We start from the raw sequence: 111,723 nt of genomic DNA, 5'->3' as shown, positions 1-111,723 counted from the left end.
ACGGCTACAGGACAACACTAATTCAATAGTACATGGGATGATATTTTGGTTACTGAGGAGGGTCATTAACATTCAATTATAGGCACGTATCTCAAGAAAGGATGATATTTGGGCAACCTCACCACGTTGAATCTCACCTGCTTGCTGTTATATTTAAGGCCATCTTCGGCACCACAAGCTTGAAGGGGGCCCAAAATAATATCGACAATCTTGATGTGGTAAAAGCAGTAATTGTTGGTACTCAAGTAGAAGTAACGTTGAAAAATTCCAGTGAAGTAGTAATTTTCAAATAGAAGAGTAAGAATTATAGGTCTAGTTTTGCCTAGAAACTGAGTAGAAATAGTCTAAAATCATAAGCAGTTGAATAAGGAGTGCAAGTATTCAAAACCTACATGAATATTCTGAAAAAGTATAATATTTCGTTACTAACCACCTCTGAGTAATCAGCGTGTAGTATAGTCAATTTGAGCAGATTTCTTTACCATTAAATTTTTCTTTCGCGTTTCGTGCGTGTAAATTACTGGCTCGCACGAAACCAACCCGCGAGAAGATCAGAAATTATAAGTGACATAAGCAAGTACCAGTGGCGGCTCGTGATAATATCGGGTGGTGGGGCAAGGGGTGTACGCGATTTTAGTTGTCTAAATGACGTCACAATAGTGTATTCCGACGTGAAAATGTGACTTCTTGGTGGTCACACACAGTTTGTGTGGGGTGTATACATTAAGCATGGTAAACAAGACTTACGTATTTCAAAGTATTCGAAAGAAAATATCAAGTACAGTTGTTCATACCTGCATATTTTACCGTTTGTATCAGCAGGCCTATTGCGCGCGGTGTGATTTCATAGTTGCAAAATGTTTAATGACGAGTTCATTGAAATCTGGAATACCCAGAATGATAGCGTTGAGAATCGGGAGCACATCTAACGCATCGAGTCTAATTACTGCAGCAAAGTTGATAGAAAGCGATTTGTCAACTATAGGAATTTTAAAAGTTCACTAGTGGTTACTACTTCAGAAAAAGATGTATTAGAATATAAACAAGTCAACTCGAGCCGAGCAATGTCGACTATCGGGTAATATCGAGACACCGTTTGCAGTAGACCACATGCTTCAGATCACGATACGATACCCAATTTCAGTAGAACTAGAGACACTGTTCCCTGGCACCAGCAGTGTAAAAGTGTATAACATGGCGTCCTTATCCTCGCTTATACGTCAGCCTTTCATTTTTTATCGCAATACGTTGGGAAAAGGTAAGAGTGCGCTTTCCTCCCGTGTACGATTAGATCAATGGACAATTTCCAGGCTGATAAGAGCCGAGTCTTGCCTCAAAACACTGAATTTTGCGTAAAATATATTGAGGAATAGGCTGATCAATTGATCAGCTGTTAGCTGTCATCGAAAACGAACTAGCTAACGCGCTTGACGTCGGGTTGTCAGCAAATGGCTTGAAGGCCACAATTTCACGGTGGAATTGACATTGGAGAATATAAAATAAAGCAAATATTGGAATGCAAACCGAGAATCTTAGTAAACTGTTTCATGAGATCATCATCTCATCACCTATCTCAGTATGAAACACAGTTAAAATAAGCACAGACCAACGCCGGCTTTTGCGTGAAATCCGCAATGCGGTAGTCAGCGTCAGGCCCACCATACTCGACCTTGATAATGAAATTAATGCCCTAATCATTGAGTGTCAACCTCGGGACTTGGCACAGCGTTCGATACTGAAATCAAGATATACAGTACTAAAGCTCAAGACGGATATAGGTATGGAGCATCGTTAAAATCGATACAGACCAATACCGGTATTGCGTAAAATCTGTTAGTGATATATGGCGAGTCAGCTCTCACTCGACTTAGGAAACGAAATTACCACCCACATAGTTCAGTGATAAACTTTAAACTTGGTACGGCGATCGATACTAACACTACGACCAACTATGTCAAATGTCATGACCGATCTCGGCATGGAACGTCGTCAAAATCAATGGAGACCAATACCCGCTTTTGAGTAAAATCTGTTTGCGATACATGACGGATCAGCACATAGTCAACTTAGGAAACGAAATTACTACCCTACACTTTAAGTAGCAAACCCTGAAACTTGGAGCAGTGTTAAATACGACCTTCACGACATAACATACCAAGTTTCAAGAATTATCATGGAGCGAAACATCGTCAAAATCGACCTATACCAACAAAGGTCGACTCAACGCATATGACGGTAACCGAGTTCAGATATAGACACGATTGTTACATCACACCATAAGGGCAACCAGGCAGGTTGCCCCACTTGCTCGGTAATTCTATGAATATGAGAGAGTAAATCACCGTTTCTTTATTGTGCGCGGCTTTGAGAGAATAGACAGTGAAAGCTTGTTATGAGCGCTACCGGGGCAAGCCCCGGCTAGGCATTCACAAAGCGAAAACACAGAAGAGAATTCGATTTTCGCAGAGACTTCGCGAGATATGGTCATTTAAAAGCGAAAGCACTTGAATAATGCGGGTTTCGCTGTGATTTCGGTATATATTGATTGTTGTGCATCTATAGATGGTAAATAATTGTTTTTGAACAGAATTTTAGGTGGGGCAAATGCCCCAGTTGCCCTATAGGACAAGCCGCCACTGGCAAGTACCAATATTATTGACGAAATCTATCCATAAGCTTTATCTACACCGGATCATGTAATACTGGGCTTGATAGTACCAGTAGAAGAGGCTGGTAAAGTACTACAGCCTTTCTGTAGAACAGAACACACTGCCTCAACTCCCAGCTGTTAAAGGTAGGTCTACACCCTGCCCGCAAGATTGTTTTAGCACAAATAACTTCCTGGTCTCAGCCAGTCAGTCGCACTCGTAACCGCAGCACATCAGTGTTGTGACACCAGCTCTCACACTCACCATCACACCACACCAACATTCTGACCCAAACCCACCATCCACCCAAAAACACCATAATGTACAATATGCAACGAACGGCTGATTAAAACGCTCATTTATTGCAAAACGCGGCTTCCGAATGATTGCGAACACGGGTCAGTGATAGACGCTCCGTTAGTAGACCATCGCTCTATTACGCGTCACTCCAAACTGTAAAATTCATGAGTGTCCGCGTACAAGGATAGACAAGACTCGACCGCAATACGTCATAAAATCCTATAAAGAGAATCGCAAGCCAGCGCGTCAAGTATAAAAGCGTATGGTCGGGAATCTTTGCTGGTCACGATTGGTAACAATAGGTCGTTTGACTCGATGTTTCACTCTTCAGATATTGCCAGGCGGGTCGCCGTTTGCTCGCTGCGACGAGTCGCGAGCGGGCGAGCGAAATGCACATCACGAATCGCCGCCCTTCGCAAAATCGGACTTGTCGCACGCCAGAACGACGGTGTGTAGTCCGCCGCCGTCCACGGCCAACACGGCTCTGTCTTCGAGATTCTTCCCGCTCATCGCGACCGGAGATAACTCGTCGTCTTCTTCACCTGGACGAGAGACGGGCGAGTTAACGCTAGAATATAAAGCAGGGGTTCTCTGCCATATTTTGGCCGTGGCCCATTTTCCGGTTTGAAAATGTTCTGTTGGCCACCTCTTATCTAAGAGTCATAATTTTGTTCAATGCATGGTAATCGCTGACACTGATATTTTTCAAAAATACCCTCATTTTTCTTACTAATCATATTTAAACCTAGACCTCCAGGAATATGAAATCGCACGAAGCGTGGTGAAATTTACCTGTTGAAGATATCTTCTTCAACAGAAGGACTAACGAAATAATTTTGGGCCCCTTCGAGCTCATCCAATTGGAGGTTTGGGTGCGACAGTTACGACCCTGGTAGATCGCATAACTCTTGTGTACATTACTGGCGTCCGCTGTTCCACTCACGTCGCTACACCCAATCTCCGCATCCATTGTGTGAGTGGGGTGTTAGTTCCACTATGGTGGGGAATAATATAACCAGCTCCAAACAATTCTTTGGTCAATGGGATACCACATAGAAGTGGAAAGCAAGTTTTACAATGTATATAGTAAGTTTTGTACCTGTACGTTGTCAGAAAATTCAATCCAATGATACAATCAATTCACGTGACTCTTACATTATATGTGGAATGATTTCCAGCCGGACATTTTTAATCGACTCCAGAGATGAATGTGCTGCCTAAATCCCCAATCCAGTACGTTTCGTTGCGATGGTGCCGTAACTTCCATTAGAAGTCGATAATTGGCAGTGAGTTCCAATAATGAACATTTTTATGTTACAATAAAAGAAGTACCAACTTCAATCCGAGTTTAATGCACACCATTTTCATGGGCATACGCCGGAATACTTGGTTACTTCAGCATCAAGTTCCCGTTATAATATAATTGAAATTATTCTTGTTGCTGTTAGCCGTAGGCTGTCATAGCCGGGGACAAAAGCCGTCGTTTCCCCCTATTTGCGAATTGTACATTCTGACTCCATTCCTGTCACTACGTCTCATCAGAGTAGGATGAAAATCGTTATCCAGCCTACTTATAATCGGTTAATATGAATGTAATATTGAGCGAATAACATAACAAATATAACTGAAATTTCTCAAATTCTAAAATATTCCAAATAGCTCTGTGGCCCACAGTTTGAGAACCCCTGATCTTGAGTCTAGAAATAGGTCATACAATCGCGGAAAAGCGACACGGGTCTCAGGCTTAGGATTACCGGACCACGAGCTGACATATCGACCTCGCCCACCAACACATGCAGCATTCATTTTTGTCGCTTCCTTTTATGTAATCCTTTCCAAAATCCAGTGTGCATGCCTCTCATTTACACGCCGTAGGTCAAGGTGGGAGTATAATTAAAGGACTACTCCAAGTCGTTTCGGCACCCACCTAACCTGTCACTATATCGCTATCTTGTGGTGTATTGATTTGATAAAAATATTATTAAAATGATGATGAATGATGAGTACTCGAATCTGAATGTAGTCTTAATTCCAATACGTCCCTGGTGCAAAAAGTTGATTGCTAATCGAGAATGATAGTTTCTGTAATATTTCCACTGCGGAATTTTTGAAATCTCAATCTCAGCATATGAAACAAGTAGGACAAATCCACGCACGACAGTGGAAATGACATTTCAGTGAAGTCGTGATTAACCTGCAGCATTGTCACTAAGTGCAATGAAATAGGTATGGTCGAAAAATAGCAAATTCTCTTTAATGCAATGTAGAACTGGCATATTATTTTTTGTGATCGCATAAATGGTATGTATTTAAATATTCTGCATTAGGCTCTTTGACCTTCGGATAGTCTCAAGAGCACAGTTTCCTAGTACTTAAGGGCGCACTGCACTCTAAAAATGATGTGGTCTCAAATTGAAGGGGAAAACGAAAAAAAAAATTTTGGCCGCAGCCGTTTTCTTCAGAACGCCACCGTAATGGAGCTGCAATTTATTGAAATTTCCACAGGGTCTTCACGCTCCAGCAGTAACGCAGACATCGAACTTTATATAGTTGTCAGCCGATGTTATGAAGGAAATATTACGTACACGCCAAGGTGGTTTAGATACCGCGTTCAACGGAAGATGTTCGCACTGGAGATTTTTGTCAAAATCGGGCCCAGTGTATTCTATTTCTTCAGGATAGAAATAGATCATGTCCTATTCTTATGTATAAAATATTGTTAGAGATGATCTATATCTGTCCTGAAGAAATAGAATACACTGGGCCCGATTTTGACAAAAATCTCCAGTGCGAACATCTTCCGTTGAACGCGGTATCTAAACCACCTTGGCGTGTACGTAATATTTCCTTCATAACATCGGCTGACAACTCTATGAAGTTTGATCTCTGCGTTAGCGCTGGAGCGTGAAGACCCCTGTGGAAATTTCAATAAATTGCAGCTCCATTACGGTGGTGTTCTGAAGAAAATGACTGCGGTAAAATTTTTTTTTTCGTTTTGTCCTTCAATTTGAGGCCACATCATTTTTAGAGTGCAGTGCCCCTTTAACGTACAGCATGTTAAAAAAATCTGGCACTATATATATCATATGGATGGGGCCAATGACAGTTCCATCAGAGGCATAATCAGGGAGTCGAAAGTTACCGATGTTCACCAGACATGGGGTAATCGCGATTAGTAATCGTAATCGATTACAACGATTACAGCATTTTCAAGTAATCGTAATCGCAATCGATTACATACGAAAAAATTCCGAAGTAATCGTAATCGACTAATTCCCTTATTTAATCGATTTCTTTGCGAAAGAACGATTACTTTTTATTTGTACAAGGACTGTGTCATAAACTGAACATTCGTGAACAAGAAAGAGGTAATACACCCGTTATTGAGAGCACAAACGTCTGATTTTCAAATGCCACTGCTCATTATTACGTCAGAAGTAGCCTATTAGCTTTTCTCGTCTTTGCGTAAGAAGTATCCACACATAGTAATTAGATATCCGATGTACATTTGTGTGATTGTAAGAACACCCACCGTGCTGTATATCGGGTTATCAATATACATTTCAGACGCCACTACCTTGCAGCAGGATAATTAATCACCTCTCTCCCTAGTTTAAAATAGCAGCTTTTGTATTGGTGTTTTATTATGCTTAGTTAAACGCAGTTTGACCGTTGCTGCTTGGCGAGCAGTAGGCCTATGTGGTACGAACGTACACAAGACAGAGGTAAAAAATTTTGTAGGCCAACTCGTCAAATAAAACATTACTGTTTCCACAACAAAGCATCAAAAATCAACAGCTGCTGATATACATCATAACCGAGCCGTTTGTTTTTGCCGTTTCTCGTAGTGGCACCTTGCATTGCATTATCTGTATTAAGTTGAAGGCAGAATTATATGTCCACCTTTTCTTATTCTCATATTATTCTACTCAAAACGGACGCCAATCGCTATTTCACAATTCTTTACTGAACATTTGGACCTGCCGTCATAGCCATCGGCTTATATACCATGTCAGCGTGGGTTGTAGCTAGAATCATGATCAAAACAGCAAAATCGTACCCCACTCTAAACGTTGGTCTTGGGCCCTAATTGGGTAGTCAATTTTCAAGTTGAAGATTTAATTTCGTCAATAATATTGGTAATTGCATTATATAGCATTTTAAATCCTATCTCAACCCCCCATGGTCAGATTTACCTGAAGAGCAGGAGGCGCAAAATTCATAATTATAACGTCTGGTATCTTGCAATAATTACTTTAATATATGTTGTTAATTCGTGACCTCCGGTCAAAAGTAGTTGTAGTCAAAAGATATTGTAGTGGCCCAAACGTAGCAGACTAAAAGGAAAACTTGCATGAGACGCACACACAAATTGTCATGTCTAATGCTCTGAGGGTGTCCGAGTGGCATTTGCATCGTCGACTCAGATTGGAAGGACCGGACTGTTAGTCACGCCCACCCTGCGCGGCTATTGACAATGGACACATACCCTAAGTTTCGGCTAATGTAGTACACTTCGTGGAGTCGCATGCGGGCCGAAACTGCATGTCTTTTGGTGCTATGGGGCACGGTATTGACTGGCACAAGAAATGCGTATTACTATGAATTATGCATGCTTTATTTCCTGAGGGGGACACATATGCATTTCAAAATCAAGCTATCTAGAGACATTTAAATCGCAAAACTCAAAGAGAATTTTCAAGTTAATGAAATCTCTCGAAAATACTCTATAATTTATGTTAATTTATGTAATATTATTAATTATGGAATTTGGGGTGCGGGAGTTACGGACCTAGCAAGAATGCAAATCGTTGGGTGCGATAAATCGTCCTTTATAAAATGGGCAATGGGTACATTATGACGTAACAAGCAAATGTTGCATCTTTTTTAAATAAAGTTGTTTTCTCATTAGGGCTTTTCAGCGCAATCCAGGTATTGTCTTCCAATATAACTACTAAGATGCAAAATAAATGTAATCGTGAGTAATCGTGAGTGATTACTTTTCCAATGTAATCGTAATCGTAATCGACTACTTACTGGTTTTACTGTAATCGTAATCGCGTGATTCAGAAGTACCGTAATTTTTCATGTATGATGCGCAAAATTTTACCGATTTTTTGCCTTAAAATAGGGGGTGCGTATTATACATGGGTACAGCAAGCCTTGAAAAATATCCCTCGATCAAAAACTTGAAATCACGCCTTTCTACATGTTTGTTTAAATCGCGGATCACCGCTAGCCATTGAGCCCCGTAATTCGTATTATCGAGTATAACGCGCTGCCAAATAGAGAGTCATGTTGCCAATTAACGAAAAGCGTGTTTCTAATTAACGAGTGTCGTCTGCAAAGCACACGATCTCTTGCTGAGTTGATTTGCCGTTTGTACGCGAGCGAAATTAGGTCACTGATTGCTAGGGATGGTGTGAACCTCTGAAAGGTTCAGGTTCTTGTGAACGCGAACCTTTTTGAAAGGTTCTGTGTGAACACGAACGTGAACCTCGTGACGTCATATTGCTAATTCTAACCATGTCTTTCAATGAAGTGATAGCCTATATTACTGTACACGATACCTAGCGAAGACTCGGGCCACATAATGTCACATTACAGAAGTACATATTGGCGTTCTAAACGTCGCTAAATGTATCAACCGCGGTAATCAAAGGATAGAATAATCGCATAAAATCAATACATTACGTCGCTTTGCCAACAATTTCGACGAGGACTTGCTAGGGAATATAAGCTTACGCCTTAACGGTCTTAGCCAGACTGGACAATGTGTTCGGACTTCGGAGTCTGAGTATTGCTACATTGATATTGCGCAGAGTATAAAACGGGTTTCTATACTCGCTACCGATACCGTAAACAACAAGTTATACAGCAGTAGCCAGCACCTTAATCGCACGGATTTGGTTTTAATGATCCAGTAAAGATATGAAGTCAAGATTGACCCCGTACGCCCGCTTGATTTTTACATCAGAAAACGATATCAATGTCATTGATTAGTTGCATAAGCACCATTCGCTGACTACGTATATCGCTAGTGATGTTGTGTGATTGGGGGTCAAGCTCACAGCAGGGAGTCACTAAATATTCACAAACGGAAAGCTGAATATTTCGAGAAAGTTTTTGTATAAAAAAAGCAAGTAAAACTTTTAAGGTTGTCAAGGTGCATGCTCGTTTAGTGTTGATTTTTTATGCTACCAGCGCCATGCATAGAGTTTGAACCAAAGATCTTATAATGAAGTGCAAATTACAATTTACCAAAAAGGTTCACAGTGCAGAACCTACCAAGGTTCTGTTGTGAACGCGAACCTCTAAATTTCCGAGGTTCACACACAGAACGCGAACGTGAACCTCACGTTCACACCATCCCTACTGATTGCTACCGGCGTGCGCGGCAATCCTTCTTGATTCATCGCGTCCTTCTTGATGCATCGACCACTGTGATTCTGCCAGAAAATGCTTACGTCATATTTCCGAAATCGCTGAGTCATTGTTCGAAGTACGTTGGAACTTGGCACGTCTGTATGGGAGCCGAGGATCCTCTGCTCAGCGGTCAGAGTATCGTACAACTCGTTGTGGAGCGATGCCGGCTTTCGGTGCTCCAGTTTACTTCTGATCATTTTCCGCTCGCTTCCGCGAACTGGACGTGATCGTACGCATTCTCCTGTGTGACAACGAGTTCCGTCGATAATAATTCTCCCTTCAACATCAGGACAATTTTGACGCTGCATAAAGGTTACACGATACGTAACGTAACATGTTTTGTGCCAGCAATACAGATTTGCATTATACCGCCTTCATAAGAGTCACTCCCTCTTTCGTTGACGACATGTCGCAAATAATGATTGAGAAAGGCCGGAACGCATTCGTCGTACAAAGATTTTATAGGGTCCAGAATAACATTCCTGTACTCGTCCTTATCGAATCTGTTATTATCAACACCGACGATGTATTTCCATTTACTTCCCTCAATATTAAAGTGACCTTCGATTTCAATTGTTTTAGATGTAATAAGGTCGAGTTTATTGCTGGTCATTAATGAGCCAAGACCGGTTTCCGCTTCGTTATCCGACAGTTCATCAGACAATGATTTGTGGATCTGCGCAATGCCATCATTACACGACGGAATCTCTTGTACATCATGAATGCTATCGGTTTGAGTCCCTTTTGTCAATAGCTCCACCGACGAGGTACAGGTACCGGCATCTTGAAGAATCTTTGATTGTATATTTCCATCAACACGGTGGAATATTCCTGATCCTGATTTGGTATGTACGGCTACAGTGGCGTGTTGGCACAGTAATGGTACTTTTTCCTACTTTCCCTTTACTAATTTACGCAGATCAGTGCCTTTGAAAATACAGATATCATGAAACCACGACTCACACGTGTCACATTGAACTAGCTCCTCCCCGCGCCACTCTTTGCGACACACACAGTACCTCTGACCAGCAAAATTTGTCAACTCATTAACTTGTTTGGAGTTGTGTTTTTCAACAATACAGCGGACATCGACGTCATCACTGGTTGCCACATCATCTGTTTCGAAACGAGACATTTCTTTGAGAGCATTCTTTATCTCCACGTCTTGAAGTTTACAGAAACTACGCAGAAGTGTTTTGCGCTGCGTCGTGCTTTTCCCTTTACATTAACTGCAGCTATCCAGAAAATGATTTAGGAGTTTATCAGTTCTTAGTGATTCTACTCCATTACGATGCAGAAAATTAGCTATAGTCCTCACCAGATATTACTTTTTGGTAATTAGCTGCTTGATACTTGACTGCTTGGTACTTGACTGCTTGGTAGTTGACTGCTTGGTAGTTGACTGCTTGGTAGTTGACTGCTTGGTAGTTGACTGCTTGGTAGTTGACTGCTTGGTAGTTGACTGCTTGGTAGTTGACTGCTTGGTACTTGGCTGATGGGTACTTGACTGATGGGTACTTGAATGCTTATTGGTACGGGTAGAAGCCCGACCCATGACTCTTGATAGAACAACGCTTGCAACATACAATTCTTAACACTGCACCGTATTGGTTTTGCCAAGTGACAACACTTCTTCTTCATATAGTTCACAAGTTCAAATGACATGACGAGCTGGTTCATCAACTAACGTAATTGTGGCGCGGGGGCCCTTAATAATCTTCGTGTCTACGCCGCAAAATACCAATTATTGATCGTGAATTCAAGTGACAGCCAATATAGTCGTTAGCTACCGAGGATGACTCAAGAATTCCTACCTTAGTGTTAGATGTTTATCAAGGCCCCTCCTCGCTATCTCATCAGTGTAATCGGTGCTCTATAAAAATCCTATTCGGACCGTGCTACAAGTCGGCAGCTACGGAGTAAAATGAAAAAATGGCCTTGTGTAAATGACCATAGTAGTTGACAAACACCATGGTATTTGACGCAAAATCATGCGTTTTGATCCTCAAAAAGTACGCAATTTCTCAACTTTTTGATATTATCGTTAATATCATGATGTAATACTTATCCCGATGTATAACATATCCGAAGCAGAGAGCACGCCGTTACATTTAGGGTGTCCTAATCGTTGATTGAAATAGACCGAAAATCGAATTGGAGGATAAGTCGTATTTGACGCAAAATTGTGCATTTTGATCTTGAAAAAGTACGCAATTTCTCAAGTTTTTGATATTATCGTTAATATGATGATGTAATACTTATCCCAATGTATAACATATCCGAAGCAGAGAGCACGCCGTTACATTTAGGGTGTCCTAATTGTCGATTGAAACTGACCGAAAATCGAATTTGACGAAAAGTGGTATTTGACGCAAAATCATGCGTTTTGATCCTCAAAAAGTACGCAATTTCTCAACTTTTTGATATTGTCATTCATATCATGATTCAATACTTAACCCCATATATAACATATCCGAAGCAGAGAGCACGCCGTTACATTTAGGGTGTCCTAATTGTCGATTGAAACTGACCGAAAATCGAATTGGACGGAAAGTCGTATTTGACGCAAAATCGTGCATTTTGATCTGAAAAAAGTACGCAATTTCTCAACTTTTTGATATTATCGTTAATATCATGATGTAATACGTATCCCAATGTATAACATATCCGAAGCAGAGAGCACGCCGTTACATTTTGGGCGTCCTAATTGTCGATTGAATCAGAACGAAAATCGAATTGGACGAAAAGTCGTATTGGACGCAAAATCGTGCATTTTGATCTTAAAAAAGTACGCAATTTCTCAACTTTTTGATATTATCGTTAATATCATGATGTAATACTTATCCGAATATATAATATATCCGAAGCAGAGAGCACGCCGTTACATTTAGGGTGTCCTAATCGTTGATTGAAATAGACCGAAAATCGAATTGGACGAACAGTCGTATTTGACGCAAAATCGTGCATTTTGATCTTGAAAAAGTACGCAATTTCTCAACTTTTTGATATTATTGGTAATATCATGCTGTAATACTTATCTCAATGTATAACATATCCGAAGTAGAGAGCACGCCGTTACATTTAGGGTGTCCTAATTGTCGATTGAAACTGACCGAAAATCGAATTGGACGGAAAGTCGTATTTGACGCAAAATCGTGCATTTTGATCTTAAAAAAGTACGCAATTTCTCAACTTTTTGATATTATCGTTAATATCATGATGTAATACTTATCCGAATATATAATATATCCGAAGCAGAGAGCACGCCGTTACATTTAGGGTGTCCTGATTGTCGATTGAAACTGACCGAAAATCGAATTTGACGAAAAGTGGTATTTGACGCAAAATCATGCGTTTTGATCCTCAAAAAGTACGCAATTTCTCAACTTTTTGATATTGTCATTCATATCATGATTCAATACGCAACCCCATATATAACATATCCGAAGCAGAGAGCACGCCGTTACATTTAGGGTGTCCTAATTGTCGATTGAAACTGACCGAAAATCGAATTGGAGGGAAAGTAGTATTTGACGCAAAATCGTGCATTTTGATCTTAAAAAAGTACGCAATTTCTCAACTTTTTGATATTATCGTTAATATCATGATGTAATACTTATCCGAATATATAATATATCTGAAGCAGAGAGCACGCCGTTACATTTAGGGTGTCCTAATCGTTGACTGAAATAGACCGAAAATCGAATTGGACGAAAATTTGTATTTGACGCAAAATCATTCATTTTGATCTTAAAAAAGTACGCAATTTTTCAACTTTTTGATATTGTCATTAATATCATTATTTAATACTTATCCGAATATATAATATATCCGAAGTAGATAGCACGCCGTTACATTTAGGGTGTCCTAATCGTTGATTGAAATAGACCGAAAATCGAATTTGACGAAAAGTCGTATTTGACGCAAAATCGTGCGTTTTGATCTTCAATAAGTAGGCTACGTAAAACCATACGATGAAATAGTTTTGCGAATATATAAAATGTCCGAAGCAGAAGCAACGCTATTGCATTTTTTTGTTTTTATTGTTTATTGAATAACTTATAAATTGCGACATTACAGTCGACCTATACCAAACACGAACATGACGTTGATCGCAATAATCGTAATCATTTATATTCTGATGTGCTCAAGACACATAGTGTGCAATGCGATGTAGTTAACCGGCAAGAAGATGTTGCATTTACCTGCTATTTTAATCAAACAACGACGAAAGCCAATTGGCCGATGTAACAGTGTGGGATAGGCTGTCTTCGTTAAACGCTAATATTTGTTTTTTTTTCTGCTCGACATCACATATAATCTTTTGTGGAGTCTTTCTTCGGGCGTCTTGACGCCGTAAGAAATAGTCAAACATGGGGGAAGGAACACAAATTAACCTCTGATGCTTCGGCTACAGGCGAGAATCGAGTAGGTCCGCCTGCGTAGATTACGTAACGGCTGAAAATTTAGATGCCATAACTACTACCTGGCGGTTGTTAAATGAAGCGCTCCTTCCAAGTTTCGATGACATATTGTATTGATCATACCGTTTGCGCCATTTATTGATAAAACTCGTGTGTTTCAGTTCGTTTGCACTCCAAATCTGTCGCGAAATTGTTTTTCCGGTTATAATATTTGATTTTAGCACAACTGAATCATTGCGACAATAATGACTCAGCGATTTCTGATATATGACGTAAGCATTTTCTGGCAGAATCACAGTGGTATGCATCGCGTCAACGACAGGCCGTAACAATCTCATACACAAGAGGCCATGTACGCAAGATATAACCGCTTGGGTAATCAGTCGCATCTCCAACAGGACTGGTGCGCCCGACATAACCGTTGGCCTAAGCAATCGCATCTTTAATTGTAATAGGCCAAGTGCGCAAGATGTCGTGTGTCGCTACCCAGAGCTATCGCGTCGCCGACCTCACAGGCTTTGGCTAATATCTACTCTCGTTTAGAGACAATGCCGTTAATTGTAATATGATTAGCGATCATCATGTCATGATTGTTCGACAGTGACATCGCAAAACAGAACAACATCGAATACTAAACCGCAACTATTCATGTACTCATGTACTGCGAATGCAGGGTGCGTACTATACATGGGCACAGGCTTTTTCCCAGAACACACACGTCATTTTAAGGGTGCGTATTACACATGGGGGCGCACTATATTCGGAAAATTACGGTAATCATAAGAAGTAATCACCCCATGTCTGATGTTCACTATGGTATCACATCATCGCAGGAATTTCACATCTCAAAATTTTAACTCGCCTCTCACAGATTTTCATCCCGACTATAACTCGTGTCATCGTGATTGCGATGTCATGATCAAATGTTTTCGACCATTGAAAAATATAGCAACACGGGATCTCTTTTTGCAACGACTCATCGACCCATACCATTGGGACATTACGTGCCACGCATCTCACGCAGCAAGTTATGTTGAGCATTTCAAACAATGCAACAGATAGCCGGGACCAGGTTATTTGAAAATTAAGTTTTGATATTGAACAACGGAAAGACCAGTTATATGGTAGCAGAAAACTGTTCAGGATCATATAAATTCCCACTCCACCCCAGAGCAGAAACGTACCTGTCGTGAGCTGTAAGTTGGTGCCCATTCCCCAAGCGTAAGCTTCACCGCTCACATCGACCGCATATGACACAGTCGATCCAGTCCCCACCCGACAGATATTCTTCAAACTCGGCAACTTGGTAGGCTTGTTCACGTTGTCGTTGCTGTCGAGACCCAGCATTCCATAATCGCCCCGTCCCAATGCATAAACGTCGCCTGAAACAACGCAAATTCAACGACCACACGACAAACAAAGCCGGGCGTGGAGAGGCATTGAAAGTAGTCATCGTTATTCTTCAAGTGGCAGTAACGATTTCCAATTAAGTAAAAAGGTAAGTATTCTAGGTGTAGTAATGACTAAAAAGCTACCAACTGTGACAAAAAGTGGAATTAGTCAAAAATTGTGACCACTTGAGTGATGAGAGCAGTCATAACCTACCAGAGTACTTTGAAAAGTAGTACTTTACCACTGACCACCTTTGTGTGATGGCGACACTCACCTTTTTCATCCAACAAAATCAGATGATGCATGCCTCCCGCAAACATCTTCCACGGCCGGTCGGACAATAACGGAACATGCACCGGGTTAAAGAAGTCTTCTTCTTCGTTGGGCATTCCTGGTGGTGATCAATCGTTTTCGTTACGTTATGACCCTACCAGGAACTGACCGCCACCATACTAACCCAATTGATGATAGTTATTCAAACCGCACGCAAACACATCGCCCGATGTCGTTACGATGTAAGTGCTGTATATCCCGCAGAACACGTCCCGGGCATGCGGACTTGTCTTGTTGAGTCGCGGCAAGTGGATCGGATTCGGGTGTAAGCACAGTTCTGCAAAATTACAACCGGTGACACCGACAAAGCAGCAACCATCCCAGTGAGCTACAGATCTGGACCCGATGTGGCTGCAGTTCATACAAAACTGTTACTGAGACATGCGTATGAATACTTGAGGATTAAATTTCCACTGGCTATTAGCTTGTGGTTAAGCAATCGAGTAAGAGTCGAGAATGATCATATCATTTGTAGTAAAAAATGCTAGACACACCAAACATGTGCCATCCACGAGAGTGAGAAGTGTATACGAATGGCAAGTAAGGATCAAAACAAAGCAACAGTGTCAAAAAGGTTGGGAACCCCTGCTCTATAGCATGCAAGACACGATATGATCTAAAGCTGTCCTTCATTTGAAATCTTGCATTCAAAAACTCATCTTTTTTTAAACTTTCAAATACGATCCTCTGACGTCTCCAACCAAGTGCCCTTGTAACTTCAAAATACCCTATCAAACACAGTCGTTATCATAAATCAACTGACCTTTGTCCCTCAACGATTCACGACCAGGTACTTCTGTAATAACAAGGAACCTTTCTCAATTACAGCACACAAAACAGCTTTCTATCATGAATCACACCCCTTCCCTCGGGATCCAAAATGAAACAAGTAATTTCAAAAGCACTCACGAGCTGTCCGCCGTCCGCCTCGGTTTGAGAAATAACGCGCTATCCTTCCCAGTTGACCCTGTTCCGAACAACCCATTGTGTAAACCTTTGAAACGAACGCATGCTTAACATACATATTGGTCGCAACGTACCAGCACCACCGTCATTACCTTTCCGTTATCAGCAATCATAGCCACATGATCTCCACCAGACGCAATTTTGACGATGGGTCGATTCAGTGACACGAGTCTCGTGGGTGCCGACTCGATTTTGTATTCGCGGACAAGGCCAAGTTTACCATGGCTGTCCTAAAATCAGAGGTGGCCGTGGTAAATTTCTTCAAGTACAACTAGAATTGAGGAATTGAAGAGCTTCGGACACTCGTCAGTGGTAATCGTCAGAAACTAGTAGAGAATGGGTAAGAACATTGTACATCAACAACCGCTTCACCGAATACGATGTCACCGTCACCGGCATAAAATTTCGACAAAAGTCGGCTCCATGGCACACAAATCAAAGTGTGAACGGCCTCTCCCAACAATGCGAAATCTGTCGTTTTGATAATTTTGTGCACAAACAGAACTATTGAATAGTATATTGAAGTTCTGTACCTCCTAGAAGCTTTTAAAAAGAAATATCCAACAAATTTTTGCCAGTGGAAAAATTTATGGCCTTTGCCTGTTCAGAATCAAGCTTCAGCGGGTTTCAAAGTAAAATGAAGTATCGTAGGCCTGGATTTGTCTAAAATACAGAAAACTGTCCAATAGAAGTAGAAGTACTTCAAAATACTAACCACTCAATTAGTGCACGTACGAAAAACCTGTTTCGGGGTACTTTGAAAGGCAGCAGAAGATGGCTGAAATGCTAAGAATGGAAACGTGATTTCACGAGTTTTCGAAGTCAAAGTACGCTTTTTATGTTCGGGTGATACGCCTGATGTTTGTCATGGCAAATTAAGCTCTATAGAGAAGAAAACATACCCTGAAAGAACCCCACAGATACACGGCCCCATCGTCGGAAAGGGCCGCAGTGTGGCTATCGCCGGCGGATATATCGACGACCCTGACCCCTTCTAAAGCACCGCCGACTAGCCCTGGTTCGAATTCTTCCTCGTCATCGGTTATGTTGCGGCCGAGACAGCCCTCGTCGTTGCAACCGAAAGTATAAACCTAAAAACAAATATGCAGAGTAAGTATATCCCTGTGGATTACACTGCGGAAATGACAATTTGCCAACACCAATGCCAATCACAAGGTGCATAATGAATTGAATACTACAGCCTACTGATTGAAATATACCCGAATATTTTCGGCTGACACTTGTCTGAGGTAATAATCAGTAGTTGAGAATTGAAAAGAACATCGTAGGCCAATATCAACAATAATATCACCAACTACGACGTCACCGGCATGAAAATTCGAGGTATAATGAGTGGTGGTAACATGCGCTTTTTTCTTTCGGCCGTTGGCAGACAATCATACACAACACTGGCCCAGTGAGGCTAGTACTGCTAGGAGCATCATATAAGATTTAGCAAAGGAACAGACGAGATAACAGCAGTGCGCCCATAGCAGTCATGATGTAGATGAAGTATCACACAAATGGTGAGAGCCAAACACATGGAATTACTGCACGCCAGTTGATCGAGGATCACCTGATAATCTTCTGTGAGACAAACAGTATGCATGCCGCCGGCAACTATCTTTTTGATTCTCTTTCCCTCAAGATCCTTTGTGACCAACGCCGGCTTCTTTCTTGTGGTGGTGTTTTCGCCTAACCCCAGTTGACCAAACTCACCTGTGCCTAAGCAGAGCATCACACCATGGGGCAACGAATCAAAAGCTTGTAGTACTGAAAATATAAAACAAAAAATTGTAGAGATTTACAATTGTCATGCAATTGACGATATAACGGCTTAGGCGATTTCAGCTCCACATAGCACAATAGACTCTAGTCGTAAAGAATATCCATTGCCTGAGTGCGGAAGCATTTAAACAAAAACAGACCCTTCATATAACTAAGAAGCGGGTGAAGACACAATCATTGATCACTTTCGACCAGACACAAAACCAAGTATTCAGTAATTTTATAATGCATTAATTTTTTGAAGAAACAATAGCGAGATGGCACATTAACAGTGGAACCAATAAGTATAGAAGACAACCAGATGAGGTATTCCCAGGTATGAATGTATATGATATTCAGGATTAGTATGCAGTTACGCAGTCCACTCCAGGCACATAGTGAAGAAGATATCTAGACTATTAAATCATGCTGAACCAAAAAAGTAACAGACCCCAATCAGTAGGCATTAATAAACCATATTCGATATCTGTATATTATTCTATTGGATATTCTCTTGTATGAGGTTCGAACTGAACGAACTTGCGGCACCTATAGATGTGAAATATTTAAACTTTTATTAAACAGATTGGGATATTAGGGAAAAATAGACAACCATACATTCCAGCTTTTTCAACTTTTTTGCTTCAGATTCTTCGTCACGTTGAGCGGATTCTGATGACCTTTTTACTAAAAAAGCTGCAATTAGCAACAACGAAGACATAACAACATTGGGTACGTACAAGGATTTGACGGTCTTCCCCTTCGTCTGCCAGCTCCTTGCAGATTGGATGCTGGCATGTTGTCTTCGCTTTGCGGTGAGGTTTGGTCTGCGAAACATAATTTGAGTGATGAATTGGCGGTATTGGCGTAAATTGGTTTGTCAAACTCAATTTGTGTTGTGTGACTGATTCAGACCTTTTTGGCCGCTCGTGGTGATGCAAAAGTGTTACCCTCAAATCGTTACGTTTGCATTTCAAGAGGATGCTTAATTATGAAGCCTATGCATAATATACCATACAGTATTACTTTATTGTATATAATTAAGGAATAGGCAACATGGTAGTGCTCATACAATGATTGACTAATGAAACAGTGATTCTAAACTCAGGTTACGAGGTTATGAGTTGGCATTTTCTATACTATCTTTGTTTTAGTCGTTAAGCAGTGTTAGCCGTGCATAAACGTAGTGAGGAATATAAGAGATTTAGCAGTGCACAGAATGCTTTGAATTTTTTTCCTTCATTATTAAATCACTAGACAGGTTTCCACGGATAACATTTAGGATCCCGGAAAAAAGATATTACGAAATCGCTGTTCTAATCCAACTCAGCACACTAAAAAAGTGGTGGACGTGAAGCCATTATTTTATACTTTTATAGCCCTAGTAGCCTTCACATTTGGTGAATAGAAGTATGCCAAATGGCGTTGTATGGCAGTTGTATTCAGAAGTTATATAACAGTACTACAATAGATATTTGCATTACATTCTTCGAATACTGTGATTTGGTGGTTTAGATTTGCCGTTTTCATTTCTTTTAGCTTCATGCGTCCTTGAATGGTGCGTGTAGAGTGGACAAAGATTACTACATTTCCAAACAAATTACCCCGCACAATACAAAACCAAAGGGCGACAGGGTGAGATGAAGCAAAGCAGATACTCCAAACCACGCACACTCTGTGTCACTCCAAGTCACGCACACATATGATGGCCAACACGAGCTATCTGAGTCAGCAAATTGCATCAACAGAGGCCCGGGAAAAAATGCTCAATATAGTGCATATATTGATGATGGCAACGATTTTTTCTAATTGAAATAATTTAAATCAAACGAAAAACGCATAAATAAATTATCTGGTGAGTGGTAATCAAGCTAAGCAGTCACATAGACGTAAAAACCAAGCTAATTTACACTTGCATATAACCAGTAAATAAAAGAACAAACTTACCGCTGACATCCTCTTCCTTCGGTGAATCCCTCATGCTTGTAGCACCGCTAGCCGTCTTAGTTCTCTTTGTAGCTTTACGTACCATAATCTTCCGCGTTGCGTTCACTTATTCCAAGATCTCTTGCAGTATGAAGGTATAAATCACACACACGTGAAGTCCAAGTCCAATTTTCGCGACCACCAGCATTTCCAAAAGCGTTGTTTCGAACGCGGTACCGGCGTTGATATGCATGGTTGGCGTTGAAATCGACATGCTCTAGTGGCCCGGACGTTAGCAGAGGTTGCAACTTACCACTGTGATTCTATTAGAATTTTTGGCGAAAATCGGTGATCGGGTGAATCATGGAAATATACTCGGGTGTCATTACGTTTTGTGCTTTGGAAATTACATCGGCATATTCAGGAACCTCTTGCCATACTATTTCTTGGTGATGTATTCAATGACAAATGCTCGTAAACGACTGTTTTTGGGTGTAATTCCAGGTATTATGACGAAAAAACAATTTTAAGAAGACGAATAGATACCTACTACACAGCCGTTTGACTGAATATTTTGCAGAGAAAACGTTAGAAATGTGTCGATGATAACGCTCAACAGACCATGTCTATCGACAATCCTTAGGTATAAATATATTTCGAAGAGTGCGGGAATGGTTTCACACAGGCGGTTGCTACGAAGAATCATCATTTACCCGAATATACATGATCACGACGAATAGTAGAACACTTATTTAAAGGATTTATGCTTCGGACTCTACATATATCTCATTAGAATCGAATTGAAATCGGACATTTTCGAAATTTTGATAATCCGGACACACTTATGGCCCCAGTTCGACCCTTGGGACGTCGACTTGAATAATAATTTAGGTCTCGATAGAAGCGGCGAGACTAGTAGAATCCATTTCAAAACGAATTAGGCATCGGACTCTACATATATCTCATTAGAATCGAATTGAAATCGGACATTTTCGAAATTTCGATAATCCGGACACAATTATGGCCCCAGATCGACCCTTGGGACGTCGACTTGAATAATAATTTTGGTCTCGATAGAAGCGGCCAGATTAGTAGAATCCATTTCAAAACGAATTAGGCTTCGGACTCTACATATATCTCATTAGAATCGAATTGAAATCGGACATTTTCGAAATTTCGATAATCCGGACACAATTATGGCCCCAGATCGACCCTTGCGACGTCGACTTGAATAATAATTTTGGTATTGATGGAATCGGCTAGACTAGTAGAATTCATTTCAAAACGAATTAGGCTTCGGACTCTACATATATCTCATTAGAATCGAATTAAAATTGGACATTTTCGAAATTTCGATAATCCGGACACAATTATGGCCCCAGATCGACCCTTGCGACGTCGACTTGAATAATAGTTTTGGTCTCGATAGAAGCGGCCAAATTAGTAGAATCCATTTCAAAATGAATTAGGCTACGGACTCTACATATATCTCATTAGAATCGAATTGAAATCGGACATTTTCGAAATTTCGATAATCCGGACACAATTATGGCCCCAGATCGACCCTTGGGACGTCGACTTGAATAATAATTTTGGTCTCGATAGAAGCGGCCAGATTAGTAGAATCCATTTCAAAATGAATTAGGCTTCGGACTCTACATATATCTCATTAGAATCGAATTGAAATTGGACATATTCGAAATTTCGATAATCCAGACACAATTATGGCCCCAGATCGACCCTTGGGACGTCGACTTGAATAATAATTTCGGTATTGATGGAATCGGCTAGACTAGTACAATCCATTTCAAAAAGAATTACGCTTCGGACTCTACATATATCTCATTAGAATCGAATTGAAATCGGACATTTTCGAAATTTCGATAATCCGGACACAATTATGGCCCCAGATCGACCCTTGGGACGTCGACTTGAATAATAATTTTGGTATTGATGGAATCGGCTAGACTAGTACAATCCATTTCAGAAAGAATTACGCTTCGGACTCTACATATATCTCATTAGAATCGAATTGAAATCGGACATTTTCGAAATTTCGAAAATCCGGTCACAATTATGGCCCCAGTTCGACCCTTGGGACGTCGACTTGAATAATAATTTTGGTCTCGATAGAAGTGGCCAGATTAGTAGAATCCATTTCAAAACGAATTCGGCTTCGGACTCTACATATATCTCATTAGAATCGAATTGAAATCGGACATTTTCGAAATTTTAATGTTCCAGACACGATTATGGCCCCAGATCGACCCTTGGGACGTCGACTTGAATAATAATTTTGGTCTCGATTCTAATGAGATATATGTAGAGTCCGATGCCTAATTCGTTTTGAAATGGATTCTACTAGTCTAGCCGATTCCATCAATACCAAAATTATTATTCAAGTCAACGTCCCAAGGGTCGAACTGGGACCATAAGTGTGTCCGGATTATCGAAATTTCGAAAACGTCCGATTTCAATTCGATTCTAATGAGATATATGTAGAGTCCGAAGCCTAATTCGTTTTGAAATGGATTCTACTAATCTGGCTGCTTCTATCGAGCCCAAAATTATTATTCAAGTCGACGTCCCAAGGGTCGAACTGGGGCCATAATTGTGACCGGATTTTCGAAATTTCGAAAATGTCCGATTTCAATTCGATTCTAATGAGATATATGTAGAGTCCGAAGCGTAATTCTTTCTGAAATGGATTGTACTAGTCTAGCCGATTCCATCAATACCAAAATTATTATTCAAGTCGACGTCCCAAGGGTCGATCTGGGGCCATAATTGTGTCCGGATTATCGAAATTTCGAAAATGTCCGATTTCAATTCGATTCTAATGAGATATATGTAGAGTCCGATGCCTAATTCGTTTTGAAATGGATTCTACTAGTCTAGCCGATTCCATCAATACCAAAATTATTATTCAAGTCAACGTCCCAAGGGTCGAACTGGGACCATAAGTGTGTCCGGATTATCGAAATTTCGAAAACGTCCGATTTCAATTCGATTCTAATGAGATATATGTAGAGTCCGAAGCCTAATTCGTTTTGAAATGGATTCTACTAATCTGGCTGCTTCTATCGAGACCAAAATTATTATTCAAGTCGACGTCCCAAGGGTCGAACTGGGGCCATAATTGTGACCGGATTTTCGAAATTTCGAAAATGTCCGATTTCAATTCGATTCTAATGAGATATATGTAGAGTCCGAAGCGTAATTCTTTCTGAAATGGATTGTACTAGTCTAGCCGATTCCATCAATACCAAAATTATTATTCAAGTCGACGTCCCAAGGGTCGATCTGGGGCCATAATTGTGTCCGGATTATCGAAATTTCGAAAATGTCCGATTTCAATTCGATTCTAATGAGATATATGTAGAGTCCGATGCCTAATTCGTTTTGAAATGGATTCTACTAGTCTAGCCGATTCCATCAATACCAAAATTATTATTCAAGTCAACGTCCCAAGGGTCGAACTGGGACCATAAGTGTGTCCGGATTATCGAAATTTCGAAAACGTCCGATTTCAATTCGATTCTAATGAGATATATGTAGAGTCCGAAGCCTAATTCGTTTTGAAATGGATTCTACTAATCTGGCTGCTTCTATCGAGACCAAAATTATTATTCAAGTCGACGTCCCAAGGGTCGAACTGGGGCCATAATTGTGACCGGATTTTCGAAATTTCGAAAATGTCCGATTTCAATTCGATTCTAATGAGATATATGTAGAGTCCGAAGCGTAATTCTTTCTGAAATGGATTGTACTAGTCTAGCCGATTCCATCAATACCAAAATTATTATTCAAGTCGACGTCCCAAGGGTCGATCTGGGGCCATAATTGTGTCCGGATTATCGAAATTTCGAAAATGTCCGATTTCAATTCGATTCTAATGAGATATATGTAGAGTCCGATGCCTAATTCGTTTTGAAATGGATTCTACTAGTCTAGCCGATTCCATCAATACCAAAATTATTATTCAAGTCAACGTCCCAAGGGTCGAACTGGGACCATAAGTGTGTCCGGATTATCGAAATTTCGAAAACGTCCGATTTCAATTCGATTCTAATGAGATATATGTAGAGTCCGAAGCCTAATTCGTTTTGAAATGGATTCTACTAATCTGGCTGCTTCTATCGAGACCAAAATTATTATTCAAGTCGACGTCCCAAGGGTCGAACTGGGGCCATAATTGTGACCGGATTTTCGAAATTTCGAAAATGTCCGATTTCAATTCGATTCTAATGAGATATATGTAGAGTCCGAAGCGTAATTCTTTCTGAAATGGATTGTACTAGTCTAGCCGATTCCATCAATACCAAAATTATTATTCAAGTCGACGTCCCAAGGGTCGATCTGGGGCCATAATTGTGTCCGGATTATCGAAATTTCGAAAATGTCCGATTTCAATTCGATTCTAATGAGATATATGTAGAGTCCGAAGCGTAATTCTTTTTGAAATGGATTGTACTAGTCTAGCCGATTCCATCAATACCGAAATTATTATTCAAGTCGACGTCCCAAGGGTCGATCTGGGGCCATAATTGTGTCTGGATTATCGAAATTTCGAATATGTCCAATTTCAATTCGATTCTAATGAGATATATGTAGAGTCCGAAGCCTAATTCTTTTTGAAATGGATTCTACTAATCTGACCGCTTCTATCGAGACCAAAATTATTATTCAAGTCGACGTCCCAAGGGTCGATCTGGGGCCATAATTGTGTCCGGATTATCGAAATTTCGAGTATGTCCAATTTCAATTCGATTCTAATGAGATATATGTAGAGTCCGAAGCCTAATTCGTTTTGAAATGGATTCTACTAGTCTAGCCGATTCCATCAATACCAAAATTATTATTCAAGTCAACGTCCCAAGGGTCGAACTGGGACCATAAGTGTGTCCGGATTATCGAAATTTCGAAAACGTCCGATTTCAATTCGATTCTAATGAGATATATGTAGAGTCCGAAGCCTAATTCGTTTTGAAATGGATTCTACTAATCTGGCTGCTTCTATCGAGCCCAAAATTATTATTCAAGTCGACGTCCCAAGGGTCGAACTGGGGCCATAATTGTGACCGGATTTTCGAAATTTCGAAAATGTCCGATTTCAATTCGATTCTAATGAGATATATGTAGAGTCCGAAGCGTAATTCTTTCTGAAATGGATTGTACTAGTCTAGCCGATTCCATCAATACCAAAATTATTATTCAAGTCGACGTCCCAAGGGTCGATCTGGGGCCATAATTGTGTCCGGATTATCGAAATTTCGAAAATGTCCGATTTCAATTCGATTCTAATGAGATATATGTAGAGTCCGATGCCTAATTCGTTTTGAAATGGATTCTACTAGTCTAGCCGATTCCATCAATACCAAAATTATTATTCAAGTCAACGTCCCAAGGGTCGAACTGGGACCATAAGTGTGTCCGGATTATCGAAATTTCGAAAACGTCCGATTTCAATTCGATTCTAATGAGATATATGTAGAGTCCGAAGCCTAATTCGTTTTGAAATGGATTCTACTAATCTGGCTGCTTCTATCGAGACCAAAATTATTATTCAAGTCGACGTCCCAAGGGTCGAACTGGGGCCATAATTGTGACCGGATTTTCGAAATTTCGAAAATGTCCGATTTCAATTCGATTCTAATGAGATATATGTAGAGTCCGAAGCGTAATTCTTTCTGAAATGGATTGTACTAGTCTAGCCGATTCCATCAATACCAAAATTATTATTCAAGTCGACGTCCCAAGGGTCGATCTGGGGCCATAATTGTGTCCGGATTATCGAAATTTCGAAAATGTCCGATTTCAATTCGATTCTAATGAGATATATGTAGAGTCCGATGCCTAATTCGTTTTGAAATGGATTCTACTAGTCTAGCCGATTCCATCAATACCAAAATTATTATTCAAGTCAACGTCCCAAGGGTCGAACTGGGACCATAAGTGTGTCCGGATTATCGAAATTTCGAAAACGTCCGATTTCAATTCGATTCTAATGAGATATATGTAGAGTCCGAAGCCTAATTCGTTTTGAAATGGATTCTACTAATCTGGCTGCTTCTATCGAGACCAAAATTATTATTCAAGTCGACGTCCCAAGGGTCGAACTGGGGCCATAATTGTGACCGGATTTTCGAAATTTCGAAAATGTCCGATTTCAATTCGATTCTAATGAGATATATGTAGAGTCCGAAGCGTAATTCTTTCTGAAATGGATTGTACTAGTCTAGCCGATTCCATCAATACCAAAATTATTATTCAAGTCGACGTCCCAAGGGTCGATCTGGGGCCATAATTGTGTCCGGATTATCGAAATTTCGAAAATGTCCGATTTCAATTCGATTCTAATGAGATATATGTAGAGTCCGAAGCGTAATTCTTTTTGAAATGGATTGTACTAGTCTAGCCGATTCCATCAATACCGAAATTATTATTCAAGTCGACGTCCCAAGGGTCGATCTGGGGCCATAATTGTGTCTGGATTATCGAAATTTCGAATATGTCCAATTTCAATTCGATTCTAATGAGATATATGTAGAGTCCGAAGCCTAATTCTTTTTGAAATGGATTCTACTAATCTGACCGCTTCTATCGAGACCAAAATTATTATTCAAGTCGACGTCCCAAGGGTCGATCTGGGGCCATAATTGTGTCCGGATTATCGAAATTTCGAGTATGTCCAATTTCAATTCGATTCTAATGAGATATATGTAGAGTCCGAAGCCTAATTCTTTTTGAAATGGATTGTACTAGTCTTGCCGATTCCAGCAATACCAAAATTATTATTCAAGTCGACGTCCCAAGGGTCGATCTGGGGCCATAATTGTGTCCGGATTATCGAAATTTCGAAAATGTCCAATTTCAATTTGATTCTAATGAGATATATGTAGAGTCCGAAGCCTAATTCGTTTTGAAATGGATTCTACTATTCTAGCCGATTCCATCAATACCAAAATTATTATTCAAGTCGACGTCCCAAGGGTCGATCTGGGGCCATAATTGTGTCCGGATTATCGAAATTTCGAAAATGTCCGATTTCAATTCGATTCTAATGAGATATATGTAGAGTCCGAAGCCTAATTCGTTTTGAAATGGATTCTACTATTCTAGCCGATTCCATCAATACCAAAATTATTATTCAAGTCGACGTCCCAAGGGTCGATCTGGGGCCATAATTGTGTCCGGATTATCGAAATTTCGAAAATGTCCGATTTCAATTCGATTCTAATGAGATATATGTAGAGTCCGAAGCCTAATTCCTTTAAATAAGTGTTCTACTATTAGTTGTTATCATATATTCGGGTAAATGATGATTCTTCGTAGCAACCGCCTGTGTGAAACCATTCCCGCACTCTTCGAAATATATTTATACCTAAGGATTGTCGATAGACATGGTCTGTTGAGCGTTATCATCGACACATTTCTGACGATTTCTCTGCAAAATATTCAGTCAAACGGCTGTGTAGTAGGTATCTATTCGTCTTCTTAAAATTGTTTTTTCGTCATAATACCTGGAATTACACCCGAAAACAGTCGTCTACGTGCATTTGTCATTGAATACATCACCAAGAAATAGTATGGCAAGAGGTTCCTGAATATGCCGATGGAATTTCCAAAGCACAAAACGTAATGACACCCGAGTATATTTCCATGATTCACCCGATCACCGATTTTCGCCAAAAATTCTAATAGAATCACAGTGGTTGCAACTTGCAATGAAAACAAGTCGACCATCTGCGGCTTTAGCGTGTTATACCAAGTCGTTGTGTGTTGAGGGTTTATAGAATTTTGACGTGCCTTTGGGTATTCATGTCATATATGCGAGCTTTTGCACGAAATATTATCTATGCAAGCGTTTTAAAAGTGTTAATTTTTCACTTTAGTTTGCTTGTTCTTCGATCGGTTGACTCCGCAGTACGGTACGCTCATTGAAAAATGCTCAGGAAACTCTTTGCAAACGGCTGTGCGACGGTCTGCCGTATGCAGGTAAATTAAATTCTTGGTTGTGTCTATCTGACTTTATGACTGACACTTTCTGGGCCAGCCAAGGTAGGTGGGTGTCTGATTGAAAGACTACCATAGATAGGCTAGGCTATGCTACTACAAGTCATTTCTACCAAGTCCTACCGTATTATTTCATCTTATTGCAATTTTGTGGTGTTTTGAAATGATAAAATAATGTATAAACTAAATGGACTTCTCTCAATCTTCGTGCAAAATAATAAAACGTATGACTTACGTCATTTTTGCTTCGTTCATGAATAAGAAGGGCAAGACATGGGCATCGATTACAGGTTTCACTGTTTTTGTTAAGCACTGCGGCTCCATACCGATTCCATTTAAAGTCAGGCTTGAGTGTACTTATCTGAATTACTCCATGGGTTTTCTTTTTTGTAGAGACATCAGCTACAATGCAGAATGATATCAACCAGCTTTCGAAGTCCTGTTGCTCAAGTCACTCAACCGGCTCCTGATTTTAAGGGTATATTTTTATTTGTAGCTGCCTATATGGGCCTACTTTTTGGTAGTTATCGGTATGTATTTGGTAAACACTGCTGACGGCTTTCCTTATTATCGCAGAAGCAACAACAGTTATGATTCGTTGCTGTTCAACCCTAAACAGATCATACTCATCAACTTCGAAGTAATTCTAACCTACTATGTTCTATTTAAGCAGACGCCCTGAGTCTGTTGAAAATTATAATAAGGAAAAATCTCAACACTGATCTCTGTTGACATATGACTCCCTTTCGTCTCCTATAATGACAAATCCCTTGCTGATTATGTGGCCTAAGGAAGATTGAAACTCGCATTTGCTAATTCATTGCAGTTTGCAGATTAGTTTTTCAAACATTCGGGTTACTGTAAATTATCCTCTCGTACAGAGTAACGACTTTTAAATTGTAAATACAGGAACTGCTGTAATCGACGGGCAATTCAAGGAGATCTCATTGCTTGATTATGCTGGAAAATATCTTGTCTTGTTTTTCTACCCGTTGGACTTGTAAGTTGCATTTTCATATCATGGCATGCTGTAATTTAAAGTGATTGTACGCTTGTCAAATGACAATATTTTCACAAACTTCCAAGTTGAAATAATTCTGCATTTGCATGCTTAGTTGTCAACATAAGGAGAATATTAGAAAGTTCCGATCCTATAATCGGTTCCAACACAGACATGTAGATTCGCAAATCAATGATTCGATGTATTGAATGAATCCACAATTATATATACCTTACATAGCTATACCAATAAATTGATCCATTTAATCAACATCTGTATGCATTCTTTAGGGTAGCCCGACTAACATGATGTCTATTCAAAGCAATTGAATTGGCCACAGTAGAGGAGTACAAAGTTTAATTTTTTCTCTGAAACATTGAGGTGCTTTAACGATAGAGATGCGACCTTCACTGAGTTCATTTATACTTTCCCTCACCAATCACCATGCTAGCCAGTGGGTAGGCCCTAAGCCGTGGATGTCAATTTTACAAGCAAGTCATTAGTCTTGTGTGTGACCCACCTAGGCGGGTAACAGTGTGACACACAATCTCCCAATCACGATGACAGATGCTCCAGCACTAAGTAATCTCGGCCGTTGTGAATTTTCATTTACTAAGTAATTGCAAAACATGAGATAGGTTATAAGCAGGAGGATCACTGATCAGTAACTACCGTAAGTACTTCTGCATTTTCAGAGCATTTAAGTTGGTTTTGCTTACTTGAAGTAGTTGCTTCCACTTCTACTTAACAGTTCTAAGTTTTATATGCAAAACTAGGCCTAGAATACTTAAATTTTACTTACCTACTTGGAAATTGCTACTACTACGTGTACTTGAGTTGAGTACCAACGATGATTTTGGCCACATCTGGTTATAGGTGTATATGCGGAAACACTTCTCAATGATGTAATACCTTTGTATTTACAGTTCATTTCTTTGTCCCACTGAAATTATTGACCTGGACAAGAAACTACCTGAATTCGAATCGATAAGTGCATCGGTTGTCGCGGTCTCCACAGATTCTCGCTTCAGCCACCTGGCATCGATCAACACCCCAAAAAATAAGTTTGGATTCGGCAATATCAAGATTCCATTATTGTCCGATTTCACCAAGGACATATCAAAGAGTTACGGAGTACTCATCGAGCAAGCCGGCGTTGCATTGAGGTAAAATTTAGTTATAGTGTTAATTTTGTGCTTAGGCAGTTAAAGTAGGCATTGATGCTGCTCAAGTACAGCACAGGTAGTGACCTAGCGAATTCCACTTCAGTTAAATTGGGAAAAGTAGGAACACTGAAACTACTTCAAACAGATATCGTGCCATGGTATTGAGCGATATTCACGCGAGGCATTGACTTCATTGGATACATCTGCAGTACACAAGTATCTCAGAAAAGAAACTTGTATGTGAGGTCTATTTGGTTGTGGTCACAGCAACATTTGAAATTACAAAATGCATATTTGTGAGTAATGCAAGGAAATATTTTCATAACTAAATTACGTGAATTTGGTACATGGAAGATAATTATTTTATATTGACCCATCTGGACAACGGTTTCGATGATAAAAATGGTGCCTATGCTATGCAAATTTAAAAAAAAAATCGGCACTTGCTCCAAAACTTGTAGAATTAGAAGTAGAGCAAAGCAATACCCTTGAGTAACAACTGCAAATAGCGGAATATGCTCGATTACCTGGAAGAAGGTACAGGCAAAAGGGCTCAGTAACTTTTTCGTAAACTTGAATAGGCTATGTACTGAATACTACTTTGGCGGTTGTGATTTAGATTACCGTACTTGCACTTCGATGGTTTTTTCTAAGCCAAACTAAAAAGAATTTTTTGTATGAATTTGCATCAATTTTATAATTATATTTATTCATAATAACTGGGCATTGTTTCCCCTGTATCAGGGTAGAAGCGTATAATTTTACAAATTGCACCAATTTATGATGCCGTGAATCACTCTATGTAAGTCGCACACTTGCATCTTACAAATTTAAAAGCTGGCAAGGACATGAATCTGTAACGGCTCGTCTACAACTATAATTACTTCTTCAAACCTGAGTGCTTTTCACATCTTTCAATTTATACTTTCCGTTCAAGTAGTATTGACGTGTCTTGAAAATTGCTACTTCAACTTGTAATTGAGTAAAAATGTACGAAATGACTTCCTCTTCTGCTTGAGTATCCTCAGCGCGTTCTTTGACCGCCTCTGAGTACATGTCAGACTTCTCTAAGTTACTGGATTTTCATAATCCGCAACTAGTTGAGTACTGACCGCGTCTGATTCTATAATAGTAGTAAATGAATATAGAGTTTCGCGTTTTGCAGAGGCACGTTCATCATAGATACTAACGGAACCGTGCGGCATTTGAGTGTTAACGATTTTTCGGTCGGGAGGTCAATCGACGAGACTTTGAGATTGGTGCAAGCTTTTCAATACGCCGACGAACACGGCCAGCTTTGTCCGTCTTCGTGGTCGCCGGGCGAAGAATCGGTACGCAAAAGTGTTCTACTTATCACATTTCCGCGTGTTATCAACTTTGTTTACTTTAGATCAAACCCACTGTTGAAGGTTCAAAGGAGTACTTCAGTAAAATCTGACGATTCGCGTGTTCGTCAATCGGCTGTCGTACCGTGAATTGTTTCAGTACGAATACATCTGCAACAACTTTTCATCTCATCATGGCGCTAGAGAGCTGTATCAATGTATCTCTTTATTTTAATATCTTTGGTTGTGTGGTAGTAAACGAGATTGTGCTTCCCTGTGGGCAGAGCGCGTATTTTATCTGATTATGCTTGCTATTTTTGCGGGTTCCCTACTTCCCATGCAATCGAAACATGCCGCTTTTTCAACAACGTTGTAGCTTCACTTCGTTAACGTCACTGAGTTGTTACAAACAATCAATTTTATCAATCTCATATCATCCTGCTTTGACGTTCCGTTTAATTGAACTTCATTCCGCCCGGATGAGATGATATTGTGGTGAAGACGGAATTGCTCTCATCAACTTTACCAATCCTATGTCATCCCGATCCATTTACTGTTACATCTTCTAGTGGTGCTTGCTGCCTGTGTGCCAAACATGCTTTAATGCTCAAATGTAATTTGAAACGAGTTCCGTCCGAATGAGATCGAAGTATGGTTTACACTTTACACTGAATGAAGATTTCATTGAAGGGTCAGAATATTTCAACGATTTAGTGATACGATAGATACGCTGTGGCTTTACGAGAGAATATGTCACTACGGGATCGCAAACCCATCATGCGAGTGGACCAATGGCTACCATTGGATCTCCCGTCACTACGTCACTGCCGTTTTCTGGTGTGAATTAACACAATGGTACTGGTGGAAATGACGGGTTCTCAAGTCGTGTCGCCCTAATCGTCATTTCTCCATCTAGAAATGTTTACCGGCGTGCATGGTCGTGTCGTGGAACGAGATTCATGCGTGGGTTTTAATCTCTCGTGATTGCAAACCTTCTGTTGTTTTTTCACGTGGTACATCGCGTCTTGGCTCGAGATGCATGCGTGGCATTTAATCTTTCGAGAGCGCCACCTTTTTGTTTCTTTCTCGTGGTGAAATTCGTAAACGTTACATGTCACCTTTGTTATTTCCACTCGCCTTGTTGTAGGCGACGTTGATTTATCAAGGGAAGATCGTGAACTCCGTGCGAAATTACCGTAAACAATCGCTCGTAATCCCCGTTGTCTGTGTTTTTTTTATTCGGGGCTATGTATAACACGCGGGCGCATTGTTTTGGGCGCGATGCCCGTGTGATTTACCGTGTCGATGACCTGTGGATAGCATCGAAACAACGCACAGATGTAATGGGCGCAAATATTTTCCCTGAGAATAATCGCTGGTAATTGACGGGAGCCAATTGTGGATGAGATTTTATTCCCGACAAACATCATCCGTCTGTCTGACAAGATCGCTGATTGTGTGTTCGAAAATGAGAATACTTCCCTATAGACCAGTGATTCTCAACTTTTTGACCTCGCGTTCCTGTAAAACTCCAAAACAAATGGTGCGGGCCGGCGAAACTTCAAAAATCACAATTAACTATGAATTTAATTACAATGCTACTCGATGTAGTATTGGAAACATCATTTGATGTTGTCTTTTTGATATAAGATACTTGTATGTGGTTTTATAGAAGTTTCGGCAAGGCAAAGAGCTCGCAAAGTTCAGTAAATACCACTAACTTGACTATAATTATTCGGTATCGTTTGAAAGAAATGCGACTTCTCGGTTTGCTATAGCCTCTATTATACGACGCTTAATTGCTCTGTCGGAAAGTTCGTTTAAAATTCTCCGTAGCTCTCACATACAACTTGCCCGAAACGAGTTGCTACTTGTAAACAGTTTCCTACGGCACTTGCAACATTGTGACGTGCGCTCAAGGTAGACTCGCTATAGTCTACTTTTACGACAGTGTGCAGAAAAGTACGTTCCAAACTTCTAAATACATTTAAAATTCCATGTTTTATTTCTCGAATTAATCGACAACCACCCAACCTGTTGCATTTTGGAATTGAGATAGAAAGTTCTAGTATATTTGACTTTGGCGGACCGGCAGGAAACTTGCCTCGGACCGGCGGTTGAGAACTACTGCTGGGAGACGGAGCGAGTATATTTTATCTGTTTTTGCTTGGTGTTTAAAGAATTAGGCATCTCTATTGCATTACCATCACTAAGTTATTCGAATGAATTTTATGAAATCTTTTGTTATCGTAATTGATCCGGTTACTATTACAACTTGTACTTGCTGCCTGTGGGCATAAGATACGTTTGCGCCCGACCTATTAGAACTTAATTCCGCCCGAATGAGATCAGAGCTTTATAATATCCATTTTCTGCGATGCCTGGCATTAGATAAATGCACCTGTTTCGATTATCTGCTAAAAGTGTCCGACCCCTACCCCTCGACTTATATATTATACTAGAATTGGTTTGCCATTTCTCAGACGTCGCCACTTAATTGCTGTTCAATATAAAGTTACGGCGTTCCTTCTCGAGAACCCATTTAAGGGTTTGACCAGACGACCACCTCCGTATCACACCCGGTATACTGCCAATAAAATCCTCTCATTTAAGAATGCTATTACCGATTTGTGTGTCGCATGCTACTGCCGACGTGTGTCGTTTTCTGAGGAAGTGTTGGTAGTTACCATGCCGTCTGCAGTCTCATTCGTTGCAGCTTTGATATAATTAATTGCTTTATAAACACCGGTGGAATTTATTATACATGTCATTAAATGAGCAATTGATAATGCGTCTGTGTTTTGCAGCACTTAGATATTTGAAAGTTAACCTTGTGTAGATTTGCGGCTATACTGATCGCGAAAATGACTGCTTTCACGAGGATGCCGGCGAACAGATTTCTGGCCCCTTGTAACAAGGTAAAGTGCGCCGTGACAGGTTGTCCGACCTCGATAATATTGTTAGATTTCCACTTCAGATGTTGCCACTGCCCAATTCCTTCGTCTACAAATCGACTTTTTTCATCCGTAGCCACCGGGCTATCTCCTGATTTTAAAAGGTGGGCCAATCGACGACGTGTAGGCGCTGAACGATATCAGATATTGTCAATGATGTGTTTATCGCAAAACGTAAACTGACTTCCGGACTTCAAATTGCAATGTAATAATAATCCTCAGGATTTGTTCACAACTTTATATGGGTAGTTAGTCCATTTGGAAGCTGTGAATCGAGCAACTTTAATGCAGAAGAACAGCTCATTGATTTACGAAACAAAAATAGATGAGTTATGACATTCTTCGTCCAAATCCTATAGCATGGGTGTATGAGCAATCGGAATTTTATTTCCATGTGCATTGTGCATCTCCATGACTATGTGAACATTGTTTTTTTTGTTTTTTGTTTTGACTGAAATTAAAAGTAGTACAGTACACGGAGAGAGATTGCTTGTAAAAAGCGAAGAAATACGGGTAATTTATCCAGTAATGCAACCTCGTTTCAGTCGTACACAGGGTTGTGTTTAAATCAAAAATCAATTCAGCCATGACGTTACGAATATTTAATTGCGACGTCACGCTGGATTGGCATTGACAATTGAAAATATCGGGTAAATATGGCTCCTTCGACAAAAAGGGCTTCCGACCATTGTCATATACAAAATCAGAAATATCTTTAACCAGGACTAAATATGGTCATCGCAACTTTCCTCCAAGTGTGCCGCGAGTGTTTGATAATTGCTCTAGTCTGCCACAAGCCAGAAAAAGTTTGGGAACCACTGTTGTAGAGTAGACACTACTGTGGTTCACGGTTCGGCATGGAGTGGCTGTGATGAGATTTCGCGGGAAAGTATCCGTTTGTTTGTTCCATGTAAATTGGAATAAGCGCAAATGGGGTACGAAGGAACTTGGACAACAAATCTCTACACCACGAATTAATCAAAACCCTGTCTTCCACAAGTAACCAAAAGAATTGAAAGAACAACGCCGATTGGCTCAAACCGTGCAATAATTAAATTGAAAGCTTTAAATATGGGAATGCTCTTCAGCCGTCAAGAACTAAACTGAAATATTCGATCAACACCCCGAGCACGCGAGTCGATTTCCAGTGGCCGATCTGTATCCGCTGCGAAATCGAAAGAATACAATTACTTTTCAATTAAAATTGTGCTAAATATTACCCGAATTCGAAAGCGCCACCTATGTTGACACCACAGAGCGCGGGTCGCTTGGATACTGGATATTGAGCACAGCTATTCGTCGCACTCTTGACTTGGCGCTTGAACGCGAGAGGAATGTAAACCGCGAATGCATTTTACCGTTGATTACAAGCTGAGGTAATAATATGTATCGGAGAGTCTTTCTGCCTTCGAAAACTATAGGCGGTATACGTGGCGTACAATGCTATGAAATTACCATCCGTAAAGTATTCCGTCTAAAGCTATAAACAAAAATCAGATACATTCATATTTTTCATTTATACGACATGTCTATTATATAATCTTGAACACACAAAACACACGTTCGGCTTACTAGACTCGGATTAATCTATTGCAGCCCACGTCTGAAGATTCGTACTCGGAGTTTGTAACATCTCGAAAAGCTCGTTGTTAAGAAGTGTCACCCGAAAACAGTTCGTAAAGGCAGATAATTTTTTCGAGTTAATATCGCGGATGCCCCGTGCAGCGTTGCAGAAGAATGCCGCAACATTACATAAAACTAGTACTAGAAGAGCAACAACGTCATTTGCCCCTTTGACCGCGTAAATGACGTTATTTAGTGGAAACCGACTAATCTTCAGACAGTGGTATTTCCTGATTTTCAGATCGTGTCGCCTAAACCGCCCCTTTTCATCTTGGGTTGTTAACTGGCGTACCGCGGCACGTGATGGCACGAGATTCCCTATACTGAGAGCACTGTAAACATTCGTTCGAATTCTTTTCTGTTCTGTTTATCGATAATAACCTGCCTATTATTCACTGATTCCGAGAGCTATTTATAAATTGCAGAATGCACGTTCGCCAACGTCTGATTTGGCTATGATGCTCGTGATGTTTGCCCTGTTGAAGGCCTGCAGGGCGGGTCATGTAACTACGCGACGATGTGTCGCTGCTAACGCACGATCGGAAAGATTCCCCGCATGCAAATCTTTGATTCGGGCTCATATTTCACGTAGGATGCGTGGGAGTATGCAACTGTACGTTGTGCATTCCGATACAACGAGACGTACTCACGTTTTCATATATTTCAATTTTATTACACCGACGCGGTACTAACGAGAAATAACGCAGAAGCTTTCTACTTACACCGGTTTCGCCCCCGTGTTTCCGAGTAACTGGCGGGCATAATTGAGCTGAAACAGATCGTGGAAGAGATGTTATCCACTGCTATCTGTCAAATGAGAACGTTTTGTGCTTGAGAAGGGGGAGAAAATGTCATTATCGATACCTAGAGAACACGCTCCAACCTGATTTGAATGGGTACCAATTGGATACTGAATAATTCGTGGAGATAATGCATTATGCAGCGGTTATTCGTCGTAATTCTATCGTTCTATCGTTGCGATTTTCTCTTTCAGTCAGAAAATTTTCAGTTTTACCAAATTTGATCATGCAGTGAGCAGGGAAACTAGGTGTCAACGTGAAACATGCCAATGAACGCGACACCAATTTGCGTACAAATGTCCGGAACCCTGCTCTGTTTTGAGGTCGGGAAACCCGCGATTGATGCACGCAAGATTCTATTCTCGACCGCGAGGCACTTACGATAAGGTCTTTTTGACGGCTGATCCTGTCTGTATCGCGCGGGGTGCTGCAATCGTTCGGTGGAACTAATCGCTATTATGGCATTCGTTCTGTCACTGTTTGTTGTGGTGTTTTCATTCGAGTTTTTATCACCACTCCATGCCGCGAATTTACCCGCTAATGACTGTAGCAGCTGCTTGCCAACCGCTTCCCACTATCTTGCAAATCTCATTTCGCGAAAATCAATAAAATCTAAATCACTGCGACGTAACTAGCCTGGCGACCTGATAACGTTGGAAATTATAGTCCGAAATGACATCTTTCTCACCATGCAGCTCAAGTGCGACGGAAAACCGCATTCCTTAAATGATTGAATCTTAACTGGTTCGTTACTGATCCGCTTTAGCTAACTTACAAGATCTCGTGTGTTGCAACGTGCTGTTGATTTGGAATTTCAGAAATTCGAATGTAAATTTAATGAAATATCAATGCTTGGTTTCACTGGAATAACATATTGTATTTTTATTTTATGTATTCATATCAACATACGGTATTTTGTATATTATGTGACCTGCTTACTTCATGACCTAATTGTAATTGGTCACCACTTCGCGGAGAAAATTCTTCTCATTTTGGAAACGATAATCTCTGTATCTGTCGGAATATCTGTCTATATGGTGACCAGCCTTATAAGTTATCCGTTTATGTCATGATTTGCTTCAGCGCTGTGCAAAATTGTTTTCGCAATTCAAACTCGACTCAAAATCTGAGGGGAGAAGAACAAACACGACTCATTCTAAAAATACATAGACTTATATTTTCTTACCTATTTTTGCTAATTATTAATATTCTTAATATATCCGATTGAAATAGTTTTATTTAATGTCAATAACTTTGTTTTTTCAGTACGTGTCTTTGTCCAACTGAAATTATAGTCCTGAAAAAGCAACTGTTGGAATACAAGTCGGTGAATACCGTAGTGGTAACGATTTCAGGCCGAATTCGCAATTTCACTGCCTATGAACTGCGTTCAGGTCAAACCCGTCGTTGAAGATTGAAGGGACTTCTACAAAATTTTATTCTGATCATAATTCATGAATAGGCCTCCCTGGGCCGGTCGATTGCCGCATCTTGGAATGCTTCAATGCTGCAAAAATGTTTGCGATTTGACATCGCGGCGCTTTAGAACCCTTTAATTCATTTATTTTACGATTGGAAATGATAATATTATGTCACCCTTTATCCGGTTTTATGTGATTGGCCTTGTGTCCTGCTGATAACGCCAGTGCGAAGTGCCAGTTAGAATTGTGTTATTGTTTTATACATTCTATTGTAGTTTTATTTAAATCAGTGGTCTCAAACTCAAATTTTGTTCGCTTGCCAATTTCCTAGTGTAACTGGAATTCAATGTCTTTCAAAGTAGGCCTTTTTTTGACGGGACGTTGCAGAATGACAATCCACACCATCGTGGAAATATGATTTACTGCGTAGCAATTCACGCCTGGCACGAAAACAATCGCTTTTTTAAATATTTGAATAAAGTCGTTTTTCACTTGCACTCCTATGTGGTATTCATGGTGTTTGTCGACTACTATGGTTATTTACACCTGGTCAAGTTTCTTAATGTTTATTCCGTAGATGCCGACTTCTAGAATGACCCGCTTCTAAGCTTTTATAAGACACCGTTTACGTTTACACCAATGAGATAAACCTCTGTAACTGTTAACCCATGTAATTTGGAGATATGCATTTCGTTATAAAGTATAAAAACCTGTTTAACGCGCGTATAATATCTCAGCTGGGATTACTGTGTTGTGATCGGACACTATCAATAAAATTTGTTTTGTCCGTACTCTATGTGTGCCACATGTTACGTCTTACGTTGTGTTTTGTACATCAGTTACGTGTCATCTTGATGTCTTGTGTGTATTTCATTGTTCAATTTTTCGCAGTTGCAGTTACCGAATTTGTTCAACGCATTGCGATTGGTTGTACAATGTACATAGTACAGTATATGTACACTGTACAGTGCACGAAATTAACAAAGCTTTGGACTTCTGCAGCACTTAGACACCTAAACATTTACCCTTTATTGATTGTTGGCGATTGCAATCGCGAAAATGGCTGCTTTCAGGAAGCTCTTGTGCGACACGAGCAGATTACTCGCCCGCTCAAGCAATAAGGTACAGTGCCTGCGCCAAATTTCTTCATCCGACATTACCTTATTGATTGGATTGCACTACAGATGTTGGCCCCTTCCTCGAGTCCAATTATGTCGTCTGCGACTCGTCTTTTCTCTGCTAAAGTCACCGAGCCTGCTCCTGATTTCAAAGGTAAGCCTTTTTATCTTGCTTCGGAGGTTCAGATGCTATAGTTGAGCTTTTGAGCTGCTCGAACAGCTAACGGAAATTAATAAATGGGTAGTGCTTTCTGCAATTTTCTATACTTATAGTTAAGAGTACAGATGGTCATGTAAAATTAAGAGTTGCTGCCTGAGATGCTCAAAACATCCAGCGTTGATACTCAAGTAGAAGTAGCCATGTCCAAGTCATGCCAAATCTACTTCAAGTGGAAATAGAAAATGAAGGTATAAAAAGTACTCAAGTTTGAGAAAGTTGATTCAACTGAGGCGTCGCATATTTTTTGCAGTTATGCGGAGGTGGGCTACTTCCAGAATTGCACGGTCTCCCATCGCGACTAGCGCAAAAAGAGTAACGACGTCGCAAATCAGTGCAATTTTACAATATATTCAGATTCCGTGATACAATAAGGGCTATTTCGCCGGTTGCTATGACAGTTTCACTCGTATAAGGTATACACAGACGTATCTCAAAACTACTTTCGACTATACAAAATCAAAAGTGCAAAAAGTCCAATATGTAAGTGGAATTAGTGTAAAAACATAACCAACTGAGTCGGTAGTGTGACACCGTAGAAGTGTCGTAAAAAAGTGGGTAAAGTCGGGACAGAGTGGTGACCATTTTTTTCAAAATAACTAGTTTTCTTTTCTGATACTAGAGCTTTAGAACTTTTGAAAAGCGTCCTCTTTCTCGGATCGTAAGATATGGTAACTCTGGTAGTGGAGCTAGGCGAAACCTGCTTGACTTCTCTTGAAAACTAAGAGTAATTCGTTATTCTGCCTCCGGTGACTGCCATCTCGGCCCGCAAAATTTTGCAGTGAAATAGAATACTTGAATATTTGAATTAGAATAACTGCATTCGAAACATCTCGGAAATTGAATTATACTCTTAATTAGAAGGAAATACAGCAGTTCCGTTCACATCACGTCAGACTTCGTTGTCATATGCGCGAGAATGGGAAATGTATGTTCGACAATCTTGGCTAGTTTCGCAGTCAAGGGTCGGAAACCTTTTCTTTTCAAAAGAGCCGTATTGACCCAGTATTTTTAATGGTAATTATGAAATAGTCACAAAACGACTTCAACTGACTGTTACGTCACAATTGAAGATTCCTGACGCAATCGTGGCACGAAATCGAAGTTCACTACATGTGATTCGTCGTTTGCACCATATTTCTGCCTATACACTGATGTGATGTTAGCACGCCAGCACTAATCAACCGGTTGTCCGAGAGTTGAGCATTGGACAATTTAGCTGAGCTGGTCGTAAACGCGTCGCCATGTGTGAACCATGATCAATTAACCTTAACGCATTGAACTACTCAAAATTTAAAGGCGTGCAATATAGTTGGTACATGAAATTATGATATTGGATTAGATGTTGACAGTACCTTTTTTTTCTTATCATGTAAACTTCGTATCGAACTTCACGGATTAGATTGGTCCGATGCAAGGTCGCGTATTTGTGCTATTATCGGGAAATCTATTATTATGGATTGATAATAATGAGCAGTTATCAGCTGCCAATATTTCGCATAAATTTCAAGATGATTCGGTTTCTGAGCTACTACCCCACCCCAGGATGCGTCACTGTTTTGGCCCAATAAAGCCTCATCTATCACAAGAATAATGAAGCCAGCCGTTATGAAAATTTATCAATGCGGCAATATTGATAAATAAGTTGGGAATAATGTGCGAAATTCGAAATGTATCAAGGAGGCATATTTTAGCATCAAAAGAGCCATAGGTTCCCGACCCCTGATACTGTTCTCCTGTAGCATTTTCAGGAGAATCTGAAATTAGATTAGAATTACAATTAGAACATGGAATCATTTCGCAAATTAGATTCGCTTGCTGTAACTTCGCTATAATTAGGCTAATTAAACAAATAGAGTTATCAGGTTTTAAGACACGTTCATCAGCATATGGCTGATACTTGAACCCGTGGTGTGCACGTGCTTTGTGCTACGCTGTCGCGCGGCATTCAATCGACCGCATGGCTCTTAGACATGTCAGATCTTCTCGCCGATTGAGAGTTTTTCCACTTTTACTGTCATTACCTGAATCTCTCGAATTAACCGTGACGCTTGACCTTTGTAGGCACTGCCGTAGTCGACGGGGCGTTCAAAGAGATCTCGCTTAGCGATTACGCCGGAAAGTATTTGGTTGTGTTCTTCTACCCGTTAGACTTGTAAGTTCTGAACTCTAGCAACAGCAGTTGCGATCTCGTAACCGTCGAACCCTTTATGTACCAGCACATTCGTCTGTCCCACCGAAATCACCTCGTTCAGCGACAAGGCCTCTGAATTCGCGGCCCTGGACACCTCTATCATCGCGGTGTCCACTGATTCGCATTTCAGCCATTTGGCGTGGACCAACACGCCTCGTAATAAGGGCGGTCTGGGCGAGGTCAATATTCCGTTGCTGTCGGACTTCTGCAAGGACATGTCCAGGGACTACGGAGTGCTTTTGGAAAAAGCTGGAATCGCACTCAGGTAATGGAGTACCCGGAGCCGTAACTGCCCCCTCCCCCCTTCAAGTTGAAAATTCTCTTCGCGCTATGTATGCCGCTATATTCATTGATGCATGTTGGTCGAGACCTTCGTTTTTTTTAGTTTAGTCTTGTAAATCTGGGCTATTAGAATATCTTTTAACTATAGAGAAGACGAGTACCTGTGGAATATAGATTGGTCAGATTTCTTAACAAGACAGTCATACTCGTGTAAAAAGCGATTGAGGGATCATGAAACCTGATGGTTGAGAACGGAATTGAAATCGCTGCAGATACATATAGGCCGCCATGCGATATTACAACGTAAACTGCCGACTCTGCTATATGATACAACAGGACTGTAGTAAATTGGTATAATCGTATCACAGATTTCGGTGCCCGCGCAATCACGGGAATCGAATCTTGACTGCCAATTAGAAACTAAAACTAAATTAAACTAGGATATAATATGTATAATAAGTAGGTGGATTCGAAATTAGAAATATGTGTTCCTGTATAATGTGCGCAGAAAAAAACAGATGCGATATTGTGACTAAGACAGGCGCGTAACAATAACAATACTTACGTTCTGCCGATTACGTCAGCGAAAAAGTGAGAGTCGGACTAATGGCAAATTACGCGCTGGATAACGAAGAGCTTCTGAATTCGACTTAACACGAACTCCCCTTACCGTGCGTGCTCGCTCTTTATGGCCAATGGCCATCGACGGCTGGAATAGTTTAAAATATTTCTGTCTGTAGGTCCTCTTCACGGCGACAACTGAATTCCGCACTTAGGGTAACACCTAGCTCGGATGCATTATAGTGCGTACATTCAAAGTGCTGCATATCATGATTCACGCCCATATCCAGAGAAACATTCATATTCAAATTATTTATTACAGTATTGATGCATTGTTTTCAATATTAACAATTATCACATTTCTAATGCAAAATTCACCAAGTGCCGTGTATCACAATTCTCGCTTACATTCAGTGAAACAGTCATTTTCTATTATATTAATATAGTACTGATGTATCGCTGTCATAATAATAATTCCATATTTATGAAGTGCCGAATTCAACGTTTGTTGTGCATCGTGGAGTAGACAGAATGAAAAGGTAATTGGAAGGCCGAAAAATTCGACAATGTGCGTGTCAACGAGGGGTTGCAGAACCTAAAATGCAAGAGACGCAATATCTAACTTGGCATCTCCCGTGACTATACGCTATTGCTGTTGTTTGGTGTTAATCTACAAATATACTGGGGAATTCACGGATTCCTAGATCTTGTCGCCCTAACCGCCATTTTTCGATGTAGAATTGTTTACCGGCGTGTCTGGTAGAGTCTTGGCACGAGTTCCCTGCTTGAGTTTTTAATCGTTCGATGGTGCAAACCTTTTCTTTCTTTCGCGCCGCGAAACTAGTACACAATACATCCCTCGGCTATTATCTGCGCGCTCACCTTGTGGAGGCCTTGTGGCTGATTTATCGAGGGATCATCGCGAACTGCAGGCGAAATTGCAGTAAACAGTCGCTCGAAATCTCTGCGGTGTTTGTTGTTTTTTCAATAATGACACACTTCTCATCAACTAATTTTCGGCGCTATGTATAGATTGCGGCACGCCCGGGTACTCTTTCAAGTGTTGGGCGCGACGCCCGTGTGATTTGCCGTCTTGACACACCGTAGGGGAGCATCGAAACTGCGCAAATGTAGTCGCCTCAAGTAATTGGCGCAAATATTTTCTTTGGCAATAGTCGCAGGTAATTTCCGAGCGCGTGACATTACTGCGCCAAAGTGAATAGTGTATACATGTTCACACGCAACATTTTTACGGATAACGCCCAGTTTGGCTGTGGTAGGCAATCGACCAAAACTTCAGCATACGACTAGGGCTGGGCAAAATCGAGTACCTCAGTGATTCGATTCTGAATCACGTATTATGCGTCCAGTCGAGTATTCGAGTATCACTCATTATGACGTCATAACAGAATGTAATGTGTCAGCTTTCAAATATGTACCCTTTATGCCGCCACAAAGCATATAATGCCTGTTATCCATCACATTGAAGCAGGGGTGGTCAACAGGGTTGTAACCAAGTCACAATGTTCCGAGTCACAATTCAATCTCATTTTTATAGTCTTGACTCGAGTCAAATCGAATCTTTTTCAATTCACCACCGAGTCAAGGCCGAGTCCAAGTCAGCGAGCAGAGGGTCAAGTCCGAGTCACGGTATTATGACTCGAGTCCGAGTCCAACGCATTGTGTTGACTGCTCAGTTTCCAGCTAAATATTTGTTAAACCCACTTTTTTATAGTTCTGTTTGGTGATATCAAATGGTTCGCATTTATAATACACTAATTTTCCTCACTTTTAGCAATTTCTGATCGCATTTTCAAGTACCAGTACCAATAATCCAAATCCCAATATGTGTGGTTATACTTTACTATTCTTCGAAATTACAATGAAACGTCGGTCTTGGCCGTCCAAGTCTCGAGTCATATGACTTGGTTCGAGTCAGCATGTGCAATTACTCGAGAGTCCAAGTCGAGTCAATACAAAAATAGACTCGAGTCGACTCATTTCCGTATTTTGAGAAAAGGACTGTGTAGGCGTATGTTGAGCTTGCCAACGAGTCCGTAAGTGCTGTCAACTAGCGAGTCCCTGATCTCTCGTGAATAATTACACACGCGCGCCTATGCACGCGTATTACGAAGCCTCGGCGACCATTTGCGCTAGGCAAATGTCCGAGTTGGTATGGAATCTGTTTTGTAACAGCACCGATTTCAGATGGTTCAAACCTTTCTCATCTTTTATAACTCAAGCCTTGACACACATCTTATGATGATTATTAGCGGAAATAAATTACGCATGTACGGCGGTACGCACGCACATGTTTGCGGGCATTCGATGTCATGAAGTTTCGCAACGTCACTCTTTATTCACAATCGCTAATCAGCATATACTTAACGGCATTATGTCCAAGCCATCCAGAGATAGGAGCCGGAGCATGCTAGGCCCGGGACGCGACAGTTTGGCTAGCGATGATATCTTTCGTACCAGGCCTATTGCAGATGTGATTGTGTAGGCCAGCAATGGTTTAGTGCGCGCCGGGCCTATTGCAGATGCGATTCTTCAAGCCAGCGGAACTAGGCTTGTTAGAGACGCAATAAATCAGGCCGGCGACGATTGCCAGGCGCGCGGCAATCAAATGACCTAATTTCGCGATCATCTCAGCGGGAGAACGCGTCGCGTTACATTGCGCATGCGCACAGACGAATCTCGCTAATTTGCCACACGCTTATCGCTAATTGGCCGCGCGCAACACTGAATAATACGACTTGGTGAATTGCAACTGAATTTTAGCGTCAGAATGGTCATTTCAAATAGACGGGGTTTCGCGTTTCAAAAGGGAGGTTTCGACCCCCGACCCTCTGGCTACGCCCCTGTCACTAGCCTACTGTTAATATTTGCACCAGACAGATGACAGTTGCATGATAATCGAGCCAACTTTGAAATGGGGGGGGGGGGGGTCGCGGGAGTCGTGACGGTCCGACGAGGTTCCGCGAAGACAAAATGGTTAAGAAACCACTGCTCATGTATTCAACTTTTCAGTTTTTCTAAATTAGATTAGAACTAGAATTATAGCTGTACATTTTTCCAAATTAGACTATAATTAGAATTGCAGCCGCACGGGTGTTTCTCAATTAGAATCACTGCAGTCCCGAAAACTTGAAAACTTGGAAATTAATTGGAGTTTGTTCATATCAAACCAAAGTTCATTCTTATAGGCACTAAAATGGCAAATGTCCGTATAGCAAACTTGGCTCACTTCGCTCTATACCAGTGGTTCTCAACGTGTGCGTCCGAGCACCTGCCACCTCGGTCAAATGCCCTTCTTTAGTAAATACATCGACGATCTGAATTGTGAATAAATTTCCCGACTACGTATCCTCTTTATCGGATCCGTAAATATGGGAGGGGGTGAAATTTGTTTCGCGATTGATAGGGGGGCGATGATTCGAAAAAGGTTGGGAAACACTGCACTATACTGTTCTCCTGTAGCATTTTCAAGAAACCCAGAAATTATATTAAAATCGTAATGAGTTCGTAGATACATTTCACAAATTAGATTAGAATTTGATTACCGGCATTTCGCTCCAATTAATCTAATCATATAACTACAATTATGTGGTTTTCCAAGTCTGGCCGCCATGACCAAGTGTATTAGTAACGCTGAAGTGTCGCTGGTTATTGTGTCGAATGCTGATATGCGCTCTGATACTACCCGCAAAACAAATGAAGTATGTAATAACGATGTTGTCACAATTTTATGGCAAGAACTTCCGAATCGAGCTACACAGCCGACGTATACACGCTGAATTATACGCACGCAAAAAAGAGAAGACCGAACGCACAACAAAATCGCCGTGAACCCGTCGATCGCTTCTACAGCTCTGTTCTCTTGCGATGTTGTTGCGACGGAAATCCCGGAATTGTCGGAGACGGCATTAATTCTCTCCGGCACTTGTCGGGCTCTTAACTGCGGTCGATCGTGGTTGTACCTAGCTTCGCGGCACCAGCCGCAATCATCCCCGCGTTGGCGCTCTCTGTTTTGCTGCGGTCTCGAAGAGGGCCGAGCGCAATTAATAACTCTTCCTGTTGTTTCTGGCGACTGCTGTGGGCCGTCTGTGTGGTTGTGAAGACAGCACCGACAGTGAAAGTGGTCAAGTACTAGGAAACTGATGTTAGCTTAAGGAAAAAAGATAACGAAACGTAGCAAAACCCTCGCATCAGGCGAAAACATAAGCCAAATAATAATACTTTACAAGAATGCGATTCAGTGACTATGAGGTGTACGTGTACAAAGAGATAGCAAAGTACTTCTACACTTGGGAGTACTCAAGTAGGTTTTCCCTATACTTGTACTTGAGATCAATGTTCCCTCTAAGCTGCGCACGTGCGCAAATGCGCAGTGCTGAAACGGTCTCTGCGCACAGAAAATCTAGGCTGCGCACAAAAAATCCGAAGAGATGACTTTTTTTTTAATCGTTGCGCACTCTTGTCCAAGGCACCGCGCAGGCGCTCCGACTCGGGAAAAATGAGAGGGAACATTGCCAGGGGTAAATAGTGCTATCGCTGAAGTCTGAAACCGAGGTAGGCCTACAAGTGCGGCCCGAAAAGGCAAACATTGCGCTCCGCGAAGCAATGAGAATTTGCAATCGTTTGCGACTCACGAAAGAGATTTTTCTTTTACTATGGTATCGTACGCGTGAGCGATACTGATATCATATCAATAGCGCAATCCTTTGTGGGAATGGCGAAATAACATGGTTTAACAAAATTATAAATAACAATGGGCTAGCTAGAAGTTAAGTGCGAGAAACTAACGAATAGTCTTCTCCGCGTGTCATGAATATTGTGTAAGATTTACTGTACAATTACATGCCGCGAATTTTCGAAGTCATCACTTCCATCAGGCGGATCGCGTATGTTGATATAGGATAATATGCAGAATATGCAAGTACAAGCACCAATATTGTTGAAAAAATCCATCCCTTTGCAAACGTTGATCGGGAAATGCAGCAACTATGTGCACTGTAGGGCGTTGCAGCAGATCAGCTTCTCAGCAGCACAAATTTGTGATTTTATTCGAATCGTTTGAACGCGTATCTTCTGTCGATAAGGTCATACGCTGATCTTGTTCTTGCTTCAATCAGACTTGAATATTCGTATCATTCATTATATCTGACTGTATGTCTTGATAGTAATGAGTCCATTGCCGGTATTAAGACGTCACATCAGTGTTTTAACGCGATAGGCCTACATCGATCGCATGTATTGATTTCAAGTGCGTTCTCGTGCGTGTATGTCTGTCTTCTAGTAATCCATAGTATGTCACTATATCGTCGCAGTGGAATCAAAGTGACTTATGTCCAGATTTCAATATCTTTTGGCGTAGCAGATAGGAGGTCACGAAATAGCATGATGTGAGGAAGTCAGTATACCAACGGGTACGCCCGAAGATGTTTAATTATATTTAGGGGTCCAATCTTTTCCAACACATCTCACTCGATCAGCTTTACCTGTAAATGTGATTATACGTGAGCAGAGACAGGATTGAAATTGATAGCAATATATGCAATTCCCGATGATATTGACCGATTTGATCATGAAAATTTTCGCGCCTCGCGCGTTTAGGCGAAACGCCCACTTAACGAAGTCCAGATAAAGATGATTAGTAGCGGTGAAAAGCGTGTAGCCTGCGGGGGGGTCTGGGGGGCGAAGCCCCCCAGATGTTCGGTTTACCGCCCTATGGGGGGCCGGGTTGCGCACTGTTGTCCAAGGGCCTGCGCAGTGAGTTGGCGTATTTGCGAAGACTCGTGAAGAATTAGAGGGAACATTGCTTGAGATCCATTTTTCAAATTGATGGAAAATCATGTTTTCATATTTTTCAGCCATGTTTATGTTTGTTGCACTGTTTCAAAGTTAACCATGGCTAAGACATGAGCTAAAAGAAAATGATAACTGTAGTACATAAAGTTAATTTTCTCAAACTGTGTAAATTGGACTTAAGCTACTTTGGTTCCACGGCGATGATAAAATGTACGCATGAGTGGTCGGTATCGAAGTACTTCTACTTTTAGGAAATACTCAAGTACTTTTTGCTTACCAGTACTACTTACTGACGGGGTTATTTTTATGTGTACTTCCACTTTGGCTTCCTTATTTACGGAAAAACTGCATCCTGTTTACATTTTGTTTTATAAAGGAGAAAATAGTTTGTTTGCGACACTTTAAGAGTGAGACTGCCATAACAGCTGGGCGAAACAGCTCTGTTGCTATACGGTAACTGAAAATATTTTCGAAAATTGCTCGTCTTTGTAATGACGCCTGTCGGTTTGCGATAGTAGATGCAACCTGCAAATTCGAAAATTGCCCCTTCTCATTAACTCCAAAAACCATGCGAGTCTACAGACCTACTTTCATATCTTTAGACCTTCATATTTCAGTTCATTTTAGAGCTCCATTCGTCTACTTTGACCACCTCTGGTTATACATACCATGGGTATTCCGCAGGTGTTAAAAGACGTTCTTTCTCGCCTCAAATCTTTTCCTTGTTGAACATTATTTGCCTCGAAATTTCCCTATCCCGGCACCGACATGCTAATTCAGTGATCCGCGTAAGTAAGCGGTGTCTTAAAAACTTTGAAGTGGGCCGTGCTACAAGTCGACACCTACGGAATCATAATAAGGAATATAGGGCTGGTGTAAATGACTATTGTAGTGGAAAAACCGACAAGATAGCGGAATGGTTGAGCGCACGGATTCAATCCACGGCCGGGTCAGACCAAAGACCTGATCAGTAAAACTGGTATCTGTGGCTTCCCCGCTTGGCTATGAGCATTTCCGGGATAGCATGGATGGGTGGCGACTGGCGAAACACTTAAAAAGCATTACATGGCTATTTCTGCACCTTCCATTTCCATATCATGCGCTCATGGTATACATAATGCACAGATCGTGTGTATGTATTATCATGAGTCGGTGTATATACCGCAAAAAAAAAATTGGGACAAAAATATATAACGTCATATAAAATACCATGCTAACCAACCCAAGGTACATTGAAATTGAAAATTATCAAAATACACACCGCGTTTTTCAACTTGGCGTGAACATGGCTTTTGTTCCGACAGCTGTCTCTTTTATTAAAGGGGTCTGTTCATTATCGACGGAAAGGGAATAGTCCGTCACGCCAGCGTCAACGATCTCCCAGTCGGGCGCTCTGTGGAAGAGACGCTAAGGCTTGTACAGGCCTTCCAGTTTACTGACGAGCACGGCGAGGTCTGCCCGGCATCTTGGTCGCCTGGCGGCAAGTCGGTAAGTATCTCGGCGTTTGGAGCTGGCGAAGCTGTTCCAAATGTATCTCCTAATTGTATACCCGGCCTTAGGCACAATGTTTCCGACTCCTGAGCATTTCCTCACGGTTACGATGTTGGCGGTTTGGAAATCATTGTTTGAAACCTTACGAAAGTTTCCTCGTTTACAGAATAACTCATTTCGAAAGGCGGGCATGAAAACTTCCCGTCCAATTATAGACCAAAGTAAACACCACTGTCTGAATCGAATGTTTTTTTAATTAAGGATTTACTTGGATACAAGTTCATTACCGTAAAACCTTGTTTAGAATTGTATGATGATTTCATTGCTCATGACACACCCACGAAATAGTCAGGTTTGGAATTCTTACGTCTAGATAATCCATGTCCAATGACTGCGTATATTATGCACAAACCCGACGGTTGCTATCACATCCCATAAATTGCAGTATCCTATACGAAATCCATGAAACATTGAACGGCATTAGAGTCTATTGTTTCAACTTACCTGTTCATTCCCGCCACTGATAGCTGAACAGTGAATGAGTATGGACCAGCTGTTCCCACAAAACTGCCGCCCTAGACATCCGAAGACATCTGAAGGTTGTTGTATTTTTCACGGTATCGAGAATGCAAACACGGCATATTTTTTTTAATAGTGATTCGAGTTACGACGAGTTCAGGGAGCATGGCCAAGTTCTCTCTCTCTCTCCCTCGCGTCCAACATGGTTGTTTTTGTTCCATTGAGCAAAGCTGTCACAATGGCCGCTTGGAAATACCACATTCCGTATTACAGGGGTGGGCAAACTACGGCCCGCGGGCCGCATGCGGCCCTTAACATCATTCTGTGCGGCCCGTGAGATTGTAAAGAAACTTATTACAAATATTGATGCGTACTAAAAATCGAATTAATGCAGGGACTTGATTAAACTTTTTCATAGTATATATTTCAGCATAATAATTCTAAGACGGTGGTTGTCAAACGGGGGGGGGGCGCGCCCTCCTTGGGGGCGCATCTGAAGGGGGCGCGAAGCTGAGATCGACTGAAATTTTTTTCGCGCTCGGCGCGATTTACTAGCAATTCTTAGGTAATTACTTCCTATATTACTTTTAGGTTCAATTTCTGGCGCGACAGCTCGATCTCAAGGCCCACGCAGTTTGAAAGGTTTTAACTGCTAAACATCACAGAATTCCTAAACGAGATTGACATAATTCGAATCACGAGTGTGATTTCAGATTGGCCACTCCAGTTTTAAATATTTCAGTGGTGTGCTTATAAAAACGATTCACGCGTGTCTTAGGTAGATTCGTTCTCTGTATGCGTACAACTAGGGTATTTATATTTTATCTACACATTGTAGAAGCGTGTTCGAAGCCAACATGGTTATGATGCTGTCAGCACTGTGTGTCCTGGAACTGTACCAAAAGTGGAATTGTAAATCTATGAACAGATCGCTGCTGACAGATTAAAATTTCAATCCTGTCCTAAGAGTCCGGACAACCGACTTTCATCTCTATAGTTTTGACGAATTGGTTATTGAGGTCGACCAACCTATGAAATCTCGCCACTGTTTCTCACGCTTGTACGATCAGAGTAATGTTTGGTTTGTTTTAAATTAGCATACATATATTATCTCCATGTCATCACTATATAATCAAATAACAATATTGCGTTTTGGTGTATACAATCCCAATTTTATACAGTGCGGCCTGCGAATGGATTCAGATGTTGGATGCGGCCCGCGAGCTCAAAAGTTTGCCCACCCCTGCCGTATTAAGTTATTTGGAGCAGACTTGGACAACTAGGAAATTCCCATTTTTTTCCAAATTAGATTGGAATTAGAATTAGAGCTACACAGTTTTTTTTCTTCTAAATTAGATTAAAATTTGAATTATAGCTACACAGTTTTTTCCAAACTAGATTAGAGTTAGAATTAGTGAATTCACGAAAATTAGGATATTGAAGGAAGTTCAGTTTATATCAAATCATAGATCATTCGTATGAGCGCGAGAATAGCAAATGGTTGTACACTTGTACAGCAAGCTTGACTCGCCTCGCACTATACTTTTCTGTTATAGGTAAACCAGCAATTAGATTAGGATTAGATTTCCGGCTGGCCTTGATTCAATCTTCTCTTTTTTAGATCAAGCCGAATGTGCGAGACGCAAACGAATATTTCTCCTCTGTTAATTGAGGCAGCACTGTGTGTGATCATGCGTTTCTTCAACTCTGTCCGTGACCGCATAAAAATTTTCGTTCAAATCCCCGCATACACAAATGGAACGTTTCCACTGTTTTCTTGCCGAGTCCAGTGTAAATTGCACCGTGAATAAATACTGTGAATCGTTTCGCGTGTGGTAGCTCTGGCAGGTCGCTTGATGGCGTATAGGTGCTGAATTATATGATTGGGATGGATATTGGACAGGTCAGGTCTTAGTAGTACCGTGCCTACCCAAAGACAGAGACATAGACGCTGGCTAAGACGCTCAACGCTAACTACGACGCACTCCTCCGCTATGCACTCGGCATTCACCATCCGGAGCATATATCCACGAACGCATTGCGAGAACTCACAGGAACGGTCCCATGCCGTCTACTGGCAGCTGAGCGACGCTTCCGCCTAATCGGCCGCCTAGTGCGGCATCAAGACGAGCAACCAGCCGCCGCCATCATCAATCACATTCCCACGGAGCCATGGCGCAGAGGTGGCTGGAATCGGAGAACATGGCGCTCGACAATGGAGACTGATCTAGCGCAACGCGGGCTGTCGCTTGAAGACGCCCACGACCGCTTACGTTGGAGACGCTTAACACGAGCCCAAAACTGATTATCTCGATGTTCTTTTGTCTCCTGTTTTCTTTTGCCCTTTTTTATTTTATCTAATTGAAAACTCGATATATTATATATACCCATTGGATATTGCGGACAAATCCACGGGACTGATGCAAAGTGTGATCTTTAAACGAATGAAGACTGTCGCATAAATTCATTCTTAGAATAAAGTTGGTTATAGGTTCGACATATCGGCAATCATCAGTTTCATCACCCGTGAGTAATTGCTCTTGTCGTGTACCGTAAACGCAAATGGGCGTACTGCCTGCGATAAATCAAAATCGAATTACTGCTGGAATGCCATTTTCATCCTCCCCGCGTATATTAATCTACGTCTCAAAATAGTCAATACGTTGTTTATCCTGTTCTGGGGGACATATAACATTTTGACATTTAAAATTCAATTGATTTCGTAAATGTCATGGGCTAAAAATATACGACTTGCTAAATTATCGTCGAAACACCTAGAAAATGATACAATGTGCACAACAATAATAATCGACGAAGAAGGGAAACTGCTGTTCCATGGTGACATCATAATGTGACTATATCCTCCTTATCACAAAAATCCTGTGTTTATTTCATTCCCGTGGTATTTCGCGATCCAATTGCAAATGTTGAATATTGCTGGAAAGTGTTAACGTCCTTAGAAATTGTTCTCAATAAATCGGAGGACCTGCTCGCAACTAGCATAGATGCGATGAAATTTGCAACTTGTAGTCCAGAGAAAGGATATTGCTTTCCAATTATGTAATCTTTTAAATGACGCCAACATTATCGCCGACGTATTGTAATTTATACGAGACTCGAAGAGCTTCAGATTTCACAATACGCAGTCGCATTGTGTTAAAAATATTGGCCAACTCTATTGCATATGTATATGTCATATTATATCAATTGTCGTGGTGCAAAAGCCTTTGATGCGAAAAGCACCACTAAATGATTTTTTACATTATAATAAAAATAAAGTTACAATATAATAGGCAATCTAGGCATATAATATGTCGATTTTGTTACGAATCTGGCCCCTGACTCAATTATACGCCAAGAGGTTAAAGTAGTCATAATCATTCATGAGATAACTCAAATGAAAGTGCGAGTACTGCTCTCCACGGAAGACAACGCCAATTACAAAAAGAATTGTTAAAACAATTAGCAAGTAGCCTTAAAAGTATAGCCTGAGACGATGCATGGTTGATTTATATTTGCTGAGCGGGCTAGAAACAAATTGCATCTAGCTATGACTCAGTGACATGTGGTGAGGTTTGTGGCTGGTGAGTCACTGAATTCCTTTTCAAGTCAGATTTACAACCCAAAAGGGTCAATTGGCTACTTGTTTGGTATTAATATCTCATCAGCGTTCTTCACATGTAGGCGGCTAGGCTGCATAAGAAGACATTACAGTACATATTCACAATTGAAGGTAGGTATGGAAAATATATGTCATTAGTGATTGTGACTAAATTTGTAAGAGAATGTAGCCTATTTGGTCTGCTCTACATGTTGCTGTTGCATTTAACCGTCGCAGTTTCAAATTATAACTTACTACACCAGTGATTCCCAAACTGAGTGCATACAGCGGCGCATTAGTGTACCGCCACAGATTCTCAGGTGTACTTAGAGCTGCATTTAAAACAAAAATCAATTTAAAACAAACATGATTGAAACAAGGCCCTAATTTAAAACATGTTTTTATTGTTTTCTTTAAGCCACGACGTCACTAATATTCAATTGTGACGTTATAATCGACTGGCACTGACAATTGAAAATATAGGGTAAATATAGCTCCTTCGGCGAAATATCTGTACTATTAATGTTGAACCGACTAGTTTGAGGGTTCCAACCATCCCATATCGATATCCGTCGGCTATATCGGGTGGTAGTTGTCCGTAGGATCATACAACATATTTTTTGTCATGTAGTTACACAATTATGGCATAATTTTACAATTTAAAAAAGCACAATTTTGTTATTTTTAGAAAGGCCTTTGTTTTAAACACTGTTAAAACACTGTTTAAAACATGTTTTAAACAAAGTGTTTTAAAACACCGTTTGTTTTAAATGCAACCCTCGGTGTACCGCGAACATTTTTGGAGTTTTTGGAAAAGAACAGTATAAATATTTTGAAAACGGCCCGAAGACTAGGATATGCGACTTGAAGACGCTTTAACTGATAAATAAGCACAAGTGACTATGAAACCACCAATGGCATCCTAATAAATCAAGCTATATTTCCGCAGAAGAATCCAAGTGTTATAGAAGTTTGTCTAGGCTTCTCCTCGCCACATCATCCGCGTAAACGGTGTCTTACAAAAAGCCTAGAAGTGGCCGTGCTACAAGTCGGCAGTTACGGAATCAAAAATAACGAATATCGGCCTGGTGTATATGACATGACCATTGTAATCGACAGACACCATGAATACCACAAATAACAACAACAATGCCCATTTAAAATTTAAAGCTATTTCTTGAAAAGAAATTGGATAAGTTTTATATGTCTTCTAGCAAATCCCATGATGGCTCTCGAAGGAATAGAAGTTGGTAATTAAGTAGCAGAGCAATTATCACGAATCAAAATCCATTGTGATCTTCATCATACATTCGTGACGGTTTTGTGGGGTAGCCTATATAAAACGCATTTCATTGTAACGACCGGAGTAAAATCAGGAGTATGGACCGCTAAAGTGGTGTGGTGGCTTGCTAGCGTTTGATTACTGAACATGAACAATAATTCTTTATTCCACCGTTTCTGCCTTACAACAGTGATAAGAAATGGTCAGAAAGTGTGCACTACGTTTGGGAAAGTCGGCTCTCACATATCGACTGATACAAGTCTGTAAAATGAGAAGTTTACGTGGGATTAAATTATGACACAATATCGTGAAATCAGAGAACTGAGATCTGCTATCGCGGCAAATTAGCAGCCGGGTGGCTGATAGATGTCTTACGGATTTACATCCCCCCTTTTGCAAAACGGTTACATAATCTGTTGGATTTAACCAACACTAGCTTCGCAGAGAAACTATTCCACATTTATTTACCGGCCAATCAGTACTTTCGACATTCCAATTTTACTCGCTAGCCAAAGCACAAATGACTGTTCAATTCAATTCAATTAATTGCTAAAAAATTCACCATTTCAATACACCACAAGACTACGATACAATAAAAGATTGGAAGGTGTCGAAACGACTTGGAGTAGTCTTCGAAATCAAACAGACACCCACCTGGTCTAGACGATGTAAAAAAGGAGGCATGTGCTGTACACTGAATGAAAAGTAGAAGAAGCTATTATAAAAGGATAGGTGACAAAAAAAGGTGGCATGTATCGGAAGGCGAGATCGATATGTCAGGTCGTGGTCCGATAAACAAGAGGGCTAATTAGTATTGTTTCAGTAGAAATTGTTTGTATTTCGACTTGAATGTGGACAATTGGACATGCTCGATGACTGTCGGATAGCCGACGAGATACTGTTCCACAAATCGGTTCCGGCATATTTGATAGAGCGATGATCTTTTTTGTCAACCATATGGTAGTTGGACGAAGTGGACGCGCGTGTGTCGTATTTATGAACTTTTGATACCGAGGTAAAGAAATTATTGAAGATTTCGGGGCAGTGGCCGCAGTGGAACTGAAAATCGAACTTGTCAATTTCTAGTTTCCGCATATCTTTTATGTTTAGGACACCGAATCTTTTGAGGAGTGATTTGTATGGACACACATCCTGGTCCCATTGGAGCATTGGTTATGATACGGAGGACCTGAAGTTGAAGTTTTTGCAGTGGCTTCAATGCGCTAACACTGACATCCCTTCCCCCGACAGATGAAGTCATATCGTATCTTTGATTGGAATAATGATTTAAAGGGTATCAGAAGGACCCAGACAGGCATGTAGTCTCTAAGACAGTGGTTCCCAACCTTTTTCGGTGGAAGGGCCAAATTTAGAATTTCAGAGTACGGTTGGGGCCGCACGAATACCTGGGCAATGGAAGGAACCCAAAATAGTCACCAAAATATGAAAATTGGCATTGTTCCGATCATTTGCTTGACGCCATTGGCCATTGTGTTGCCGCGCTCCCCTTGTTCACAACAATCAACCTTTGCTGGCTATTTCGGAGTAGTTTTATTGCCCTGGTGAGATTTCAATTCGTATTCTTGGAATCAGTGCGACACTTGCTTTCGATAAACACCGACATATCAAATTTTTTGGACGCTTGGGTCGCGAGCTATAGGATTACCAATTATGCTGCTTTTTGCCGGCTAAGCAGTATGCATCTCGGCGAATTCAATCGTGAGTCACTTGCTGCACATTTATCCGTAAATTGGTTATCAATACCTAGGGCCGTAACAGCACTTCGTCAGCCCCCCCCCCCGAAAACGTTGCTCTTGCCCCCCCCCCCATTGGGTGATAAACCGAACTTCGAAGCCCCCAGACCCCCTCAGGCTAGATGGCTGTCTACCGCTATTTATCTTCTAAATCGGGTGTCCGTTTTAGGCAGCTTCTCTCGAGAAATCGCGCGAAGCGCGAAAAATTTCTATAATTCATGATTGAATCGGTCAATATAATCGGGAATTGCAGATATATTGGTATCAATTTTTATCCTCTCTCTGCTCACGTAATCAGATTGACCGGTTGAGCCGATTGAGTTGTTTGAAAAGGTAGGACCACTCAATAATAATTAAACATCTTCGGGCGTATACCCGTTGGCAGGAACGAAACATCACTTCGTCAAGCCCCCAAAAACACTTAGGTCTCGAGCTCCCATAGGGTGATAAACCGATACCCCATCCCGTTGTTCGCTTCTGCCACGAAATCAGGATCCACGTTCAGTGAGCCAGCGCCGAGCGCGAAAATGTTCAATAATTCAAAATATAATAGGTCAATAAGATCGGGAATTGCATATTTATTGCTTTGAATTACTTGTCCTCTCTGCTCACGTAATCAGATTTAACGGTAGAGCTGAGTGAGGTGCCTTGGAAACTGTAGGGCCCCTAAATAATAATTAAACATATTCGGACGGGCGGATCCGTTGGTACGACTTCGTTACATGATGTTATTTCGTGACCTCCAGTCTGCTATATCAAAAATATAGAATCGACCAAACGTACTAAACTAAAAGATGCACACGATTTCAAATTGGTAGTTCTTCACTGGCATATAATTCTTCCCTGCGGGTTGGTAGCCTATTTGTCTCGTGAGGTTCAGATTACCAAGAAAGGAACATTCGGCGCCAGTCATTCAGGCGCCTATGGTCAATTATACATCTATGTATTTTGTATATACATAAAGAAGTTTTCGGTCAGCGTAAGGGCAGTCCTTTTCGGCCAAGGTTTTCTCGGAGTTTTCTTGGAGTCGCATGTTACATGACCTAAAACTTTATATGTCTTCGTGCGTCGTGGCGCGGTAATGGCCAACACTGCTATGCCCACTTCTATAAATATTGCGTATTTTATCTTGGTGGAAGAATACCCGATACTTAAAGGTACTTGGAAACTTGAATCGCGACCAGCGCGAAAAACAATTGAAAAAGTTGCATAAAATTTAGGAAAATACTCCATAATTTATGTTAATTCACTAAATAATTTTACGCCCCCTTCGAGCTTGCTCCCCCCCCCAATTTGGGGGCTTGGGGTGCGGAAGTTACAGTACTGCCAATACCTATATCCATACCTATATCTATAGGTACTGCTCGTTCAACTGGAAAGTTGGGGCACATTGCATTGAAACAGCAGTGACGTAATCTTAGCAGTCTACTCACAACTTTCCTGCAATCGTAATTGAAAACTCCAGACTCCAAGCCAAGCAAGAGTATTTTATAAATGTTTCATAAATCGATTTCTCAATATTTTTGTGGGGCCGCAAGAAGGCTAGCTGGGGGCCGCATGCGACCCTCAGGGCCGCGGTTGGGAACCACTGCTCTAAGATATCATCGTTCCGAGAGCATAAGAAATGAATTTTAAACTTTCGAGTATTGAATGGCAAGGGTGTGTGTGATAGTCATGTCCACTTGTCCAGGCATTTGACCGCACCATGAAGTCTGTCTATACATGGCTTGATTCGTGCGGGTTTTATAACTTATAATAATATCACATCAGTTTTTAATACAGAAAATATGGCGCAAACGTCGAATCCAATGTAGTGAAATTCGATTTCGTGTCAACATGACGCCAAGAATCTTCAACTATTACGTAACAGTTGATTGACTTTGGTATATGGCTCTCTGGGAATTAGCCTACAGTTGAAAATTTAGGGCCAATATGGCTCCTTTGACCAAAGACGTACCCGACCTCTGCTTTATGCCAACAACCGTGAGACAAATTAATTTTATACCTCATCTTGCATTATTTCACATCGCTGTCATTGAACGTAGCAAAGTCGAATTTCATATTCCTCTGTGAAAATGTGAGGGTTCTGATGCTCTGACATTGTTAATGTTGGAATTTGGGAATCAGTGCAACAATAGCATTCAATTAATATCAGTTATTATATATTTTGATCTGTTATGGTGAATTGCGCTATCACAGGGAGGCTTGGCTCGTCTGTGCTTCAACTCTCCTTCGCCCTGTATTTTTTACCTTAAATTAGTCATTCATGGACATAAGTAGAAAAATGTCAATATCAACTGAGGTTTCGTTGCTTATCCTGAGTCTTGACTGCCTCACTTGCCTCCCCTCTGATCACACGCCACTTCTTTAACAGGCCTATAATAGCTATATGTGCGTACACAACAAATTACACTGACGAAAAATCGCATTGTTTGGAGTTGTTTCATTTAGGCCTACAGGCAATATGTGACTATGCGAATCTAGCAATAAACCACTATTGCAAACTTTCAGTTTGGTTCAAGTAGTTTAAAGTACAGCCCGTCGCGTTCATACTTGTAGCAGAGGCAACTCCAACTACGGATACTCCGTTACTATAATCTCTGTGTATTTACAATATAGGCTACATTGGACATAATAACTCATATGATGACATAGTGCCGCATGAATATGTAAGTTACAAATATTTTTGCTAATGGAAAGTATTTCGCATATGACGGATGTGATGTGTACTAAACATGTTATTCGCAGCTACTCTGGTCTTTGATCATGAGAAGTGTGTATGACAAATATATCATATTGATGCAAGTTTTCTTGCTATATATCGGGACACGTTATCTGTTTTGGAAACTGATAATTCGAAATGTTCAGCCAAATAACGATATTGATTTATGATACATTTTGGGTAAATTGAGATTTGGAATGAAACATCTCACAAATTGTCTGATCTTATTTCATCGGATAAATCGAGTCTTGGTAATAACATTACCGTTGTTGTATGCCACATTCCACTGGCAATCGCGTAACGGCGATTGTTGTGCAATCTGTTCAGTTTATAGCCTAGTTTATTCAGCTTTTGCGCGTACAGAAACCGTTCACCGATTTGCCAATCATAACAAACAACTTCGCTTCGAATAATAACTCTAATTGAATACAACCCGATATGACAGAGATTCAGTTTAAAATTAAGATGATGGCCTATACTTTAAAATTTTGCAACATCTAACCATAAATCATACCATTATTTTGGTCGCCTGGTGCATTTATCGTTGAAATGTTTTTTTTCTTCTTCAGTGGCCGCCTCGCTATTGGCTTCTAAGAAACTGGGCTAAATATTTCGGTCTTGACAGCGTATAGCAAATTATTTAATTAGGCAGTGTGCCTGAGGATATTCTGAACAAGACGTAAAAATTCGCTGCTCAGTGGCCGATATATATAAGTGTGACTCCATATCGCACTATTGTAGTCAGTTGAGCATTCTCCAATCGAAAGAATGGCATCCTCACTATTATTTATCGGGAGTGTGTACTGCACTGGTATCAGTCTCTTCTTGTTGGCCGCTGAGTCTAACTCAATGACACGGGAACACTCAGACACCGGCGCAACATCTTGCGAAACAATAGCGTCACCAGTGTGCAACCAAAGGGAAGGTTATCGACAGTTGAACGGAGGATGTAATAACTTGCGGCACCCGACCTGGGGAGCGGCCAATACAGTACAACGACGTATGTTACCAGCAGAATATGGAGACGGTATGAGTCAGCCGAAACGTAATCGTCTACCTTCACCGAGAGTAATATCAAACAGAATGAAAGAATCGACACCACCACGAGCAGGCAGCGTTTCCCATATGCATGTATTGTATGGGCAACTATTGGCGCACGATATTACTCATACTCCCATGGTTAAAGCCAGTACAGGTAAAGACCTGGATTGCAACTGCGACTCTCCGGCTGGCGAATGTCTGAATATTCCTTTATCCCAAGAAGACCCATTGAGGATGTTTGGACAGAAAAAGTGTATAGAGATGTCTAGATCAAAGGCCGCAGTATCTCAAAACCGTTGCACCTTCCGATACAGGGAGCAAACCAACACAATGTCCAGTTATATTGACGGAACATTCATGTATGGAAGATCAGATAAGGAAGCGAACGATTTGAGAGACCATGCCTCCAAATCGGGTGAACTTCTGTTAATCAAGAATCCACACGGTGGAAAATTTAAAAATTTACCGAAGCAGAGCGATGTACCAGGTTCGACCATCTCATCCGCAACCCAATGCAATGCCAAGGTGAAGAAACCAGCCGATTCGCCATGCCCTGTGGCAGGAGACGGGCGAGTCGGCGAAAATTCAGGACTGATTGCGATACAAACCGCTTTCGCACGTTATCATAATGTGTTGAGCAGAGAACTGAAAAACCAAAACCCTCATTGGCATAGTGACAAAGTTTACTTTGAGACAAAAAAAATAGTGTCTGCAATCATCCAATCAATAACGTTCCGGGAATATCTTCCACCTCTCGTTGGACCCACATTCATGAAGAGATTCGGACTGAACTTGGCCGATTCCGGTTACTGGAACGGATACGATAGCAGATACGACCCGTCAATTACGAACGAATTCTCTACGGCGGCGTTTCGTTACGGTCACAGTCAGATTCCTGGAATGATGAGCAGACCGACAGCGTTTTCCAATGTTCACAAAATAACTCCGATGATGACAAACCAATCATTTTTCAATAGCAAACCGTTTACGGAAAAAGGAAGCGGTGGTGCTGGGGCCTTGCTACGAGGTTTTATGATTGACAATGCTGAGAAAACTGATACAAACTTTGTAAACGCTATACGCAACCAGCTAATGGCTCCAAGAGGCAGCGCTCACGGAATGGACCTGTTTGCCTTGAACATTCAGCGAGGCAGAGATCACGGATTACCAGGCTACAACAAATACAGAGAGTTCTGTGGTTACAAAAGAGCCTTATCCTTCTCCGATCTGTTCGACGAGATTCCTAGTCACGTCGTTCAGAAATTGCAGTCTATATACGGTACAGTTGACGATATTGATCTTTACGTAGGAGGGTTGGCGGAAAATCATGTAAAGGGTGGAGTTGTCGGGCCGACATTCGCTTGTATTTTATCGTACACAATGCGAAATCTCAGAAAAGGAGACCGATTATGGCATGAGATTGGCAACGCAACTCACTCATTTACTATCTCTCAATTACGAGCAATAAGGAAGGTCGGCCTTACGAGCATTTTATGTCAGACTGGTGAGGATATGATGTACGTGTCTAGAACCCCACTACAAATGAAACGAGGGAAACCAGAAGGTCTGGTACACTGCGGAAACGTTGCGAAACTTGATTTAACGCAGTGGAACGTCCTTGCGGCAGACTCAACACGTTATATTAACCCTTTTCATTCGAACGTAGGTTGGACCACCTGGTTTGTTACCGCATCACGGACGGCAATCACAGTAAATGCTCATAACGAGTTGGCAAGAATACGCGCTACTCGTCCAGACGAAGTCTGTAACAATTTTGTTAATTACGAATTGAGGTACGTAGCGAGAAATGAGCCCGTTCAAATTCGGTTTTCCTGTCACGCAGGGACCAATCGAGGGACTGATTTTCCGTTTCAAGCATCCGATGGATCCAGATGGACTGACTGGATCAAAAGTCAGTCGATTCGTGGAGACAATTTTCCGTGCCGTGAAATCATCGCTATACAAGCGAAAACTTCTGACGGAGAGTCATTCGCTTCCGAGACAGGCGATGTATTTTACAAGTTCAGCCCCGACGGCTTTGAATGCAGAGATCGTGATCAGATAAGCGGTACGATGTGTCATCGATATAAAGTTAGAGCTTTGTGTCGAAGAGAAAATAACGTAGATATAACCCCAACTACTCGACCGTCACCGATGTCCTACGAATATCCCGTAGTCCCGCAGCCTGTGAAGGACTTGTCTAAAACAATTTGTCATTACTACGGCATATGTTGCGACGAGCCTGGGATTTACTACGTAGGACCAGTTCCTGTAACAGTGCTTGATATTGCCAAACATTATTGTAAAAAGCACAAAATGTGTTGTGACGTCTAAATCATTGTGATGTAGACGATGCATAAAGTACTCCAGTTATACCAGGCTACTTCAAGATGTAGAAGCTGTTGAGTGTTGACTGTTGATACATTCCCATACGCTGCTGAGCGTGTAACTCCGGGCATAAGTCGTGGCGCGTGGTCCACTTTCCGATTTTTAAATATTCTGTGACCTTTCTCGTGAAGTTCTTCTCGATATGTAAAATGAACTCGGTATTTGTGGGGCGAACATGACAAGCAAAAACTTTGGAATGGCATATGATTCGATATGGGAGATATAACGAATGACGCTGGGAATATTTCATTATTATTATTATTGTTGTGTATGTTTCCATTTGTTTGCTATCCGAACCTAGATGCCCTGCTGCATGCGCATATCTATTTGCTTTTGGACTTGAAATTTGAAATCCGATTTCGATAAAAAAAGTTTGGTTTAATCTGTTTCTATGTATATGTATAAACAAAAGGTTTGGCACTAAGGCTGGTCAAAATGGTTCGAGACTCGAAATCTAGTTCTACGCACGTTAGTGGAAATGACATTACAGTGACGTTGTAATTAATCCACAACCTTGTCACAAAATGAAATGAAATACGTATGGTCGAAAAACCATAAAATATATTTAATGCGCTGAGTGACGAGCATTATTATATTCTTTCTGTTCGCATAAATGATACTTATTTCTCTTTGCCTCGTCATCCGTACTCATGTTACGTCACAATGGGCAGTACTCGACTCGAAGCCTAGCATTCGATTGATTCGGAATCTAATCCAATGCCAAGCCTTACTCAGCTCCCCAGATCTTAAGTCTGAAGATTTCGTACGCGAGTAGTTAAAATATTTATTTAAAACAAGCAATTGTTTGCATTTCACAATACAGTCATGGAATGCGACAATGCGTGCACCGTGCATGTATGCAATCGCTGACTTTGTCTGGGTTGAGTTTGTGTCTCCATATGTGCAGTGTGCACTGTTATACATTGTACTGTAGCCTACATTATGCATTCGATGTTTAAGCCGTATGACAACGTTAGTAAGTCGAACTACTTCCAAGGAAAATTCGCAACGTCTCAAGCAACGAAATAAATGCATTTTGACAGAAACAAAAGTACATTGTATTTAGGGATATCTAATTCTAGATATTATTGATATTATTATTGACGTTCTATTGACGAAAGTTATAATAAATTCTGCAAATCATGTGATTGGATTTTGTCAGCTGCGTGTAAAGTTGATTTATTGTAGTATTTGTGGAATTAGATAATCGAATCAAAATACTAGATTTATTGAAAGAGAATTGGTAGATTTAGCGTTGGGAGGCAGTTTGTGTGAGAATCCAGCTTACGCATAACCGCACATGACGCACGTGCGACGTGCTAGCTTGTCGCGTGACTCGGAAATCCAGCGCCACGTTCGTCCTTCAACCACGCATTGCGAGGTGATAATGTGCGAGCCTCCGAGAGAATTTTACGGTCTGTGATTCCTAGCCTGCTAAGAAATGTTCGTTACCGCGGTTGATTCTAGCAGCTTTGCCGATAACCCCGTTATATTCAGCCAATATTCAAAAGATATTCCACCTAGTCTAAGGCGCATTCCCAAAACTTCATAGCATTTAGCTGAACAGCTTTACAGCCATTGCTATGCCTGGACTGGACACGAAATAAACTTGAAAGGCTGTACCTGGACACCTGTAAGCTATGAGAAATATAAGCAATATCCCGGTCTAGCAGATTGTTATTAGTCTTAATTACGGCGATTTTTTGTCATGTCAAAACTGTAGCGTTAAGTCAAAAAATTGTCAAAATTGTTTAAAAAGTCAAAATTTTTTTGCAACCTGCATTTCGTTTGTATCGTAGATGTGTGCACCGTCGGTGAACTTATCATTTGACATTTTACGGCTTGTAGCCTACTTTACAGGCCTACCGTTGTGGACGACCCATTGTCTGCTCATTGTGAATCATAAACGGTCAATTGAAACAAATAGGATGACATGGTGTTATGCTCAACGTACCGCAATATCCTAACTCAGGGGTGTCAAACTCAAATTGGCTCGCGGGCCGGATTCAAGCCTTCAGATCGCTCGCGGGTCGGACCAGTCAAATGATTCGCGAACAATGGAATTGGCAAAAATACGATGATTCTCCAGTTGAATACAGTTCAGAATCGCCAAAACAGTGTCGGTAACGACGATATAAATTGGCATATTCTATACTCCCTTAGATTTAGCCGTAATCTGGCGTTAGCTCTATGCACTGTGAGAAATACAAGATTTTTAATTGGAACCGCGGACGTTGCAATTTGATTTATTATTATTACACCGCGAGTCCGGTTTCTCTCATGTCAGGGGATCTATTAGGTCGAAAGTGACACAGCAGTGCGATCATAATAACGATAGATATTTCAATTATATATTTGTGCAACTAATATATTTCCCATCTAAACTGCAGATAACGTTTCCGCATTGGCGTTTTCGCTTCTGTGAATAACTACTTTTTGGTCCATATTTGTATAAAACTCTGAACTTAGTGTGCAATTTTAACTTTCTTGAAATTGGATGTCAATTTCACAGACTTGTTGTTTCTGATGGTAACTAGAGTGAAACTACAGCGTGGCAGTCGGGTGGAGCTATAATGGGGCTATTAACATGGAAGTGTTTCCTGCAAAAAATCTCAACATTTGTTACAAATGTGCTGGAAAATATAAGAATTTTTCAATCTACTCAGAATTCCTTCGCGGGCCGAATGAAATCCGTATATTTGGCACCCCTGTCCTAACTGAAGCAAGACTGCGTGGACATCGGTTCCTATATCAGGAAGCGCATGATAAAAAATTGTGTTGCATATACAACATTGTTAGAATGAAGCAACACCGTGTGTCACCAGCGGTGTACGCGCAACTTCAGTATTGCCAGTCAACAACTGCAGCTGTTGAACGATCTTTCTCCATTCTTGGCAAGTTACTTAGTAAGGACAGACACTTTCTACCCGAGAATGTAGGAAAGTATCTTTCGTTGTACTACAAATTTTTGTTATTATTTCTACCATAATGCGTGATGTAACTGGAATTCTTCGTAGGTCCAGATTTCGTAAAAATATAGTTTTTTCATGTTTGTCAGTTTTTAAGTCAAAAAATTTTTTTTTCAGGCCAAACTACTTCGTAAGGATAGATAGTTTCAACCAGAAATGAAGATAAGTAGTACAATTCTAACATTATGTGCGAAAACGGCCTAATTTATATATGTGAGGTGAATATTTTGTCAAAATTAAGTTTTTTGGTGTCAAAAAATGTCCAAATATTGATTTTTAGGTCAAAATCTTCTGTTTTTAGGTCAAAAAAATCGCCCTAGTTATTAGACTTCCTAGTCCCTACTACCATACTGTGAGGTAACAATAATTTCCGACATTGTTCTACCTGTAATGGTCGAGAACAATATTTCTTTCAAAGTGCGATATCAACTCGATGTTATCGGCTGCTTTTCAACCTTTTAAGCACCATCCACACTTTTTTGTAAAAAAATTTCATCCGCACAAACCAACCGAAAATTTCAATACAAAAAGAAAATGCATAGACGTAACAATATTTTGTTCAGATGTGCAACAAGTAGGCTACCGGTTTAGGCCATCGAGAGTCTCATTAAGAGAGAGAGAGAGAGAGAGAATTTTCTATTCATCATCGCAAAATAACAAAACAGGCAACAAAATAGCATAAACTTCAGAATCACGGATACATACAAAAAAAATGGTTACAGTGTCAATTTCAAAGCAAATGAGATGTGTAAGAATACGATTTACAGTTCATAGGATTGGCCAATATGTTTTACGATTGCAAGATGAAGCTGCAGCGAAGTGATCTGTTGATCATCGAAGAAGACAACCATTTCCCCTCATTTCAACTATAGCACACTAAAACCCTTTTCTGCCATATATTATGTTGTTGAGTTTTGTACAAGAACGCCCAGTCTAGTCAGTCTTGGATGGCCAGGTCTGTATAAGAACCATCCAGAACTCCTATCCAAAATACAGCGTATTTCCGCGAGTGAAAAATGCTTGCTGGCAGAAATGAGACACAGAAGGGTTTGGCCACGAAATGAATGTGTATAATAAGTACGCACCCGCTCGTTCCACACCCATACACTAAAGCAGTGGTTCCCAACCTTTTTTGTGCTTTTCCCCCTTTTCGGCAATGTTCGAATTGAATTCCCCCCCTAAAATTTAGTTTGCTAAAATGTGGTTGGCATTGAATATCTTAATGTATTTCTCAGTGGTTATAAGCTCTTTAGTCTCTTTGTACTAAAGTTGATGGTCATGAACGTTGCTGAAACGAATTTTATTCAAAGAATGTGTTCAAAATATAAGAGGCATTCCATATAACAATCAGTGTGAAGCTTGTGATTGCTTTTGTTTCGACAACTCATGAATGCGTGGAAGAGTATTGGACAGAGCGCAGCGAATATCGTTCTCCACGTTTAACCTGTTTCTTTGCTTTGTTTTCATTTGTAAAAGCGTTGAAAATCCTGATTCACATAGGTAAGTGGAGACGAACGGAAGGATAGTTCTAATAGCTCTCTCGGCCACTTTAGGATATGAATCACACATCAATGGCCAAAATTCGGTAATTGATTTTTCCCTAAACAAGTCTCTTGCGCGAGAATCCGTTTTGAGTTCTAAAAATTCATCCTGCAACTTATCAGGAACTTTTTCCACCGGCAATGTGAATGGACATCGGATTAAATCAAGCTCATCGTCATCAATTTCGGGAAAATATCGAATGAATTCTGATTCCAGAGACGCCAGATGTTGCAAAATCAATTCTTTTTCCATCTGTGGAATAATTTGTTCCTTGCCATCAACAACCAGGACTGATGATAATACTTCAAACATTGCAACATTGCTCAATCGAACTTTTCTCTTCCAGTTGTCCAGTTTGCTGGTGAAAGCTTTCAAAGCGTCTTTAAATAGTATTATATTGGTGTTTTTCCCTTGCATCTTCAGATTTAGTTTATTCAATTGACCAAACATATCTACCAAATAAGCAAGACGTCTAATCCAATCATCATCATTCAGCAATGCAACAAATTCCGATTTCTTTTGAACCTCAAAAAATAATTTAAGCTCGTTTCTCAGCTCGAACACACGTTGGGTAACATTTTCCCTTGAAAGCCAACGAGTACTCGTATGAAAAAGAAGTACCTGGTGATCTGCATCCATATCATCGCACAGTTTCTTGAACAATCGGGAGTTAAGAGCACTTCCTTTAACGAAGTTGACCATTTTAACTACCTGATCAAGAACTTCGCGTAATGGAGCAGGAAGCGTTTTAGAAGCCAGCGCATGACGATGAATCATCCAGTGAATACCTTTTACATTCGGACTTTGTCTTTTAACATGAGCTTGAAATCCAGATTGGGTTCCTAGCATAGCAGGGGCTCCGTCTGTACAACACCCACATACGTTTTTCCACAAAAGATCTTCGGATTCAAAGAACGAAGAAACTTTTTCAAAAATGTTAAAAGCTTTAGTAGTTGTTTCCAGACAGGAACAAAAAAGAAGCTCCTCTTTGAATGCATTTGAATGGACATACTTTACAAATACCATTAACTGGGAACACGATGCAACATCAGTAGATTCATCCAGTTCAATCGAAAAGACACCAAACGCAGAAGACTTAATCTCTTGTATAACTTGATCTTTTATATCTAACGCCATGTCTTCGATCCTTCTCTGAACTGTATTATTTGATAATGCAACGGCAGCAACTTTTTCTTTCCCTTCGTTTCCAAGCACAAGCTCAACAATTTTTAATGCACAAGGTTTTATCAAATCTTCACCAATCGTATGAGGCTTTTTATTCCTCGCTATTTCCAAAGCAACATAGTAAGAAGCTTCCACTGCATTTCTGCTTGTTTCATAGTATGCCCCATTTGAATCTAGTCTCATCTTTTTCAAAGCACAACTGTGACGCTCGAAAAATATTCTACTTTTATCCTTGTGTTGTGAGTGAACATTTTGTAAATGCTGTTTCAACTTGTTGGTCTCAAAGAATCGTTTGTCAGAACTTTATCGCATAACACACATTGAGGTCTCTCCTCTCCATTTTTATTGATACATATAAAGCCATATTCAATATATGAATTGACGTATTTTCTCTTTTTGATACTCATGTTAGATAAAACGTAAAAGGGATATTTCCTTTTAACGCTGCTGAACAATATAGGCTTACTTCCTATTAATGAAAATTCAGAAACGAAAGTTGGAACACACAACATTGATTGTTAATGAGCACAAAATTGAAAGCTGTCACAAATACAGTTGGAAACGTGATCATATTATTTACAATGTGTACAAACATTCAAAGTTTGGTAATATTAAGATTAGATGATGACCAAGACAAGACACCGAGCTCGCGATGAATTTGTAATCGTGAAACCCCAGTCCAATATACTCATAACCTCTCGATACTCTCAACCACGGGCGTTTCAGACGAAAGCAAATGGGGTTCACTTTGATCTATATGTTTGGTCGTTATCAAGTATTGAGCAAGCAAAGACGTCCTGGTGCCGGTTTTAACGTTTTCTCAAGATTTGATTTGTAACTAATCAATAACAACTGCACACTGTCGCATAGCCAAATTTATGCGTAGGAGCAGCCAACCACGATCACCAATTGCAAATACAGAGGCGTCTGCCCATGAATACCTCAATTGTTCTGTAGGCAGCCACGCATGGTTCGATCATCTCCTACTAACCGGGAAAACAACTTCAGCAACAGAGTAAATTGTAAATTGGTTACCGTTACTATTCACGAAATCCTTCCGCGGTAATAACCGCTGCGCTAAACTGACACTGCCCAGCGAGCTACCTAGCAATCGCGAATGTGAATGGTTGTGTTGGTAATATGAGTTTGTAAATGTGATTGTCACTTCCAAGGCCAATGGAGTTCATATCTCACCTATTATTGCGAAGACAATGCCGATTTGAACACTGGATTGTCATACAGGTGCCGTATAGTGCCTTGATTCATTTCAGAGGGGTCGGGCGAAGGGAATTCGCGTGTGATATTCTAGGCAGCATGACAGCAACTTTGTTTTTGCAAGCAAAACTCATTCAGTTTGTCGCCTGAGTATAATTTGAAACTGTGGTATTTGACAAACTGCAAACCCAAGCTTCACAAATAATGCGGTACATTTTACAAGCTATTCGTACTTTACTTTCTATACCATGTAAGTTTGACTCATCGGGAAGCCAAATTCCCCCCTAGAAATTCCAAAATTCCCCCCAAGGGGGGAATTCCCCCTCGGTTGGGAACCACTGCACTAAAGCATCCCGACGGTCTTCGAATGTGTTTTCCAGAAAAATCAGTCGGACAAATCTTGTCATGAATTCGAACCAATTTGTGTAATACAAAAGTCGTCACATTTTCATGATCAAGCCACATTTTCTGTGTCAGTCGCTTATTTACTATTGTACCCAAACACGGTGACCTTTTCTATGTCAAAACTATCCATAGACAATCGCGCAAAGCGCAAGAAATTCAACAAATATTACATAGGCCTACATATTTACCAGTGAGCTATATAAACAGCTACATTAACAGATCGCCCTATGGTGCCATGGCGACCCAATATTATACCCTCTTCGACCCATACTTTAAGAACCCTTAAAGGTGGATTAATTTGAGTTACGCAGTAACTTGCAAATGTGAGTCTGTAATTATGGTACGAACTATTATATTCGTGCCCGTGCTGATCGAACCGAATCCAACATGATGATTGTGCAGAAAAAGAAAGCAGAAAGTCAAGTTGACGTCATCTTTTCTGCTTGTCGCCGGCTCAGACTTGATTGCTGATGCACTATATGCCTGTCACTATGCACGCTTTCGCACCACGTTTGCCATTCGCACTGCAATTTTTTTTCATCCGCACAAGTGCGTATACCTCGAGTTGCTAGATAGTTTCGTGTTCTAGTAAACGCAAGTTTACCATACGTCCTCCGTTAGGAGGATTTGTCCTCTTTTTTCAGGTAATCGAAAATTTCTTCCCAGGACGCCCAAATTGCCTTATTTTTGGCAATTCGTCCTCCTGTATGGCTTTGATATCCAGGCGATGGTACAGGCACAACCATAACCAAAAAAGCCATAAATAACGTGAAATCTGGAGTCTGGACGTTCGAGCGGGTCTTTGGGGAGTCGAGATCGAGAGTTAAGTTGAAAGAATTACCTTTCTTTAGTCATCAACACAACAGTAATTGGAAAGGAAAAAGGAAAGGACGTAGTTGATTTTTGTCCTTGATGTTTTCGCGACATATACACCGACTCATGATATACATACATTCGATCTGTGCATATGCATACCATGAGTGCATGATACGCATATGCCGTTGGACCAGGCAAGTGCAGATATAGCCATTAACGACTTTCTAAGTCTTGCATCACCCCTCCACGTTATTCCAGTATTGTATGAGCGCCCAACAGGGAAGTCATGGATACCAGTGTTACTTATGAGGTCTATGGTCTGACCCGGCGAGGGGTCGAACCCATGACCTACCGATCAAGAATCCGGACGCTTCACCATTACGCCATCTTTTTTCAAATTACCCGTTTTCTCATCCGATATATAGTAATTTTGTGATTTGTAAAAAGTGCCCTCTTTTCCGGATATCAAAATAGGGTAATCCGAAGCGAACATAGCTCAGTGGGAAAGTGCGCATGTGCCCGATTACCCTAACCAACGAAATCATATATAAACGATAACTGGAGATATTGTGTTTCGGGCTTGACAAAATCTGGGTGACTTGATTCATAATCGAGAATCAGGCTTTGCATCAAGTTCAGTATTCGGCTATCACTCATAAAGTCACAACAGTATGGATGATTTTGAAAGTTCAAATGTGTCCCCCTTCACCCAAGGGTGGGCAATTATATTTTCCAGAGGGCCGAATAAGAAGTCGAGAATATTTGGCGGACCGGGATAAAAGTTGAAATTTTAATCTAGCAGGTCTTTCAATATTCGCGCTCTCTCAGCCTCAACCAAATACCTGTATTTCCCCGCATGTTTTTTCTCATAACGTCGACTCAAATTATACTCCTTAAATACGGCGATCTGCTCACCACAAACTAAGCAGACGAGTTTACCCCAGACTTCATTGAAAAAAATATTTAGTGCTCCAAATCTTCTTGAAACTATGACATATACGTCGTCAAACTTTCTTTGCTCTGGATATGCCCGTACACATCACTTCTGGGTGAGGATGACTGCTTATTACATGCACAGATTTGACTTGTTGTACGAATTAAGGATATGGAAAAGTATGACACCAACAATTAAAAGCCCAGATCGTGTAATTTAGGGGTGTCAAACATACGGCGCGCCAGAGGGTTTCGTCCGCGGTCCTCGACGCGATTCTGCAAATTGTCTGTATTATCCAGCACATTTTTCACGGATGTTGAGATTTTTAGTACCAAATACTTTCATTACATAATCCCTCAACACAGCAAATGTCGAATATAGGCCACACTGTAGTCACTATCAGCAACGAGTCGCTGCCGTAGACACCCAATTCCGAGAAGGCAAAAAAGTGCACAGTGAGTTCACAGTTTTATGAGAAAATTAATCAAAAAGTAGTTATTTACAGAAGTGAAAACGTCAGTTAGAAACCGGTATATGCAGGTTACATGTATAACATAATTATAACACAAAAATAATATTTAAATATCTGTGGTCGCACTCTTTTTTCTCCTAGGACTCACACAACCAGAGAAACCCGAATCGCGATATATTGATAATGAGTACGGCAACTTTTTGTTGCACTTAAATCGTGGGCAAGTTGCATTTAATTTTGGTAAAAGTTGCAGTAAAAAGTTGCACTTATAATTTATATAATTACGATTTGAAGGGCATCTGCATTTTTCGTTTCTTTCTCCGCTATTTGCTGATCACGCATACATGTTTATGTTCTTTAGGTTTCAAACCTACTTGACCATAGCATTTAGCAGTCAACTCCTGCAGAGTGTAGAGCTCTCAGATTTTGTACTTTCCCATTTCACGGACGGCATAGCAAGACAGCCGAAAATTACATATCAAAAAGATAACGCAATGCGGAAATAATTGTCCGCAAAAAGGCAAACAGCAAAGCGATATCCCATACAACAAGTCAATTATCAAATCCCCAACCTCCTATAGGTTTGCAAACTTGACAGAAGACATTGCAGCGAAACTCAAGTGTTGGTGACTTTAACAAAATCAATAGCCTGAAAAGGTGACCCAGTAAAAATTATCAGCGGTCTCGTCTGGGCGTCCGTGTCCGTCAAAAGGGAAAGGACCTCAAATTTATACGGCAGTGAATCAAACAAGCTATTTATTAATATGTAGTTGAGGCACTGTCATGCTTGGCTGTGTTTTTTGAACGTCTAGCTTGCAAGCCATTGCGTCATCGATGTATTGAAATGATAAAATTGCTAACAAACCATCAATGATGATAGATAAGATTTGAGAAGAAGCTAATCCATCACACAGCTCTTTGTTGAGCAAATCAAAGAGAGGGCCATACTAGAGATAGTTTTATAGCATTATTCATTTTTTAATAACGCCTTTACATTCTGCGCAATACTCGATAAAAGTTGTAGTAAAAAGTTGCATGAAAAGATAGAAAAAGTTGCAAAAAGTTTCGATATATAACTTCGTCAAACAGCTTAAAACACCATGCTACAGAAACTCTGAGTATTTAGGAAGCTCCCAGGAGATGTAAAAAAAAGTTAAAAAGTTGCGAAGACTTGCCGTAATAATGAGTCAAATTTCGACGTCTGCGTTTACGGTTAAATCGCTGGTATTCCTCACAATGCATACACACCACTATTGTCGGATATCGACTAAAACAAAGCAATGATAGCAACATGCGAACGTATATCGTCGGTATAAAACCGCCGTCTATATAACTATTAAACCGGCCAATCGTAATTTTACCGTTTCCATCGTTTGTGAATACAGGTGTTGGCAGAATGGAACCGCATGGTCCATAGTTATTATGCATATAGGCTTGATAATTGAGAATTCAAGTGAAAAACAAGAGCATGGATTAACATTTTGAAATCATTTGACTGCATGGTCCGGCCCGCGAGTGCTCTGAAGATTTCAATTCGGCCCGCGACGCAAGTTGAGTTTGATACCCCTGGTATATAAATCATAATGTAACAATGACAGCAAACAAGATTTGAACTATACTGTATACATGGAAAAAGTGGCCTGTGACTTTAATTCAGTGAGTGGCTCTTAAAACTTTTTAAACCGCGACCCAAATCCAAGTTTTATTGGCATCTCGGCCATGAATGAAATAGATATAAGGCAGTCAGTTGTACGTGACGCAGTTCTGTGAAACATGTGTGACACAGGTGATTTCAAATAGACATTCGTCATTTTTCTCTGCAGGTCGCACATTGAAAGGTGGAGATTATTCGCAGCTAATATTTCGAAGTACGGACACATAAATATAGGAGGTTTTGACCAACCGTATAGCAACGGTGATTTTGGGTCAATGTTTTATCGCCGCCTATATTTATGGCACCACACTTTGACCAGTTGCATGTTGGCCCAAACTTCATGTCTTTGTGTGTTTCGGCGCGAAAAATGTCAGCCCAGGAATACCTGTGTATAATAGTAGCGCACCCACCTGTTACACACCACTAGATCAAAGCATCCCAACAAAGCATACGGTTCTTCTACAAAAGCGCATAACGTTGGATTCATTTCTATAAATTTATGCGTTACAAAAATATGGGGTGCGGCAGTCAAGGTTCCGCTTTCCCCCCGCTAATCTACCCAATAATTATTATCTGCGGAAGCTTTCCAGAGAAACCAATTTCAAACAAATCTCGTCCTGACATCAAACCATTTTGTGTAATAAAAGGTAGACACATTTTCAAGATCAAGCCATACTCTCGTAAACAGTTTTCCACGTATCCCGCTAATTGACTATAGCACCCAACACAGTCTCCTTGGACAGAACAGAACCTATGGATGTAGTCCACGCGTTACAATACAAAATCAGGTTTTATTTTCCAAATTCCAAACAACTGTTCGCGGACCGGTCAGACTCGCGTCGCTGGTCGAGTTTGACTCGCGTCGCGGGTCGAGTTTGATCCGAGGGCCGTAAAATACCAAGGTTCTTTCTTACGTCCACTCTCCGCAAAGACAAAACGCCAATTATACATCGCTTTGAAGATTATGGTATTTTTCCGACCATAACTACTTCATTCCGCTTCGTGACAATCATGAGGGTTGATCACTAGGCTATACTTAGCAGAAATATCGTTTCCACTAACGTACGTATAGCTTTGTGCTATATGCTTCTGACGCTGTGGCACGACCAATCGAGATAGCACGGGTTTAATGGTAGTAAGAATAAAAAGTCATTTCTCACTTTACTCGACTTGAATCATTCAGATCAATACTTTATTCTTATTTAAGTTAATGGTGACGAGTTAGCGATAATAACGTTCCACAGCTGCAACACCAATGGGTTGCAAATTCTAGTCCGAGCGACGTAGGTGGTGTATAAATGACCACAGCAGTCCAAGCATCATCAATTCCAAAACAACAACATTACTCGAATTGTACTGTCCAGCCCATATTATGTTACGTGCTGGTAGTCTTCACTGACGTTTTTCGTGAACTGAAGTCGACCGTAAATTGTGAATCGATGTCACTGTGTCGGTTTTGCAAGTTTCAGGTTTTCTGGAATGCGTGACGATGACGCAACTGATTCCTTAATTTGTTTGGCTTAGGCGCACATGAGACGCTAGTGCAGATTTGACGGATCGGATAATGTTCCATATGAACAATTCCACGCCAATATTTTAATGAATTTAAATATAGACCGCTTAAATCTTCATAGAGCTATGACTCCGATTTCCCATCGTGCCTGCCTCGATCGGTGAATCGTGTACGGAAATCTCGCCACAAAATTTGTATGCTGTGACACCTTGAAGTGAAGATGATGCCCTACGGTGAAATTTAGCAACTTCTATATCTATTAATCATCCCGTATTTCCATAGTCCTTGATGATTTTATCGTTGAACTGTTACGGGAATTTTTACTCAGTTACCGAGCTATTGTCTTCTAAGAAAATGAACTAAATATTTTCGGCGTGGAAAAGATATAATAAGTTATTTAATTATCGCCAGTGTGCCTGAGGATATTCTGAACAAAACGCAAAAATTTGCTGTCAAGCAGCCAATATATACAACTGTGCCTCTTCGTCGTACAAGTAGTCAGTTGAGCGTTCTCCGATCGAAAGAATGACATCCCCGAAATATATTTTCTGGAGTGTGTACTGCACTAGTATGGGTATCTTGTTGTTAGCCACCGGATCTAATTCAATGACATGGGAATACCCAGACGCTAGCTCAACATCCTGCGAAACGATAGCCTCACCAGTGTGCGACCAAAGGGGAAAATATCGACAATTGGACGGAACGTGTAATAACATGCAGCACCCAACTTGGGGAGCTGCCAATACGGTGCTACGACGTATGCTACCAGCAGAATACGAAGACGGTATGAGTAAACCGAAACGTGGTCGTCTACCGTCACCGCGAGTTATATCAAACAAAATGAAGGAATCGACTCCACAACCCCGAGATAGCACCGTGTCGCATTTACATGCGCTGTATGGCCAACTATTGGCTCACGATATTACACATACTCCCATGGTTAAGGCCAGTACAGGTAAAGACCTGGATTGCAACTGCGAATCTCCAGCTAACGAGTGTGTGAATATTCCATTATCACTGGACGACGCATTGAGGATGTTTGGTCGGAAAAAATGTATCAATCTGCCAAGATCAAAGGCGGCGAAATCTCAAAACCGTTGCACTTTCCGATACAGGGAGCAAACCAACACAATGTCCAGTTTTATTGACGGAACATTCATGTATGGAAGATCAGATGAGGAAGCGAACGATTTGAGAGACCGCGCCTCGAAATCGGGTGAACTTCTGTTAATCAAGAATCCAAACGATGCAAAATTCAAAAATTTACCGAAGCAGAGCGATGTACCAGGTTCGGCCGTCTCTTCCGCAACCCAATGTAACGCCAAGGTGAAGAGACCAGCCGATTCGCCATGCCCCGTGGCAGGAGACGGACGAGTCGGCGAAAATGCAGGACTGATTGCAATACAAACCGCTTTTGCACGTTATCATAATTTGTTGAGCAGAGGACTGAAGAACCAAAACCCTCATTGGAATAGTGACAAAGTCTACTTCGAGACAAGAAGAATTGTGTCCGCAATCATCCAATCAATAACGTACCGGGAATATCTTCCGCCTCTGGTTGGACCCATATTCATGAAGAGATTCGGACTGACCTTGACCGATTACGGTTACTGGAATGGCTATGATAGCAGATACGACTCGTCTATAACGAATGAATTCGCTACAGCGGCGTTTCGTTACGGTCACAGTCAGGTTTCAGGAATGATGAGCAGACCGACAGCGTTTTTCAATGTTCACAAAATATCTCCGATGATGACAAACCAATCATTTTTCAACAGCATACCATTCACGGAAAAAGGAAGCGGTGGTGCTGGTGCCTTGCTACGAGGTTTTATGATTGATAACGCTGAGAAAACAGATACAGACTTTGTGAACGCTATACGCAACCAGCTGATGGCCCCAAGAGGCAGCTCGCACGGAATGGACCTGTTCGCCGTGAACATTCAACGAGGTCGGGATCACGGTTTACCAGGCTACAACAAATACAGAGAGTTCTGCGGTTATAAGAGAGCCTTATCCTTCACCGATTTGCTCGACAAGATTCCTCGCCATGTCGTTCAGAAACTACAGTCTACATACGACACAGTTGATGACATTGATCTCTACGTAGGAGGGTTGGCGGAAAATCATGTAATGGGTGGAGTTGTCGGGCCGACATTTGCTTGTATTTTATCGTACACAATGCGAAATCTCAGAATGGGAGACCGATTATGGCACGAGTTTGGCGACGAAACTCACTCCTTTACCGTCTCTCAATTACGGGCAATACGGAAGGTCGGCCTTGCGAACATTTTATGTGAAACTGGTGAGGATATGAAGTATGTGCCAAGAACTCCACTACAAATGAAAGGAGGAAAGCTTGACGGTCTGATGAACTGCGGCAACGTTGATAAACTTGATTTAACGCAGTGGAACATCCGAGCAGCAGACTCAACAGGACATACTTACCCTATTCATTCTAACGTAGGTTGGACCGCTTGGTTTGTCACCGGCTCAAGAAGGGCAATCACAGTAAATGCCAATACCGAGTTATCAAAAGTACGTGCTTCTCGTCCAGACGACGTCTGTGGAAAATTGGTAAATTACGAATTGAGGTATACAGCGAGAAATGAGCCCGTTCAAATTCGATTTTCCTGTCACACAAATCGAAGGACGGATTTTCCCTTTCAAGCATCCGATAGAACCAAATGGACTGACTGGATCGAAAGTCAGTCGATTGGATCTGGCGGATTTCCGTGCCGCGACATCATTGCCATACAAGCGAAAACTACTGACGGGGAGTCATTCGCATCAGAGACAGGCGATGTATTTTACAAGTTCGGCCCCGACGGCTTTGCATGCAGAGATCGTGATCAGATAAGCGGTACGATGTGCCACCGATATAAAGTTAGAGCTTTGTGTCGAAGAGAAAATAACTATGATATACCTTCAACCACCAGACCGACATCGATGCCCAACGTATATTCTGTGGCTCCATATCCTGTTAAAGACGTGTCCAAAAAACTATGTCATGATTACGGCATATGTTGCGACGAACCTGGTATATACTATATAGGACCATTGCCTTTAACAGTGATTGATACTGCCAAACAATATTGTAAAAACTACAACAAGTGCTGTGATTTTTAAATCGTTGTGAATTGTGATGACCTCTTCCAGCGATCGTAGACGTTGCCGATAAATTCGGATAAGCTACTGAACTTGAGAATGTAAACCGGCGTATGTCGATGTGTCGCGTGGTTCACTTTTCGTTTATAAGATATTCTGCGACCTTACTCTCGAAATTCTGCTCCAAATGTAGTTAATTCTGTCTTTGTGAGGTAAACATGACAAGTAAGAACTTTTGAATGTAATATGACACGATATCAGTGATATATTGCATTACCCTGAATATTACATTGTTGTTGTGTTTGTTTCCGATGTTTTGTATTCGAATCTAGACGCCCTGCGGCCTGCGCTTTAGCTATTTATGTTTGGGCTTCTGATTTCGGTACGAAATAGCGTGGGTTCATATTTTTCTTTTCACGTCTGAACGAAAAGTTCTCTCTTGGCACTAGGACTGGGCAAATTTATTCGAGTGTTCTAATCCGAATCGAGTTTTAATTGTAATGATTCGAGCTGATTAACGTGGTTTTGTCAAGAACTGAAACTATGCCCCCTTCCCACGAAGAGCAATATTACCATCGACAATTATAGTGTCCTTAGTTTTTTTTCTCCTGCGAAAGCCTCTCGGTTGATCGTATCACAGGCACAGCATCCAAAAGATATAGGAACAAAGCTATACGCAGTACGTGCGTTATATGTATGTGGAAATGACATTTCTGAGAGGAAGTGATCTATACCGAAATGCCTTGTCACGAAACGAAGTGCAATGAAATATAGGTATTGTTAAAAAACTACCGAATTCTCATTAGCGTGGTGGATAACGAGCGTAATATTCTTTGTGATCGCATGAACGGTACATATTCGAGCTTTCCAAGCCATCCACAATCTTGTGACGTCACAATGAGTGATACTCGAATACTCGACTGGAGGCTTAGCAGCGATACGGGATCTAAATCTAATCGCTCAGATGCTCGATTGTTGCCCAGCCCAACGTATACTCCCATCCCCATATCTTCGGTGTGAAGATATCATACGTCAGTGGTTAAAATTTATAAATGCAAAAAAGTAAGCGTAGGCTATACGTTGTAGTATAGTAATAGAACGTGACAATTTATTGTTTGGTATAAGTATATGCAATCACTGACTTATCAATGTTATGTTTGTCCCGCTTGTGTACTGTACGACTTATGGGTGTACGTACAACTGCACACTGTACAGTGCACTGCTAATAAGCAACAAAATAAATGTATTTTGACATATACGTGACGGTACACTGTATCGGCCACTATATTCTTTTTGACATTACATCCTCGATTGGCAAGAGTTATATTAAATTTTGCAAATGTGACAAATAATCGGACTCGGATATGACAATTGGGTTTGGGAAGCTGTTGATGACGTTGAAGTATTCGTGGAATTGGATTATCGAATGAAGTTAATAGATTTTTAGAATAGAATTGGTGGATTTTTGGTGGAGAGGCAATTCGCAGGAAAATTCAGCACGCTGACGCCTACTGCACAGTACGGGTCTTCAAAACTGACTTTTTTCGCAAATCGTACTGGCTACTTGATAAAATTGTAGAGTTACCTAATTTAAGCCTACACACCAAATTAGGTTCAATTCCAACCAGTAGCCGCATTGCTACAGGAGAAGAAAGTTTATATTTATTATATAGAAATAAATAACAAAAACTTTGAAAATTTCCTGTTCACCCCATGAAAGTATTAGATTGTCTATAGAGATGATGTTCACCAAATTTGGTTTAATTCCAACCAGTGGAAGCGGAGTTATTGACGTTGAAAAATTTGGATTTGAATAAAATAGCATTTACGGTGGGCACCACTATAATAAATAATCAAAGAATTGGTCACCGTAAAGGTAGTCCCCATATTAAAATCAATAAATGTGATAGTAAATCGCGCGCATATCGAATAAAAATATCATGTAGCATAAATATCCCCCAAATTAATGTTATTATGATGATTTACTAAATACTTATAAGCCCATGTCAAGCCTTCAAAATTCCGGACATTTAGGCATATTTTAGAAATTCCTCCCGGACGCAAGTTTGAACAGTGAAATTCCGGACATGTCGGGGAAATTCCGGACGTATGGCAACCCTACCGTAAACACTATTTTATTCGTAATCCAAATTTTTTCACGGCAATAACTCTGTTTCCACAGGTTGGAATTGAACCCTACTGCACAGGCACACGCGCTAGATTTTCGCGTGACTCTGAAATCCAGCGTCACGTTCGACCTTCTCAGTCACGCGTTGCGACGAGATAAGCCTATTCTGCTAACGTGCAAATCTTCGAGAGAATTTCACGGTCTATGATTTGGATTTTGCAGATAAATATTCGATACCGCGGTTTTGATTTTATTTGGTTGAATGTTGCTCGATAGTTTAGTATTCTCGTAACCATAGTTCGGCGGGAAAGTGCGTTGCGCATATATGCGCGGTTCCCTGCGGCAATCGTAACAAAATTACAACTAGAGATATGTTGTTTGGGATTGGGAAAAATCGGAAACCTGGATGAGTTGATTCCAAATCGAGAATCGCTCTTCGAATACAGTCGAGTATCTCGCACTATGACGTCATCATATCATCATGAATGACTTTGAAAGTTCAAATATGTACCTCTCATGCGACCACGAAGAAAATATTGGTCATTATAATTATAAATATAGCCTACCTAGGGTTACCAAACGTACTCTTTTAAGAAGATTTGTCCTCTTTTTTTAGAATTTTGGTTAAATTATAGATAACTAACCTACGTAGGTTAGTTATCTATAGTAAAATGTACGTTGAAATAGTATTGATATATGGGAAATTACTGGCCAAGTGACAGTCCGGTTTTCGGGACTTGCGTCAGAAAAATGACATCTTTTTAGTCAACTGACCACTACATCGGAAAAATTTACCATTTTTTCAGGATTTTACTCCAGTACTGTAAGTCTGAACATTATGAAAAAGTGTCCTCTTTTCAGATTTCCAAAATATTGTAACCCTAAGTATACATCTCACTAAAGGTATTTTATGCCGTATTACCCATTTCTTGTAATTCGTCACAATGATGCGGGTAGATTAGAAATTCACAAAGTTGTCGTTTGTGGTCATCGTCATCATCATTTATTAAAATTTCCATCACATCAATACACCATAAGATTGCGATATAATGAAAAGATAGGAGGGTGCCGAAACGACTTGGAGTAGTCTTTTAATCAGACACCCACCTCGGCATACAGCATGTAAATAAAAGGCATGCACACTGGATTTAAGAAAGGGTAGCATGAAAGAAGCGAGGAAAATGAAACTACAATTTTCGTTGACAGAATACTTCCAGTACTTCCAATACTTGGTTCTGAGTACTAGAATTGTTGTGCCCAACTCCAATATGTTACTTGGTATTCTTCACGTACGCTTTTCGTGAACTCAAGCGTGAATTGTGAATCGATTCCGCCAATCACAATGCTTGGTAAATTAACTATTCCCCGCTGTGTCGGTTTTGCGGGATATAGAACTTTCGAGTTTCCTGGAAGGTTGACGCTGACGCATGCGACTACACCAGGGGTTCTCAGCCGTTTCTTGGCCGTGGCCCATTTTCAGATTTAAAAATGTGCTGTGGCCCACCTGATATATTGGAGTCATAATCCTGTTTAATTCGTGGTCACGGACAGCACCGATATGCCTATTTCTCTAAAATATGCGCATTTTTCTTTAACTGATGATATTTAAATCTCGATCTCCCGGGATATGAAATCGCGCGAAGCGCGAAAAAAGAATTCAAGTTGAATAAATATCCTTCAACATACGACCAACGAAGTAATCTTGGGCCTCTTCGAGCTCCCCCAATTGGGGATGTGGGTGCGGCAATTACGGCCCTGGTAGATCATAAGCTAAAACTCTTAAGTAGATTATTTTCGTCCGCTGCTCCATTCGCGTCACGAAACACAATGATCAGATCCTGTACTGTGTGATTGGTACTTTTGTGATACTATTGTGGGGAATCTTATTTTCATTCTGGGCCAGCATCAGACAATTCATTGGTGAATGGGGACCTACAGAGAGGTGGAGAAAGAATTTTCAATGTGCATGATGTACTTTTGTATGTCTTGTACCAAATTAACTAAAGTTGCGATGTCAGAGTATTCAATCCAATGATACAATCAATTCCTGTGGCACTTTCAGTATGTGCAATGACTTCCAGGCCGGACATTTTAAACCAACTTCAAAGATTAATGCGCTCCGATAAATCCTGAATCCATTAAGATTCGTTGTTGCGGTGGTGCAGTATACCTCCGCCAGAAGTTGCTAATAATTCACAATTATGGCTATGTTTAGCTTGCAATAATACGGCTTGCCGAAGTACAGTAAATCTGTACATCAATTGCACTTCATTGCGAGTTCATTGCATACCCCTTTCAACGTAATACGACATATGACCCTGCCGGAATACTTGGTTACTTCAGCATTATCTTCCAGTTATTATACGCTTGAAATTATTTTAGTTGCTGTTAGCCATAGGTTGTCATAGCCAGTAGAAAAAGCCACCGTTTCTCCCTAACGTTTTCGATTTGTACATGCTGACTTCATGCGTGCCACTACGTCTAATCAGAGTCGGATGAAAAGCTTTATGTAGCCTACGTATGATTAGATAATACGAATATATTTTTAGCGAATAATATAAGAGATATAATTAAACTTATACATTAATTCTGAAATTTTCTAAATTGCTCTGTGGCCCACCTCAAAATGCTCTGTGGCCCACCCTTTGAGAACCCCTGGACTACACTAATGTACATTTCGCCGAGCGTCATACATCGATTAAATCTTCTTATTGCGAGTGAGATTTTCCGTCGTCCCTTCATCGATCAATTGATCGAGAACGTAACTATCTCCACAAAATATGCATGGTGCGACATCATCATTTCAAATATATCTTTTCTTCGATTCAAGATTCTACAAGAATTAAAATAAGGTAAAAAGGAAGGAGGAATCGAAACGACTTGTTAAAGTCGATAAATTAAACTCCCATCATCATTTTACACCAGGCCCATTTTCTTTATTGCGATTCCTTTGACGGTCCATTGCTGTTGCAGCCGTGTACTATCTAACCAAGTGGTACGCGAGCTGTTTTTCACGGCACGCAAAATGTTTTGACGCACACGATATATTATAACCATGTTTGTTGTAAGACATGTAACATAAGTTTTCAAAATGACAACGATTTTTCTATGTAAATCAGCAGTTTCAACTTGAAAATCTCTTTCGCGCTCCGCGCGATTTACCGGGACTGCCTTTCTTGATTTTATTGTGGGAAACCCTCTAAAACAGTGGTTCTCAACCACCGGTCCGCAACGACTTTTCTGCCGGTCCGCCAGGTATATTACAATTTTATACTTTAATATCAAGATACAATATGTTGAAGGCTTGTCCATTGAAAAAATAAATACAACAACAAAGTTTAAACTGATTCAGATCTTCGTGAGGTAATAATAGGTCTGGAAACATGTTCGATTTGATTTGAAGTTCAACCGTGTTATTTGACGACATCCAAGCGACCAGTATAAGCTGATTCACTAATTTGCGCGATTATTCGTTTTCGAATAATTCATTTTGTGCGGGACAACTAACTGCCGCGCCCCAAACCCCCCAATTGGAGCGGGGCCGAGCTTGGAGGGGTCTAAAATTATTTCGTGAATGAACATAAATAACATAAGAAATTTTTGAAACTTTATCCAAGTTTTTAAAATAAAATTCGCGCTTGGCGCGATTTAGTATCACATAATGTCTTCATTATTGGGTGTCCTTCCCCCAAGAATTACACATGATTTTTAAAAATAGGCATTTCAGCGCCAGCCAATACCGCCCCACGACCCACCAACACAATGAAGTTTAAGCTAACACGGGAATCCGAATCATGTGCTAAAATTTCGGCCGCGAGAAAACCTTGTCCGAATACGACTGCCCTTTGTTGACCGAAAACTTCGATATATATATATCTAATTGTCCATCGGCGCCTAAATGCCTGGCTCCGAATCTCGCTGTCCTGGCAATCTGTGCCCCGCAGGATGAATGCCATACTACAGAGATAAAATATTTTCCAGTGAAGAAGACGACACATCACCCAGCTCTACCAAGAAATCTGATAATTCTTAGAAGATAAATTATAGCAATAGATATTGCAATTAAAAATTATTAATATTATTGACCGATTCAGTCAAGAATTATGGAAAATTTTCGCGCTGGGTGCGATTAGGTGACATAAACTCTCTACCTACACTGAGTAGAATACATATACTCCCAACTACTGGTGAAAACATCAATCCTACTGCGGGCTCTTGTGGGGGGAAGAATCCCCAGAACCCTATGTGTGGCCAAAGATCAACATTTTTGGGGGGTTGATGAAGTGCTTTTTTAGCCCTGATTTCATGGATGGCCAGGTATAGCTGTTGTCAGATGTTTTCGTGCGGTGCGTTGTATTCGTAGTAGCCAGAGTAGCCTACGTCTGGTGATTAGTGGGCAATGAGCAAGGTAGCACGCCAAGGTGCTAGGTTCGACTCCGTCACAATCCTTCTCTCGCTATTGTCGTATAGAAGAATAGCATTCGAGTTGGTGTGATCAGTTAAATAGACGACCTTCGGCGCGAAAGACTGTAGACGACTCTGGGCGGTAGCGCGTCTATATGGGAAAGGGGAAATCTTACCTCGTCTCAGCGTAATCACTACCGTAAAATCATATGGATACCATCATGAAAGTACGATCGAAACCTTCAAAATGTGACTCGCTAGCTCCATATGATTGCAAAAACGGTTGTATACGTTATATTTTCGGTTGATTTCAATTTTTTAAAGTCCACCGGTCCGGCAAATATGTTTTGAAATTTCACCGGTCCGTGGGGTGAAAAAGGTTGAGAACCACGGTTCTAAAATGTATATACGACAGCCTATAGTATCGTATGAAACCGTTTGGATGCTCTAGTCTAGGAGTGTGCGCTGTGCAGTCTGCGGGAACGCGACTATTTTATGAATCAGCATTTCGGCACTGGTCATTTTCACGCTAGGACAGTATAGTCGGGAACCTATGGCTCGCGAGCCATATATGGCTCTTTTGGGTATAATATATGGCTCTTTAGCATCTTTTTAATTTCGTACTTAATTTTATCGATATCGCAGCAACTTGTTGGTAAATTTTCTAAACGGCCTGAATAATTATTATCATGGCAGCATAAACATGTATTTGAGAGGCAGGGGCGTATCCAGGGTTAAGGCCTCGGACCCCTTTACAAAATCCTCAAATTTAAGTTGCTGTAGCGGCAGCGACCAATATCCCTCACGAATTTGATGTACCCGATCTCGCGCGCTATACGTACTCTTGTATTGCACCATACGTTGATTGATCCAGGTTAATATATGACAATATTGTTTTCAAATACAGATTGTCTTTCTGATCTACGCCGAGAAATGAACTGCCTCGAAAGTGACATTCCAATTACAAATCTAAATTACAAACAACGCTTCGCTATCCACGTTTTCGTTGAGAAGTAGCTTCCTAGTACTGCCGTTAAAATGTAGGCGTGCGTAATGCAACGTTCATGTTACTGTCGAATTGAGAAGTTGATCAATATTTAGATTTTAGGAAACAGTGCTATATATCGTTGTATTAGATTAATATCAATTATTATAAATCCTGAGCTATTTACGAAGAATTGCACAATTACAGGATGATTTATCCTACCAGTTATTACGGAGAAAATATAGCACCCACGACGAATCCCATGTAGTGCGTTCGAATTAATACTACCATGACGTCACTAATGGTCAATTGTGACGTGAGAATTGATTAACATGTACGGCTCTTATGGAGGAAAAATGGAAAATATAGGGCAACCGCAACAATAGCTCTTCATACGAAAAAGGTTCCCAACCACGGCGCTGGGAGATGCACGTTTCGGGCAACATGCGACTAGTGCGCTGCGATAAAACCTTGAAATAAAATACCCACTGATATGTCTATTGTACGGGCGTCAAAATGACCGGCGCCGAATAGTCCGACGCCCGCAGCTTGAGCGACACGTATCGACCGAGACCAGCAAAAGAAAACTTAGTCCCGTGTCGAAATGCGAATTTGGAATTGTGTTCGTCTCACGAAAGGATATATTATTCAAGTCTCGTTTGATACGTGTAAGGGTATAAGCGATTCCAACATATCTGAAGCAACGACAGCCGCACATGTTTCATCATCAGGCCATATCGATGTAACATCAGTGATGGGCCTGCCACTTATTGGCTATGGTGACGAACACAGTGGACTTGGAAACGACCAAAGCGACCACAGAAGATCGACCAGTGCGCGACTATTAAATGATGCAAATATTACGTACATTAGGCAATAGGTCTGTAGTGCGGTAGCGACCAAATCTACACCCTACGGGACCAATACTGTAAGAATCACTGGTTTAAGCGATGCCGCTGTCAGCTGCAGATAAGCGACTGGTGGGATTCCTTGCTTGAAACGCTAAATGAGACAAATTGAAAAATGCTTGGCATGCCAGTTGGTAATATTTTTGACATTTTCCGATATTTTGGCACGCTGCATACCAAAGGTTGCCGACCCCCGATCTAATCAGTACGCTATTACGCGCCACTACAGCAGTTTTGCTGCGTTCGCAGTGAGTGCAAGGCACGCTTCATATTTAGCCAGAGGCTGTGAAAGTAGTCAGCATTGCTTCTTAGTTAGAATTAGAAATATTGCCTGTAATTTTCATTCAATTACAAGTGCAAGTAGCAATTTCTAAGATGCTCCAAAACTACTTCAAGTTGAAGCAAACGTGAGAGGACAAAACAAACTCACGTAAATCGTAGTAGATTTGGTCGCGGCGTCGCTTTCTCCTAGTAGTCAGTCCGAGGTGCACCACTTTTGAAATGGAAAGTCACATTTTCTACAAACACAAAATATCTCAGATGGATAACAGCTGCAACACCGACGGATCGCGAGTTCGGGTCCCGCCGAAGTAGACTCCAGAATTCCGCCGAAGCGTAGGCTCCTACTCGACATCTGATCCGCGCAATCGGTGTCTCGACGAAGCCTAAAAGTGGACCGTGGTACAAGTCGGTAGATACGGAACCATAATAAAGAATATCAGCCTGATGTAAAACGACCACTGTAGCCGACACACCATGGATACCTAAATTACAAAAACAGAATGACTAAATATGACTACAAATATACGTGTGTTGTGTAGGCTAATAGTCGGAAATCTAGGTGTACAAGGTACGGCGGTACGCGAGTTATTTACCACACTAAAGCTGTTGTTTATTGAACAATTTGGCGCTTATCGCCTGCGTACAGGTCATTTGGTAATGAATGTTGTAATGTGTTCGGTGTGCTTTTTGGACAACCTTCAGTCACGCATCCATTCAGCATCTCGCCTCTCTCTCGCTTCCATGCATCCTCGTCGGTGTCTACTGTCGTTGCTGCCTATTTTCGAAGCTTGTCTTAGCTTGATCCATCTGGGCTCTTCGCAGGAGCCCAGATAAACCTCCGACACATAGAACCAACAGCCATATCGACTTGCAAATCGCACTTATATCCAGATTACCCACCCTGGTCGATATGTTGTTGAAACCAACCAAGTTATGCAACGCGCATAAGAAGGAATATTACGTTAATTATATTTAATCTGATTAGTTTTTATAATAAACGAATGTTTCGTTTAAACTGATGCTGATAACTCAATTGCAACCCTTTGCCAGGTCATATAGAACCTGTCCTCTCCATAGTTGGCGCACTCACTTGGCAGCACATGTTAGCTTATCACGCAGTGTACTCCTGCCGATGGAAGAATTTTGAGCCATTGCCTGACTGTAGTCAAAAGCCAGTGGATTATCATACTGTGAATTCGATTTCTAGGATTTGATTGAGGGTGGAATGTGCTCGTTGATACGACCCTGTAATATAACTCTTGGGTAGTTCGCCCTATGCAGGCCCATACCTGCAATAACAGTGAGTCAATAATTCGTATATTACGTTCCTGTGTCGTTAAGAAGGGAGAGCGTCGTTTCGGGCTACATTACAATACGACGCAATTTAATAGTTTGTACTACGATTACTGGGGTATCGGTATCGTGCAGTTCGTATACCTCGCCTGGAGAAATGTAAACTGGATAAAAGCCCACAGCCCCACCGCGTGGTTACTCTCGCACAACAACACCAATACGGAGATGTCACCAAGCGACGTCACTCAGCGCGTGAACTTCTACCCAAACACGTGTAGAAGTGGCGACTTCCAGGTTGTGCCAGAACTACTTTGATGCATCGTCACGACCAATAGAAAATGACTAATGACTATACAAATATTGTTGCACTTTTCGAAAAAGTTCAGTTCCTGTGCTACAGGGGGGTATTTCGCTCAGTTGTCGTGACAATTTGTACTCGTGATGCCAATCTATCACAACATATTCCCATTTTCATAACCATGGGTAGTTTGACTTCAAAAACCAGATATGTGGGTGAAAAGTAATCTAGCTAGAAGCATATCCACTTGAGAAAGTAAAGAGATAGAGAGAGAGAAAATCTTTATTTGTCTATATTACAAATCAACATCGATCATGACTCCACAGAAATGTCATCACAACTAATGTGTGTGGCTTTGTAGCCTACTAGTAACAGTGTAACATGTTCCGGATGCCGCGGTGCGATCAATCGTGATGTTGAGGTTTGACCGAAGGTGTTATGAACTTTTTTTCATCGCACCTCCATCAGAACCAGAACAGAACAGTGACATGACGCAGGTTGAAGTTAACATTTTTTATTCATAATTTTGCCAAATCTTCACAGCTGTGGTCATTTTACAACAGACCGATGTTGCTTATTTAGTATGATTCTTGAGCTGCCTTTTAAGTTAAACACGGCCCCCTTTCCCTTCAGACTTTTTTCATACTGCTCATGGACGTCGTATGGCAAGGAGTCAACCTTTAACACTTAGTTATCCTGGACTGGACCTCGGTCGGACGCGAACCCGAGGCCTATTTATGTTGCAGCTGTGGAGCGTGTATCACTACAACACTTGCCGCTGGGGTAGGCTACGCGAACAGATATGGGTTCAAAGGTCATTGGTTCACAACCTTTTTCGACTCATCGACACAAATTTACCACCCCCAATATTCACGGATCCGAAAATGACGACATATAAACGGGAAATGTACCATTTAACTCTGATCGCTGGTGAATTGACTAAAACAGTGCTGGTTCCCAAAGTGGGCATCAGGTCCCCCCCCCCGGGCGTTCGCGAGCGTGAAGGGGGCGCTAGCTATAAAATTGGGCGGTAGGGAGCGCTGAGAGCAAATGGGGCGGTCTAGGTCTAGACGGCAACTGCTGCGTAGTGTTGAAACGATTGCTGAATAATGAAGCTAAATGCAGTAAAAATGAAAATAAATCGATTCATTCCGGGCAATTTAGAATCGCCCGTCTATTTAACCAGCTGAACCGGAAAAGTCCATTGCGACTTGACAATGTTGATCCTTCCCATCAATGGACTAATTCAGCTGCCGGTAGAATCGCTAGAATGCGTGGTTCATTGAGTGATGAGAGAACTACGAAATGTTTGAGCTGTTATAGCAATAACTGCAAGATGTGATGGCTTTTTGAGAGAAACTGTCTTGCGTGATTTTAATCTCAGCTTCAACGATCGTGGATTATTACCCACAGTGCTGCGACCGAGGCCTTCGACACGACGTTCTGGTTGAGAGAAACGATATCCCTTCGCACTGATATTTTCGCCCCCCCCCCCCTCCAGTCGTCCCTTTGGTATTTTCGCCCATACAGCATATTGACGAATTTGATATGCCTGAAGTACAGTCGTAGCTAATGAAATATTGAGGGTTTCGCTGTACCAGTAACTTGACCTGCGTCCGCTGCTGTCCTGGTAGAGAATTCTCAATCCACAGATACACTCAATGTAGTATATTCAGATACGCCATTGTCGTAGGTAGCGTAAAAGAGTCTCATATCTTAAAACCTTGGAAACCAGTTTATATACTCAGTATTCATCATTCTCTCAAAAGAGGACATACCGTAGTCGGTAGATACGGAGGGGATGCGGGCGTAGTGGTGCATGAGCGTCGGCGCCATCTACGCAAGCGTCCCGGATTCAAGGCCCGCCGTCGGAGGCAGCAGGGCTCCTCGATCGCCCCGTGTCGCTATGTTCTTACGCCGACAAACAAGACCCGATAAAGAAAGAGCAAGAAATAATGTCTAAAAAGGACCGACGAAGAAAGAGTATAACATCGGCATCGGGCATTTAGGCCGAGGTTGATGCCTTTTGAACAGAACGCAACTGGTCGTCTCGGCATCAGTCTGTCTGTTCATTACATCACGTCGTGTCTTGTATATCGCATTGTGGCCTACATCGTGGGTGTGCCTCGGGCAGATGAAAATATAATCTGATGATTTTTATTATTGACGGCATCCATGCAGTGGCGTAGCAAGCACTTGGCGTTTATGGCTCTGCGCCATGCTGCAAGGGCACGGCAAAATGTGAGGTTATGACCAACGCTAGATAAGTACTGAAAAAGGTGGGTAATGCAGTAGTCGCTGTGAAGTGAGGAGCTATTATATAGTCAACACAAGATTTCCAGTAATTGGGCGGCATTTTCAGCGTAAGTAATTTTGCTATTCCTGGAAGCAACAATGAAATGCCGGTCTTGACCGTCCAATCTCGAGTTACCAATGACTGCGACTCTAGTCATTACAACCCTGGTACTTACTACTGCACTCGAATCTTTTTGCCCAGCTCTTAACGCACGCAAATCACGACGAGCCTAGACACGTCAACTTCACAGAATCTAGGGCCATAGGCCAAGGTCACTAACACGCTCATAACAAGGCTACAGCCCAATTGACTAATGACTGAGTCGATGCTAGGATTCAGGGAACATATATCAATAGGTTGTCAAAGCAGCCATCGTTGGTACTCAAGTACATATATAGCACAAGTAGTCAAAATCTCAACCACTCGAGCAGTGGAAGTAGGCAAAAACCTCTGCATACACGACACACGTCACAGAAACTCCTAATGCCCCGGAACACGATTTTCCTCTTGACCTGCTTTGCAGACAAAACAACAATAGTACATAAGCTTTACGTGATTCCCAAGACAAAAAGTTTTTAAATGCAATTACAAAAATAGTTACTTCTACGAACCGCCCGCAGCAAGCTCAGATATCAAACGCTCGTCCGGTCAGGACTCGAGCTGGCAGGAAAAAACTTTATCGACGAAGGCAAGGCATCAAAGAACGGATGGTTGACGGCTTCCGCCATCGAGATCCTTTTCGCCGGATCGTACTCCAGCATCCTCGCGATCAGATCGAAAAGTTTCAAATGTTCCGGATCATCTTTTCTGTGAATGTAGCCGAGCAGCGGCTTGCAATTTTCACGGACGTATTTGCCCGCCGAGGAACTGCGGTCCCAGTCTAACTTGGAGTGATAAAAGTACTTTTGCTTCCGGCTTTTCTTTATCATGCGTTGCGGTATGGGACCCAGTATACGTTCCATCATGGCAAGATGTTCTCGGTTGTCGTGGGTCTGGAACATTGTGATGCCCATGTAGAATTCAAAAATGATTGTACCAACGGACCACACATCGCACGGTTGCGACCATCCTAGTTCTGGAAATGAAGCGGGAAGATTCTCATACAAACCACAGAAGAATATTTGCAGGTAAGACTTTCAAACTTACCTAATATTACTTCCGGAGCGCGATAATGACGGGTGGAAACAATGGTGCTGTGATGTTCATGGTCAAACGTTGCGGAACCAAAGTCTATTAACCTAAGGTCTGGATTGATGATCTTTCTTTCGTCTCGTTTATAAGACGGATTGTAGGACAATTCATATTCCGAGTCATTGAATAAAATATTCTCCGGCTTCAAATCCGTGTGAGTCAAGTGGTTGTCGTGCAAAACTGTAACACAGCAGAGTCAAATGCTGCTAAATTCATCTTGTCGTCATAGTATACTCACATTTTACAGCCCAGACCAGTTGATAGGCCATCGTCCGGACTTGTTCCAACGGATACGGAAGATAATGATTGTCTTTCTGCATTTCAAAGAGTAGCAAGTTCAAATACACTAATGACAATGATAAAAAGAAATGAACTCACCTGAAAATCGTAAGTGCTCAAGCCCAACAATTCGAAAGCGAGGCAGACATGTCCATGGTATTCAAAATAGTCCAACATGGTGACGCAAAGGCTTCAAACAGGTATATGAATGTGAATCGAGTCCAAGAACCCCTACTCCGTTATATCTTACTATTTTCCAGTGGGATCTTTTTCTTGAATTTTCTTCAACACATTGATTTCCATGTAAGCGGCCTCTTTATACTTTTCAATGTTTTTTACCACTTTTAACGCAATATGCTGACAATTTCTGAGAAAAAGACTCAATCGGGTCAAATTCCAAATCGCACATATCTGGCAAGACGTACTTTGTGTGATCCTTGCAGTGAAGAACTTTGCCGAATGTGCCTTCGCCTAGCGTGCCGATGATTTCATCTGTTTAGAGTTAAGTGGGCAAGTTAATATCACAAAGAAGCAGGATCATACTAGTAAATTCCTACTGTTATGGGGCCACTTGATGGACAATGTCGGTTAGCAAACGACTTTAAACTGTATTTACATTTCCTAATACAACATTAGCTAAATGAAAAATTATAGATTTACACATCCCAATGAGAGTTACAAGCCAATGCCGATCATGCTTAAAAATTCTAGACAATTAAAACTAGCACAAATCTTCTCTTAGTACATCTCGCTTGAAGCCAGTCGCCATGTCGATAGATAAGATGCCCATCTTCGTCATCCTGCACACTCTTTGCCCTGCCATTCTTGGTTCTATGCAGGTCTTTCTGCGACTGCTGTGCCAAGATGCACACGAGAAGCACCAGAGACGTTCATGGAGGGTTTATTGCCACACGTGTTGTTTGACAAGGCGTGATTCATTCAATGCCATCATTTGTACATATGCGAATATATGTGGAATGTGGAACGGCGTAAGAAATTTGTCAAGTTAACAAGAAAAATGTATGAAGACATCGAGCTAACGCAAGATGCCCAGCATAGCACAATACAAGAAATGCAAACATGACCCTTCTAAACCATTACTTAATCACAAACAATTGACGAAGCATCATTTACCCACACATAATGCGACCTCCCAAATATTCAACTTACCTTCAACAGCCAAAATTAAATAATTGCTCAAACGGAGGTCAAATTAGATGGTCCAATCCATTTACAAGGTTTCTTATTAATCATGCTTCGTAACGGTAAATTCTGGGCGACCCTAATCAGGCAAAATAAGCTGCAGATCAAAGAAACACTAGCACTTACCAAATCTGACGATTTAGACCTATGTCGAATCTGCCGGTGTCTATGGCGCCTCCTGCTGTCACCATCAGATTGTTTGCGGCTACTGTATTTGCTGTATTTGCTACTAGCATGGCTACTGTCCTTGTGTCCAGGGTAGCACGCCTCATGCCGGCTGTGATTCCTCCTACTCAAATCGCGACTAAAAACGAAGACATAACGAATACAAATTCAGCTATAATATTAGATATTATTCTAATGAGTAGGGATAGGCTTTTCGAACACATCGCCGCTGTGGAATCAGAGTAGCTTATGTCCATTATACACATCGAGAAAATCAGCTTTAAAAAGTTTTCATCTTCTTACAACTTGGCCAAGGTTAAATTTGAAACAATGAAGACAAACGTAAACCTGGCCTTAATGGGGACGGAAAAAATGCTCAAACAAAAATTTGCGATTTGACAAATAGATCTGAAAATTTGAAAAATGGTCACAACTCACAAGCAACGCAAGGTAAAGGCAATCTGATTCCACTTCGACGATATAGTTTTATAGTAGTAAAACAGCCTTCGAATGAACTCAATTCGAAAAATATTATGTGTTACATATGGGCAGGCGCGTAGCAAGCAGAAAAATAAGAAAGGGGTTTTTATTGTTTTCGAATTCATCAATATAGCATCAATTTATTAGGGTCAAGTGGCCTACATGCGTAAATGACGATTTTACAATCTCCGGGCGTTCACGAACTTACTCGTATGATCAGCTTGCCAACGAGTCCAAAAGTGCCGTCAATTAGCGCGCTCCTGATCTCTCATGAACAATCAAATACACGCGCTTATCAACGCGTATTTTGTGGCCTCGGCTTCAATTTGAGCGGGTCAAAATGTCCGAGTTGTTATGGAATCTGCTCTATAATTGCACCGATTTTATGTGGTTCAATTTCAAACCTTTCTCATCTTTCATAACTCAAGCCTTGACATGCATCTTCCGATGGTTATGTTCAAGTATTAGCAGAAATCAATTACGTATGTGGGGTACGCACGCACATGTTTGCGGACATTCGATGTTATTCAGTTTAGGGATATCAATCGCTAATCAGCATACACTCAACGGTATTTTCTCCAAGACTCCGAGAGATAGGAGCCAATGCATGCTAGGCCCGAGACGCGATAGTTAGGCTAGCGATGATATCTTTCGTATCAGGCCTGTGCAGATACGATTGTGCAGGCAAACCGATAATACCGTGCGCACCAGGCAAAGCGGATGCGATTGTGTAGGCCATCGATGGTATAGTTCGCACCGGGTCTATGGCAGATATGCGATTCTTCAAGCCAGCGGAAAGTAGGCTTGTTGGAGATGTGACAAATCAGGGGACGATTGCCGAGCGCGCGGCAATCAACGATTTGATTTCGCAATCATCTCAGCAGAGTCAGCAGGAGATCACGTTACATTGAGCAGTGTAATCTGCCAGGTTGGAATCCCGGTACGTTTAGCGCAATGTCTTTGGTGTGCCAAGACGGTTCTCAGCGTCACACCTGTGTGCAGTCAGTAGAATCTTTGGTGTGCACGAGACACCGATTCCATATTGGGTAATGTGCACGGACGAATCTCGCTAATTGGCAACACGCCTCTACCTAAGTGGCTGCGCGCAACACTGATAATAGGACTTATTGAATTGCAACCTAGCATCAGCGTCAGAACGGTCATTTCAAAGGGACGGGGTTTTGAGTATAAGGAGGGGGTTTCGTGCTTCAAAAGGTGGGGGGTATCGACTCCCACAACCCCCCCTCTGGCTACACGCCTGCATATGGGTATCCAACAATTTAACGAATAGCCATTGACATTAAAACTTGAATTTTTCATCACCTTGTGCTGAAATTATAATTTATGATACGTAGCAATCAGCCGATCACGGACGCAGAACCAATATACGGCAAAACAGTTCCACTCATCCATCCAGTATTTTTTCAAATATCAATTAAGATTTATTCACCTTCTAGTGTAATAATAATTGTCGTAAGAACCATATTCGTCGACTTTCCTTCTTTTCGCGTTGTAAGATCCTGTTCCGCTATCCCGTTCCCTACTTCTTAAACGCCTGCTTCTTCCCATCTCAGGTACAGTCATGTCAGTAATCCTTTTGCTATCCAAATCTTTTCTAAAGAAACTGGCAAACTCAAAATAAGCATGCTATACCGATATATATAAGCCATGGCAGTCAGCCGGCCACAAAAATGAAACATTTGGTTGATGAGGAGTATCGTACTCACCAACAGAGAACAGTTGTACGCAAAACCAGCGCAGTTCGCTCAAGAAAGAGAAAATGGCTCGAAGTGACGGAAGTAAGCTTTGTCAGTTCGTAGAACTTCGACACTTCGTAGATTTCACGCTGCCCATAAACGCGCTTTAGCAACACCCAAGATGTGATTCTTGTCGCATTATTATTTCACATCTTGACGCATAGCTTCCATGTGATTGGCTGTCAGCGGTTCGACGTCGAAGTCCCGGATGGAGTCTTCTGAGCTAAATCGGTATTTCCGCTAGTGGTGCTAGAATTGAACTCAGAGTCTCGATGGTGTTGACCGCTACCGTTCCGAGGAAGATCCATGCCGGATCGGTAAGTGTATGTATTGTATATATGTATAATAGTATAGAATGTAAACGTGGAATGGCAACGACCGAATTTGCAGCTTCGTTCCGCTTCGCTGAAGCTTTACTCAGACTTATTTTACGGCAGCTACTGTAGGATTTATGGCAATCCAAAAGTCGTCTTCCAGAGCGCAGAATTAACTGAATCTGGTATTGATCGAAAGCTACTGTCACACTGACTCCGAAAATTTAAATGAAAATATGATCAGGCACTGAACCGCTTAGAATTCGCCCTCCAAGTCTGAATTATCGGCATTGTCCGAGCAATCGAAGAGCCGCAATGGGTCATTGTTATGGTCATTGTTTTGCGGTCATCCGATTGTTCTGAACAATGCAGATTTTAGATGTTGAGGGTGATTTTTCATCTAAGTACGGAGCCTGACCGTATTTTGATTGATATTTTCGGAATCAGTGCGACAGTAGCTTTCGATCAAGACCAGATTCGGTAAGTTCTGAGCTCTGGAAGACAACTTTTGGATTGCCACATTTACATTCTATAATAATAGGGTTACCATACGTCCTCTTTTAAGAGGATTTGTCATCTTTTTTACTTTATTAAAAGTGTCCTCGGATGACGTCCAAATGTCCTCTTTTTGAGCGGGGGAGGTAGCGTAGTGGTGACGATAAGCGCCTACTAATCGGGCGGCGCCGGTCGATTCCCGTCGGAGGTTCATCTGGGCTCCTATTTCCCCGCCGTCGCCGTTCTTACGGCGACAAAAAAGTCCAACAAAAAAGCCCAGACGAAGACCCGACGAAAGAAAGCACTCACAAGGAATGAAAAGAACTAGAAAGGGCCGTGGTTTCAAAAAGATCAACATCGAAAAGAACTGTTACATCGGGCACTCATAGGCCAAGGTGGATGTCAGTCTAAAAAGATCGCAACTGCGTGTCGTTCGATATCCTCCTATCTGTTCATTACATCGCATTGTGTCTTATCGCATTGCACATTGTGTGTGACTTGTTCAGATGAAAAATATAACCCAACGATTATTGATTTTTATTATTGAGATTTTGTCCTCTTTTTTGATAATTTTGGTCAAATTCATGGCCAAATTCGACTGAGATGCCGTGAATCAGCACCAAAGTAACGCTCCGGCGAGTATTTCGGTAGCTGAGCCGGGAAGTTGACCTTTTTTAGTCAACCACCTGATAATGTGAAGGAAAAAACTGTATTTTGGGCACTGAGCGGGAAAGTTGACCTTTTTTTTAGTCAACCGACTATGAAGTGAGTAAAATTGACCATTTTTTCAGGATTTTCCTCCGGTTTTGCAAGTCTGAAAATTCTGAAAAATGTCCTCTTTTCAGATTTCCAAAATATTGTAACCCTAATAATGAATGCGAATGTATACGTGCATAAAGTTTATATAGCTCAGTAATGTATAGTGTATAGCAGGGATCACCAACACGCGGGTCGCGACGTGATTTGATATTTCGGAAGAACGCTTAGTAAAGCATTTCAAAATGCTGAAATTGATTTCAGTCGTTGTTCTAAGTCAGCTATTCTCTGCTGCTCACAATATCACTAGTCCTCCCTAGCTGATACGGTTTCGGACGTTGGTAATATCATTCTATCATCATCATCATCATCATCATTGGTTTATTAGCAATTTTATCAGTTCAATACACCACAGAAAAAGCGATACAATGAAAAGACAGGAAGATGTCGAAGCGACAAGGAGGAAGAATTTGCCGATATAAATGGACATGGGCAATTGGGCATGGGCATTGCCTTGACGTGGAATGGCCCACCACTGCCAAGACCGTAACGCTTAGAAAACGACTTCGGGCTTCCCAAAAGACCAAGCTGTACGAGGAGATAGTTTTCCAGCAAGTACCGTGTCTAGCTAACCCCAATATCGATTTTTTTAGTTCAGGGTTGGCCAATCTGCAGCAGAGTAGAAGGGATATTATGTGGCCGTCGTTACTTAATTCGATTAGGATGTGTTGGCGGCCGTCAATGTGCAAATTGAATTTACGAATAGACTTCGTAATTAATGAGAGGTTGGAATTATTCTTGAAATTTCCTTCGTGCTACGCGCGGTTCAATGCTGCGAGTTAATTTTCGATTTGAATATAGTAGTGTCGAGCGAGATAGTGGATTGGTGATGCGCTCGGCTTCTTGATCGGTAGGTCATGGGTTCGATGCCCGGCCAGGTCAGACCAAAGACCCGAAAACTGATATCCGCGGCTATCCTGCTAGGCGCTCAGCAATCACGGATAGCTGGGGTTGCATTTAAAACAAACGGTGTTTTAAAACACTTTGTTTAAAACATGTTTTAAACAGTGTTTTAAAAAAGGCCTTTTTGAAATAATTATTTTTTCAAGTTGTATAAATTAAGCCATAACTGTGTAAATACTTCACAAAAAACATATTGTATGAGCCTACGGAAAATTACCACCCGATGTAGTCGACGTATATCGATATGGGATGGTTGAAACACTCAAAATAGTCGGTTCAACAGCAACAGTCCATATATTTCGTCAAAGGAGTTATTTTTACCGTATTTTTTCAATTGTCAATGTCAATCCACTATGATGTAACAATTGAATATTCGTGACGTCATGACTTAAAAAAAACCATAAAAACATGTTTTAAATTAGGGCCTGGTACTAAACATGTTTGTTTTAAATTGATTTTTGTTTTAAATGCAACCCTACGGATAGCATGGAGGAGAAAAAAACGGGGGTGCAGACCTTTGCTATAACGACCATATCGCATCTCCGTCGTGAAATCATCTCGATGGTGCAGGCGAAAAAAGAATACCATCTCTCTCTCTCTCTCTCCCCCTCTCTCTCTCTCTCTCTCTCCCCTCTCTCTCTCTCTCTCTCTCCCTCTCTCTCTCTCTCTCTCTCTCGTAATCTAAGCCCCACAGTCCAGATGTATACATATACAATATACATACACACATGAGGAAAATGATAATCCAATATCTTTCTACTATACCGACAATCCTGATGGGAGGTCAAGAAATAACAGCATGCAACAAAGGGGACTAATAACAATTGACCAGAGGTGGTCAAAGTAGTCAAGAAAGCTACTCAAGTAGAAGTAGAAGTAGCAACGAAAAATCTACTCAAGTACGAGTAGAAATACTTTTGCCATAAGCAACCTGAAACTACTTGATGTAGAAGTAGAATTGGCTGACTTTAAATCTACTCAAGTAAGTAAGTAGTTGTGAAAACGATCGTAATTCGTTCACATGGATAGTCAAAAGGTGCAAATTGAGCTATGCAAAAGGTGCCGAGCTTGATTCATATTGATGCATACCAGGAGGTATCTAATTTTTTACAGTAGAAGCATTCGTCCGCATCATGGAATGAAAATTAGAGTATTGATATGGAAATGCGATACTAATCCTCTGTTCACTCGAACAGCACGTTTTAGAAAATATCATGGTATGGTGCACTTCCCAATATTATAAGGCCCGTAGTTTAGTCGAAGAGCAATACGGAGAAGTTGTATAGATACGGTGTAAACACTTTGCACGATTAGTAAACGGTAATAAAAAATATGGTGGATCGTAGAAATGCCATATTGTGTAGCTTTATTTCCGAAAATTAAAGGCATTTCTACACTTGCTTTCATGCTTCAGCATGTATGTTATCCAGACAAAAAAAAACTGATATTAATTAGAACTTAAAGTACATGATACTGAGAAGTGAAAGTGAAATATAAACAGAGGTGGTCAAGGTAGTCACGAAAGCTACTCAAGTAGAAGTAGAAGTAGCGACGAAAAAATCTACTCAAGTACGAGTAGAAGTACTTCTTCAATAACCCACCTAAAACTACTTGAAGTAGAAGTAGAACTGATTGACTTTAAATCTACTCAAGTAAGTAAGTAGTTTTGAAAACAGTCGTAATTCGTTCGCATGTACTGTCAAGAGCTGCGAATTGAGCTATGCGGAAGGTGTAGAGAGCTTGATTCGTATTGATGCATCCCGGGAGGTATCAATTTTCGACAGAATAACCATTGTTTCGCATCATGGGATGCAAATTATAGTATTGATATGAAAAAGCAATACTAACCCTTTGTTTACTAGAAGACCCCGTTTTTAGAGAATATCGTGGCATGACGCCATACCCCATATTATAAGGCCCCAAGTTTAGGCCAAGAGCAATACGTAGAAGTTGTATCGGATACGGTTTCATCACTTTGCGCGATTAGTATACGTTAATAACAAATATTGTGGATCGTAAAACTTATATTTAGTGTAGCTTTATTTTCGGAAAATAGAGACATTACTACACTTGCTTTTATGCTTCATCATGTATGTTCTGCAGACAAAAGAACTGAAAGTAATTAGAACTCAAAGTATGATATTCGCAATTGAAAGTGAAATACAAATACCACTTCTAAAAATCGGAAAATATGTTTCATGTCTTTTGTCCATAAAGCTTCAAAGGTGATCTGCTAAAACAGGTACGTGTAGCGGCCAAAAAAGGGAGATTATCCAGATACGCAAGACACGTAATGGGCTGCTAGATTACGATATGATAGGTATAATTGCTAGACTGCGAAACGGTAATTTCAAACGTTGTGGTGGGCCATATTTACTGTGATGAAATATTTGATATGGGCGACAAAATGCGGTGTAAGAGAAACCATCAATCCGGTAACTAAATTATATTCACTGATACTTTCATGAAAACATATTTGTCACTCCAACACTACTATGCGCGAAGCGCAAAAATTGCTGGGCTTTAATAGACTTTTATGAATATTAAATGTTGGTACTCCGTGAAAACAGCCCCGAAATTCCTCAGGCTATCTTTCGTATTGAGGGATTAAACTACGTCTACTTGACAAACTGAAAATAGCGAAAAGTAAGTAAGTAGATCACAGAATATTACGAAGTAGAAGTAGAGAAAATCAGATCTACTTGAGTAAGTACCAGAAGTAGAGGAAACCTACTTGAGTACTTCCAAAAAGTAGAAGTACTTCGTTACTGACCACCTCTGAATATAACTAGTACTTCCAAAAGCGGAAAATGTATTTCATGTCTTTAGTCCAGAAAGTTTCAAAGGTGATATGCTAAAACAGCTCTAAAACTAAAAAAGTCAGAGTCCACTTTTCCACATTATGACACGCCATGGACTGCCAGATTACGATATGATATGTAAATGCTAGATTGCGAAACATCGGTTTCAAAAGTTATGATGAGCCATGTATACTGTGATGAAATATTTCATATGGGCGAAGAATAAAATTTTTGAATGCCTTTGTGCGAAGTCGACTCACATATGGCTGCAGTGTATGGTCTCTTTCGGAAAATCAAAGAAGCGTCCTGGATGTCTGCTACAGACAATTTTTGCGAAAAATGGTACACGGAGGCTACACTCGAAGGGGAACCGATCACGCATTCAAAATTAGCAATCAGGATCTTCATAGAATCTGTCGCACTGAAGACCTTTCATCATTCATAGACCATCAACAAGCGAAATTTCTTGCACACATAATTCGAAAACCTAATGACAGTGTCGTGAAGTCTATAACATTTGAAGATGAGAGGAGAACGAAAAAAGGGAGACCCTCTGCAACGCTGATGAACAATGTCCTCAATCGGAACGACACCGACATCAGGACATTCTCAAAAGCAGCACTTTCACGGGAAATTTAATTTATAATTCAAATCTTTGATGCTCTCTTTTTTGATGGATACTTCCATCACCTCGGTGATGGTGCTCTAAGTCTGAACGCAGACAGAGCTAGACCTATATATATATATAAGGGCGACAATGTGGTGTAAACGGAACCATGCCAACCCGCTACCTAAATTATATTCACCGATATTTTCGTTCAATGATACTGGTTACTCTGGTTACTCCGCATCCACTGAGCGCGAAGCGCGACGAAAATTATGGGCTTTACTGAACTTTTATGAAAATTCAATGTTGATACTCCGTGAAAACAGGCCCGAAATTCCTCAGGCTATCTTCCTGATTGGAGGATTAAACTACTTCTACTCGACAAACTGAAAATAGCGAAAAGTAAGTAAGTAGATCACAAAATATTACGAAGTGGAAGTAGAAGTAGCGAAAATCCCATCTACTTGAGTAAGTACCAGAAGTAGAGGAAAACTACTTTGAGTACTTCTAAAAAGTAGAAGTAATTCGTTACTGACCACCTCTGCAATTGACCCACCCAAAGATGCAGTATAGCATTAATAACTTCCCCTAATTTTCGAAGACACCCCCATGCATCAAATCTACCGTAGAATCATGTGATCACATAGCCTGAGAAAGCTGGATAAATATTTGGTAGTAATATGTGAAGCTACACTAATATTAATGACGAAATTCACTCATGAATATGAAAAATAAAATTAGCGCTTGGCACGACTAGAACAGGAATCCTTGTGCCTATTCATAACATACCTATTACTCGCGACTTCGCTGTGCATAGTAAGCCGACATGAGTAAATAGAGTCCGGAGTTCACCGACAATGGACATATGCAGTTTACCGAGGGTATTTGGTCTCCAGTTAGTTCATTACGACTATGCACTGGAATGCGACCGTAGGCTACATAAGTAATTGAAATGCGGCCGTGAATAGCAAAATGGTCGCCCACCCCTGCTTTAGTTGCTGAGGAGTGTTGTGAGATATCGTGTGCAGCTCATAGTTCAAAATATAATGAAAGCAATAATCATAATATTCTTAGTTAGATTTGTACTTCTTCAATATGTTTTAACGTTTTTTTTTTTTGTGGCAATATGCCCGTCGCCCATGTTAGAGAGCACAATGTTGTACTGACGTAGAATTATCAAAACGTGGTTGTTTAAATGCGTTGGCTATTTTCATCTCAATATTGAAGTCAAGCGGCCCGCGGCCTCTCTGAATTTTGAAAAATGGCCCTCGATCCGTTTTGAGTTGGCGACTACTGGTGTATAGGCTACCCATCACTGGATATCATTGATACCAATGTATGGCGCAGTAATGCCATATCCCAGGCAGCAAGAGTAGGCTACACAGCAAACAATATGTCCAAATCAGAGTCGAATGGGATCGGAATCAAAAGCACAGCAGTGATATATCGACCTCGCGTCCTCGCCTTCTGTCACATGCCACCTCATTTTTGTCGCTTGTCCTTTTATTATGCTATCTTCCATTACTTTACATTTAGTGCGCATATATTTTCTTCTTCGCCTATAAGCCCTGGTGGATGTCTGTTTTGAAAGACTACTCCACTGAATCTTTTTGGCACTTTTTTTTTTATCTGTAGTTAGTGTAGTGATGGTTTGCATTATCGAATGCGACTATGGAACGGAAACTCTACTTCCCTAATCAGTTGGTAGTAATCTTGCAACTTGATACAACGTTAGACCACATCATTATGATGCACAATTCGAAAGCTAGTCGCTCATCTCGGTTTGCAACACCGTTAAAATCTACACCGACCTATACCGGCTATAGGTGACTCGGGTTCGTTTCCGCGTCGGGGGTTCATCTGGGCTAACCTTCTCTTTCAGAACTCCACAAGATTGCGTTCGTTATTATACTTCATACAGTATTATTGGTTCAAAATACCACATGCAAGATTGCGATATGAAACATTGGTGCAAAGTAATTTACCAGAAGTGGTCAAAGTAGTCAGCGCGGCTATTCAACTAGAAGTGTAATACAGCCCTATCTTTCTAGCAGGGCCATATAGCTGCCGCATCCCAACCCCCTAATTGGGCGGGGCGAGCTCGGCGGAAGCCCAAAATTATTTCTCTAATCAACACAGGTGTTTTGTGGGAGATTTCGGGCAACTTCACAATAATCTTGGCGCGATTTAGTGTAATTAAATGTCTGCTTTTTTATATGGTGGGTACCCGCAGCTCCCCAAGAAAATATACGCATCATTATGAAAACAATAGGCATTTCATCACAGGCCATTATTACCTCTTGTCCTCTGCACCTCTTCCGTGCGTCCTCTTCAGTATCTGTTGCTGTCAATTTTCATAGCTCGACTTTACTTTATCCGTCTGGGCTTTTCGTGCGACACCGAGAACACATATGCAGTGAGGTCAGTGATGAGGAGCCCAGATAACCCTCCGACACAAAGAAGTTGGTTCAAACCGGGATTCGAACCCACCTCCATTGGGGTCGTCACTGCAGTGTTTAACCAACTGCACCACTCGCTTCCCTTACCATCTTACCAAATGAAACCTTGCCGAATATTACATCCGCAGGCTGGCCGAACCCATCACGTTTATTTTGTGATCGTATGGGGGCCTATGACCATCGTTTGGGGGGGGGGTGACGAAGTACTCTTCCCTGCTTCTATCTTTATAGTTAGCGGAGTTGTAACATCCAGCAGAAGCTACGTAGCTAGGTGGCACGGGTTCAATTCCGCGTCGGAAGTCTATCGCAGCAGCTCTTATACCTTAAAAACAACAGAAAAAGGCCCGGTGAATGATGTACTCAAATCGAAATCGAATGGAAAGAGCAATAGAAAACGGCGGAATAAAGATTAGCAGCGGTTTAGAACACAAATAATGAGGATCCTGTGGGGTTTTATGCTCAATGGTCCATATTTAAATCCGACCCCTGCCCACCCAAAATCTTCAAATTATGTTCTTTCAAAATCTTATTTCCAATCTGTGCCCATCTATGCTCATTGTTCATTGCTCATGCTGAATTCAAGGACCGTGACTACCGAAACAGCGCGCAAAGTAGGCCTACTGCCTCGTTATCGCAAATCTTTTACCCATTATTGGTGCTCGTAAATCATATTTATTAGCAATCCCGGAGATGACGCATATAAACAATTAAACATGTATGCACGCAGATTGCGTGGAACCTGAGACAGTTCCGCATACAAACGATACTTGTTGAGGAAGTTCGTATTTTGTTGGTTGAAATCATATCACAATACGCAATACCAGTCAAAGTCATTGTAACGACATTTCGTGGCATCGCGAAGCTATTTGGTCTGCGATATCGCTGTTGGTGGAATTAACCATATCGCATACGTAAATCCAACAAACAAAGGGGTCTCAATGATGACGTATGGTCCTTTCTAGTGCGCCTAGGACATTCAGAGGCTGCTTTTGGAAGTAGAATATTTAACGACGTGAAAATTGACTTGAAAATTTGTTTCTGAGTGACGCGACACATGAGTCATTCAATATTTCTGATGCTTCGAGTCTGAGTCAAGTCAAGTCATTCACAACACGTGACCCGAGTCTATCTCAAGTCCACCATGACTCGAGTCATCCCCGCAATGTTCCTATTGGAGGGGATTTTCTTGCACGAATTCGTTAGTAGTTTTATAAATCGATATAATATGGCAAAGGCGATATACATCTGTCAGTACATTAATTACTTTTTATCAGACTCCTAATAATATTCCAACTAACTAACACATAGTTCTAATATTTGATCAAATCATGCATGCCGATATTCTCCTGTCAACTGACAACAATGACGCAATTATTAATGAATGACTGTTCGGTATACACAATACGCTGTTAGAAAAATCGTACGAGAGGAAATAACGACCGATTGCATATCGTATCTGCAAGTCGAATTGCTATAGTTATGAAATCATGTCTTCAAGGCTGGTATGGACAGCAGGAATATCAGTTTTGCTCTTAGTGGCCTTGTCGGCTTCATTAGTGGTGTTACTAGCACCCGAAATCTACCAAGGTGAGTCTCGTAGTAATACTTAACTACCCAGTGCAGTCAACGAGATTGTTGTATGCCCTAACAAGGTAGCATGTGGATTCAATCGGTACATGCTATTTAGATGCGTGAAAGTGTAAATGTTCACTTCTACTCCTTAAAATAACGTTGGGTACATAATAAAAGTTTAGCACATCATCTTCGTCCCAGATTTCTAGGCGCAACTATTAAGTTATCGGGAGAGAATGCGGTATCGGCAGTCTCATAATTGAATTAAGGACCCAGGGATATCCAGACTAGATATCTAGATATCCCTGGAAGGACCATAACTAACTAATCCTTTTTCAGAGACAAAGCAATCATGCTCACTTAGAACCGTTGATGCGGGAATGGTTTGCGTATGCAACGCAACATATTGCGACCTTATGGACCCAGCACCAACAAGTGTTTCTCCGGGAATGGCGAGGGTATATACTACAACAAAGGCGGGAATGCGATTTGATGAACATTCATTGATATTCGAAGTTCAGCCCACTGGTGAGATCATTAATAAAGATGAAGTCGATGAACACAGAAGAGGCGATAAACGCACACACACAATTTTCACAATCTCCAATGCATGACAGATTCGACAGCATATCTCAGGTTTCTGTTCAATGTAAAATGTATTTTCAGGCTCCGACCCTGTCTGACACCTACATGGCTAGTGGCTACACTATCTCAAATATATAGTCCAATAACTATTTTTTGACAGAAGACAGCGCAGTAATAACCGTGGATCCTGAAGTAAAGTTTCAAGAAATTAAGGGATTCGGAGGAGCTTTCACTGACGCAGCAGGAATAAATATCGCTAGTTTACCGGAACAGGCGCAGGAGTATTTGCTAAAGTCTTACTTTTCTGAACAAGGTAGAGTACTTGCTCAGTCGCTAGAAACTCACTCAAATCTTTTTCGTCGTCTGTACTCTATACCGGCCATGACATGCTAATATAGACTATAATATACTCCATATTGAAATGAATGGGCATACATTTACCAATACCCAGAGGTTGTTGTTGTTGTTGGTGGTAGTATTTCATGTGTGTTGAGGACCACCATACTATTATGGTCATAGGGCTGTTGAAAAAAACTTTTTTTCCTGAATCTTGCTGGCTACGTGATTAAATCGTTAGGTTGCCTTGAAAAACGACGCACACCAAATTTTAATTCATTCCAACCAATAATCGCGGATTTCGTACAGTTTGAAAATTTTGAATTTGCCCAAAGATGAAAAACAAAATTTTTTTTTTCAAATTTCTCTGTCAAACCCCATGGAATTGTTGCGCTGTCTTCAAAGACGATGCAAAACAAATTTGACTCAATTCCAACCCGAAGAAGCGGAGCTATTTGAGTTTTTCTTCGATAATTCGGGCATTATCCTTGATCGATGGATAATCCAAGAATTATCATCGATGAACGATGAAAATATTAATAAACCTGATTGATTGATTGATTTACTAACACCAGGCCAATTTTCTTTTTTCTTTTTATTCCGTAGCTGCCGACTTGTAGCACGGCCCACTTCTTGACTTTTTATAAGACACTGCATAAACGGATGAGATGGCGAGGAGGAGCCTAGATAAATACCCAGGGGGGGTTAGCATCTATTTGAGGTGCCATGATAATGATTTTGTGTTATTCGTGAAGATGCATCTTGCAATTTCGATTGCTTAATTTCACCTGTGATTGAAAAGTCGTTGACCCCATGCACTCAGTCGAGAGTCAAAAGCACTCAGTCGAGTATTTTTCCGAACCATCGTTTACGGGTTCTAGGCTACTTGAAGTTGTTTCGGAGGTGCCTCGTAAATCGCTACGACTGCACGCAATTCTATAAATCAATTCTATCACAATATTACTTCTATAATAATTATACTTGGGTATCAATAGTGACCAGCACTGCCTATTGTTCAAGTTCAAAAATCCTCAAATTTGTACTGGGCCCAGTGATATACTATATCCATATAATAGGGATCGAGTATAACATGGGTCGCATACCAATGGCAAGCTGTGATTTCTCCACAAGAGGCTACACCTACAATGACTTCGAGGGAGATTTTGCTATGGGAAATTTCAGTTTGGCAAAAGAGGATTTTCATTACAAGGTACGCCATTATTCAAGAACCAATACAATATAAAACAAACATGTTTGAAACGTGGCCCTCGTTTAAAACATGTTTTTATTGTTGTTGTTTTTTAGCCACGACGTCACGAAACTTTAATTGTTAATGGCTCCTTAAAAATTACAATTGAAAATATAGGGTCGATATGGCTATTTTGACGAAAAATGTTTCCAACCCCTGTCTTAAACACTCTGCTTAAACGGACCAAAGAATATCTTTGACCTGTACTATATCGTCATGTAGCAGTTTGACGGTCGGCGGTCATCATCATCAGAATATCCATTCCATCCCAGTGATATGTAACTACGCGCTGTGATCGTTGAACCCAGGACGATTTATATTCGAAGGTGACTTACACAAATATATTTTTGAAATAACATTTGTTTAATACATAGTGTTTCAAAACACCTCTTTTGCTAAATCCAACAATACAATGCTTCGTCGTTTATTGCAACACAATGGGATGTAATTAAGAGATAGGATAATGTAGAAACGACCATGTACGGGTACGCTGCGCGGTATATCAATCCAACATCCACCTTTTGCCTACCAATATTTAATGAGCACAGTTTCAATTATTGGTAATTTTGCTGCTACATTTCCACAGATACCATATATTGAAAAGGCAATGGCCATGAATTCGAGACCAATGTCATTTTATGGTAGCCCGTGGTCCGCTCCAGCCTGGATGAAAACCAACAACGACCTAATTGGAAAGGGCAGCCTGAAGGGCGAGCCTGGTGGACAGTATTATCATTCGTGGGCACTGTACTTCGCAAGGTGAACGGGGGGTTTATTATCACGCTTGCAAATTGCGTTTCGCGCTCGCGTTCCTACGGGTGCGTATTTTCTGTCGTAAGGGCTAGCGATTTAGAAATTAGTATATTCGCATCGCCAAACAGTATCTGGATGCAACTTCCATCATATCATTTAGTAAACGCGCACTGCTAGTGGAAAAGGTGTGCATATTCACATCCCAAAGGGGGTACACGAAAACAGAACCTATAGCTCAGAGTAATGACGCGTAATCCTCCCGTGACTAATGACTGTGTGTAAAAGTGTATACCTTCCTATCAGTCCCTACGTCTAAGCGTCATTCGAATTAAAATGCTATGCTTGATTTATGCAGTGGTATGAGTAAGTGTTGTGGTGTAGGTTCTGGTTTCGTGCACCACGGGTGTATATTCTCACCCGAAGATCACGGGTGAAAAAGGGTGTCAATGCAAACTTTGTCGATAAGAGTGCGAGATCAAGTGTAGCCTATATGTGTATTAGAGCAAAGCACTTTGTCATAGCGAGTGACTTTGCATCAGCGGTAGCCAGCACTTTCTGTAGTACTCAAGCAGGATTTAGGCCGGTAGCCATAGTAACCTGGATTGATATTCACAATTAAAAATATAGGGTAAATATAGCTTGACTTTGACGAAATAGGCTTCCAACCCCTCTCATATACGGATCAAAAATATATTTAACCAGGTCCACATCGTCTTGTAGCATTTTTTCTGTCGGCGGTCATAGTCATCAGAACATTCATTCCGTACCAATGATCTATATCTACGTAGGCCTACTATTGCTGTTGAACCGACTATTTCAAGGGTTCCAACCATCCCATATCGTATACGTCGGTTATATTGGGTGTTAATCGTCGTCCGTAGGCTCATAAAACATATTTTGGAAAGTTTTTACACAATTATGGCATATAATTACAGTACACGACTTAAAAAAAAGCATGTTTTAAACTTCCGAATTCCGATAACTAAGTGTTGGAGGTTTACCTAGGCTCCTCTTCGCCACATCATCCGCGTCAGCGGTGTCTTACAAAAGTCTAGAGGTGGGCCGTGCTATAACTCGGCAGTTACGGAAAATACAAAGAATATCAGCCTGGTGTAAATGGCCATAGTAGTCGACAAACACCATGAATACCACAAAAAAACGACTCACTGTGAGTTGAATTACGTTTTCATTCGTTGTCATATCTCATGGTGGGTCAGACAATGAAATTTGGATGAAAATTGGATCGCGAACTTATAAAGGTTAGGAAGCACTGGGCTATAAGTATTTATATATTTACTAAGTAAACGATCGCATGTTGCATCGCAATCATCAGAACTCGTTGCTTTTAAACACCAGGTTCATTGAAGAGTATTCGAAGCAAGGTATTAATATGTGGGGTATGACGGCACAAAACGAACCGAGTGCTGGACAGATAGAAAACTTCCCTTTTCAATGTATGGGTTATACAGAGGAACAACAGCGGGATTTTATTAAATTTGACTTGGTAAGGATACTTGTGCGTTACTTGTTAATCATCATCATTATGGCTTTATAAAAATTTTCATCTAATCAAAACACCACAAGATTGCGATATAACGAAAAGTTAAGAGGGTACCGAAAAAAAAATTTTGATATCGGCGCCGACCAAGCATTCATTTTCCGTAATTAATTAGGGTCCGACGCTGCATGAACGAGGTCATCAAGATGTTAAACTCATGATAATGGACGATCAGCGACTTCTCTTACCGTCATGGCCCAGCATTGTGCTAGCCGACGAAGATGTCTACAAATATGTGTCTGGAATAGCAATTCATTGGTAAGAATTTTGCAGATGAATGGTAGCCGAATGAGGCTAATTAGCATTTGCCTTGCAAAACGTA

General features: G+C 41.0%; 8 protein-coding genes and 1 long non-coding RNA gene across 13 annotated transcripts in view; 5 read left to right on the top strand and 4 right to left on the bottom strand.

The window, feature by feature from the left end:
• Nucleotides 1-2,971: 2,971 nt before the first annotated feature.
• On the bottom strand, nucleotides 2,972-20,425 carry LOC145447103 (regulator of chromosome condensation-like). 2 transcript variants are annotated; one of them, XM_080325523.1, is made up of 12 exons: nucleotides 20,204-20,425; nucleotides 18,997-19,083; nucleotides 18,875-18,943; nucleotides 18,066-18,262; nucleotides 17,392-17,580; nucleotides 16,582-16,719; nucleotides 16,433-16,517; nucleotides 16,287-16,319; nucleotides 15,648-15,800; nucleotides 15,465-15,581; nucleotides 14,983-15,180; nucleotides 2,972-3,490 (listed from the first exon to the last, which is right to left on the bottom strand). In XM_080325523.1, exons 1-12 carry the CDS (start codon nucleotides 20,286-20,288, stop codon nucleotides 3,345-3,347), a joined length of 1,497 nt encoding a protein of 498 aa, XP_080181649.1. In that variant the 5' UTR covers nucleotides 20,289-20,425; the 3' UTR covers nucleotides 2,972-3,344. The 2 variants fall into 2 exon arrangements, with proteins under 2 accessions (XP_080181649.1, XP_080181650.1); XM_080325524.1 differs by lacking the exon at nucleotides 16,287-16,319 and having other exon boundaries at nucleotides 20,204-20,424.
• Nucleotides 20,426-27,918: 7,493 nt separating this feature from the next.
• On the top strand, nucleotides 27,919-34,496 carry LOC145447105 (peroxiredoxin-2-like). The gene is made up of 6 exons (XM_080325527.1): nucleotides 27,919-28,180; nucleotides 28,592-28,676; nucleotides 29,108-29,198; nucleotides 30,125-30,364; nucleotides 31,530-31,695; nucleotides 31,755-34,496. The coding sequence occupies exons 1-6, from the start codon at nucleotides 28,130-28,132 to the stop codon at nucleotides 31,800-31,802; spliced, it is 681 nt and encodes a 226-aa protein (XP_080181653.1). The 5' UTR covers nucleotides 27,919-28,129; the 3' UTR covers nucleotides 31,803-34,496.
• LOC145447106 (uncharacterized) lies at nucleotides 34,425-46,940 on the bottom strand. The gene is made up of 2 exons (XR_013917455.1): nucleotides 43,608-46,940; nucleotides 34,425-43,007 (listed from the first exon to the last, which is right to left on the bottom strand). It is a non-coding gene; the product is annotated as an uncharacterized LOC145447106 (long non-coding RNA).
• On the top strand, nucleotides 38,318-52,508 carry LOC145447104 (peroxiredoxin-2-like). Its single transcript, XM_080325526.1, has 7 exons — nucleotides 38,318-38,408; nucleotides 38,461-39,609; nucleotides 39,672-39,759; nucleotides 41,887-41,977; nucleotides 42,042-42,281; nucleotides 49,996-50,161; nucleotides 52,305-52,508. Exons 2-7 carry the CDS (start codon nucleotides 39,547-39,549, stop codon nucleotides 52,353-52,355), a joined length of 699 nt encoding a protein of 232 aa, XP_080181652.1. The 5' UTR covers nucleotides 38,318-38,408; nucleotides 38,461-39,546; the 3' UTR covers nucleotides 52,356-52,508.
• A 7,602-nt stretch (nucleotides 52,509-60,110) lies between these two features.
• LOC145447102 (lactoperoxidase-like) lies at nucleotides 60,111-64,614 on the top strand. Its single transcript, XM_080325522.1, has one exon. It carries the CDS (start codon nucleotides 60,811-60,813, stop codon nucleotides 63,415-63,417), a length of 2,607 nt encoding a protein of 868 aa, XP_080181648.1. The 5' UTR covers nucleotides 60,111-60,810; the 3' UTR covers nucleotides 63,418-64,614.
• Nucleotides 64,615-67,787: 3,173 nt separating this feature from the next.
• Nucleotides 67,788-69,350, bottom strand: LOC145446730 (zinc finger BED domain-containing protein 5-like). The gene has a single exon (XM_080325079.1). It carries the CDS (start codon nucleotides 69,348-69,350, stop codon nucleotides 67,788-67,790), a length of 1,563 nt encoding a protein of 520 aa, XP_080181205.1.
• Nucleotides 69,351-76,480: 7,130 nt separating this feature from the next.
• Nucleotides 76,481-80,636, top strand: LOC145446871 (peroxidase-like). Its single transcript, XM_080325244.1, has one exon. It carries the CDS (start codon nucleotides 76,702-76,704, stop codon nucleotides 79,303-79,305), a length of 2,604 nt encoding a protein of 867 aa, XP_080181370.1. The 5' UTR covers nucleotides 76,481-76,701; the 3' UTR covers nucleotides 79,306-80,636.
• An 11,780-nt stretch (nucleotides 80,637-92,416) lies between these two features.
• On the bottom strand, nucleotides 92,417-97,120 carry LOC145446285 (dual specificity protein kinase CLK2-like). Of its 3 annotated transcripts, none has more exons than XM_080324537.1 (10): nucleotides 96,924-97,120; nucleotides 96,647-96,820; nucleotides 94,678-94,855; nucleotides 94,094-94,202; nucleotides 93,774-93,840; nucleotides 93,599-93,715; nucleotides 93,448-93,538; nucleotides 93,308-93,383; nucleotides 93,025-93,249; nucleotides 92,417-92,953 (listed from the first exon to the last, which is right to left on the bottom strand). In XM_080324537.1, exons 2-10 carry the CDS (start codon nucleotides 96,778-96,780, stop codon nucleotides 92,511-92,513), a joined length of 1,440 nt encoding a protein of 479 aa, XP_080180663.1. In that variant the 5' UTR covers nucleotides 96,781-96,820; nucleotides 96,924-97,120; the 3' UTR covers nucleotides 92,417-92,510. The 3 variants fall into 3 exon arrangements, with proteins under 3 accessions (XP_080180663.1, XP_080180665.1, XP_080180664.1); XM_080324539.1 differs by having other exon boundaries at nucleotides 94,094-94,199; XM_080324538.1 differs by having other exon boundaries at nucleotides 96,647-96,811.
• A 9,051-nt stretch (nucleotides 97,121-106,171) lies between these two features.
• The window catches only part of LOC145446280 (lysosomal acid glucosylceramidase-like), a 6,961-nt gene continuing 1,409 nt past the window's right edge, over nucleotides 106,172-111,723 (top strand). Inside the window, exons 1-7 of one of the 2 annotated variants that reach the window (XM_080324532.1) lie at nucleotides 106,172-106,935; nucleotides 107,260-107,448; nucleotides 107,669-107,818; nucleotides 108,918-109,051; nucleotides 109,677-109,849; nucleotides 111,200-111,347; nucleotides 111,517-111,659. In XM_080324532.1, coding sequence (XP_080180658.1) covers nucleotides 106,836-106,935; nucleotides 107,260-107,448; nucleotides 107,669-107,818; nucleotides 108,918-109,051; nucleotides 109,677-109,849; nucleotides 111,200-111,347; nucleotides 111,517-111,659 — 1,037 coding nt within the window. In that variant the 5' untranslated portion in view covers nucleotides 106,172-106,835. Of the gene's footprint in view, nucleotides 106,936-107,259; nucleotides 107,449-107,665; nucleotides 107,819-108,917; nucleotides 109,052-109,676; nucleotides 109,850-111,199; nucleotides 111,348-111,516; nucleotides 111,660-111,723 lie in introns of both variants that reach the window. The other variant, XM_080324531.1, reaches the window with a different exon arrangement.

The sequence above is a fragment of the Botryllus schlosseri genome, chromosome 9 (genome assembly GCF_051294905.1).
Source record: "Botryllus schlosseri isolate E-star chromosome 9, Bs_hap1, whole genome shotgun sequence".
In the NCBI taxonomy this organism is placed as follows: domain Eukaryota; kingdom Metazoa; phylum Chordata; class Ascidiacea; order Stolidobranchia; family Styelidae; genus Botryllus; species Botryllus schlosseri.
The sequence above is the reverse complement of the archived record's forward strand: the minus strand, read 5'-3'. Positions and strand labels throughout refer to the sequence as shown.

Excerpts from the sequence above, each read along its gene's own strand:
- LOC145447103 (XM_080325523.1), bottom strand. The coding sequence starts at position 20,288 with ATGGTACGTAAAGCTACAAAGAGAACTAAGACGGCTAGCGGTGCTACA. Across the intron at positions 16,320-16,432 it reads AGGCGGACGGCGGACAGCTC|AAGTACCTGGTCGTGAATCG; the intron begins GTGAGTGCTTTT and ends TTGTTATTACAG. Across the intron at positions 15,582-15,647 it reads GAATAACTATCATCAATTGG|GAATGCCCAACGAAGAAGAA; the intron begins GTTAGTATGGTG and ends GATCACCACCAG.
- LOC145447105 (XM_080325527.1), top strand. The coding sequence starts at position 28,130 with ATGCTCAGGAAACTCTTTGCAAACGGCTGTGCGACGGTCTGCCGTATG. Across the intron at positions 30,365-31,529 it reads CAAGCCGGCGTTGCATTGAG|AGGCACGTTCATCATAGATA; the intron begins GTAAAATTTAGT and ends CGCGTTTTGCAG. Across the intron at positions 31,696-31,754 it reads GGTCGCCGGGCGAAGAATCG|ATCAAACCCACTGTTGAAGG; the intron begins GTACGCAAAAGT and ends TGTTTACTTTAG.
- LOC145447104 (XM_080325526.1), top strand. The coding sequence starts at position 39,547 with ATGGCTGCTTTCAGGAAGCTCTTGTGCGACACGAGCAGATTACTCGCC. Across the intron at positions 39,610-39,671 it reads TCGCCCGCTCAAGCAATAAG|ATGTTGGCCCCTTCCTCGAG; the intron begins GTACAGTGCCTG and ends ATTGCACTACAG. Across the intron at positions 42,282-49,995 it reads AAAGCTGGAATCGCACTCAG|GGGTCTGTTCATTATCGACG; the intron begins GTAATGGAGTAC and ends CTTTTATTAAAG.
- LOC145447102 (XM_080325522.1), top strand. The coding sequence starts at position 60,811 with ATGGCATCCTCACTATTATTTATCGGGAGTGTGTACTGCACTGGTATC.
- LOC145446730 (XM_080325079.1), bottom strand. The coding sequence starts at position 69,350 with ATGAGACTAGATTCAAATGGGGCATACTATGAAACAAGCAGAAATGCA.
- LOC145446871 (XM_080325244.1), top strand. The coding sequence starts at position 76,702 with ATGACATCCCCGAAATATATTTTCTGGAGTGTGTACTGCACTAGTATG.
- LOC145446285 (XM_080324537.1), bottom strand. The coding sequence starts at position 96,780 with ATGACTGTACCTGAGATGGGAAGAAGCAGGCGTTTAAGAAGTAGGGAA. Across the intron at positions 94,203-94,677 it reads GGTCTAAATCGTCAGATTTG|CAGTCGCAGAAAGACCTGCA; the intron begins GTAAGTGCTAGT and ends ATCTTGGCACAG. Across the intron at positions 93,841-94,093 it reads CGACTGGCTTCAAGCGAGAT|ATGAAATCATCGGCACGCTA; the intron begins GTACTAAGAGAA and ends AACTCTAAACAG.